Below are 122,639 nucleotides of genomic sequence, written 5' to 3' on the forward strand. Positions count from 1 at the left end.
TTAATTCACATTCTATGTTAGGCGCGTGACGTATGTACTTAACTTGCTGTTGTTGTCTTCCTTAGAATAACTAGTATAAGAAGTCCCTCGGATGGGGGGGGGGGGGGTCTCTTTCCCCTCTCGCGAAGGTGGGAAACCACATAATGGAATAAGCAGACGGCTTTACAGTTTGTTTGTTTGTTTTTTAAACAACTTTATCCTTCTTGCCAACACATTTCTTTTTAAAATCGCTTTTTTCTAGTGCATGTGGGAGGATATGAAGACAACCCTCTAAAGTAAGATTAATATGATTGTCCTGTTTTAATGCCTGAATGTATTTAAATTCTATTAAGGGCGATGGGCAGGTCTTTTTTTTTTTTTTTTTATCAAGAGACATCTGATGTGCCTAAAAATAATAATTAAAAAAAAAAGTAACGCAAGCCATTCTCTTACATGAGCACGCAGCTGTGGAATGCGTTACCTACAGCCCTGAAAGCTATGGACGAAATAACCAACATCTTGGAAGACGCATCTCTTCAACAAGGCCTACAAAGAGAACCCATAACCTACTACTACTACTACTATTTAGCATTTCTATAGCGCTACAAAGCATATGCAGCGCTGCACAAACATAGAAGAAAGACAGTCCCTGCTCAAAGAGCTTACAATCTAATAGACAAAAAAAATAAATAAAGTAAGCAAATCAAATCAATTAATGTGAACGGGAAGGAAGAGAGGAGGGTAGGTGGAGGCGAGTGGTTACAAGTGGTTACGAGTCAAAAGCAATGTTAAAGAGGTGGGCTTTCAGTCTAGATTTAAAGGTAGCCAAGGATGGGGCAAGACGTAGGGGCTCAGGAAGTTTATTCCAGACGTAGGGTGCAGCGAGACAGAAGGCGCGAAGTCTGGAGTTGGCAGTAGTGGAGAAGGGAACAGATAAGAAGGATTTAACCGTGGAGCGGACGGGAAGGGGTGTAGGGATGGATGAGTGTGGAGAGATACTGGGGAGCAGCACTACCTCACCAATCCTTCTAATTATTAAAGTCCACCTTCCATACTATCCTAACACCTTCCTTCTCTCTTCCATTACTTAATCTCTATACAACACTAAGTGTATCTGATATCCTGGAATGACTATGTCATGACAAACTCTGTAAGCCACATTGAGTCTGCAAATAGGTGGGAAAATGTGGGATACAAATGCAATAAATAAATTTAACAAGTTCTAATTGAAGGGCATCACGGATCCCAGGCTGCTTTGTTTTGCCAGGAGGAAACATAAATGGACTTTCTGCAAAGGCAGGCAAAGTCGCACTTTGCATTCGCAATAGTCAAGAGTCCTGTACTGCAACTTAACTAGTGCAGAGAACTTTTTTGAAAACAGCTTTTTATTGTTTCGTTATGTAGAACGAATGGAATCTTTTCAAGAATGTGTCTCCCCCCCCCCCCCCCCAAAAAAAAAAAAACACCTTATGATGTTGTCTCTCATAAGACTTCTTTTCCAGAATTAGGGGTCCTTTTACTAAGGTGTGCTGAAAATGGGATGTGCTAGTGTAGGCACGTGTGCGCACAGATAACATTTTCAGCCTGCCTGTTTAAAAAAAAAAGGCCTCTTTAAAATTTGGATGTGCGGCAAAATAAAAATTGACGCGTGGCCATTTTGGGTCCAAGACCTTACTGCCACTCATTCACTTAGCGGTAGGGTCTTCTGCAGTATCTGTGCATGCAGGTAGAATGATGATTACCGCCTGCTTTCCGCTGCGCGGATGCACATAAAAAAATTTTTTTTTTTAATTACCGCCATGGCCACTTGGTAGCCGGGCGGTAACTCCAAACTGACACACGTACTTGCCTACACAGCTTATTAAAAGGGCCCCTGAGGCTTGAAATGGAGAAACACCAACAAGATTAAAATACATGATGTTTGAAATGCCCCTATATACAAGAAAGTTAACACAGTTGAGTTTATAAAGGATTGAGACATGCCCCTGGAGGAAAAGTCAATCATCCATTTTCTAAAGAAATAAAAATGCAATGAAAAACCTTGTTAGAAAATGAAATGGGGGGGAAAATAACATCTTTATAATTAAGTTGTTGGGTTTTTTTGGGTTTGTTTTTTTTTTCACATGAAAAAGATCCATCTGCTGCCCAGACTATTTATTCAAGCTTATAAACTGAATTTATGGCTATAGTGCGGTGTACAATATAAACATAAAATATACAAATAAAACAGCATAAACTGAAACAATTGAACCTCCTCCTCACCCTTTTCCTTTATTTCCCCAGCCCCAAGTAGATTCCACAGAATCTCTAGACACAATGGAAAAAGAACAGTTCCTAAGTATAGGGGAAGAGGGTTCAGTTTTTAATTTGGGGTTGGGGGGGGGGGTTCCCCTTCCTTAAGGAAAGAGAGCTATTCATTTTCCTTTCACCTTGCTATTTTTGTTTATAATACACACAAACATCATGTGAAACGAAATAAAACATGAAGAAAAAGAAAGTAAAAAAAACAAAACCATGAAGTGTTTTTGCACACCCACAATGGCAGGTTTCCAACTGACATGAATATTCAAATTACTGGAAAAAGGGGGACTAGTTTTGTAGCACTTGAAACTAGCAGAAAATAACATTTAACAAAATAAAGATTTGCTTTTGTTTTAAAATGTCAACAGCATATCATTAAGATCAGCTAGCACAAGGGGCTCACGAGATTGAATAGAAAGGCGCAAGCCTGCCAAAAGTTATATATAAAAACTGTCGGATACTAAAAGACATAAAACCACAGGCCCATAAATACTGCTATGCAATTGTGGCATTGATCCAGAGAGAAGCCCAAAGATGGTTAACCATGAGCAGAAGAAATAAAAAGACATGAACACTTCCTGTATTTATAGAATAGGATTAAAACGCCACCGCAGCATGAAAACAGGAGGAAAAGCGTCACCACACCTCCTTATATAAAACCCCTCATGCATAATGCATAAGAAAAGGGGAGGGACATAGTGAATCTAAAAAAAAATTTAGGGGGAGTTATAAATGAATAAAATCTGTAAACCAAGAAAAGGAACATAATAAAACTTTAAAAAAGGGAGGGGTAAAGATGAACCCAAAATACTGTATAAATTGTAAATAAATGCATAAACAGCCAGAATAAGTATATAAGTACATAAGTAATGCCATACTGGGAAAAGACCAAGGGTCCATCGAGCCCAGCATCCTGTCCACGACAGCGGCCAATCCAGGCCAAGGGCACCTGGCGAGCTTCCCAAACGTACAAACATTCTATACAATCAAGCCATTGTGACATCACTAATGAGGTTGGCTCTTATTGGTGGAATGAGCCACTATGACATCACAATAGGTTAAATCACTGCTCTATGTAATAAAAGTGAGCCAAGTAGAGGACATAAGTACATAAGTAATGCCACACTGGGAAAAGACCAAGGGTCCATCGAGCCCAGCATCCTGTCCACGACAGCGGCCAATCCAGGCCATGGGCACCTGGCAGCTTCCCAAACGTACAAACATTCTATATGTGTTATTCCTGGGATTTTGGATTTTTCCAAGTCCGTTTAGTAGCGGTTTATGGACTTGTCCTTTAGGAAACCGTCCAACCCCTTTTTAAACAATGAATATGGTAGAAAGCCACAGGGCTGCATTGAAGCAGACATATACGTACTAAAACTGGACTGTGAATCAAAAGTTTGCCAATAAAAAATGGTAAATTCCAATAGAAAGTTAAGGAGTGTGGTAGCCGTGTTAGTCCACTCTTAAGGTTATCAATACATAGAGGCATATTTTCAAAGCACTTTGGGAGGCTAAGTTCCATAGGTTTCTATGGAACTTTGGGAGGCTAAGTGCTTTGAAAATGAGCCTCATGGTAACATAGTAGATGACGGCAGAAAAAGACCTGCACGGTCCATCTAGTCTGCCCACGATAAACTCATATGTGTATACCTTACCTTGATTTGTACCTGTCTTTTTCAGGGCACAGACCGTATAAGTCTGTCCAGCAGTATTTCCCGCCTCCCAAACACCAGTCCCGCCTCCCATCACCGGCTCCGGCACAGTCCCCGTATAAGTCTGCCCTCCCCTATCCTAGCCTCTCAACCACCAACCCCTCTTCCCCCCGCCACCCAATTTCAGCTAAGCTTCTGTGGATCCATTCCTTCTGCACAGGATTCCTTTATGCCTATCCCACGCATGTTTGAATTCCGTTACCGTTTTCGGTAGAAATCAAACAAAATAAAACATGAATGTTTTCACTTATATACACTGTCAGCTAGCACATTTGCTTATTTCCGATCTGAGGAAGAAGGGCAACCTTCGAAAGCTAATCAAGAAATGTATTAAGTTATGTCCAATAAAAAAGGTATCATCTTATTTTCTTTTCCATGTTTTATTTTGTTTGATTTCTATTGATAACCAATAGAAAGTTAAAAAGATTAAGTAAAAAATGAACCTTATTGAAAAGGGAAGAGGAACGAGGAAAGGGAAAACGGGAAGGAAAGAAGGGAAAAAAGGGGAGGGGTGGGGGAAGAGGGAAAAGGAAAAAAGTAGGGGGAAGGGAGTACATGGGAAGGGAAGAAAGACAAAGGGGAGAAAAAGGGGGAAGGGAAGAAATGAAAAGAGGAAAGGACAAAAGAAAGGAAAGAAATAGAAGGGGGAAATGACAGCTACAAAGCTCCTTGTATAGAACATGTGATGTTAGTGTGTTCATGAAAAAAATGGCTTTCTGCTTTAACCTCAAAAGACGCTCATCAATGTCACCACCTCTCCAAGAGCTCTCAAGAATCTTAAAAACAAAAAAATGTTAAGTTTCCAACAGAGTGTGGAAACTACATTGCGGCTGATGCAGCTTCTGTGCTGTATGATCTGGGTCTTAAATGCTTAGTTTTGCTTACATACTGTAATTAACATGGGCACTGTATAACATATTTAACCTGTGTAGTGTTACAGGTAGTTGAATATTTCAAACAGTATGTTTTGTGAGTCTGCAGATGACTGAAACGAGAAATCTCCAAAGCATGGGGACAAACGCTGCATCTTCCACATTTTCTGTGAGCAGAATGTCGGACAACACTACTACTACTTAACATTTCTAAAGCGCTACTAGGGTTACGCAGCGCTGTACAATTTAACATAGAGGGACAACAGATACCTGAAGGCTCTAGAATATGCCACAACCAGATACTTTTCCCTGAAACATTCATGGCCTTCCAATATGTGCCAATGCTTTCTGATTATGTGTTGTATACTTCCCGCAGTGTGTGAATATCTTAATGTGCAAACCACATCTGGGACAGGTCTATCTGGTTGTGTTGTCAAAAGATCACTTATAAGTTTGGAAGTTGCTTTTGTCATCTCTCTCCTCTATGTATTGATCAGGATCTCCTCTTTTTGCAAACCGTGCCTTCATAATCGATGCTTGGATCTCAAAATCTTCATATTCACAGCAAATTCTCTTCAGCCTTATGTTCCGAAAATAGGGCAGGTTTCTTTTCAGCGACGGATTGTGGAAACTGGTATAATATAAAAAGGCATTTCTGTCAGTGGGCTTGCGACTGCTTTGTGCTGGCATTGTATCCATTTTTCCTAATAAGTAAATCTAAAAAATTGATCTTGCATGTTGTCATACTGGAGCTTGACATTTAGATACAGTGTTGAGCCAACTGAAAAAAGACTGTCCCGAGGAGGGGTGGAGATAAGGAAGAGGAAAGGTAGTCTCGCATTTGCAGTTTTCTGTGGGAAGTATCCATCATTTCCTTACTTTCCGTGACCTGCAGCTGCTGTTTATGTGCAAGAGCACTGGTGGCCCAGGCAGTGGCGTAGCCAAGGGCGGGCCCGGATGGGCCCAGGCCCACCCAGTAGCTGCACACCTATGATGTGGCTGGCAGGGATCCCCAAGCCCCACCAGCCAAGAACTCCCAACAACTGCATACCTTGTAAATAGCAGATCTTCACCTACAGCAAGTATCGACTGATACGTACTGTTCGCACCAACCCCACTACCTTCCCCCTGATGTATTCCCGCCTATGCGGAAACAGGAAGTTGCATCAGAAGGAAGGCTGTGGGACCAACATGAGCTGTGTGTATTAGTTGCTGCTGGTGAAAATCTGCTACTTAAAAGGTATGCGGGGAGGGAGGGATGTTTGACAGACCATATGGCATGCAGGCGAGAGAGGGAGAGACAAAACCACTTGTGGGACAGGATGGAGTTCTGCCCACCCATCTTAGGTCCAGGCCCACCCAAAATTGGGTGTCTGGCTACGCCCCTGGGCCCAGGAGCTGCCCTGTGCCACATAGAAGCAGCAGAGAGGTCAGTAGGCAGAACTCTTTACCCCCACAGTTCTTCACTCTCAGCAGAGAGGATCTATTCCCTCTGACTCGCCCTGGGTCTCTCACATCTTAGGGGTGAGCCCCAGAACAACAGGAGTAAAATAACCTACTGTACCTGGATGTACACTGCTTCAACAGCTTTCAGGCTTGCAGTATAAAATAAATAAAATGGCGTACAACTGCATATATCCACTCCTTGAACTCCCCACACCCCTCCAGGACCCATCCTTTTTTGCTGTGTGTATATATTACACATTCTCTTGTCGCAGGGAGTACAGCTAAACACAGGGATGCTAGACAGTGTTTAAAAATGTACACACTCACAGGAATTTCATAGAAAGCAAAATGTATTGTGATCCTTTAAGATTTCTGTGGCACAGTTTTGGGTGGGATAAAAAAAAGTATCCATCGAGGGCTAGTATTACTAACTAAAGTGCGCTACTACAATGCACGGGCACAGCATTTGTGCACTGCATAAAGCAGGACGTGTGCACTAAGGCACTTTAGTAAATCTAGTCCTAACTAAATGCAGTGCTGATGTACCGGTGATGCTGAAAAAAGCATAATGACCAACATACAAACCTAGCAAATTCTACAGGTATTAAAAGATTTTATGCAGGTAAACGCCTTCCTGTCTTAGGACTCGTGTTTCACGGCACAGATAGTTTTGCTGATAGGGAAAGGGGAGAGTGGTAGATTGTGGTTGAAAGGCATGCATGGTTATTTGTATCTTATCCGATTTACGTGCAAAGTACACAAGTTAACGGAAGTACTTTGTGTGTGCACCACCTGAATGTTCAAAGGGGAAAGTCTGTGGGGATTGTTTTCTGAGTGTTGCCTTCCCCTTATCCATAGATTTGTCTGGTCCTGAAAACGCACCTGCCTCAATAGACCTTTTCAATGGATTTCCTACATCTACATAAACTGTGGTTATTTACAAAGTTTTGAGATGCTTACTAAAAAAAAAAACCAGTGTACAGTATTGGTACATAAATCAGAATAGGGAAGATCTTCATTTTAGCATCTGACTAGGTTTATTGTACATTACTTCTGAAAAGTTGTACAACCTGTGTTTGGAAATTAGCCATGACAAAAGGGTTAACACATTTGCTAAAAATAGCAAACTGGGCTTCAGTTAAAAGGAAACCATCAGGGCTTGGTATAGGGAAGAATTTTGAGAACTCCAGAGAACTGAAAAACAGCCAAACACAATCCAAAGGGTTAGTTGTAAGAGAAGTTTAGTCGGCTTGAGACCGATACCCCTGTCAGTAGGACCCAACTGAGTGGTTCCTGATGAAGCCCTGTTATGGGTGAAACGAATCGGGCCCCGTTGAAAAACAACAGTTCAATTGTGGGGTTGTCAAGCCAGCATAAGTTGATGCATGCCATGCTGTAGCTTGAACAATTTTTGTTACTCGGTTATCTTTAACAGCTGTGCTCTATTATGGGCTTTTTTGTATAAAACAAATTGTGCTCTATTATGGGCAGTTTTGCATGATGCTCCCATATGGGCATTTTTGAATGAGTGGAGTAGGGAATATTTACCCCATGAAAGAAACTTGATCACGGGCACAAAGTCTTTTATAGATAACTAGCCGTTGAGCTCGTAAAAACGGGCTAGTAAAGGAAGGGGGGGGGGGTTGAAAGGCCCCCCCCCCCCCCGGAGTCCCCTCCGCCATCCCTCCACCCGGGCCGGGTACCTGGCTTCACTACTCAAACCGCCGGAACGCAGCACACAGCTCATCTGAGCTGCCGTCGGCCTTTCTTCTTCTCTGCGTGTGTTCCGCCCTCGTGTGATGTAACGTCGGCGAGGGCGGGACACAGGCAGGTAAGGAAGGCCAACGGCAGCTCAGATGAGCTGTGTGCTGCGTTCCGGCGGTTTGAATAGTGAAGCCAGGTACCCGGGCCGGGTGGAGGGTGGGTGGCGGCGGCGGCGACGACTCCTGGTGGGTGGGGGGAACGGTAGCGGCAACCCTGGGGGGGGAGCGGTGGCGACGGCGGTTCCCTCACTCGCAGGTGCGCAGGGTCCCTCTCTGTCACACCCCCGTCATCACGTATTGACACGGGGGCGGGACAGAGAGGGTCTCTACTGCGCATTTGCGAGTGAGTACGCCTCTTGCCATTTATATGTTTGATAGTGTCTTGTTGATTAGACCTTGGCAGAAGCCTTGGTTTCTGAGGGTATTTCCCACTTTCCTCATTTCTTTACATTCATTCCACACAACCCTTTGGATTGTGTTTGGCTGTTTTTCAGTTCTCTGGAGTATTAGATTACCTGTTTAGGATTAACAGCCCATACTGTTTTTTTTCATCATAAGAATTTTGAGAACCTAATGTCAGTTCATTGCATCACTACTAACTAAAATGTTAACTGAAAGCTTAAAAATATGGAAATCTACCTTTATTATAAAGGTGAAGGTTTTAAGAGCCCCACCCACTGCCAAGCCTGATAATTTACTTCCAGTTTCACAAGGTTAGTCTTTTGCTTCAGTTGTACAGGGATAATTTTCTAAATGAAGCATGCAATAAAGTGAAAAATACGCCTGTATGTTTCACTTATTGGGATTTATTAACCACCATTGTAAATGGAAGGCAGTTAACAAGTAATTCCATCAGTGGCCCCATGCTCTTAGGCTTTTATGATCCCAGTAATGAGGGTTGCAATTTCCCTTCCATTTCCTCGACCGTCTAACACTCTATAATGCTCCTTCTACTTTTTAGTACTAAAAGCTGGTTTAAAGTTCATCCCACACCAAAGAAGAAATTGTGAGGCCCTTTTACAAAGGCGCGTTAGGTGCTACACGCATGCGCTAAAACGAGACTACCGCCAAGCTACTGTGCCCCCTAGAAGTAATTCCAGATTTAGCATGCGCCCATAATGCTTGGATGATTTATTTATTTCCTCTAATGTGCATCATTTCTGGCAGTAATTGGCAGTTGGTGCGTGCCAACCTGTCACCGTTTGTGTAGCGCATGAGCCCTTACTACTAGATCATTACCTCTCGCCTTGACTACTGCAACCTATTCCTCACTGGCCTCCCACTTAGCCATCTATCCCCCCTCCAATCCGTTCAGAACTCTGCCGCACGTCTTATACTCCGCCAGAACCGATATACTCATATCACCCCTCTCCTCAGGTCACTTCACTGGCTTCCGATCAGATACCGTATACAGTTCAAGCTTCTCCTCCTTACCTACAAATGCATTGTCTGCTGCTCCTCACTACCTCTCTACCCTCATCTCCCCCTACGTTCCCGCCCGTAACCTCCGCTCGCAGGACAAATCCCTCCTCTCAATACCCTTCTCCACCACCGCCAACTCCAGGTTCCGCTCTTTCTGCCTCGCCTCACCCTATGCCTGGAACAAACTTCCTGAACCCCTACGCCAAGCCCCCTCCAAAGCTCACCTCTTCAATGCTGCCTTCGGCACCTAACCTTTTGGAAATCTAGACTGCCCCACTTTGTCTGTACACTTACATAAGTACATAAGTAGTGCCATACTGGGAAAGACCAAAGGTCCATCTAGCCCAGCATCCTGTCACCGACAGTGGCCAATCCAGGTCAAGGGCACCTGGCACGCTCCCCAAACGTAAAAACATTCCAGACAAGTTATACCTAAAAATGCGGAATTCCATTTTTTTAGATTGTAAGCTTGTTGAGCAGGGACTGTCCTTCTATGTTAAATTGTACAGCGCTGCGTAACCCTAGTAGCGCTTTAGAAATGTTAAGTAGTAGTAGTAGTAGTAGATCAATAGGTAGCATTAAGGACTCAGGCCGGTTACCGCATGCCCTTTTCCCGTCCTATTAAAAAAAGCCCTTTTTTGCAGACGCGGTAAACACTGGGCCAGTGTACGCCCGATGCGCCTACACTCCCACAGGCCACTTTTTACTGTGGCTTAGTAAAAGGTCCCCTTTACCACTTACATCAGAAAAGCAAGCTGTGATATTTCAAATCTGTCTTACTGTAATCAAATGCATTATTTCTTTTGATTACTTTCCTCTTGATTTTGAACACAATCTCTGTTCAAACTCGACTGGAAGATAGATGGCCTTGCTACCATGCTATGAACCTATCTGTTGTGGTATTCCTTAATAATTACAATTCTGAGTAGTAATTTATAAAAACATATAATTTTATTCACCCTGATCTTGAAAAATTGAACAGTATGATGAAAAAAAGACTTAAGAAATATTTCTTCACTGTCCAGAAGTGCAGGAACTTTGGTGCTGTTCCAGGTTATCCTCTGGTTAAAACAGCACCCAATCAATGTCTGTCCTTCAGCTGGAAATAAAGCAGGCATTAAAAAAAAGCAAACAAACAAACCAAAGTCCTCCAGAGCTGAGAGCAGGGGGTTTCGGAGGTGCCCCTCCTGAGACGTGGCAGATCTAGGGAAAGGAAAACTCCTTTTTCAAATGTTGACTCCAACTGTCAAACATGCTCAATGAAGGTATAGAAGTTCTGCTCACTCCATAATAATGTTTAGCACCTCCTGATGAAGGCAAGGCGTGGCAATACATACACGCATGGTGCACATGCACAGACACGTAAGCTCGTACAAAACCACTGCAGGGGGGGGGACCATCAAAGGGCAATCTTTTTTTAAAATACAACCCAACACACACACTCGTGCTGCTTTTTATACCGACACGCTTAACTTTAGTGTATCTGAACAGAGCCTTCTAGGGGAGGGTTCAGTGCACTTTCTTTCATATAAGGTTGCTGTACCTTGGTTCCCAGCTTCAATGATTCCTACCATAGCTCCTCTCACTTAACACTGCCTCTTTCAGTGGCTTTCAAGGACAGCATTTCAGGTGGCTGGAGAAAAGCAAGGCGCAGTGCCCCCTCGGGTGCACGGAGCTGCCTATAATATGGCGCCGTGCCCCGATGGGCATGCGCACCGGGCCAGCGGGGTGCAAGTGAGGCGTGACGGGCACGTTCCCACCGCCCAAAGGGCACCCCGCTGAAAAGGGGGAAGAGCTACAAAGGGGTTTAAAAGGGTTCAGTGCACTTTCTTTCATATAAGGTTGCTGTACCTTGGCTCCCAGCTTCAATGATTCCTACCATACCTCCTCTCACTTAACACTGCCTCTTTGAGTGGCTTTCAAGGACAACATTTCAGGTGGCTGGAGAATGAGTCCTACGAGATAAAACAGCGATGTCCACTGTAAGTGGGAAGTAGGGGCTGGGTAGGGAGGCACGGGCAAAGGCAAGTCACCGTGAGCTTCCTTCTTCCCCCTCCGATGGCCTGTGCGATGATCCAGGTCGATGTTTAGGGGGAAGTTATAGTTCCCAACTTCTCTAGCTTTTTGCCCTTCGACAGAGTAGCTGCTTGCTTCAACAGTTCTCTGTTCTTGGCCTGAAAACAGAGGTAAATAGGAATGAAAGAAGGATAAGATCAAGCTCACGGCTTCCAAGAAAGACCCCCCTCCAGCACACACTGCATAAGGGACCTACTGAGTATTAAAAACTGTAAAGTGAGGGAACAATGCTGGAAGAGAACCATATGCAGCAGGTCAGGATTATGCTGAACTGACAGTGCTGTGAGCATCTCTGCTCTGGAATAGCGGGTGCTGCTGCATTTGGGCTTCAGTGCTGGAAAAGCGGGACATACTGTGGGGTTAGGAGTCTAGTGCATTGACTAAACTGGGCATGGGGCATCCATTTTGGAATAACGGTGGGTGCTACAGATGACTGAGATGCATTAGTAGTGATATAACAAAGGGTGCTGCAGGATAGGACTGAAGTATAGGGATAGAACCCTAGTGGTTAGGGTGGTGGACTTTGGTCCTGAGGAACTGAGTTCGATTCCCACTTCAGGCATAGGCAGCTCCTTGTGACTCTGGGCAAGTCACTTAACCCTCCATTGCCCCATGTAAGCCGCATTGAGCCTGCCATGAGTGGGAAAGCGCGGGGTACAAATGTAACAACAACAAAAAAAAACATCTGTGCAAAGCCAGCACAGTATCTGCTTATACTATATTGATTCTTACCAGCACTGTTTGTCCCCCACTTCCACAACCTTCAAAATGTATTAGCTGAAAAATTAGCCTCTAGCCAACGTGCAACGCAATTTAATGCAGCCAGGGACTTGAAACCTTTATTTCTGATCACTGGAAATAAACATTGTTTCATGTATGTAGTCACTTCTAACCAGGACAGCCTGGGCTTAGGAAGGTGAAGGGCAGTCACCTGCAGGCTTTCTGTAACATCTCTGTGTGTCTTTTCCATCTGGTTGAGTTTTGTCCTCATCTGAGACTCTTGGTACTGCAAGTCTGCCTTGAGTTCTGTGATCTGAGAAGCAAGCAAGCACATTAGAAAAAAGGGATTGGCTCAAAATCAGTTAAACCACTGCTTCTTGTCCTCAGTATTGTTCCCCCTCACGTGGATCCTGCAGTCCTAGCCACATCCTGCCAACTACGCTCCACCACCTAAATTTTCGGAAAGCACTAAAGACAGACCTGTTCAGAAGAGCATACCCCACTGACCCAACATAAAAATACCGGTCACTTGCGGCACAACATAACCAAAGACTGCAACGGACATTACCTGACTCTTCTTCCTCCTTTCTTTGTAACCCTTACCCGGTCAATTTTTTTTCATTGTCCTAGTCTCTTCTGAGCTCTTTTAGAGAGTGTAGTGCATTTTGTTTATAATTTCATGTCTCAGTTATGACTCCTGTTGCTTTTTGAACTATAATAATGGGTCCATTATGATTTGTAAACACCAACAGTACAGGTCTTTTCAGCATAATTTTTAGTATAATGAATTTGGCACTTAAATGGCCAATAACTTTTAGGTCCACTTTTGTCCATGAAGTTTTCTATTGACTCTTATTACATTCTGAGTACCTTTTCAAACGAATCTCATTGAGTTCTTTGATTGGGTGACAGGAGAATTGAATCAGGAACGAGCTATGGACGTAATCTACTTAGATTTCAGCAAAGCTTTTGACACGGTTCCCCACAGAAGGCTTTTAAATAAACTCTGGATGGGCTGAAGATAGGACCCGAAGTGGTGAACTGGATTAGGAACTGGTTGACGGACAGACGCCAGAGGGTGGTGGTGAATGGAGTTCGCTCAGAGGAGGGAAAGGTGAGTAGTGGAGTGCCTCAAGGATCGGTGCTGGGGCCGATTCTGTTCAATATATTTGTGAGTGACCTTGCCGAAGGGTTAGAAGGTAAAGTTTGCCTATTTGCGGATGATACTAAGATCTGTAACAGAATGGACACCCCGGAGGGAGTGGAAAACATGAAAAAGGATCTGAAGAAGCTAGAAGAATGGTCTAAGGTTTGGCAATTAAAATTCAATGCCAATAAATGCAAAGTGATGCACTTAGGGAATAGAAATCCACGGGAGACGTATGTGTTAGGCGGCGAGAGTCTGATAGGTACGGACGGGGAGAGGGATCTTGGGGTGATAGTATCTGAGGATTTGAAGGCGACGAAACAGTGTGACAAGGTGGTGGCTGTATCTAGAAAGTCGTTGGGCTGTATAGAGAGAGGTGTGACCAGCAGAAGAAAGGGAGTGTTGATGGCCCTGTATAAGTCATTGGTGAGGCCCCATGTGGAGTATTGTGTTCAGTTTTGGAGGCCGTATCTTGCTAAGGATGTAAAAAGAATCGAAGCGGTGCAAAGAAAAGCTACCAGAATGGTATGGGATTTGTGTTACAAGACATATGAGGAGAGACTTGCTGACCTGAACATGTATACCCTGGAGGAAAGGGGAAACGGGTGATATGATACAGACGTTCAAATATTTGAAAGGTATTAATCCGCAAACGAACCTTTTCCGGAGATGGGAAGATGGTAGAACGAGAGGACATGAAATGAGATTGAAGGGGGACAGACTCAAGAAAAATGTCAGGAAGTATTTTTTCACGGAGAGAGTGGTGGATGCTTGGAATGCCCTCCCGCGGGAGGTGGTGGAGATGAAAACGGTAACGGAATTCAAACATGCATGGGATAAACATAAAGGAATCCTGTTCAGAAGAAATGGATCCTCAGGAGCTTAGCTGAAATTGGATAACAGAGCCGGTAGTGGGAGGCGGGGCTGGTGGTTGGGAGGCGGGGATAGTGCTGGGCAGACTTGTACGGTCTGTGCCCTGAAAAGGACAGGTACAAATCAAGGTAAGGTATACACAAAAAAAGTGGCACATTTCTTGGGCAGACTGGATGCACCGTGCAGGTCTTTTTCTGCCGTCATCTACTATGTAACCAGAGCAAATAATGCTTCTTCAGGAGCTGCCGGCTTTAATTGCGCATCTTCAAGTTGTTTACATTTTTCCTGCTCTTTATTTGCAGTATTTTTAAAAGATCAGGAAAATATAAACAATTTGAAGACACGCAATTAAAGCTGGCAGCTCCTAAGGAAGTATTATTTCATGAAACGGAGAGGCTCTGTAGCGCTCATGCTGTGCAGAAAGGAACTTTGAGCTTTTGCCAAGCAGAAAACTAGCGTTTTCTGCAAAGTTAAGTAACCTTAAAATTGGACAAGTTGGAATTTGGAAGATATAAGAAGAATATATTAAAAAGTAATAATAAAATAACAAGGACGGGGGAGGTTTTCTGACTGATGATGGTGTTGGAAGTAGCTACAAAAAAAATTGGTAGCGCTCACTTAACTGAAGTCTTTCCTCCTACCACAATAATTAACGTGATCAGGTATTGTCTTTTAAAAATAACTGTCTACTTGCCAAATAGAGTTGAGTATGGTATTTATATACCAATTCGCTCTTTCGAGTTTTCATTGTTTACGGTTTTATTTGTTAAGCATTTTGATACTTTTCCAATGTATTTTAGGTCTCTTATGGATTTTTCTGTTCAAAATATTGATTTTTTTTCCCCCATGTACACTTGTTTTTAGACTCCTGAGGCAAGCACGGATGGTGCCAAAAAACAGCCCTGTGTCGAGTCCACAGGGTGTCATTCCTAAATAAAATCTGTGTATGAGATTTTCTTGTCTTTCACGTTCGGAACTGCCTTCTTCTACACTAGTCTTTTATTGATACGCTCATAGTGTTCACTGTTCCTTCACCTCGGTGGTTTACTCTTCCTCCCTTGTATTAGAGAATAAAATTTTATGTTTAGACAGTTTCTCAGCCTGCTCTTAGGGGGTCTTTTTCTAAGCCGTGGTAGCATTTTTAGCTCGCAGTAGAAATCAGCTGGTGGTAATGCCAACATTCCCATTATATTCCGGTGGGAGTCTCTGCATTTGCCACCAGCTGATTTCTGCCACGAGCTAAAAACAAAACCGCGGCTTTAGTAAAAGACACCCTAAGCTCTTACTTGTATCTGCGGACTTGAGCCTGTTTCTCTCCTAACTTCCTTGTTCCTTACCTTTTTTTCTTTCTCTAGGATCATCTGATCCTTCTGATGTAGCATTTTTTTCAGAGTGGCCACTTCCTCCTTTAGTTGGGCAATGATGACAAAATGGTCAGTGCCAGGAGAGTCTAGGGCAAGGTCTGGAGAGAAGCTGTGTGGGGAAAAAGGAGACAAACTCTGAGGAAAGCTGGTGGGAAGTGTTCTAAGGTCTCCGGCCTCCTATGCTTCACAGAGAGCAGACTCAAAAAGAAAGGGACACAAGGGGCAGCATAAGAGGATGAAGGCAGGTGGACAGGAAGAGAAAGAAGGCCACAAATGAGGAAGGGGGAAATAAATGAGAGAGAGAGACACACAACCAAACTTTAAAAGACTAATCTTCTGTCCCTGGTAACCACCTTTGAACTATGGCCTCCCTGCCTCCGCCAACAATCTGCTGAGGGATTAGGAGAAAGAAATTAGTAAAAATAGAGCCAAAGACGTGGGCACAGATCCTCACCTGTCCCCGTTGGACACTGTGGAGTCCAGCTTGGATTTTTTCTTTGGAATCTCATTCTGAATTGATGATGTGGATAAGGTTTTCTGGCTTTATTGGAGATTGGCAAAAAAAGAGAAATAACAGCTGTGAGATGCATGAGAAAGTACCATAGCAGCAGGAGCTATAACTATCTGCAGTGTTCACTAGTCACAAAATTTCAAGCATTTGACCTCAATACCTTGCTTGTGCGTGTGATAATTATGCTTTTTCTATATTTGCATAATCTGGTTTTGTATTGCTATGATTTTTTTTGCTTGGTATGTTTTTTTTTTAATATATATATCAGTCAACTACACTATAAAAGCAGTATAAGCTAATAAACTGTGTGAGAGACGGCACCCTGGGTGTAAGGTTGAAAAGTTTGTTTTTTTCCCATGTGTTTTGCTTGTAGAAATGGGCACTTACAAAACTGTGTGCGAATATATATAAAAGTGGACTAATGCAAGAGTAAACCTTCTGTGTGATCTGCAGAGAGGAGTGTTCCAGGAACATAGTTTGGATGTAGCTTAATGTACATGTGTGGTGTACACTCATACTTTCTTTGGAGCACGTGTAAATCTGTGCACTACTGGGGGTCACGCAGGGCCGTGCCTAGGGTCTCTGGCGCCCCCCTGCAGACCATCAGTTGGCGCCCCCCCCCCCCCCCCCCCGTGCTTTAAATTTACCTCTCTCCCCCTCCGGCTCCAATGTCTGCATGCGTCAGTGAAAGCGCTGCCTGTCTGACGTCTCTCCACCAGCCTTCCCTTCGCTTGTTTGTTCCTTCTGTGTCCCGCCTTCTTCTGACATCATTTCCTTGAGGGCGGGACACAGAGGGAACGAACGAGCGAAGGGAAGGCTGGTGGAGAGACGTCAGACAGGCAGCGCTTTCACTGACGCTGCGCAGATGTCGGTGGCGGAGCGAGGTAAATTTAAAGCGCCGGGGAATCGGGGATGGAGCGGAGGAGTAAGGTTTTTTTTTTTTTTAAATACAACTTGACGGCGTGGCGCCCTTGAAGGCAGGCGCCCCCCTGCAGCGCTTACCACGCTTACTGTGTTGGCGCACGGCCCTGGGGTCACGCAATGAGCCTATGTTAGAAAGGCATTTAGGCCTATGTGAACTTTATATAGACGTCTCTTTTTGGACTTCTCATAGGCACTTTGTTATAAAATTACCCCAGTCTGTGCACTGTCAATGCAGTATTATCATAAAACCTTGTAGCCTACTATTCTAATATGCACAGCAGGTTACAACAAATCATGCACAATACAATTAAAACAATACAAAGTTTACAAAAATACAAATAAAAAAAAAAAACAACAGATAAAATACAACTTTTTAAAACCTAGCAAATGTGCCAAAACATTCTTCACATGTGTACTATAATAATTATAGAAATCAAAGAATCCATTTTAGTCTATTCCCAACCATAATCCGTTGTCTTATCCTACGTTAGAACAAGAAAATTTTCATACTCTCCCAAATTACTTAACAAACGTAAATTCAAAGGTAAAGAATTCCATAATTTAGGCGCAGCCACTATAAAAAAAATATTGTTCCCGAATATCACGTAGCTGGATTTAATGAGAATTAGGCACATCCAATAAACAGTGATGTTCAGACTTAAGGACCCTAGCTGTATATGTCAGAAACAGAATGCTTTCTGGCTATGCGCGCGGTTCCTAAGCCTCACCTGCTGTAGTGGCTGCTGTACTGCTCTTTCTCCTGCAGATGGCCATGGGATGAACCACTCAGGTGCCTGCGCTGCTCCTTAGTCTTCTGCAAGACTCTTTTGTAGGACAGAGTGCACAGCCAACACAGCAGCTTCCCATCTACCTGTGGGAGTTCAAACAGCAGTAAGCTAAAATGGGTCAACCCACAATCAATGAGAGCCCGCAATCCAGACCCTCCTACCCAGCCTGACAGGTGCTCATTGATGACCTGGAGATGGCCACAATGTCTGAAGTAGAATGTATTCTAGCTCTTTGACTTATATACTAGGTCCATTGCCTTCTGTGTTTGACTAGGTAGATCAATTCAGACTAAATAAGTTCCTCTGTATACACTGATACTTGCATTGTAGTGAAACATGAACGCTGCTTTATCAGCTGCAAGAGGTTAGTGTGTGGAAGGCAACAGAACTAGTTCACAGTAAAGAGAAAGATACACAGCAGATAGAGCTCCCTCACTCTCAGGAACTTTGGAAGGGAGGACAGAGCTCAATAGGGAGGGGAGGCGTTAGAAGGAAGCTCAAATGGAGAGAGAGAAAAGGAAAGAGTGTTGGGTTCTGCAAATGCAAAAGGTAAAAAGGAAAGATGTTGCTAATTTCAGAGCTCTAGGGTTGATGGACAGAAGGAAATCAGGCTGCCCACCTTTATGCGGTCATCCTTCCTGTCAAAAGCACACTGCTGCTTGCACTGCTCACACGAGAGCGGTGGCCCATATTTCTTCTCTGAGTTCGTACAGCGCTGACACTTATTACCGATAAATGCTGCGATGATGTTACAGTATTGACAGGGCTTTGGCTAAGAAAGACAGAAAACAGCTGCTACCAACTCTTTCTTCTCCACTTGAAGTCATTTTTTTTTCTTGCACTATCTCCTTTTAAATACCTACTGTAAATTTAGGGACCTTGAAAAGGATTTTGGGTGGCGAGAGATTTCCTCAAAGCCCAGGCTTCAGCTGTAGTAGTTTTTGGGCTCATTAGCACACCAGCAACTTAGATCATAGTACTTGGATTTCACAGACCTACCACTGCCTCTTATGGATGTGCCTAAAGGTGTCGGTGCTCTAGTTGGACTCCGTGAGAATCTGCCAGCCATATGGACCACCTAAGCCCGTACAGCCAGACCTAAGAGATTTTGAAACTGATGGGGCTGGCTGTGCAGAAAGCTTTTTAACTGCTCCTCTTCCTCCATCCCTCCAATTAGTCATGAAGCTCCTTGATGTAGCTGGAGAAGTTTGAGACACTTCTAGATGTTGTAGGAAACTTTCTTTTAATAAATACAAATATGACTCATTTCTGTATGCAAAGTATTAACACTGTCTCAAGCCTAATGTGCATGTTTCAGCCCTTATGTTCCCGAGAGTGTCTTCTGTATATGTGCTGTACCTTCCTATTTAGTTCCCTTTCTGTCAGAGCTGAGGGGAGATATGAAATACATGTCACTTACTGTTCCATACAGCTTCACGTTCTGAGCACACTTCTTACAAATGGTGTTGGTTTTACTGTTGGAACAAAATGAGAAGATGGTAAAAATAGGTATCTAATATCCTCTCATGTCTATGTCATAACTATACTCTGTAAGCCACATTGAGCCTGCAAATAGGTGGGAAAATGTGGGGTACAAATGCAATAAAGAAAGAAAATCAGACTTCTTTGATTTTAACATTCATGTATGTCTGGTGAAATGGCACAAAACTACATCCAGGATCCTAAAACAGTAGTAACACAACAAATGTGGAGTGATTAGGGGTTGGCCCAAGCTTCACCAATCCCTAGGGAGTGTTTTTCTTTACAATGAATGTGAATGAAATTAATATGTGGAATGACTTGGACCACCTTAATCACTAATTGAAATCATTTTATGTGGCTTCCTTGAGCTATCGATGAATGAAATGTCCACCCACATGTCTAATTTTCACCTATAGTTTTCTTAAGATACATTAACACTCAACCAATATAATTCAGTTATCAAGCAATTCTGATAGTTTTGATCAATCTTACATTAAACTAGCATAATGCCTATTATACAATGCAGTAACTGGTGTCCTAAGTCAATCTGGAGGCTTTAAGGCTTGCCCCATTTGTTTTCAACTCTGTGATGAATGAGTTACAAACTATAATGAAAAGGAATTATTGAGATGTCTCAATTTCATTCCTACAAAGAATAGCTGGGTTCCAGTGGGCTCAAGTACAGAGTCATTCAGTCTCCCAAATACTGCTTCTACAATATGCATTTTGCTGCACTGGAAAGTTATGATGTTTCTGAAATGGAATCTGAGGTGATGCTAGAGAAGAAGAGAGATAATAGGTGCACAGTTTCCAGGATCCTGACAAAACCACAGCAAAGCAGAAAACTCTTGCTGTTAACAAGACTCCCGTTATCAGAGACATTAACTTGGGACACTGTTGGGAGGGTCACAGAAAGGTGAGATGTCTTCCAGGATACTCATCTAGCAAGAATGCAAATCAAATAGTAGGTGCTATCAGAAAAGTAAGGATTCTAAAATTGATGTTATAATCCACCTGGGGCAAATGATCTGGCCATAAATAGTACCCTTGTAACAGAGAGAAATTTCCAAATTGTGAAGGAGGGGCTAGAGCAGTGGCGTAGGAAGGGTGGGGGTGGTCCGCTCCGGGTGCACGCCGCTGGAGGGTGTCGGCGCCTCGCTGGTTCCTTGCTCTCTCTGCCCCGGAACAGGTTACTGTTCCGGGTCAGAGAGAGCAAGGAACCAGCGAGGCGCCGACACCCCCCAGCGGCGTGCACTTGGCGGATTGGCTCTCCCGCCCCTCACCGCCTTCCAGGTATGTTCTTGTGGGGGGGGGGGGGGGGGGGGGTGCGCAGCGGCGACCCGCCCCAGGTGTCAGCTGCCCTTGCGACGCCACTGGGCTAGAGCCCATGGTAAAGACTGCATTTTCAGAAGTACTGCCCTTCCCACAGAAAGGCAGCAGAATTGCTATGACCTACTACTATTACTACTATTAAACATTTCTATAGCGCTACTAGACTTACGCAGCGCTGTACAAATGAACATGAAAAGACAATCCCTTATAACAGAGCTTACAATCTAAATTGGACAGACGAACAGACAGCTAGGGGTGGGGAAATTGCAGTGGTAGGGGTGATAAGTGAGGGTGTTGAGTAAGAGAGTCATGGTTAGGAGTCAAAAGCAGTAGCAAAGAGGTGGGCTTTAAGCCTAGACTTGAAGACAGCCAGAGACTGAGCCTGACATACTGGCTCAGGGAGTCTATTCCAGGCATAGGGAGCAGCGAGATAGAAGGAACGGAGCCGGGAGTTAGCAGTGGGGGAGAAGGGGGACGACAAGAGACATTTACCCAGCGAACGGAGTTCACGGGGAGGAGTGTAGGGAGAGATGAGAGCAGAAAGGTACTGAGGAGCTGCGGTGATTTAACCAGAGCTGACATTGTGATGTCATAATGCCTCAGTCCACCAATGCCTAAGAGCCAACCTCATCAGTGATGTCACAATGGCTTGACTGTCCTATACTTGGCTCATACTACTACTACTATTAAACATTTCTATAGCGCTACTAGACTTACGCAGCGCTGTACAAATGAACATGAAAAGACAGTCCCTGCTCAACACAACTTACAATCTAAATTGGACAGACCAACAGACAGCTAGGGGTGGGGAAATTGCAGTGGTAGGGGTGATAAGTGAGTCATGGGTAGGAGTCAAAAGCAGTAGCAAAGAGGTGGGCTTTAAGCCTAGACTTGAAGACAGCCAGAGACTGAGCCTGACATACTGGCTCAGGGAGTCTATTCCAGGCATAGGGAGCAACTTCAATATGTGGCGCAAACTCCAGTGTAAAAAAGGTTTTTGATACACTGGCAGCTAGGGCAAGATATGGAAAAGCAAAAGGCCATACTATAACTGTGGCTGGATAAATGATCCTAACATTAATTCAGGCAACATATTTCCATGTGTTTAAATCAGAGGTAGAAATAGCACATTCTAAGCAGGTGAATTTTGGCTGGTATCCCCAGCAAAAGTAGAACAGCACTGAGGAAAATAAAAATCATTCTAGTAATTAACTTCTCGGCAACAAAGCAGAAAAAGAGAGCAAGTACAATCAAGCAAGCAAGCCAACAGAAAAATAACTGGAAAAAAAAAAGCCAAAGCACAAATGTAAATATAAGGAGTAGGGGGCATGCAGTGAAGCAACTAAGTAGCACATTAAAACAAATCGGAGAAAATATTTCTTCACTCAATGTGTAATTAAACTCTGGAATTTATTGCCAGAAAATGTGGTAAAAGCACTTAGCAGGGTTTAAAAAAGGTCTGGATAATTTCCTGAAAGAAAAGTCCATAAGCCATTATTAAGGTGGGCTTGGGAAAATCCACTGCTTATTTCTAGGATAAGCAGCATAAATGTTTTTTTACTCTTTTGGGATTTTGCCAGGTACTTGTGACCTAAATTGGCCACTGTGGAAAATAGGATACTGCGCCTGATGGACCTTCAGTCTGTCCCAGTATAATCAATGCTTATATTATTAACTGAAGGACACAAAATGATGCTGAAAGGAGGTAAATTTAAAAGCTCAAGGAAAGAGTTACCGTATGAAGCTAAAGGGATGGAAGCTGAAAAAGAATGTCAGACAATTATTTCTTCGCCAAGAACAGGCTTCCAGTGGCGGTAGAAAGGGTCAAACCAATAACAGGACTGGACAAACACAAAGGGACCTTAGTGGAAGAGAACGTAACTGCCATGTGGGATCAGACCAAAAGGCTATCAAGCCCAACATGCTGTTCCCAGCAGTAGCCAATTCATGTCACATTTCCTGACAAGATCCCCAAAAGCAGATCCATTCCTTACTGCTTACACCCAGTAGCTTTCCAAGGTTTACCTGGCTGATCATGTTTTGTTGACCTTTCCTCCAAGAACTTATATAAACATTTTTAAAACTCAGCTATATAAACTGTGTTTGCTGCTAGGGAAGAGCACAGATTGAGTAAGAATTGGGACAGTGTAGTAGCAGATACAAATGGGTAGATCGTAATGGTGCTCATCTAAGTTATGTTTAAATCATCTTTATTAGAAACATCATCAATGTACAAAACATAACTTTTGCTTTGCAAACTCTATTACTCAATAAACCATCGCACAACCATCCCCCCCTTTCCTCCCCATTAAGCGGTGCTCATCTAAATTAGTCTCAACATTCTAATCAGGGGCCCACATTGAGCAACTAAGCACATAGGTTTTGTTTTTTTTAATGAACTCAAATATGTTAATGTTTTTTGTCACATTACTACTTCAGAAATGATCACAGTGCAGATAAAAACACCTGTTTTCTATCATAAATTCACATCCATCTTTAAATAAGATAAGCTACTGGATCCATTTTGCAAGGGCCAGGCTCGGTGAACCCTGGGTTTTCTCCTAGTTTCTTAGGAAAAGCAGGAACTACACATCCAGAGTAAAAGTTGGCCAGACTTGGCGGATCACTTATGATGTAGAGTTGTCTGGTTAATTCATCTTCAACTCCCAGGAGCCAGGCACCAGAAGCTTTACCTTTCCTGTTGGAATTCAGTCCGGCAGTAAGTACACTTCACCATAGGATGTGCAATCCGACATTCCTACGATAAACAAACATGCTCAATTTATTATTCACTCTGACACAGCGAGGATGGTGCAGCATAAAGAAAACATCCTAACTTTACTAATTAAGGGAGTATTTACAGAATGCAAATTAGCCTATTTCATTTCCTTCTCTTTTAGACCACCAAACAGCTCCAAACTGTGCTGCTGTTTAACATTTTTCCTATTGTCACAAAATTTGAGAAAACTACTGACACTTTTGTTGCACATTATAGAGGTAATTTTAAAGAAAATTATTTTTGTGTGTATGTGATTATACACACTTAAAAGGCCTCTTACAAAATACCAACCATTGTAAAAATACAAGTGCTAACTGCATGGTGTGTTCTTTGCTGGTAGCTGTGAACACTGGTGAAGTTTGCAAACACAGTATTCTCCATGCATACTTGAATAATCTAGGTCAGAGAGTGAAGGATGGGGGGGGAGGGGGGCGGCAAAATTCCCCAGGCCTGGCCTCCAAGGGCCCTGGGGTCTGTCTCATGTTCCTATCAGGAACCAGTCCCGGCATACTGGAGCAGATGAGAGACAGACCGTAGGGCCAGCCCCCCTTGGAGGCCGGGGAGGAGCAGACGAACTGACGTAGGGGGTGGGGGCCTCCCACATCAGTGCGTCTGCTCCTCAGCCTCCAAGGGAGGGCCCAGCGCTAGGATCTGGTGGTACCCCGAGAGGTGAGGGACAGCAGCGGCGGCTGTGTCCCGAGCATGGATGGGGTGAGCCCGGTAGCTGTGTCCCGAGTTGGGGGGGGAGGGGGGGCCCAGTGGTGGCGGCTCTGCCCAGGGCCCTGCTCTGTCAGTGTCCCTGATCTAGGTGTGGACATTTGGAGTCTCAAGAGCAGGTGTAAATATCTGCACCTGCAAAGTAAGTGTGATTTCTGCTGCTTATGGTAATAATTTATAAAGACGCCTCCCTCCCCAAACTGTATAAATGGCACCTAAAATTAGGAGCTCAATTGCACGCCTAGTTATAGAATACGGTCAGTTACACATGCAACATAGGGGTCCTTTTTACTAAGCCACAGTAAAGAGTGGCCTGTGGTAGTGTGAGTACGTCTTTTGGGCACGTGCTAGGCCATTCTTTTTTACTGCAACTAGGAAAAAGGGACTTTTTTTTCAGGGGCCGGAAAATGGATGTGCACTAAAATTGAAATCAGTGAGCGTCCATTTTTGGTCTGAGACCTTACCGCCACTCATTGACCTAGCGGTAAGGTCTCATGCGCTACCCACACGGTAAGCATGCAGTGTGCGCCAACTGCTATTTACCGCCAGGTAAGTGGCCCAAGGTAGAAAATTTTGTACCGCAGGATTTGGCGCGCACCAAATTCAGAATTACCGTCCGGCTCACAGATTAGCTGGGTGGTAGTGCCGATTTGGTGCACACTGTACACGCGTAGGCCCTTATGCAGCTTAGTTAACAGGCCCCATAATTAGCTAATTGGTGCTAAATTGGCACATAATTGATCTACGCACCAATAATTGGCATTAACAAGAACTAATTGTTAATAGAACATCTATTTTCTACATTGCAGGACCTAAACTTTGGAACTAATTACCATTTATGTGCGCTCGTTGAGAAACCTTGAGTTTAAAAAAAGCCTTAAAAACAACTTTATTTCAGCAGGCGTTTGAGGATAATTTTGCTAAGATCTAAGGTTATCAATAGAAATCAAACAAAATAAAACATGGAAAAGAAAATAAGATGATACCTTTTTTATTGGACATAACTTAATATATTTCTTGATTAGCTTTCGAAGGTTGCCCTTCTTCGTCAGCTCGGAAATAAGCAAATGTGGTAGCAGATAGTATATATAAGAGAAACATCAAAGTATTAAGTTATGTCCAATAAAAAAGGTATCATCTTATTTTCTTTTCCAGGTTTTATTTTGTTTGATTTCTATTGATAACCTTTAAGAGTGGACTAACACGGCTACCACACCTCTCTATTTAACACTAGTAAAAAAGGCCCGTTTCTGACAGAAATGAAACGGGCTCTAGCAAGGTTTTCCTCGGAGTGTGTATGTTTGATAGAGTGTGTTTGACAGTGACTGTGTGTGTGTGAGAGAGAGAGATAGAATGAATGTGTGAGTGTGTGTGTGTGTGTGTGTGTGTGTGTGTGAGAGAGAGAGAGTGAGACTGTCTCCTGTGTCCCCTGCCCGCCTTTCCAGCCACTCAGCGATTGTTCTGTGTCCCCTGCTCCCCTTCCAGGCACCCAGCGATTCTCCTCTGTCCCCTTTTCCCCCTTTAGCCACCCAGCGATTCTCCTCGCTCCCCTGCCCCCACTCCAGCCGTGTGTGTGTGTGAGAGTGAGTATGTGGAAGACAGAGACAGTGAAAGTGTGTGTATGTATTTGTGTCTGTGTATGTAAGAGACAGAGAAAGTGTGTGTGTGTGTGTGTCTGTGTGAGAGAGTGTGAATATGTGTGTGTGTGTGTGCGCGTGTCTGTGTGAAAGAAAATGTGCGAGGCTAGTGTCAAAATGGAGAGACAGCAGCAAAAGTTTGCATAGCAGAGCACAACCATTTGAGCCAGTTGTTACCTTATCTCCCCTGCCGTCCCCTCCATACCCAATGATTCTTTTTTTGTCTTCCATCCCCTCCGTGTCCCGTGTGTGTGTGTGTGTGTGTGTGTGAGTGTGAGAGAGAGAGATGCTAGTAGTCCCTGTGACAGTGGAGGATCAGTTGCTCCTTATAGGCAGTTGAGAGTGAGAGAGAGTGAGAAAGAGTGTGCATGTGGTGTTTTTTTTCCTCCCCTCTCATCTCCTCCGTGTCCCTTGTGTGTGTGTGTCTGAATACAACGGTTTATTTTGTTTTTATTTCTCAAGTGTAGTGAGAATGTGTATATGTGTGTGTGTGTGTGTGTGTGTGAGAGAGAGAGAGAGAGAGAGAGAGAGAGTCAGAGAAAGTGTATGTGTGTGTGAGAGTGAGTGTGTTGAAGAGAGAGACAGTGAAAGTGTGTGTGTGTCTGTGTGAAAGAGAGACTGAGAGTGATTTAAGTGAGAGAGTGAGAGTGTGTATATGTATGTGTGTCTGTGAAAGAGAGTGTGCAAGGCTAGGGTTCAAAATGGGAAGACAGCAGCAAAATGTTCCATAGCAGAACACAACCTCAGTTATAGGCAGTTAAGAGAGAGAGAGATAGTGAGATAGTGAAAGGGAGTGTGTACTGATGGTTTTTTTTCCTCCCCTCTCATCTCCTTCTTGTCCCTTGTGTGTGTGTGTTCTAGAGAGAGTGAGAGAGAGGTTAGTTTGGATGTTAGAGATGCAGTGAGAGGCAGCTGTGGGAGGGGGGGTTGTATTTGAGGGAGTCTGCCACTCTCCTTGTTCTGTGTGCCACATGTGATGTTACTGAGGTGCAGCCAGGCATCAACTCCTTGTGAGAAACTTCTCTGACCTGCCTTCTGTGATGTGTGCTGCTGTTGATCGTATCTGTGGTCTCGGGACAGCCTGTCTGCGTCGCTTGAGTGTTGAAAAGCAGCAGCAACAACAATGAAAAAGACCTGCCTCTCTCCTAGGCCGATCGTAGCTACTGTTTAGTGTTTTTTTTTTTAATTGGTGGCTCGTGCCAGAAGGCAGATCAATGATAGTGTGAGGACGACATTTTCGTGCAGTTGCTAACAGTAAAAAGAAAGACGTACGGTGCCCTCGAGATGAATTAAGTGTATTGTTTTGCGATGTTGTCAGTGTTCAGGCTGCATTTTCACCTTTTCGTAGAAATCCTGAGTTTCATCAAAAGGAGATCAGGCTGACAGGCGGTCTCAGCGTCTTGTTCTTGAGGACATACCTTTGACACCTTTGCTGCATCAGCATGCAAGCGCTAGTTTTTTTGAGTGTTAGGGAACTTGTTTTAGTCATCTCACATTGGTCGTCTGTGCAGGTGCTCCTCCTCTCCCCTTTGACGTCGTTGGCTGTGCTTCTCCGGGGTTTTCTCCAGGGGCAGTGATGTAAGGAGAGAGGCTGAGCGGCTGCAGGGACCTGGCAGTCTGAGATGGTTCTGAACGGAGGTGCGTTGTATGAGTTGTTTTTCCTGTGGCCCCCCCCCCACCCGTCGTCGATATTGGTGAATTGCTCCGCCCTCAACGTCATAACGTTTGACGCGAGGGCGGTGAATAGCTCCGCCTCCGCCCTCAACGTCATAACGTTTGACGCGAGGGTGGGGCCCAGAGACTGTGTTTTTCGAGGCTTCAGAGCTCCTTCCTTTTCTTTGAGTTCTTTGATAGGTGCATGGGAACGATGGAGGCGCACGTATTGAGTGAGCCGTAGGTCCGCCCCTTCTTTTGTTTGATAGGTGCATGACGCGTGATTGCATTCCGTTGCGTGGCAACGGCGACTGACGCCTTCGCCTCAGACGCTCCTCCCTTGTTGTATTCCTATTGGTGTGTTGCAGCTGTGACGCTCGTTTCAGATCATGGCGGCGCCCAGATGTACTGTGGTTAAAAGTGGTTACAGAGCTTCGAACATACGAACTTTTGAAGCTTCAAAGTGTGGTTCAGAACGTTCATGGTGCTTTTTATGTCCAGTTGGGGCGTGGCGTAGGTCGCAGAAGGGGCGTGGCTGAGGGCGGTGGTGAGTAGTCCGAATAGCCAGGAGGACTACAGCAGTTCAGGACTTCACTGCCACAGTTGGAGGGAGTTTCAGAACGTTCAAGGTGGGATTTATTTATAAAGATGTAGAACCCCAAAGAGTAGCAACATTCCATCTAGAATCCCAAAGACTAGCAAGATTCCATGTAGAACCCCAAAGAGTAGCAACATTCCAAGTAGAATCTCAAAGACTAGCAAGATTCCATGTAGAAGAAGGGCAACCTTTGAAAGCTAATCAAGAAATGTATTAAGTTATGTCCAATAAAAAAGGTATCATCTTATTTTCTTTTCCAGGTTTTATTTTGTTTGATTTCTATTGATAACCTTTAAGAGTGGACTAACACGGCTACCACACCTCTCTATTTAACATGTAGAACCCCAAAGAGTAGCAACATTTCATCTAGAATCCCAAAGACTAGCAAGATTCCATGTAGAACCCCAAAGAGTAGCAACATTCCAAGTAGAATCTCAAAGACTAGCAAGATTCCATGTAGAAGAAGGGCAACCTTTGAAAGCTAATCAAGAAATGTATTAAGTTATGTCCAATAAAAAAGGTATCATCTTATTTTCTTTTCCAGGTTTTATTTTGTTTGATTTCTATTGATAACCTTTCAGAGTGGACTAACACGGCTACCACACCTCTCTATTTAACATGTAGAACCCCAAAGAGTAGCAACATTTCATCTAGAATCCCAAAGACTAGCAAGATTCCATGTAGAACCCCAAAGAGTAGCAACATTCCAAGTAGAATCTCAAAGACTAGCAAGATTCCATGTAGAAGAAGGGCAACCTTTGAAAGCTAATCAAGAAATGTATTAAGTTATGTCCAATAAAAAAGGTATCATCTTATTTTCTTTTCCAGGTTTTATTTTGTTTGATTTCTATTGATAACCTTTCAGAGTGGACTAACACGGCTACCACACCTCTCTATTTAACATGTAGAACCCCAAAGAGTAGCAACATTTCATCTAGAATCCCAAAGACTAGCAAGATTCCATGTAGAACCCCAAAGAGTAGCAACATTCCAAGTAGAATCTCAAAGACTAGCAAGATTCCATGTAGAAGAAGGGCAACCTTTGAAAGCTAATCAAGAAATGTATTAAGTTATGTCCAATAAAAAAGGTATCATCTTATTTTCTTTTCCAGGTTTTATTTTGTTTGATTTCTATTGATAACCTTTAAGAGTGGACTAACACGGCTACCACACCTCTCTATTTAACATGTAGAACCCCAAAGAGTAGCAACATTTCATCTAGAATCCCAAAGACTAGCAAGATTCCATGTAGAACCCCAAAGAGTAGCAACATTCCAAGTAGAATCTCAAAGACTAGCAAGATTCCATGTAGAAGAAGGGCAACCTTTGAAAGCTAATCAAGAAATGTATTAAGTTATGTCCAATAAAAAAGGTATCATCTTATTTTCTTTTCCAGGTTTTATTTTGTTTGATTTCTATTGATAACCTTTCAGAGTGGACTAACACGGCTACCACACCTCTCTATTTAACATGTAGAACCCCAAAGAGTAGCAACATTTCATCTAGAATCCCAAAGACTAGCAAGATTCCATGTAGAACCCCAAAGAGTAGCAACATTCCAAGTAGAATCTCAAAGACTAGCAAGATTCCATGTAGAAGAAGGGCAACCTTTGAAAGCTAATCAAGAAATGTATTAAGTTATGTCCAATAAAAAAGGTATCATCTTATTTTCTTTTCCAGGTTTTATTTTGTTTGATTTCTATTGATAACCTTTAAGAGTGGACTAACACGGCTACCACACCTCTCTATTTAACATGTAGAACCCCAAAGAGTAGCAACATTCCATCTAGAATCCCAAAGACTAGCAAGATTCCATGTAGAACCCCAAAGAGTAGCAACATTCCAAGTAGAATCTCAAAGACTAGCAAGATTCCATGTAGAAGAAGGGCAACCTTTGAAAGCTAATCAAGAAATGTATTAAGTTATGTCCAATAAAAAAGGTATCATCTTATTTTCTTTTCCAGGTTTTATTTTGTTTGATTTCTATTGATAACCTTTCAGAGTGGACTAACACGGCTACCACACCTCTCTATTTAACATGTAGAACCCCAAAGAGTAGCAACATTCCATCTAGAATCCCAAAGACTAGCAAGATTCCATGTAGAACCCCAAAGAGTAGCAACATTCCAAGTAGAATCTCAAAGACTAGCAAGATTCCATGTAGAAGAAGGGCAACCTTTGAAAGCTAATCAAGAAATGTATTAAGTTATGTCCAATAAAAAAGGTGTCATCTTATTTTCTTTTCCAGGTTTTATTTTGTTTGATTTCTATTGATAACCTTTAAGAGTGGACTAACACGGCTACCACACCTCTCTATTTAACATGTAGAACCCCAAAGAGTAGCAACATTCCATCTAGAATCCCAAAGACTAGCAAGATTCCATGTAGAACCCCAAAGAGTAGCAACATTCCAAGTAGAATCTCAAAGACTAGCAAGATTCCATGTAGAAGAAGGGCAACCTTTGAAAGCTAATCAAGAAATGTATTAAGTTATGTCCAATAAAAAAGGTGTCATCTTATTTTCTTTTCCAGGTTTTATTTTGTTTGATTTCTATTGATAACCTTTAAGAGTGGACTAACACGGCTACCACACCTCTCTATTTAACATGTAGAACCCCAAAGAGTAGCAACATTCCATCTAGAATCCCAAAGACTAGCAAGATTCCATGTAGAACCCCAAAGAGTAGCAACATTCCAAGTAGAATCTCAAAGACTAGCAAGATTCCATGTAGAAGAAGGGCAACCTTTGAAAGCTAATCAAGAAATGTATTAAGTTATGTCCAATAAAAAAGGTATCATCTTATTTTCTTTTCCAGGTTTTATTTTGTTTGATTTCTATTGATAACCTTTAAGAGTGGACTAACACGGCTACCACACCTCTCTAGCTAAGATCTAATGAATCTGTTTCTGTAGAGACAGTTTCTTTTTGATGTTGATTTTGAAGAATGTGTAAAGTAGGGTTAAGTTTGTGTGTATTTAATTTTATTATGTTTATTTATTTATTTGTAGCATTTATATCCCACATTTTCCCACCTATTTGCAGGCTCAATGTGGCTTACATTGTTCCGTAATGGTGATCACCAATTCCGGAAAAAAAGAAAACACATAGTTAAGATGGAGGTGACAGAGTGGATTAGATATTCAGGTAAAGAAAGTTCATTTTTGTGCTGAGAAGTAAAAAGGTATAAGATTAAACTTCAATCGTGATAAATCAGTTTGAACAAACAGAAATAATAAACTTCAATCATGAATAGGTTAGTTTGAACAATCAGAAAATTAAAGGTTACGTTTTGTGTAGTTCCGGTGGAAATTTCTTTCTGGTGTTTAGGATGGATCTTTGTGATATGCCTTTTTGAATAGGTTGGTTTTCAGTAATTTTCGGAAATGATGTCATGTTGTTTTTATGGATTTTGGTAATTCATTCCATATTTGTAGGCTTATATAGGAGAAACTGGAAGCATATATTAATTTATATTTTAGACCTTTGCAGCTGGGGTAGTGAAGATTCAGGAACGTACGTGATGATCTGGTAGAATTCCTGGTTGGTAGGTCTATAACAGTGGCGTAGCTACGTGGGGCCTGAGGGGGCCGGGGCCCGTGCAGATTCACCCCAGGACCCCCCTCCCAGCGAACCCGCCCCCGCCGCCGCCTACCTTTACTTTTGCTGGCGGGGGATCCCACTCCCCGCCAGCCGACGTCTTCTCAGTCCTTCCTGCTCTTCAATTTGTTTGCTGACGTGCAGGACGTCAGACTCAGAGAACAGTTCTGTTCTCTGAGTCTGACGTCCTGCACGTACAACGTGCAGGACGTCAGCAAACAAATTGAAGAGCAGGAAGCGACTAAGAAAAAGACGTCGGCTGGCGGGGAGTGGGATCCCCCGCCAGCAAAAGTAAAGGTAGGCTGCAGCGGCGGCGGGTTCACGGCGGGAGGGGGGGGGGGGCGGCAATGTCGGCGGTGGGGGGGCGGCGCCGGGGGGAGGGCTAAAATGTGCCCCCTCCCCCCGGGCTCTGGACCCCTCTCCCACAGAAGGCTGGCTACGCCCCTGGTCTATAAGACTTGACATATACCCCGGAGCTTCACCATAAATGATCTTATGAACCAGAGTGCAGACCTTGAACGCAATTCGTTCTCTTAGTGGAAGCCAGTGTAGTTTCTCTCTCAGGGGTCTGGCACTTTCATATTTCATTTTACCAAATATGAGTCTGGCAGCTGTGTTTTGTGCAGTTTGAAGCTTCTTGATGCTTTGTTCTTTGCATCCAGCGTAGACTGTAGATGTTGTGTTTGGTGGTAGGGTTGTGATTTTGTAATCTGCCTAGAACTGCAGATAATGTGGAATATAAATTTTGTACATAAAAATAAAAAAAAATTAGCAGTTTGCATGCGTAACTGACTTCCTCCCCTATTCTGAAAACTGAATGTTTAACTTCTCACGTGTGCAACTGCGAAGGGGGCATTAATATGGGAGAGGAATGGACATGTCAAGACCATCTGACTAATTTTACGTGCACTTCGTAGAATAGTTGCATTTACACACCCACCTGCCACATTAAGAGGTCCTTTTACTAAGGTGCACTGAAAAATGGCTTGCGGCATTGAAGGCGCGGGTTTTGGGCGAGCACCGATCCATTTTTCAGCGTGCCTGTAAAAAAGCCCTTTTTTAAAAATTCTTGATGAAAATGGACAAGCGGCAAAATTAAAATTGCTGCGCACCCATTTGGGGTCTGAGGCCTTACCGCCAGCCATTGATCTAGCGGTAAAGTCTCACATGGTAACTCGGCGATAATGACATACCCACGCCAAATGCCACTTGGCGCGCATAGCTGACACGTGCCACAAAATAAAAAATATTTTCTGGGCTTGCGTAGCAGACGTGCGCCAAAAATGGTATTACTGCAAGGACTACGCGGTAACCGTGCAGTAACTCCATTTTGGCGTGTGTAGACGCTTATGCAGCTTAGTAAAAGGGCCCCTAAGGCACCACCATTAAAGCTAGCCATAGACCTGGACTCACAGCCAGATGCACTAAAGTTAACGAGCCAGCAACGTGGGGTTTAAACTGGTTCTAGCCAGTTTAACGCGCAAGTAGTAAACCAGGACATGCACAAAAGGGCATTGTCCTATCACGGTAGCAGCTAACGAAAACGGAATGCAGATGAGCAAATTAGTATTATAATGTGTATAAATCGTATTACAATGAGATGAACTACCGTTTTCCGATCCCCTCACCGTGGAAAACCTAACGGGAGAGGTCTGCACCTCTCGTTGGGGCTACTGTGAGGGAATTGGAGGGGGAAAAAAACCCAAAACGTCCAAGTGCTCGTCAGGGACGTCCTTCTAAAGTGCCTAACATGGACGTCCTTCACTCAAAAACAAAAAAAGGATGTCCCTGACGAGCGCTTGGACATTTTTTTCCCCCAGATATTTTTGTGATGGGTGTCCTCAGTGCCACAGGCAGCCTTTCCAAACTGCTACTCTCTGTCTCTGCTGATCGGATGCCTGCGACCTGCTCTCTGACAGTCAGAGTCTGCCACAGGTGGTCGTGCTGCTTGGACTGTTAAATCTGAAGGCACCCCGAAATGACCACCGCCGGAAAGAATCGGGACGTGTGGGGACGTCCAAATAAAAAAAAAACTACCTGGACGTCCATTTTGATTATGCCCCTCCAGGTCTCAGCCAATCACAGCGTCTTTAGCTGTCACCGGTGTCAGCTAAACGCGCTGTGATTGGCTCAGAGAGACCTGGAGGAGGGGCATAATCGAAATGGACGTCCAAATAGTTTTTTTGATTTGGGGTGACGGGAGACAAGTGAGCGCGAGCACTGAAGAGTTCCAAAAGAAGAGTTCCCCGTTCACGAGCCCTTCCGTTCCTATGCGCGCGCTGGTGACAGCACAGACCCGGCTTCTTCTTTCTTCCACCCTGCTTGTAACGAGCCTGTACCTCCCCCTCCTCGCAGCACTAGATAAAAGCTGCTTGTTTATCGGCTCTGCTGCAGCGCTGACGATCTGTGCTCCTGGATTATGGGGACGACTTGTTTTTTTGAGTGAAAGACGTCCATGAAGGGCGTCCTTGGCATGCACAGAGCAGCCTGCATAATGCTTGGCTGCTCTGCGCATGCTCAGCTGGCCGACTGGCTTGGAAGGAAATCCCATGCAAATGAGCTAGCAGCGACCAGCTCATTTGTATTCGATTTCCTTGATGCATGCTAAGGAATCGGTAAGGGAAGGGCTTTAACAATTTTTTAGTGCATCTTGGCCTAAGTGTCTCAACTTGGCACCTAACTGTAACGTAGACTAGTATTCCTATACCAAATTTGGCATGCACCTCTGCTAGTACAGAATGCTAGCTTAGCGCCCAGTTTTTGGAACCTAACTTTTAGCAACCTGTACTGAATTTACCCCATAACATCAAAGTAGGTGTCTACTTGTTCTCTAGCGTTTTAGCATATACTAAAAATAAGCCTGTTCTAAACAGTAGAGACTCCCATCTATTCCTATGGGCGTCTTTAGTGTGTACTAAAAACGCTAACGCAGTTTCGTAAAAGGCCCCCCTTCAGTTTTGAAATATCTATGGTCTGTTATAGGTTTTGGTGAGGAATATTATTGCATCACTTGCAATTTCCGTTTCTCATGTTTAAAAAAAACAAAACCAAAACTGAGCGCTTGGAGCTTTCAAAGTCAGCTACTTTCATATTTGGGGGCATTACAATCACCTGTGGGCTGTTTTCATGTATTTGCTCTATAGTTCTAAAAGATGTGGGAGAAGTTATTGTTTCAAAAATGATGTCTGGCTACCTAGCAGGCTTTTTAAATGTTTGAATTATTCTTTAATGTTGTTGTTTTTTTGTTATGAGTTATGACTGCAGATTGTTTTGCATTTATTGATGTTTTTTAAACTAATAAACGAAAGCAAACATGAGAGTGAGAGAATATAAAAAGAACACTAAGTTACGCCGGAACCTGCCAAACGAAGATACGACCAAGATAACGGTAATGGATAACAAAAACCTGTCATCTTAAAAGAAATATTGGAAAAAAAGTGCTGAGACCAGGACCGCCCACTACTATTAACTGTGTGTGACCTTGATGCAGTTAACTTTTTATCTCATCTGGGGATAATTCATCGGGATTTTTTGTGTGTGTGAATTTGTTCCAAGTCACTTTCACTCTGTCATCATTTCCTTGTGCCCAGAGAGGAGTAGCTGCTGCTGACTCTTACTTTTTTGTCTCGGCTACAAAAAAAAAAATGAAATTGTAAAGCGTCCAGGAGCAGGACTATTCCTACTGTATCTGCATGCAGCCTTGACATTGTACTGCAAACGCGCGAGCTTTAACATCAACATCCCTTCCCCCTACGTGACGATGGGGCAAAAGCCAGTTCTCTCTGTGCCTTGGGACGAATCACCTTGTCGCCTGGGCCTCCAGCGTTTTGATCTCGTGCAACAAGCGCCTGACATTAACCATATAACTAATCGCTAGGGCATGATGGAATCCCCAGGGCGGATCTGGGCCCTGCGCAGGGGAGATAGAGGAAACGCACCCCCCCCCCCCCCAAGACCGAGCGCGCCCCCTGCCTGCCGGGCCTCACCTTGCACAGCTGTTGCCCCTGGGACAGCGCCTCGAACTGGAAGCGCTGGTTACATTTGGTGCAGGCGTACAGCGCCGCCATCCGAACGGAGCAAGAACAGCCGCAGGTCACCGGGGCCCGGCTTCCCCAAACCCCCGTAAACGACGTCTGACAGCACTGCAAGAGCAAGACCCGCCTGACGGGTGCAGCCTAACCTGCAGATGCATAGTGGGAGGGACAAGCAGACACGAGGCTGATAGGAGCGCTGAATGGGCAACGTCAACCTGCACGGCCCGAGTTTCCGCATCTTATTGGCTTGCTTGAATGCCAGTTTAAGCGGGGAGGAGGGAGCAGGGCGACAGTAGCCCCCACAAGGGTGGAGGTCGAAGAAGACGGGATGACGTTAAAAAGTTGAAACCGCTTATGTGTTTCCTCTTCCCCGTGCAGCCGTCATCTCGTACACTCAAACAAAGCAATTAATCCTATGTCGTTCTTTATTGCTGTCATTTGGAGGGGGCTGGCTATAGGGACTCACCGTATTCGTGCAGAGACGTTTTCACCTAGTAAAGGGCCACCAAAACAGACATCATGTTATAAGAGTCAGGTACTTAATAACAATCAGACTTACTATTTATAAGTGCAATTTAAAAATAAAACATTAATTAGATTGAAACTGGGCGCCTTTAACACCTTTTTTTTTTCCTGTGCCTACATCAAAAGAAAAAGATGGCATGTGGGAACTTGCTCCGTTTTGTTTTCTGGAATATTATAAAAATGCACTTGCATTTTTAATTACTATTTCACAGATATGAACTGAATAATGAAGTAGGGAAAGAGAAATGGGACTTGATATATTGCATTTATGTGTTTTTCCAACTACATTCAAAGTGGTTTGCATAGTATATATGGGTACTTATTTTTACCTGGGGCAGTGGAGGGTTGGGTGACTTTCCCAGAGTCACAAGGAGCTGTAGGGGGAATTGAACCCATTTCAAGGATCAAAGTCTGCTGTATTAACCACTAGGCTACTCCTTCACTCTATGAAGGGCTTCCTGCCTGCAGAACTTCTATCCAGAAGCAGGCTAAATGTGCCAACATTGTTCAGTTCAGCACACTATTAGCTGCCAGGTTCATACAAAGTTAATTATGTTCAATGGAAAATAAATATGTTTGCTCAGGCTGCTTGCTATGTGAATATTCCATCACTGTTTCATTATTGATACTAAGTATTACATATTAAGGGCATGTGCTGTAAACTTTGTTTTAATTCATTTATCCAGTCCTTACATGCAAATAGTTTTGCTTTTTAAATCTAACAACAAATCCTAAGGGTGGTTGAACAATTAGGCTAAATCCAGAGGTCAATATTCCATCCTCATTCTTCTTGATCTTTCCGCTGCTTTTGACACTGTCGATCACAGCATACTTCTCGATACCCTGTCCTCACTTGGATTCCAGGGCTCTGTCCTTTCCTGGTTCTCTTCCTACCTCTCCCTCCGCACCTTTAGTGTTCACTCTGGTGGATCCTCTTCTACTTCTATCCCTCTGCCTGTCGGCGTACCCCAGGGTTCTGTTCTTGGTCCCCTCCTCTTTTCTATCTACACTTCTTCCCTTGGTTCATTAATCTCATCCCATGGCTTTTCCTACCACCTCTATGCTGATGACTCCCAAATCTACCTTTCTACCCCTGATATCTCACCTTGCATCCAAACCAAAGTTTCAGCGTGCTTGTCTGACATTGCTGCCTGGATGTCTCAACGCCACCTGAAATTAAATATGACCAAAACCGAGCTTCTCATTTTCCCCCCCAAACCCACCTCCCCGCTCCCCCCATTTTCTATTTCTGTTGATGGCTCTCTCATTCTCCCTGTCTCCTCAGCTCGAAACCTTGGGGTCATCTTTGACTCTTCTCTCTCCTTCTCTGCTCATATCCAGCAGACCGCCAAGACCTGTCGTTTCTTTCTTTACAACATCCGTAAAATCCGCCCCTTTCTTTCCGAGCACTCTACCAAAACCCTCATCCACACCCTTGTCACCTCTCGTTTAGACTACTGCAATCTGCTTCTTGCTGGCCTCCCACTTAGTCACCTCTCCCCTCTCCAGTCAGTTCAAAACTCTGCTGCCCGTCTCATCTTCCGCCAGGGTCGCTTTACTCATACTACCCCTCTCCTCAAGACCCTTCACTGGCTCCCTATCCGTTTTCGCATCCTGTTCAAACTTCTTCTACTAACCTATAAATGTACTCACTCTGCTGCTCCCCAGTATCTCTCCACACTCGTCCTTCCCTACACCCCTTCCCGTGCACTCCGCTCCATGGATAAATCCTTCTTATCTGTTCCCTTCTCCACTACTGCCAACTCCAGACTTCGCGCCTTCTGTCTCGCTGCACCCTACGCCTGGAATAAACTTCCTGAGCCCCTACGTCTTGCCCCATCCTTGGCCACCTTTAAATCTAGACTGAAAACCCACCTCTTTGACATTGCTTTTGACTCGTAACCACTTGTAACCACTCGCCTCCACCTACCCCCTCCTCTCTTCCTTCCCGTTCACATTAATTGATTTGATTTGCTTACTTTATTTATTTTTTGTCTATTAGATTGTAAGCTCTTTGAGCAGGGACTGTCTTTCTTCTATGTTTGTACAGCGCTGCGTATGCCTTGTAGCGCTATAGAAATGCTAAATAGTAGTAGTAGTAGGTATAAACTGTGGTGTTGGGTTTTTTTGTTTGTTTGTTTGTTTGTTTGTACTGTGTAGAAGTTGTTGTTTACTTTTGCAATGTGTGTATGGATGCCCATTCTGGTGTATGCATGTGATAATATTGAATAACTGTGTATACTTATGGCTACGATTTCTGAACATTCGGCATCATTAAAGGACAGACTTTTAAATGCTCAGCTGGGTCTATATGGTAATCTCATCTTTGTTAAATGTTTCAGACATATCCATGTACTTGCTCCCATGATATAACTGAATTCTCTTACTCTGTCTCACTGTATTTTCACATGTAAGCCACATTGAACCTGAGTTTGCTTGGGATAATGTGGGACAAATGTAAAAAAAAAAAATCCTTTATCCTCCACCTTTTAAGACACTGCCTATCCAGCTGGATGGTAATGGCACAATGAAAGCAAGTTTGGTCCAGTGAAGACTAACTCAAAATAACCTGTTCCTTAGCTGGTCCCTAGTATTACCACATTGAAAATATGACCATACCACGCTTCTGTGGTTATGTTCCACTAATAAGTTAAACAATTAACTGGCTATCTTGAAAGGATTATGTAACCCTTGGATGCATGACTAGGGACACAAACATACACTTATTTATTCATTATCACAATTCCTCATGTACAGCCACAAAACAATTTTTTAGGGTGGATAATATTTGCAATAAGCTCCTTTTATTATTGACCAGATAGAAGAAATAAGAGTTTTCAGTTTTGGCACAGTGTAAGTAATCACAAGAACAAAATATAGGAAAACAAATGGACTGTATAAGGGGCTTATAGCCCATTTATTTATGTTTAAGCAAAAGAGAGATGCATGAAACAAAATATTTATTTTTATTTTGACTTATAAAACCACTTGTCCCTGAAACATGCCTAAAAACAGAATAATCCATTTATGTATCTACATAAGAACATAAGAGTAGCCATACTGGGTCAGACCAATGCTCCATCTGGCCCAATATCCTATTTTCCAAACAGTGGCCAAGCCAGGTCACAAGTACCTGGCAGAAACCCAAATCGTGGCAACACTCCATACTACAAATCTCAGGGCAAACAGTTGTTTCCCATGTCTGTCTACTATGGACTTTACCTCCAGGAATTTGTCCAAACCTTTTTTAAATCCAGATACATTAACCACTGTTATCACATCCTCCGGAAAAGAGTTCCAGAACTTAACTAATCATTGAGTAAAAAAATATTCCCTCCCATTTGTTATAAAAGTATTTCTATGTAACTTCCTTGAGTGTCCCCTAGTCTTTGTACTTTTGGAAGGAGTAAAAAATTGATTTACTTTTACTCATTCTACACCACTCAGGATTTTGTAGACCTCAGTCATATCACCCCTCATCCATCTCTTTTCCAAGCTGAAGATTGAATCACTTTTGATAGGTGGTTAGGGGCCCATGGCTCTTATTGTCCGAGGGACCAAACACTATCAGTCTGCCCCTGATTAGTCTAGTGGTTAGTACGGTGGACTGTAAAGCAAGGGACACAGATTCAAACTCCACTGTAATTTTTTTTTTTTTTTTTTTGTAAACGTGATCCCTCCAGGACCTGAAAAAATACCTACTGGCTTGTAGGTGTCATATATTTAGATACAGTAGGTATTTGTCTGTTTCTGGAAGGCTCAGAACTTTTTTTTTTAAGAGAGTTGAAGTAGAATTATTTAAAAAAAGAAAAAAAAATTGAAGTAGGATTTGAACCTGGTTCCCTTTGTTCACAATCCACTGCATTAACCACTAGGCTACTCTTCTGACCTGCGTTTTCAGAATGGCCATAATATTTGTAGCTGACATATAGCCTGGTTTCCCTTTCCAGTTCCACTTTCAGGGAACAACGAGGGAGGACAGCAACCACTGTGGGATTAAGGAGAGGTCATGCCTTAATCCCTCAAGTGGTCAGATGCTCAGAGTAACTTTTTGTAATTTAGGGGTATGTTAACTAAGGTGTGTTAGCGTTTTTAACACACCTTTAAAGTTAAGGCGTATTAAACGCTAACATGCCTATACATTTCTATGGGTGCGTTAGCGTTTAATGCATGTTAACCATTAACGCATGTTAACCATTAATGCGCGTTAACAATGCTAACACGCCTATAGTGCACCTTAGTAAACCAGGGGCATAGCTAGGTGGGGCCACGGGGGCATGGGCCCCCACAGATTTAGCCCTGGCCCCCCGCCTTTCACCCCCCCTTGCTGCCGACCCTCTCACGCCACATTCAACCCCTCCTCCCGCTGCCACCAATCCTCCCCCGCAACCGCCGTCAGGTACCTTTGCTGGTGGGGGTCCCCAACCCCCGTCAGCCGAAGTCCTCTTCAGCGTCAGGACTCACAGAAACAGAATCCAGATCAGCGAACGTGCCGGATTCAGAGACCGGCACTGAAGGGGACTTCGGCTGACGGGGGTTGAGGACCCCCGCCAGCAAAGGTACCTGGCGGTGACGGGGGAAACTTGGTGGCGGGAGGGGGGGGGGTTCAAAAGGGACGGGGAGGGGCGGCGGCACTGTGGGGGGGGGGCTAAAATGTGCCCCCTCACCTCAAGCTCTCGACCCCCCTCCCGCTGAAGTCTGGCTACACCCCTGTAGTAAACATAGGCGTTAGACATGATTGAAATAGGTCTAGAAAATATATCTTTTTTTTTTTTTTTCTTACGACATCGATGTTTCTTCCCATTTGAAAATCCCTGTTGGACGTCCTACTTTTGGGCCGTCCTTAGTCCTGCCCAAAACAAACCCACAACACGCCCCCTTGCTATTTGGATGAACTGCAGTGTGAAATGTCTGAATTCTGACTTTCCAAGATCAGGATTTGGATGTTTTTAGCAAATGGCTGGGTTTTTTTAAGGCATTTTAAGACATCCATCTGCTTTGAAAATGAGCACCAAAGTGGGAGAGCAAAATTTGAACTTGTCCCATGTGTTTCCTCGCTCATGCTTTGCTTTTTACCAACACACACAAAGGAATTATTGACATCAAAGTTTTGAGTATCTCCCCTGGCCGGGATACTGTAGACAGCTGGGATAGTACAGATCCATAAGAAGGGAGAGGTCATAGTGCAGAGATGGCAGGTCACTAGTTCCTTGTGCTGAAGCTGCTTTAGGATTCCCTCTGATGGGAGGTTGCTGCGTTGAAGCATCATCTTAATAATCAAAGGCCTTCATAGGGACTGGCTGTGGTGGAGGATGGAGTTTTTTTGAAGGAATTGCTTGTTAAAACTATTTTATTTATTAAGATAAAAAGTGTTTCACCTAATGCAGTGGATCTGGGAAGAGACTATCAATATATATAAATGGCGAGTGTCGTACTCACTCGCAAATGCGTAGTAGAGACCCTCTCTGCTCCGCCCCTGCGTCAATACGTGATGACGGGGGCGGAACAGAGAGGGTCTCTACTGTGCATTTGCGAGGGACACCGCCGTCGCTAACGCTCCCCCCACCCGGAGTCGCCGCCGCCACCCACCTTCCACCCGGTCGGGCCCTCGCTCCGCTATGGAAACAACGAGGGCACGCAGCACATAGCTCTGCTGAGCTGCCGTCGGCCTTCCTTCTTCTTCTCTGCCTGTGTCCCGCCCTCGACGACGTTACGTCACACAAGGGCGGGACACAGGCAGAGAAGAAGAAGGAAGGCCACGGCAGCTCAGCAGCAGAGCTGTGTGCTGCGTGTCCTCGCTGTTTCAATAGCGGAGCGAGGGCCCGACCGGGTGGAAGGTGGGTGGCAACGGCTCCGGGGGGGGGGCGAACTCGGAGGGGGAGCGGCAGCGGCGAACTCGGCGGTGGGGGGGGCTTTCAACCCCCCCTTCCTATACTAGCCCGTTTTTACGGGCTCAACAGCTAGTTGATAAGAAATGTTAACACAGCACTGCTAACCCAAAGTCTACAAACGTACCTCCTTAGTCTTCGTATTCTTTGTGTGGTTTTTGTCTGTTTCCCTCTTCAGTGGGGTTGCTTGTTGACAACTGGCCAGTGGCGTTCCTGGGGGGGGGCGGTGGGTGCGGTCCGCCCCGGGTGCACGCTGCTGGGGGGGTTCGTTCCTCTGCCCTGGTTACTTCCTGTTCTGGGGCAGAGCGGGAGCATGGAACGAACGACGGACAGGCACGCGCGGCACCCCCCCCCCCCCCAGTGGCGTGCACCCGGGGGGGGGTTCTTTCGCGGGGGGGGGTCCTTTCGCCAGGGGGGGGTCGCGCTGATCTGGGGGGGGGGGGGCGCTGCACCCGGGGGGCGGGGCGCATCGGCGATCCGCCCCGGGTGTCAGTCCCCTTAGGAATGCCACTGCAACTGGCCTCAACTGGGACTACAGTATCAGTAGCCTTCATTCACAACAAACAGGGGATTTTCTCTCCCTCCTTCACCTAGTTCCTCACCGTGAACCCCAGTCCAGCTGAGGCACAGAAGCCAGACTTAGGAATTTAACATGCAGATCTGTCACTTGCAGCATGGCAGGAAGGCATCTGAGCATCACTTCAAGTTTAAGGGGGGGTTTGGACAGATTCCTGAAGGAAAAGTCCATTAAACATTATTCATTTTTTTTTTTTGGTTGGGGGGGGGGGGGCGGGTTGACAGGTTCTTGAAGCCTAGATTGGCCACTGTCAGAGTCAGGATGCTGGGCTTGATGGACCCTTGGTCTTTTCCCAGTATGGCGGTGCTTATGTGCTTATGAAGGGAGCCTTGGTATCTTGCTCAAGTAGAAGCAGCAATAAGGCAAATAAATGGTATTACTTCCAGAGGAAAGACAATGTAGGAGATATTACATAGTTATACTGCCCCAACAATAAAAGAAGATTAACATTTGTGAGGACAAGGAAGTTAAATGGTTAACTCTCGCAATGAGAGAGGAATTGATTGCAGAACACTTTAACTGCACTCTGATTTAAGTGTGATTTTCACCAACAACCCCAAATCAAAAGTTACCACCCAGAGCCTATGCTGTCTCCGGTCTGATTTTCATAGCCACATATTTATAAGAGTAATGATATCCTTTGTGGGCTGACCAGTTAATACCATTAGCGTAGGAGGTGTGGTTGCCTTTAAGGTACAGTCCATTCAGATTGGAGTTGTGGCAGTTGCTATACCACCAGGCTCCTTTGTACATCTGAGCACAGCTACCCCCATAAATATCGTTGTCCACGTCCTTGGTTGAGAAAGTAAAGTTACTGTGACCACGTAAGGAATCTCCTGTGGGGGGAAATAAACTAGTCAGTTCAACCCATTCCATCCCCCATTCCTACAACCACCACTCCACCTATCAACAACTCTCCCACCTCAGGGTTGGACAGCCTGCTCCCACAGTTCTAAGCAACACAATCTCTTCCAAATAATTCAGGACCCCTTTTACTAAGCCGTGTAAGTGTCTACGCGCACCCAACGCACGCCAAAATGGAGTTACCGCCCAACTACTGTGTGGCTCTTGTGGTAATTTCATTTTTGGACGTGCGTAGCAGACATGCGCAGGTCATTACCGCCCAAATTCTTTACTGCTATTTCTCTGGCTGGTGGTAAGGTCTCAGACCCAAAATGGACGCACGGCAATTTTGATGTTGCCACACGTCCTTTTCAGCCAAAAAAAAGGAATGTTTTGTAGGTGCGCTGAAAAATAATTCTGCGCGCACTCAAAACCCGGCCCTTTTTCAGTGCGCCTTTGTAAAAGGACCCCTCAGTAAATCAAGGAGATCAAGAGGGGCATAATCGAACGCGAACGCCCATCTCCATGGGCTTTATCTCCGAGGACGGGTCCGTGAAGGGGCGGGCCAGACCGTATTTTCGAAAAAGATGGGCGTCCATCTTTTCTTTCGATAATATGGTTGGTGCCGGGCAAATGCATCGCATTTGGGCGGATTTGTGCTGGGCGGTATCGGTTTTCAGCGATAATGGAAACCGAAGGCGCCCAGCTCAAAAACAAACAAATCCAAGGCATTTGGTTGTGGGAGGGGTCAGGATTCGTAGTGCACTGGTCCCCCTCACATGCCAGGACACCAACCGGGCACCCTAGGGGGCACTTGTAAAAAGTTAAAAAAAAAAATTAAAATACCTCCCAAGTCCATAGCTCCCTTACCTTGGGTGCTGAGCCCCCCCAAATCCCCCCCAAAACCCACTGCCCACAACTCTACACCATTACCATAGCACTTATGGCTGAAGGGGGGCACCTAGATGTGGGCACAGTGGGTTTTGGGGGCGGTTTGGAGGGCTCCCATTTACCAGCACAAGTATAACAGGTAGTGGGGGATGGGCCTGGGTCCACCTGCCTGAAGTCCACTGCACCCACTAACAACTGCTCCAGGGACCTGCATACTGCTGTCATGGAGCTGGGTATGACATTTGAGGCTGGCATACAGGCTGGAAAAAAAGTTTTTTAAGTTATTTTTTTTTGTGGGAGGGGGTTAGTGACCCTGGGGGAGTCAGGGGAGGTCATCCCCGATTCCCTCCGGTGGTCATCTGGGCAGTTGGGGCACTTTTTGGGGACTTGTTCGTGAAAAAAAAGGGTCCAAAAAAAGTGGCCCAAATTCTCGCTTCTGGCGCCCTTCTTTTTTCCATTATCGGCCGAGCGCGCCCATCTCTCCTCAGCCGATAAACACGCTCCAGTCCCGCCTTCACCACGCCTACAACACGCCCCTGTCAACTTTGTCTGTTCCTGCGACAGACTGCAGTTGGAGGCGCCCAGAATTGGCTTTCGATTATACCGATTTGGGCACCCATGAGAGAAAGGCGCCCATCTCCCAATTTGGGTCGAAATATGGGCGTCTTTCTCTTTCGAAAATAAGCTGGCAAGTGACTCATTCTAGGGTCACAGAGAGTCAATGGGAGAGCACAATTTGAACTCAAGTCCCTTGTGTTACCTCGCTCGTATTTTGCTTTTTAGCATTTATACAAAGGAGAGGGATCTGCAGCAAATTATCCTGGAGTAGGCAGGAAACTACATTGAAGGGGCAGAAGATGGATTGACATACAATGGAGGCAATATATGCAAATTTATCACATGCATATTCATTGTGGCTATCTGCCGGGTTGGGAAATTGTGTTCCAGCTTGTGTGGAAGGAGTTAGGGAGGTTCTGGAGATGATAAGATTTCAGATGAGAGAGAAGGTGTCCTTGTAAAACGAAGATAAGAAATGAAAGGGTTAATATTCTGCCAGCGGCACTGAGCGCAGTGCCGTAGCAAGGGTGGCTGACACTCGGGGTGGGTCGCCGCTGTGCACCCCCCCGGGTGCAGCATGGCGTACCCCCCCCATCGCACATTCTTACTGCCATACGAAAGCGGGAGGCGGGCGGGAGGGCCGATCCACCCCAAGTGCACATTGCTGGGAGCTGCGTCGGCTCCGCTGGTTCCCTGTTCTCTCTGCCCCAGAACAGGAAGTAACCTGTTTTCCGGGGCAGAGGGAGCAGGGAACCAGCGGAACCGCCACCCCCCCCCCCCAGCAGCGTGCACCCGGGGCGTACCGCTCCACCGCCCCCCCCCCTTCCTACGCCACTGACTGAGCATTTCTTAAAAAGTTAACTGTTGCCTGGCAAAGTTACACCTGGGTATTCAACGCCGTGCCATGTCTGAGCGCTGGCACTGAATATCCAGGTTAGCTGCGGTCCCTGGAAGTTATGCGGGTATGGCTGATATTCAGTGCTATACAAATATAGCTAAGCGGGGAAAGATTGGACTGCTATTTACGTGGTTCTACTTGCCTGGCTAGCTGTGGGGGTGCTGGCACTCAGTATTGCTGCTGCCCACATAACTTCTGGGACCACCCTGACTCTGCCTCCGGACTGCCCCTCAACTAGCAGGTTTTACTATGGCTGGTTAGAGTTGATATTCAGTTGCATCATCCCTTTAAGTGGCCACTAAGTAGCAGTGAATAGCCAACTCAGCGGGGTGTAACTGAGCAAAAACACTTTTGAACACTGACCCTTAAGTTTTAGTTTCTGTTGGCTCATGGAGCAAACAATTATTGATGTCAGTGTTTTGAATATCTCCCCTGGGCTGGTTTAGGATGCCCTCTGCTGGGAGGCTGCTGCATGGCGCATCTTCTTAACCAAAAACCCTCACAGAGACTGGCTGTGGTGGAGGAAGGAGGTTTTTGAGGGAACTGCTTCTTAAACTATTTTATTTTACGAAGATAAAAAGTGTTTCGCCTAATGCAGACGATCTGGGAAGTGAGCATTAAAGGTAACACAGCGCTGCTCACTCAAATCCTACATCCGTAAAACCTCACTCTCTGTATTCTTTATGTGGTTTTTGGCCGTTTCCCTCTTCTCCTGGGGTTCCAGCTCAATGGCATCTGTCATCTACCAGGGCTACCATATTGGCAGCCTTCATTCACAACAAATTAGGGATTCTTTCTTCCCGCTCCATTTAGACCTGCATCCTGAGCCCCAGTCTAGCTGAGGCACAGAAGCCAGACTTAGGAATTAAAAATGCAGATCCGTCAAATGCAGAACTGGCAGGAAGGCATCTGAGCAGCTTGGTTGAGAAAGGTTATTGGGACCACAGAAGGAATCTCCTATGTAGGGAATAAAACTCACTTTAGTCAGTTCAACCCATTCCATCCTCCATTCCTTTCCTCCCACCAGGGCAATAAGTCATCACCCTCCTCTACCACTCTACCCATCAATCAGACGTCAATTTTGGGAGGGCCAATGGGTATGTTAGATAGGCATCATGTATTTCCTTTCTGTCTCCCTCAACTTTAAATGTATATAGCTTAGTTGACAGGGATCCCCAAGCTCACCAACTGAAGACATCCAAAGCCCACCAGAATTCCCATCAGACAACTGCATCAGTCGGCAGCAATTCTCCCAGCCACCACCGATGGTACCCCATGCATGTTCTGCACAAGAGCTGAACATGTTTGGGGCATAGGTGCCAGCTCAGTGGGTGCTGTGCATGCTTGAGCACTCCCAATATTGAGCAAATTCTTTGACTGTGTCCAGAGAGGGGCAATTTTCCATTGGGTTGAGCACTCCCAATCATTTTGAAAAACTGGCTCTTTTGGTGTGGGGTGCCAGTAATGGTGATTCAAGAACACTGCCACTGACTGCGCAGGTGGGCTGAGAGGAGTTATGGTGAGCTTCAGATGTCTTCAGCTGGTGGACCTTGTGGATCCCTACCAGATACACCAAGGGTGCACCAATACCGGATGGGCATGGACCAAAAGTGGATGGGCCAGGCTCTTCCAATGGCTATGCCACTGCCATCTACAAGTCTCTCATATTCCATATTTCCACCCCCCCCCCGCCCACACACACCTCCATGACAGCACCTTTCCCAGGTTCTACCTCTCCTCCCCAGGACAATAACTCACCCATTGTCCCATTAGAATAAGACCCCACAAGAAGTTTATATTTTTCCTCTTCTCCAAGAATTTTAAAATTGGTGTACTCAGCAAATCCGGACTGACCCTCAAAATCGTTTACATCAATCCTCAGCTTGTATGTGCCTGGAATCAAAGAAAGAGAATATATGTTTCAACAATTTTTTATTGATGAGGTCACATGGTATACAATTCCATCTCAGTCAATATAAATCGTATAACAGCAAAGTCTAGTACATATTACTAAACCGGAAATGTCCATCATCAATGTTTTCCAAACTTTTCTCCCCTATCCCTTCCTTCTTCTCTACTCCTATATCTATAATGTGTACATGTATAATTACTGTGCAGTTGCATAACTATTATCAATAAACTTTTATATGAAACTCCAATATTTATAACTCGTGTTTTACTCAGTGTATTATCCCAACAATATTTACTGGTGGGTCCTCTTAATGTGCTCCTTCAAAGGATTGTTCTCCTATCTAATAATACACATGTCCCTCTATTATGCATTGAAAGAAAGAGAATATAAGAGAGGCAGAAGAGCCTTCCATGACACCACGTCTTTCCAAGACCAGAAGGAGAGAGAGAGAGAGACAGAAAACAAACAAAGAAAGGAAACAGAATGGAAATAGATTGAGCTTCAAGGAAGATGCAAGAGATTGGGGTAGATAGAAAAAGCAGGATGATAAAATGCAACAAACTGAAATATTCACTACTCCTTATACCGAGCACTTTAAGTTACTCAGGAGCCCTTTTACGTCCTATGCATGTCAGTTTTGAATTGCCGCCTGGCTACCACATGGCCCGGGCGATAATTTCATTTTCTCTGCGTGCCCCGGAAAATTTATGGTGTGCGGCACTAACCGGGTAGTAATCAGCATTGTATGTGCGCTGATGATTACTGCCCGGTCAACGTGTGAGATTTTACTGCTAGGTCAATGGATGGCGGTAAGGTCTCAGGCCCAAAATGGACATGCGCCAATTTTTATTTTGCCGCATGTCCATTTTCAGCTGGGAAAAAAAAAGTTCTTTTTTTTGCAGGCGCGCTGAAAAATGGACCTGTGCTCACCCAATACATGCATCTACACCAGTGGAGGCCTTTTTTTTGGCGCACCTTAGCAAACGAACCCCTCAGTATCTTCCAAACCTATCCCAGGCTGATGCGGCAGGCCAGAGATTATGACACCTCTGTGTCCAGGACCTTCATAACCTCTTCCCCATTTACCCCTCCTTGCTCTAGACCCTCATTTTTTCTATTATGATCCTACCCTCCAACATTTTCCAATGACCTTCCCAACTCACTAACACATGGCCCTAATGCCTTCCAACTGTCTATCATCTACCACTGAGCCCCACAGCTATTTATAAAAACCCCTCAGTAGCAAATTTATTTATTTATTTATTAGGATTTATTAACCACCTTTCTGAAGGAATTCACTCAAGGTTGTGTACAGCAAGAATAAGTAAACAAAAAATAAGCAATAGACAATTACAGCTGTAAAAACATTCAAATAATACAAAGTATGGTATAGTATACTACTTGCAATGTCAACACAATACATAATAAAACATTTTAATAGACAGCATAGGGTGTAAGCAAAGATGGAGCATATAGATACGTAAGATAGAGTAACAGGAGTGAGAAAAATCAGGGGACTAATTTAGAAAGTTGCACATGAGAACAGAAAAGGTGTTTGAATATTTTCTTAGCTAGGGAAGGAGTGGATAAACATGTCCTGCTATAGTGTGTGCAGCCAGTGTCACTCCTTGAGTGTGTGACTACTCTAGAGAGGTTAAAGATAACCCTGTTGAAGTAACTAGCCAGTTCCCTGAGCTGCAACTGTGGTTAGTCTAGACTGATTACTGAGTAAACGTAGTGCCGTTCAAAAAATTCAGTAACCTTACTTAAGCCTACTGGGCTTGATATTCAGCCGGTGGCTCTAGATTCAGGCATCCAACCAGACAACCTTTAATTATTTTTGTAATTCAATGGTTAGGATACGAGTTAAACATTTTTTGTTTTACTTACCTGTTTTAACTTCAGGATTTAGAAGTGGAAAAGAAACTCAGAAAGTAACAGCAGGTCAAGACCACACAGCCTATTCAGCCTGCCCATCTAAATTAAATCAAATCATAATAATTTTTATTGACTGCTGTCTCCCCTTTTCAGGGTTCAAGGCAGTTTCAATAGTTCAATTATAAATCCTTATACATAGCTCAAATCAAAATTACAACATTAGCTAAGGGCCCCCGTTTACAAAGGCACGCTAGCATTTTTAGTGTGTGCTAACATTGTAGACACCCATAAGAATATTATGGGCATCTACTCGGCTAGCGCACGCCAGGGGCGTAGCTATGTGGGGCCACGGGGGTCTGGGCCCCCTTAGATTTGGCCCTGGACCCCCTGCCAATGACCCTCTCGACCCCCCCTCTTGCCGCCAACCCGCAGTCTGCTACCTTTGCTGGCTGGGGACCTCAACCCCCGCCAGCCGAGGTCCTCTTCTTCCTTTGTTCTGTGCAGGATGTCAGACTCAGAAACAGAACGAAGGAAGAAGAGGACCTCAGCTGGCAGGAGTTGGGGTCCTCTGCCAGCAAAGGTAGGCGTCGGCGGGGGAGGGTTGGCAGCAGGAGGGGGGTCGAGAGGGTCATCGTCGGGGGGGGTCAAAGTTGTTGTTGGTGGTGGTGGCGGTGGCAGCGGGGGGGGGGGGGGGGGGGGGTCAGCGGCACCAGGGGGGGCTAAAATGTGCCCCCTCACCTCGGGCTCTGGACCCCCCTTCAGCCAAAGTCTGGCTACGCCCCTGGCGCACGCTAATTTTTAGCAGGCACTAAAAACACGAGTGCGCCTTTGTAAACAGGGCCCCAAAGCAGTAAAAAAAAAATCAGACATAAAATCAATGTCTACAACTACCACCATAACACTCGTGCCAACCTAGTGACAAACAATATCAGGAAATAGTAATGTTTTAATCTTTTTCCTAAAGAGTAAATAACTTCTCTCCAGCCTTATATATTTAAGAAAAGAATTCCAAGGTTGAATCACCGTGGACGCAAAAGTAGAATTAGCAATTCTTAAAAACTGGCCATTTTTAAGACGAGGGAGTCGTAAAGTTAGTTGGTTTCTTATCCGGAATGAAGAGCCAAACATGGAAGCTGACGGTGTGTTAATAAGCAGTTCAGAAGTGCATCCATATAATATCTGAAAAAGGAAGCATCTACACCAACTACAATGCCTTCCTCTCCCTCAGAGACCCTTTGTGTTTGTCCCATGCCATCTCTATCATCATCTCCGTTGGAACTGGCCGTACCATCCATCTACTTCCCTTTCTATAAATAAATATTTCTTTAGATTACTCCTGAGTCTACCCTCTTTCACCCTCATCCTATGACCCCTTGTTCTAGACTTTATTTTTAATTGAAATAGGTTCACATCCTGTGCCTTTATACCCTGGAGATATTTAAATCTCTCTTTCAAACTTCCCCTATCCTGCCTTTATTCCAAGCTATACATATTTCAATCTTGAAAACTGTCACCTATGCCTGGTAGCTGGAATTTGGACAGTGGAAATACCCTGTCACCTTCTTCTCCTGTCTCTAAGACTTTTTTTGCCAGCCTCCTGTACCAGGCAGCTTACCTGTACTTGTGAGAAGGTGGATGTTTTCATTCCCCAACCAGAATTCAGAGTCTTGTCTTCCAAACCCTTTCTCGTAGTCTTTCCAGTTGCGGTAGAAATCCACCGAGCCATCCTGTCGCCTCTGGAAGACCTGATGGACACGAGAGATAGAGCATACGAGTTTATACTATTTCTGAGGGGGTATAGGAAGCTGACTAAATTCATCATCATCAACCTTTATTTGATATATCACAAATTCATTAAAAACATCTCAGTGATTTACAGTAAAAATCAAGGAGAAGAAGGGAGATCGATAGGAGAGAAACACAGACATAACGTACAAACAGGACAAAATAAAAGACACAACCATACAAATGGAATAACGACAACAAACAATAATATAAAAATATAATTACCAAGAAAAATATAGTTAATTTAAACATATAAATTAACTGGGGAGGTAGGAATCACAGCTTCAAGATGGCAGATCTTACTCAACAATGATTCCTAAGCCCTAAGATGCAGTTCTGCCTGGTTCTAGAAGGTGAGTGGGAAGTGGACCAATGACTCAAGAGTCCAGTACAACAGACTGTTATTCACAGTGATTTATTGTAGACTCGACACAGATCTGTTTCCGGCGTTTTAATTAGTTCTTTGAGCTGTTTTAGCTGACTCTCGACAAAAGGTCTTTTTCAACACCACCAGTGCATTACCAAACTCTCTTCCGGAGTTTGACTTATTCACGCAGCCAACGAAGACTCCTGAGGCAGGCCTGTGGCCGAAACACATATGTGTCGAGTCTACAATAAACCACCGTGAATAATACTCTGTTGTCCTGGACTCCTGAGTCATTGGCCCATTTCCCACTTTCCTTCCACTGTCGACTTCACGTGGGATTTTGGCGTTCGTCCACTTCGGTGGACATTTTTTTTTTTTTTACCTTTTCCTGCTTCTAGAAGGTACCATGATCTATATCCACCAGGAGGATGATCACCAGGACACTCAGATTAGAACAAAATGAGTATTATGGGGGTGGGGGGTGAGGGAGGGAAGAACTAAAGCTGACAGGAATAAAGGCCCATGACCTGTGACTTATACCTTAGACAGCTGTAAGTGTGCAGTATACAGGCTTCTCATATAACATCTCTAGGGGCAATCCACAATAATAGTAGCGACCAGGACCACAGGTGGATTGTCCATTCCTGGAGGCCAGCCCCGTCACTGGGAGCTGTAATCCTATATGGCACATTTTCATTTTTGGACAGCCAGAATGACATCGAGGGGGGCCCTTCAAGTCAATCACAATTTTGCAATTTCAGAAGGATAATCTATTCAAGGCTGGAGGGGGCAGTCAGGAGGGAGCAGGACTGAAACGAGTCATGACTGGGCTATAAAGCAAGTTAGTTAGCTGATCCAAAAGTGGAACAACACAGGGAAGCGTTTTCAATAGGCTATTCCTTATACCCTGACATGCTCATTACGTTCTCTAGATGGTCACCATCTCACTCTTCCTGCTCTAAAGAAGGCCCACTATAAGAATACCAGAACATCTGCGTTATTTTTTATTTAGTTCCAAAACTATGGAATGTTCTAGCCATTTATTTCAGATCAGAACTCTCCTTTGTAAACTTTAAATCCCATTTGAAAACATATTATTTTGAACTAGCCTACGGATCCTCAAGTTTATCATTTTTCTTTTCTCCGCCTGATTTGTTATGCCTGGGAAGATTAGTGAGCAATCTGTTTTCCCCTTCCCCCTTTCTGACCTTTCCCTCTCCTTTTCTTTTCTAGTTTAAATGTGTCAACTTTCCTATCAATTGAAATGACGTTCCTTTCTAGTGATTCTATGATTGATTTTGTTTTGTTATTGTAAACCACTTTGATCAAACTCTGATAAAGCGGTATATCAAACTTATGAATAAACATAAATGTATATGTTCCCTAGGCAAAACTTTGGCCTTGTGCCTCTCCCACAGGGGCGTAGCCACGGGTGGGCCTGGATGGGCCCAGGCCCACCCACTTTTGCTACAGGCCCGCCCCGCCCGCGACAGCCCCCTGCACTGACCTGAAGCGCGTTCTCCCTCCAATCCAGCACCGGCGATCATAGCCAGCCTTCTACCACATCCAGCAGGAAGTTGCAGAGTAGGCGGGACGCGCCTGAGAAGAAGCTCCGATGACGCGCGCTGGACGTGGTAGAAGGCTGGCTATGATCGCCGGTGCTGGATTGGAGGGAGAACGCGCTTCAGGTCAGTGCAGGGGGCTGTCGCGGGTGGACACAAAATGTGGTGGCGGCGGCAGGCGGGCGGGATGGACGGTGGAGAGGAAAGAGGTCTGTGCCCACACAGTCCACCTCCAGGCCCACCCAAAAATTAATCGCTAGCTACTCTACTGCTCCCATTAACTTAGGCCCCTTGTTCCCGCCCCCAACAGTCATAGTTCCAGGAGGCAAAAGGTCTGGGGCCTGTGTTTTTTTTCTCCTCCCTTACCAGCCAGCCACCCTGGTCAGTTTCCATGTCACAGAAGACGTGGAGCTCTTTGCCAGTTGATACTTTCACCATGTACCACCCGCTCAGGGTGTGTCCAGCGTCTTGGAGCTCCTTACAGTTCCTTGCTCTGGTACCTTTGCAAATGCAAAAATAGAACTTTTATTAGTGAACAACGTGCAAACTGGAAAAGAAAAATATAAATCCTCAGGAGACCAAAGAGGGAAATTAGGGCCGGGTGAAATTGTGAGGAAGAGGAGAACTGGGGGAAGGAAGACAGTTGAATGTAGGGCTACCAAACAAAGAAATTGATGGCAGGTAAGAATCCTCCGGCCTATCTAATTTGCCCTGGTGACTTCCTGGTGCAGTACCGTGGAACCCAGTTGTTCACAAGCTGAACCTTCACTTCAAATGAGCATCCTCTACTCTTGTCCAATGCTTTCCTTAGTTTTGCTACTGGTTTTTCCCTCCACCACTTCATTTGGGAGGCTGTTCCACGCTCTCACCACTGAATCAATTATTTCCTTGTCCAGTAGTATCGATAGATTTTTGGTTCCTGCTTTTGAATGCAGAAACCTTGGGCTTGATACTGTAAACCAATTTAACCAAAAAGGAGAGGCTCCTGCCCAGTTAAATCACGCTGACCAAGGCAAACCTGGATATTTAGTGGCACATACCTGGAGAGTGCCACGGAATATCCAGGCAGACCACCATAGCATTATCTTGTGACTACAGGGCGGTCTGGGGGTGGAGTCTGGGCTGAGACAGGATTTACTCTATTAGCGGAGATATTCCCCCAGATTCTATGTATGGTGCCCAAAATTGCATGTGTATCTTAATTGAGTAACAAGCCATTAACTAGCAATAATTTAGTGCTAACATTATTGCAGTTAATTGGCTCTAATTAGGATTTACGCGCGCATCTTGCTAATCGCTATTCTATAAAGATGTGCAGGGAAATCTTTTAGTGTGCAGCTGAACGGGGGGGTGTGGAGCATGGACAGGGGTGGCCCATGGCAAGATGCCGCCTGATGCAGAGCTGAGATGCTGCCCCCCCCCCCCCCCGGCAGGGCTGCCGAGAGGGGCGGGGCAGGGGGGACAAAAGTTCCGGGGCCCGGGCCTCCAGGGGGGCCGCCGCCGCCTCCAGGCCTGCCCTCTGTCGCCGCCTGGCCCGCCCTCCGTCACTCCCAGAACTAACCTTAAGCCTTCTTTCACTTCGCAGCAAGCAGCAGCAGGTCAGGCCACTCCTTCCTTCCATGTCCCGCCCTCGCCTGACGTAACGTCCGCGAGGGCGGGGCACGGAAGGAAGGAGGAAAGGTCTGCCCTGCCGCTGCTTGCTGCGAAGTGAAAGGAGGCTTAAGGTTAGTTCCGAGGGCCCGGCCCGATAGCGGGTGGAGGGGGCCCGGCGACTTCAGGTGGGTGGGCGGCGGGGGGGCCCGGTGATCTTGGGTGGGCGGCGACCTCGGATGGGCGGCGACCTCGGGTGGGCGCGTCCTGTCGATCTTGGGTGGGCGGTGACCTCGGGTGGGGGGAGGGGGCCCGGGGGCGGCCTTGTCCCGGGCCCAGCTCCAGCTCTCGGCGGCCCTGCCCCCCTGCCCAAGTTTACCTCCTTTCTTCATGTTCAAAAAGCTGCCAGCATCAGCAATTTCAATATACTGCCCTGCCATAGGCCCTGACCTCTTCTCTATTGCGGATGCCTCTGATGAAACAGGAAGTTACATCAGACAGGCGGCTGCAGTAAAGAGAAGAGGCGGGTGACAGCGGCATGGCAATGTATAGGAGCTTTTAGAATGTGAAGAAATAAGGTAAATCTCAGGAAACAGGGTGGAGGAAAGAACGGGGAGATGCCGCTCCCCGAAGAGTGCCACCTGAGGCCCCCGCCTCAGGTGGCCTAATGATCGGGTCACCCCTGGGCATAGGTAGGTTATGCATACAGTATTAGTGAACTCGGGGGATTCATGCTTAACCTGTGCACTAGGATTTACAGCTGGCGGAAAGGCAAAAGTTGAGCTTAACTTTCTATGTGCCGATTATGAGTGCATCTTACAATTCCACCCCAAAGCCTAGTCCAAGCATGTGCACAGGCATATGCGTGTAAACAACAGCCATTTTCCATGGGTAAAGCATGTTCTATACATGGAAATGCTTTATACAATCCCCCCTCCCATTTGCCCCTTCTTTCATATGTTATTATATCCTTGTACTTTGAAGCCAATATAAAATACTTGAGCTTAAAGATAGCAATTGCCAATTATATCCAGACATATTCTCCTTGTTAGACTGTTATGAATATTATTATTTTGAATTTTGTTTGGTCAGTCATTAATATGTGCGTTTTCACAGTATCCGGTTGTCATTCCTTGTATTCACACACTATTTATGTATGTTTTCAGTATTTTTATTATTTAACATGACTGTCATATATATATTTATATGGGTGTTCCAAGTATGTTTTTAATTGTGTTAAGAACCCTGATGCAGGCACATGCCAAAACACGGCCACGTTGGGCCATTGAATAAAGGTCTCTTTGGGTCGCTTTACTCATACTACCCCTCTCCTCGTCGCTTCACTGGCTCCCTATTAGAGAGCTGCACGGCTTCCGTCCCCGCGGGATTCCTGCAGGGACAGAGGCAGTTCCTGCGGGTTTCCCGCGGGGATGGAAGCAGTTCTGCGGGGTTTCCGTGGGGACGGAGGCAGTTCCTGCGGGGTTCCCACGGGGATGGAACCAGTTCTGTGGGCTTCCCGTGGAAGTGTAAGCTGCACCTGCACCAGCCTCTCATCTACCGAATACCAATTTATTTGAGTGCTGTCTCCTCCTCCTCTTCTTCCTTGCTTTAACAGCATAAATGTGGAAAGTCTTCCATTAAGGAGGTGGTAGAGTCACAAATGATGACGGAATTCAAAAAGGCGTGCTAACCTTAAATGGCTGCATGTGTGTGGATATGTCAAGTGACACTTAGATGGCGACTCTGGCTGTGATGAACTAGAGCTGATACCTGGCAGACTTGTATGGTCTGTGTCTCATACATGGCAATCTGGTGTAGGATGGGCTGGAAAGGGCTTAGACAGCAACTTCAGTGGCTGGAACATGAGGACAGTGCTGGACAGACTTTTATGGTCTGTGTCCCACAAATGAGAACATGAATAGGCTGGAGTGGGCTTCGATGGCAACTCCAGCAGTTGGAACATAAGGATGGGGCCAGATAGACTTCTGTGGTCTTTGTTCCAGAAACACAAAAGAAAGACCATAATCAAGTATATAATATCACACTCGTTGATTTAATGATGAATTGATCATGAGTGTGACTATTGGGCAGAGTGGATGGACCCTTCAGGTCTATTTGCTGTCACTTACTATGTTACTATTAATCCTCTTTGCTCCCAGGCTGGTGCACAGACCTCAGCTCTGACACAGGAACGAGAATCAGATGTCACCTGACCTACTGGCGCGTGCATGTGGCGACCTCTCAGCACACACTGCCAGTGAATCAGAGACAAATCTTACATGTGCGCACCAGAGTGTTCCAAGTTCCAACTTCCGTTCCTTCCTTGCCTACAGTGCTGTGGCTCAAATCCAGAGAGAGACTGAGGGAGCTGACTGGAACTTTCTTTTATGTACTATTAAATTCTTACGGGGATGGGTGGGGGTGGGTTAAATTCTTGCGGGGACGGGTGGGGACGGGTTGGGATGGTTTAAATTTTTGCGGGGATGGGTGGGGATGGGTAAGATTCCAGTGGGGATGGGTGGGGACGGGTAAGATTCCAGCGGGGACGGGCGGGGATGGGTAAGATTTCTGTCCCCGTGCAACTCTCTACTCCCTATCCGTTTTCACATCCTGTTGAAACTTCTTCTACTAACCTATAAATGTACTCACTCTGCTGCTCCCCAGTATCTCTCCACACTCGTCCTTCCCTACACCCCTTCTCGTGCACTCTGCTCCATGGATAAATCCTTCTTATCTATTCCCTTCTCCACTACTGCCAACTCCAGACTTCGCGCCTTCTGTCTCGCTGCACCCTACGCCTGGAATAAACTTCCTGAGCCCCTACGTCTTGCCCCATCCTTGGCCACCTTTAAATCTAGACTGAAAGCCCACCTCTTTAACATTGCTTTTGACTTGTAACCACTCGCCTCCACCTACCCTCCTCTCCTCCTTCCTGTACACATTAATTGATTTGTTTGCTTTATTTTTTGTCTACTAGATTGTAAGCTCTTTGAGCAGGGACTGTCTTTCTTCTATGTTTGTGCAGCGCTGCGTATGCTTTGTACGTCTTGCCCCATCCTTGGCCACCTTTAAATCTAGACTGAAAGCCCAGCTCTTTAACATTGCTTTTGACTCGTAACCACTTGTAACCACTCGCCTCCACCTACCCTCCTCTCTTCCTTCCCGTTCACATTAATTGATTTGATTTGCTTACTTTATTTATTTTTTGTCTATTAGATTGTAAGCTCTTTGAGCAGGGACTGTCTTTCTTCTATGTTTGTGCAGCGCTGCGTACGCCTTGTAGCGCTATAGAAATGCTAAATAGTAGTAGTAGTAGTAGTAGTGGTGGGACTCCTGTCATTCAATCTCCTGGTCATCTCTGTTCCTCTTCAGAAATAAAAACGATTAGCTGAAGAGTGAAGAAGGATACTGTAAAGAAATACGACCATAATTAAACCCGAAAATGAGACACAATGCACTGACATACTCACCTTCCTCTGCTCTGTCTCCCTTTGGTCCTTGTTTTCCAGGTATCCCAGGAAAACCTGCCATTCCTACAGGATGGGTGGGTGAGAAGGAAACACTTGGGATTAGTGGCAGTGGTGTAGCCTGACAACCAATTTTGGGTGGGCCTGAGCACAAAGTGGGTGGGCACAAAATTTTCTCTCTCCCCCTCTCCCCCAGCACTTCCCAACTCAAAATATAAATACTTTAGCCAGTGGCGTTCCTGGGGGGGCTGACACCCGGGGCGGATCGCCGATGCGCCCCTCCCGGAACAGCGCTGCGCCCCCCCCGGCAAAAGAACCCCCCCCGTGTGCAGCGCGATCCCCCAGCGAAAGAAACCCCCCCGGGTGCACGCCGCAGGGGGAGGGGGTGCCGCGCACCTGCCGGCTCTTCGTTTTCATGCTCCCTTTGCCCCGGAACAGGAAGTAGCCTGTTCCGGGTCAGAGGGAGCATGAAAACGAAGAGCCGGCAGGCGCGCGGCACCCCCCCCCCCACACACACACCGTTGTGTATCCGGGGCAGACCGCCCCCACCGCCCCCCCCCTTGACTTTAGCTGATGAGGATCCCCAATCTCCACCAGTTGGGCACCTCCACCAGAGATGGCCAGAACTCCTCCCCGCCAAGCCCAGCAGGCAGTAGCAACTCCTCGAGCCACTGATGCCAGCACCCCACACATGCTTAGTTGTCAGTGGCTCCAGGATGCTGCCCCCATCTGCCAAGCTCGGCGGAAGGCAGCTCCGGCCAGCCCCGGAAGAGATCCCCAGCTGGCAAGGCTTGGGGATCCCCACTAGCCACAGCAAGGTTCAGGGCTGCTGTTAACCATGCTGGTGACCAGGGCAGAAAATAAAGAAGCCCCTTCCCCAATTCCCTCTCCTCTCCAATCTCTTCATCTGCCATTACAGTCAGACTGACAGACCCTCACAAATTACAGAACAAGGGATCACAAATTAGAAATAAAAAATATGTAGACAAAATTGAACTGGGAACCTCAGCATGTACTGCAACACTGGAGAAAAAAACAAAACAAAAAACAAAAGCGCATTTCCTTTTCTACTTAACACAATAAAAAGACATCCACTAGCACATTTCCCAAAGCTAACATATTCCATTTAAAACATTCAAAATAAAATGATTTTCCTACCTTTATTGTCTGGACATTTTATTTTTCCATCATGTTGGTTCCAATTTCTCTTTCCCGCTTTCCTGTCTGTCTTCTGCTAATTCTTCAAGCGGTTGTCCATTTGTCTTTTTTCTCCTGTCATTTCATTTCCTCACTACACCTACCTCTGAAATATTGATCTTTCCATTTTAGCTCTTTCCTTTCTTTCTTTTTTCTTTTCTGCCTCTGTACACTCAAATTTCATCCTCTTTCTAAATCTTTTCCTTCTTTTTTACTTTTCAGATATCTATTACATTTCCATTTCCTTTCACCCACTAGCTCTCCCATTCCCCATCTCTCTCCTTCCCAGCCTATCATTCCTTTCCATCTTCAATCTATGCACCATTACCATATTTCTACCCCTGTAATCACTGTTCTCTCATTTATTACTTTTATTTATTTATTTTTTGTTACATTTGTACCCTGCGCTATCCCACTCATGGCAGGCTCAATGCGGCTTACATGGGGCAATGGAGGGTTAAGTGACTTGCCCAGAGTCACAAGGAGCTGCCTGTGCCTGAAGTGGGAATCAAACTCAGTTCCTCAGGACCAAAGTCCACCACCCTAACCACTAGGCCACTCCTCCACTGTTGCTACTATTTGAGATTCTACATGGAATGTTGCTATTCCACTAGAAGTCGGCCCTTGCAGATCACCAATGTGGCCGCGCAGGCTTCTACATGGAATGTTGCTAGTGGAATAGCAACATTCCATGTAGAATCTCCAATAGTAGCAACATTCCATGTAGAATCTCCAATAGTATCTATTTTATTTTTATTACATTTGTACCCCGCGCTTTCCCACTCATGGCAGGCTCAATGCGGCTTACATGGGGCAATGGAGGGTTAAGTGACTTGCCCAGAGTCACAAGGAGCTGCCTGTGCCTGAAGTGGGAATCGAACTCAGTTCCTCAGTTCCCCAGGACCAAAGTCCACCACCCTAACCACTAGGCCATCTCCACTCCCTGGACCTCTCCCCCATGCTTTCCACCATTCCCAGTGTCTCCCTCCCTCCACCCTTCCAGCCCAGCATCTGTTCCCTCTTTCTCCCATCCTCACCCTCTAGCCTATCTCCCTATCCCTTTTACCTCCCACCACCAACATCTTCCTGTCCCATCTCTCTCCCCTCCCCCATTGTTCAGCATTTTTCTCTTTCTCTTCCCTACCATCTATTGTCCATCTTCTCTCCCTGGATCCATCTTCCCTCTTTCTCCCCTTCCCCGCTTGTGCATCTCTCCTTTCCTCTACCTTCATGTCCAACTTTTCTCCCTCTCCCTGCCTTGAGCCCCTGGTCTAACATCTCACTATCCCCTCCCCCCCCCCCCCCCCCCCCACCACCACACAGCATCTCTCCCTCCTTTCCTTCCACTTCCAACACTTCTTTCTCTCTCTGGTCCTTTACCACTCCTATGCAGCCTTTCCCTCCCTCTCCCCATCCCATCCCATCCCACCCCACCCATATCCAACAATTCTCCCTCTCTTTCCCCTTGCAGCATCTCTCCATCCCTCCCCCCACATCGAACAATTATTCCTCCACCCCACCTAGCACTACCCTGTCTCTCCCTCATCCCAACAGTGCTCCTGTATCTCCCTCTCTCTCTGACCCCTCAAGCCACCTGCCAGAATGCTGTAGGTGTTTTCTCCCCCTCCCCCCAGCCACCCGCTGACATGCTGCACCTTTTTTCCCTCTCCCCCCTCCTCCCAGCAACCCTCTGACATGCTGCACCTTTTTCCCCCTCCCCCCCTGCCAGCCACCCGCTGCTGTTTTTGTTCTTTCCCACCTCCCAGCCACCCGCCGCCATGCCGCAGGCCCTCCCTCCCCTTCCATCCCTGCCGGGCGGCGCCGCGGTCCAGCTCTGCACGACTGCTTCCTTCTGGCCGGCCTCACCTTCTCCAATATTCTTTCTGAAGAGGCGGGGCCAGCGCAGAGGAAGCACTCGTAGCAGCGTGGAGACGACCCCGGCGCCACGCGGCTCCACTGAAGCAGCGGAGCTAACACCGCTGCCGGACGAGGATGACAGGGGAAGGAGCAGGGAGGAAACAATACCTGCGGCGCGCCGGCGGGTGGCTGGGAAGAGGGAAAGCTGAAGTCGCGATTTGGTTGTAGGTGCACCGTTGCTGGGTGGGCCTGAGCCCAATGTGGGTGGGCCCAGGCCCATCCATGTCTACACCCCTGTCCAGGTTAGATGACCAAACTATCTCTTCAAGGAATAAAGCCAGACACGAACTTGGTAGGTTGCTGTCTTTTTCAACTGCCATAAAACTCCAAGCCAACAGGGGCATATGAGAGTAGGAGGGGCTGATGTGTCAGGGTTGGGTTCTAGGATGCTGATGTTAACCATGAATTGTATATCAGAAATTACGTGCACGTCTGTAATTTTGTGCCCGTTTAGTTGTGAGTACTTAAGGCATGTCAAAGGCCTGGTGTAAATCTCCCTCTACAAACCTACCTCACCAGAACTCTTCAGAAAACCACACAAACTATCATCCTACCTCTATCCAGGGCCGCCAAGAAGGGGGGGGGGGGAATTCTACAGGCCTGGGCCACCAAGGAGGGCTCAGTGCTGGAGTCTCTCACCCTCTCCTGCTCCCAGGCCGTGGCGCCACAGTCCCGTCTCCACCTGCCTACCCTCAGCTCCCTTCTGTCTGTCATCCAACCCCCTGCATTAAAAAAAAATCTCTAAAGCAGCGGCGCAGCGCCTTCTCTGAGAAAGCGGCAGATCACCTCGGGTGGCCCTTCCCTCATTGTGTCCCGCCCCCCTCTGATGTAACTTCCTATTTAAGTGAGGGCGGGACACAGTGAGGGAAGGCCTGCCCGAGGCGATCTGCCGCTTTCACATTGAAGGCCCTGCGCCTGCTGCTTTAGAGATTTCTTTTTTTTTAATTTAAATGAAGGGGGTCGGATGGCAGGCAGAAGGGAGCAGAGGGTAGGTAGGTGGAGGCTGGGAACTGCGGCGCTGGCAGCCTGGGAGTAGGAAAGGGAGGCGACAGAAGTAGTGATTGAGGGGTGGGGAGGGATCCTTGAGGGGTGGGGCTGCAGCAATCCTGGAGGGGGTGCGGCCTAGCCCCGGGCCTGGCTCAGTCTCTCGGTGGCCCTGCCTCTATCAGCGTCCGACCTCTACAAACGTACCTCACAAAACCCCCCAGACAACTACAAAACCTATCGTCCTACCTCCTCCAAAGCTACCCTTCAGAAAAATTCTACAGACTATCAATGTCCTCACCATGTCATAACAGTTAAACATGAATGTAAATTGTAAGCCACTTTGAACTGAAACATGTTTTTGGATAACAGTGGGATACAAGAATGCAAAAAATAAATAAATAGTACAGTTTCCCAGAACAACGAACACACTTTGTTCTAGATTCTATCTATGGCACCCAAAAAAAAAATCTATGCCAAAAAAAGGACTATTCTATAAGCCGGGCTTAAAGTTAGGAATGGTTTATAGAACAGCGCTTACATCTGGGAATTGTGCTTAACTTTAGGCGTGGCCATTTGCACCCACTGAAACCTAGTGCAAATGTATGCGCCTACATCAGGCATGCATCCCCATTGTTCTATAACAATGCACGTTAATTTTAAGAACGACCCCGTTCCAACCCTCTCATTTCAATGCCTCCTTTTCATATCACACGCAAAATTCAATAAAATTTAATTAGTGCCAATGATTGCTTGTTAAAAAAAAATTATTATTGGCACTAACTTTTTTAATTAAATTGTGTGCGCAAATTGGGCGCATGCCTGAATTTACGCATGCAATTTTTGGCGACTTTTACAGAATTAGGGGGTTTATTTCTATTTAGGTGCATTTATGAGTATTTCCAGCATATGCACTGAATCTGCTAAGCCGTTTCCTTCAGTGTCCATTATTCATGAAGAGTCGTTCTGCAAGACACATCCGCTGTTTCAGTACACAAAACTAAGTTTGCAATGCATCGATCACTCTATTGCCAAAGCCTCACAGCTCTGCTCCTAATAGATTCAACAATGAAACTATAAAAATAAAACCTCGAGAGATGCAAGCATGAAACTTAGTACAACCATTTATAAAAATTCAGCATTGGGTTCTAGCATATGACTATCTTTTAATGCACTACAGGCAAGCACTAGGCTAGACCATGGTAAGGCTGCTGAAACAATTTCAACCAAATTGGGGTACCTTATACAAAAAAAAAGTGAAAGTAATTTATTTATTTATTTATTTTGTTGCATTTGTATCCCACATTTTCCCACCTATTTGCAGGCTCAATGTGGCCTACAATGCTCCGTTATGGCATTCGCCATTCCAGAGTGGAAATTACAATTGTTGTTACATAGAGAATGGGTTAACATGGCAGAATTAAGCAAACAGGCATAGAAAGAAATCAATCGAAATGGAGGTCAAGTGGTAAGGTGTTGTGGTTACAGTTATTAGACATTGTGGTATGCCTTGTTGAAGCTATATGTCTTCAGAGATTTAAATTTAAAAACATAAAACATCACACCTGGGAGTTTTGATGTTGGACACATCACTGCAGCAATGTACTGTTAGCTTTGCATTAAAATCCATGCCTCAACTGTTTTCCAGCGCTCTGAAGGCACAAGTTCACTGTCTACCTGGGTTATGCTTTAAAAATCCTTAAACAACACACAGCAAGGTGAGCAGTAATTTACTACAGCCCTCTTCGTGCAGGACGTCAGAAACAGAAGGAAGCCTTTTGCAAGAAGAAGAGGACCTCGGCTGGTGGGGGTTGGGGTCCCCTGCCAGCAAAGGCAGGCGACGGCGATGGTGGGTTGGCAGCGGCAGGGGGGTCCAGGCCAAATCTACGGGGGCCCAGGCCCCCTGGCCCCACATAGCTATGCCACTGGCTCTAACGTGCCCTTAGGCTTCTTATAGAATTGGTGCCCAAGAACCTAGTGCTTAGATTTATGGTCCCTGGTTATAGGATTTAGGGCAGAGACCTGGTGTGGGGTTTCCCCCGCCAAAGACTGTTACTGCAGTAATTAGGTGAAAAGAGTCAGGAACAGGACACAAAAGAGGGAAAATGCCCGGCTGCTTGTGAATGAATTTTAGCACTAGGTTTGATTGTGCTGGAAGCCAAACAGATCAGGAGGAAAACTTCTGGACCTAAAAACCATAAGTTGTCCTTTACAGAAAGACAAATGCTACTGCATAAAAGTTTCTATTGTACAAGTCTAGGCATAATGCTCAACCATCCCCTCTCTCCAGTATCATGCCTGAAGCATTGAAATTTGCAATTCTCTTTAGTTTTGACTCCTGCTGCAACCTTTCTGCATCTGACTATTTGTTAATCCATATGTATTGGGACAGTTTTGGCCACAGACTGTACTTAAATTGTTTGTGCACCGGCCTCTGGGATATCCCTGTGTGCCCCACTGATCTGAGAGGTCTGCTACTTATATACATATACAAACATTGGTGGTTATACAGAATACGTCTGTTGTGTCTCTCACGATATACAGAGAGACCTGCTATAAGCTTCCTAGAAAAGGCAGAAGACCAAAATAGACATTCTCCTCTTACCTGGTAACCCTGGGGAGCCCTTGTCCCCTTTTGCACCAGGTAACCCATTTGTTCCATGGAATCCAGGCACTCCAGGTATCCCTGGTTGACCCTGGAAGAAGACTGCCTTGTCCAATCCACACTGGGATAATGGTTTCAGCTCTGAAAGGGGAAGGGGAAGAGATACCCATCAGCATCCATGCAGAAATCTCTGTGGGATGACTTCAAGGCTACAGCAAAGTGATGCCGCACAGGATTCAAAGCCCTGCAGCCAGCAGAAAGAGCAGGAGATGGTGCTGAGCTCAGGAGATGCTGAAGTGAATGCGACCACACGGAGAGAGAAAGGAGGCAGAGGAAGCTGGAGTCAGAGCACTTGAATGTTGCAAATAAAGAGTCCATTACCTGTTCAAGCAAAGGGGTTTCCTAATTTGCACTGACCTGGCCCTCTGTGATTCTCTGAAAAGCCCTGCAAATAAGACCTCTTTAAAGCATCACAAATAACTGTGCTCTTCTTGGTGGCCTCTCTTTTCCTTCATACTCACGTGAGCTGGAGTCAGAGACTGTTTCTTCCGGAGAAACTTTGACTGGCGTCAAAATCAAAATGGACAACGCCAGGCAGGAGACAACATTTCTGCAAAGGCTCATTGTGTCGTTCTGCAGCCTCCTTGTGCTTCTGTGCTGGGAACACTTTTGGAGGCCTTATATACTCAAGAAACCACAGTTAAAAACAGGTCAAAGTGGAGAATTTCACATTTTCTCATGCTGCAAAGGAAAGGGCTTTAGGGGTCATGAGTAAACTCTTGCTGTTCCCACCTTGTGCAACATTGTTTCATAAGGAAATTCAGACAAATTGTGAAATCAGAGTTTGGGACCCCAGAGGTGCTAGAAAAGGGGAAGTTAGGGGGCAGTGCACCCTCAACGACAATTACACCCAGAGCAAGAAGAGCCAGCCCAAATGGATGGCACTTTGTAATGGGAGGAAGCACTTTCTACATGGCTTAATTTGTTATTAACAGAAGTCATTACAATAAAGCCACATCAACAGGAACCCTCCACTGGCAGCAAGCTAAGAAATTATTCCCAACACTGCACAGATAACACAGAAAAGGCATCAACTCAAAAGCAGTGCGTGGACTCTTTAAGAACTTCACAGATAAAGCTGCAAACTCCTCTCTAGCTCCTTAGTAGTTCTAAGTAGCCAGCTGTTCTGTCAGGACATCCCTGAAGAAGGTGCCGAAAGCTAAGATACATTTAAATTAGGTTTCCTAAATATTAAGAGCCAGATGCACAAAACCTAACGAGCCCACAACTTGCGTTTTAAACTGGTTCCAGTTTTGTCTCCCCGGCGCTGCTCACCTTCTGTAGCAGCGAGGAGAAGGGAATCAGGGACCTGTGAGTCGATCCGGAGTTCGGGACGTCCCTTTCCATTATGCTCCTCTTCCAGGTCTCTTCAGCCAATCAGAGTGCGTGTAGCTGACACCAGCAAGCTAGATGCGCTTTGATTGGCTGAAGAGACCCAAGAAGAGGAGCATAACCGAATGGGACGTCCCGATTCTCCGACTGGCTACCAAAGTAATGGTGAATGCAACGGAGCTACAACGAGTAGCTCATTTGCATTCCCTTTCCTTAGTGAATTCCCATTCCCTACCGATTTGCTACGGAATCGGTAGGGAACGGGAATTACCGACCACTTTAGTGCATCTTCCTCTAAGTGCAATGTGTGTGTTGACTTTATAGAACAGTGCCACCTAGTGTACACTTAAGCATGTAAATGACAGCAGCATGTTAAGAGCTTTTTTAGAATGTATATGCACCAGTTTATTTATTTGGATTTTGTTCACACCTTTTTCAGTAGTAGCTCAATGTGAGTTACATTCAGGTACACTGGGGTATTTCCCTCTCCCTGGAGGGCTCACAATCTAAGTTTGTACCTGAGGCAATGGGGGGTTATGTGACTTGCCCAAGACCACAAGGAGAACTAGCCACCTTGGGATATTGATACTGGCGCTCTAACCACTAGGCCACTCCTCCACTCCAAATGGCTTAGTGTGTGAATGCAAGGGGCATTCATGGGGAGGGACATAGGTGAGGCCAACATTTACATGCTTTAGTTATAGCATTTACATGCATAAATATTGTATTTAGGTGCCCACATTTGATTGTGGCTGAATAGATTTCGATGGGCTGGAGATTTTTCAGGGGCCCTTAACTTCCGAAATTTTAGAACAAGGACAGTGCTGGGCAGATTTCTATGTTCTATGGGAAGGGAAGAGAAATGGGACTTGATATACTGCCTTTCTGAGGTTTTTGCAACTACATTCAAAGCGGTTTACATATATTCAGGTACATATTTTGTACCAGGGGCAATGGAGGGTTAAGTGACTTGCCCAGAGTCACAAGGAGCTGCAGTGGGAATGGAACTCAGTTCCCCAGGATCGAAGTCCACTGCACTAACCACTAGGCCACTCCGCCACTAGCAACATTCCATGTAGAATCTCAAATAGGCTGGGATTCTGGAATCTTGCTATTCTTTGGGGTTCTACATGGAATGTTGCTACTTTTTAAGATTCTGCATGGAATCTTGTTAATGGGACTTGATATACCACCTTTCTGAGGTTTTTGCAACTACATTCAAAGCGGTTTACGTATATTCAGGTACTTATTTTGTACCAGGGGCAATGGAGGGTTAAGTGACTTGCCCAGAGTCACAAGGAGCTGCAGTGGGAATTGAACCCAGTTCCCCAGGATCACAGTCCACTGCACTAACCGCTAGGCTACTCCTCCACTCCTGAAAATGGCGAGGACAAATCAAGACCAGGTACACATATGAAGTATCACATACCATATGTAATGAGTTTATCTTGTTGGGCAGACTGGATGGACCTTACAAGTCTTTATCTGCTGTAATCTGTTACTATGTTATGTTACATTTACTTGAGCCCCAGACCTGTTGCAAATGCGAATATTTATACAATACTAGCATGTCAGCACTTAAGCACATATGTGTTCTTGGAAAATAGCTCCCTCCCCACGGAAAGCGAGAATCCGATTCGTGACACTCTGTTATACAATTGTCTCCACAAGCACTGGATACTAGTGCTTTACCCATGCTTATGGTGGATATGCTGTAAGCCTGAGCAGCTGTGGGGGGATGGGGTGTGGCTAGAACAGTTTTGGGAGGTCCCGTAGAAAGACAGTGAAAGAAAAGGTATGGTTTTCTGTGACCGTATGAGACTTTAAGCACCACCTCAACTATCTTTCTACCCTCATCTCCCCTTATGTTCCCGCCCGTAACCTCCGTTCACAGGATAAATCCCTCCTCTCAGTACCCTTCTCCACCACCGCCAACTCCAGGCTCCGCCCATTCTGCCTCGCCTCACCCTATGCTTGGAACAACCTTCCTGAACCCTTACGCCAAGCCCCCTCCCTGCCCGTCTTCAAGTCTTTGCTTAAAGCCCACCTCTTCAATGCTGCGTTCGGCACCTAACCCTTACCGTTCAGTGAATCCAGACTGCCCCTATCGGACCGACAGTTCACTTGTCTATTAGATTGTAAGCTCTTTGAGCAGGGACTGTCTCTCTTTGTTAAATTGTACAGCGCTGCGTAACTACTACTACTACTATTTAGCATTTCTATAGCGCTACAAGGCATACGCAGCGCTGCACAAACATAGAAGAAAGACAGTCCCTGCTCAAAGAGCTTACAATCTACAACCCTAGTAGCGCTCTAGAAATGTTAAGTAGTAGTAGTAGTAGTAAGGTAGGAGGTTTGTGCTCAGGTCAGCAGCACGTTTACTGAAAAGGTACCCTAATTTATACACCCCCTGCCCCTCCAAGATGGAACCTCTTCCGCACTCAAATCAATTAGAACAGGGTGAGTCATTGTGGTGTGAGGGTTAAAACATACCACCTCGTGGGAGCTTGACAGTGGAACCATGATGGCTGAAATGTGGCAGCCTAGTTGAACCTCCAAAGCACCGTTCCTCCAATTGAGTGCGTTAAAGGTTAGAAGGTAGCTAGACCCCGTCCCATTTAAGGGGCTTCCCCTCTCTCAGGGTAGTAGCATATCACAATGTACTCTCTGGGTTTAAACAGAGGAACATTCTGGATCTTTGCTCCAGATCAGACCACCCCACCCCTTTACAAATATACAGAGGTTGAAGCTGTTTGACAGTCTAGCGATGGGTGGCTCCTTTTATGATTTTCGAGGAAAGGATAAAATACCCTATATCCAGGAGCCATAGTACATAGTAACATAGTAGATGACGGCAGAAAAAGACCTGCACGGTCCATCCAGTCTGCCCAACAAGACAACTCATGTGTGCTACTTTTTGTGTATACCCTACTTTGATTTGTACCTATGCTCTTTAGGGCACAGACCATATAAGTCTGCCCAGCACTATCCCTGCCTCCCAACCACCAGCCCCGCCTCCCAACCACCGGCTCTGGCACAGACCGTATAAGTCTGCCCAGCACTATCCCCGCCTCCCACCACCGGCTCTGGCACAGACCGTATAAGTCTGCCCAGCACTATCCCTGCCTCCCAACCTCCAGTCCCGCCTCCCACCACTGGCTCTGGCACAGACCGTATAAATCTGCCCCGCACTATCCCCGCCTCCCAACCTCCAGCCCCGCCTCCGCTATCCAATCTCGGTTAAGCTCCTTAGGATCTATTCCTTCTGAACAGGATTCCTTTTATGTTTATCCCACGCATGTTTGAATTCCGTTACCGTTTTCATCTCCACCACCTCCCGCGGGAGGGCATTCCAAGTATCCACCACCCTCTCCGTGAAGAAATACTTCCTGACATTTTTCTTGAGTCTGCCCCCCTTCAATCTTTTATTTGATATACTGCTAAGGGAAAATAGAAGTCTTCTTACCTCTAAGGGAGTCTGGGGAAGAAGGAGAGGTTGTTGGAATCCAAAGGGACCTCAGGTAGCCTGAGAGACTGCCACCTTTTCTGGTTTGGTCATCTTATGGGAGTCCTGTCATCCCCTTATCAAGTGGGCTTAACCCAAGCTATAAACATATCTGAAGATATGAATAAGGTCCAGAAGATCATGGCTGGAGGATCAGCCTGAAGGATCCAGGAATGGAGGAGTCTGCAGTTCAGAGAAGGTGTGCTCAGAGTCCAGCTACCTGAAAAGAGGGCTCCGCAGTGCCGTAGCTGCATCTCTCAGCCCCAGACTGGTGTGTTTAGAGATTTTTACTGGGAAAAAATTATGATTTGCATTCTTGGAGAAGAGCACAATAGTCCCTAAAACGTTTTATTTTCATGTAGAAGAAACACAGGATTGATACTGAGGAGGTATTTTGGATTGCTGGATTGCTATTATCCAGTGTAATGTATAAATCTGTGGTCAATAAGATGGTGGACCACTTTTAAGATGCCGGCCTTTTTTTCTGTGGAGCAGAGTTTGCCCAACTCTGTAAAACAGCAACGTAACGTCAGACAGTATTCCAGTATAATCTTATCTTTTTTTTTTGTTACATTTGTACGCCACGCTTTCCCACTCATGGCAGGCTCAATGCGGCTTACATGGGGCAATGGAGGGTTAAGTGACTTGCCCAGAGTCACAAGGAGCTGCCTGTGCCTAAAGTGGGAATTGAACTCAGTTCCCCAGGACCAAAGCCCACCACCCTAACCACTAGGCCACTCCGCCACTGTTGCTACTATTTGAGATTCTACATGGAATGTTGCTATTCCACTAGCAACATTCCATGTAGAAGTCGGCCCTTGCAGGTCACCACTGTGGCCGCGCAGACTTCTGCTTCTGTGAGTCTGACGTCCTGCACGTACGTGCAGGACGTCAGTCTCGCAGAAACAGAAGCCTGCGCAGCCTTCTACATGGAATGTTGCTAGTGGAATAGCAACATTCCATGTAGAATCTCCAATAGTATCTATTTTATTTTTGTTACATTTGTACCCCGCGCTTTCCCACTCATGGCAGGCTCAATGCGGCTTACATGGGGCAATGGAGGGTTAAGTGACTTGCCCAGAGTCACAAGGAGCTGCCTGTGCCTAAAGTGGGAATTGAACTCAGTTCCCCAGGACCAAAGCCCACCACCCTAACTACTAGGCCACTCCTCCACTTCTTAATATTTTACTTGCAAAGATTTATGGTTGGAGGTGGTGAGACTGGTTTTGCTTGAACAAGTATATCAAATGTTGTGTTTAGATAAGGGGGCATAGGTATAAGGTTAAACACAGCCAAGGAGTTTTTCTCCAAGCAAAGAGAACTTCTCTAAGGCTGAAGTGTAGTCCCCTCACAGGGGCAGGGGTCCAGAGTACAAAGACACTGATTTGTGTCTATTGAAAGTGTCAGGATCATAAAGCTTGGGTTTTTTGGTTTTTTTTTTTGCAATTATCTTTGAGAGATTTGCACAAAGACCAGCCCAAACCCTAAGAAATACTCGGGTCTAAGGACATTGACATTTTCATATGTTGGTGACTTTACATATTACTTTTCCAATTTGCTTTTATCCTACTTGGACTGCAAATAGTCTAAGGGAGACAATTTTCTTGGTGATCCCAGAAATAAAGATATTCTCGGTGCTAAAGCTGCAAGACTCAGGGTGAGTCTCTTCTAGAAGTTCCCACTCAAGAGGACAACAAATTGAAGAGATGCCGATAACATTTACAACCAGTTTTGATACACTCACCTATCAGCTTGTAAAGTGTTATGTTCTCATTAATTTAAGCAGGACATGGCTGAGGCTGCTAGATTTGCCCTGGGGGACCCCCAGCCTCGGGCTTTCAGGATCACCATAATGACTGTGGATACAACCATATAACCTCATGTATATCCTGAAAACCCAAGTGGCTGGAAGGGGGAGGGGTTTAGAAACCAATTGGCCACAAACTGAGCTCTGATGAAAACAGGCGCATGCAAATAGCTTAAAAAAATAAAGGTTTCAGTGCTAGCAAAACTTAACTGTTTCTGCTATTGGGGGGGAAATTTATATATATGTGTACTGTATGTGATTGGCTATTTTTCATCCAGGTGCTGATTGTCAAGGCAAAATTCTGGTCCTTTTTTTTTTTTTGCCCCTTGCCCTCTGCTTCCGCACTAGATAAATTGGGTGACAAAACCCCTTTAAGTAGCTCCCCTTGCCGTTTCTGGTGCTATGTTCTCTTTCTACTTGTTACCATAGCCACCGAGAGGGGGGGACGGCAGGGGGGACAAAATTCCCCGGGCCCGGGCCTCCAAGGGGGGCCCGGCGCCGCAGTCCTGCCCACCCTCCGTCGTTGACCGTCTGCCCCCTGCATTGAAATCGCAGTCTCACCTCTATGAAAGCAGCGCTGCAGGCAGCAGAACGCCTCCCTTTGGGCCTCCTTCCCTCCCTGTGTCCCGCCCTCGTCTGACGTAACTTCCGCGAGGGCGGGACACAAGAAGGGAAGGAGGGCCGAAGAGAGGCATTCTGCTGCCTGCAGCGCTGTTTTCACGGAGGTGAGAATGCGATTACAATGCAGGGGGCCCGGTCCGGTGGCGGATGGAGGGGCGGGGGAGAGCGGCGGCGGCGGCGACCTCGGGGGGAGGGGGGGGGCAAGGGCGGCAGGGGCAGGGCCCGGCCCAGTCTCTCGGCGGTCCTGCTTGTTACCCAGGCATGACATGATTTTTACTATGAATTGCAGCCCTGTCCTTCCTCAACACTCCAATTAGATCACATTGTCTCTGTCTTCTTAAACAGTTTATTGTCGAAGTCACCTCATTAGACATCCTTCCTGCAAAGGCATTTATGAATACATTCTTACATTTAAAAAAATAGCCCTGAGAGATAAGCAGAATCATCCAAGAATTTCAGTCTTGCTTGTGTCTTACCAAATCCAACCCACAAAATGCTGAGTACCTAGAGCAGCCCCTACATTGGATTCAGTTCTGGGCAAAATCCAATCTAGTGTCCAAATATAACAGCAGAGACTTAAGAGTCACTTTTGTCACTGTCCATAAGCATTTATGAGTTTTGGACACTGTGTGGTATCAACATTGGAGGTCAGCCCAATGTGTACAGCAAATTCAAACACAGGGCGCATGTCCCTTTCTGAGATCCTTCCACCCCAAGCATGCTTTCTGCTTCTCCCTCCTTGGGCAGGTGTTTGGTTCAAGCTAGGATTGGGTATGTTGCATCTGTTGCTACGCCGCAGTTATTGTCTTTCATGGACATGAGAACGTAGCCATCGTTGCCCCAGTAAGTGGACCAGGAGTTTTTGATCAGCCAGTAGTCTTCACCATTCAGGACTCCATAGCCCACAGCCAGGACAGCATGGTCCAGGTTTTCAGTCTTGTTCCCTTTAAAAAAAAAGAAAAAAAAAAGTGAAAACACGGTATTTGAATGCTTGTACAAAATGCCAATGTTAATATTTGCCAAGGGGAACCTTTATTTTCCAACCCTCCTCACCCACCCACCCCAGGGAAGTCCTGCATAGAGCTCCACCCCATAGCCCTCACTCACCACAGGTTGGCTCATAGTAGATACCATTGGCATAGAATGCAAAGGATTTGTGGGAGGCATCAATGCTGACTGCAACGGGGCCCGACTTGAAGATGGCCATTTTCAGGGCCGTAATGTTCCCAGAAGTGACATTTGTATAAGCGGAAACTTTGGCTGTCAGTTCAGACTGGTTGTAATGACAATATCCATTCTGGGGGTATTGAATATAGAGAAAAAAAGGTTAAGCCTAGGCAGGGCTTTTTTTGAGGGGGTACTGAGTACTGGCGCCTTTTCCACCCTCTGCTAAAATTGGCCCATGGACCCCAAGTTTTAATGAAAGAGCTCAAGCTCTACACACCCAATTCTGCCTTGTCATAGATTCTTTGACTGGTTGCAAGGGGCCTGGCTATTGTGGGATGGGTCCATCAGTCATCACCTCACCCCTGAAGGGTAGCCTAGCATTTGAGAACCGGCACCTTTTTTGCTAGTAAAGACTCACTGAGCCTAGGTTAAGTCAACCTAAAAGGACTGCTTTGTTTTCCCTAGAGGCACAGAAAAGCATGACCCATGCCAGGACAGAGTCAAGTCTAACTTGCACTCCAGAATTCCCTCTCTTGAATCAGTCTAGTGTCATGAGGTATGGCAGTAACGTTCAGAACATTTAGGCCACTCTTCACACAGGAAGTGGCTAAGGGGTCAATTCTATAAAGGTTGAGTAAGTTGGACACCAAAATGCACAATGGCATCTGGGTTCCCAGATTCTGTTATAAAATAGAGTAGAAGTCCACATTTGCCAACATCTAGGTGCAATCATTTATGCCATATAAAAGGCAGGCGTAAATGTGAGTATTTATTTATTAGGATTTATTTACCGCCTTTTTGAAGGAATTCACTTAAGGCAATATACAGTAAGAATAAATCAAACATGAGCAATAGGCAATTACAGCAGAATCGAACGGGGACGACCATCTCTAAGGGCGCCCATCCTGAGGACATCCCCGCGAATGGGCGGGGCATCCTGTATTATCAAAACAAGATGGGCGTCCATCTTTCATTTCGATAATGCGGTCGGGGACGCCCAAATCTCAACATTTAGGTCGACCTTAGAGATGGTCTACCTAAATGTTGAGATGGCCGACCTTAGAGATCGGCGACCTCGGTTTTCGCCAATAATGGAAACCAAGGACGCCCATCTCACAAACGACCAAATTCAAGGCATTTGGTCATGGGAGGAGCCAGCATTCATACTGCACTGGTCCCCCTCATATGCCAGGACACCAACTGAGCACCCTAGGGGCACTGCAGTGGACTTCACAAATTGCTCCCAGATGAATAGCTCCCTTTCCTTTTGGTGCTGAGCCCCCAAAACCCACTCCTCACAGCTGTACAGCACTACCATAGCCCTTAGGGATGAAGGGGGGGCACATACATCTCACATTTACCACCAAAAGTGTAACAGGTAGGGGGGGGGATGGGCCTGGGTCTGCCTGCCTGAAGTGCACTGCTCCAGGGACCTACATACTGCTGTGATTGAGCTGGGTATGACATTTGAGGCTGGCATAGAGGCTGGAAAAAAATGTTTTTACATTTTTTTTGGGTGGGAGGGGGTTGGTGGGGAGTAAGGGGAGGTCATCTCTAATTCCCTCCAGTGGTCATCTGGTCAGTTCGGGCACCTTTTTCGAGGCTTTGTCGTGAAAAAAAAAATGGACCAAGTAAAGTCGGCCAAATGCTTGTCAGGGATGCCCTTTTTTCCATTATTGGCCGAGGACACCCATCTCTTAACTATGCCCCCGTCCTGCCTTTGCTACGCTGCCGACACGCCCCCGTGAACTTTGGTCATCCCCGCAACGGCAAGCAGTTGAGGACGCCCAAAATCGGCTTTCGATTATGCCGATTTGGGTGACCCTGAGAGAAGGACGCCCATCTCCCGATTTGTGTCGAAAGATGGCCTTCTCTTTCGATTATGCCCCTCATAGTATACTACTAACAATGACAACACAATATGTAATAGAACATTTTAATTGACAGTGTAGGGTATAAGCAAAGATGGAACATATAGATAGTAAGAAGGGTTAGAAAGTAAGGTGACTAATTCAGCCTCCCGTCCCACTTCAATTTATGCCTCTAGCTTTACCTGACCCATGTATGGTCCATAGGACTCAGCAGTAGAAATGCCACCATGTTTCATAATCCACTCATAGGCCCTCCATTCTTCACCACCATCGCAGGCGTTGTTTCCAAAACCCCAGCTGCAGTCTATCAGCATTTGTTGTGACAATGGGATCAGATCACCAGTCTACAAGGACGTTAAGAGGACAAAGCTGGTTAAAGGAGCAAATCCAAGAGGAGGGCAAACTTCAGGACAAGCTGGACCATCTGCTCTGCTCAGATCTACTGTCAACTATGTCAACAATCCAGTAAACATAGCCAGATGACCCACCTCATTGAGGTCTGCCCACTTTGGGTAGATGTGCATTAATTCCCATATGCAACTCAACCCACCCTCCAACCCGTGAGTAATCTGGTCTTGGCCTTCTTCACATGGTTTCTTATTGGAGCAGGACTCAAGCTATTTTTATGCAATAAAGCAGGTGTCTACCTTTTGGAAGAGGGCACCTTCTAGGGCACCAGTGGTGGCAAAAGTCCAGCAGGAGCCACAGACAGCCTGGTCTTTCACTGGAGTCACTGCACCTAAGAAAGTGGGGAGAGGAATAAGTAAATGTAATATTTAATAGCTAGAACATACCAGGATATCTCTACTAAAAAGCAGTTTTTATGGATGGGGGTGGGGAAGATGAAAAGCAATTATCGCACCCTCCTCCAGTCAATAGGAGTAGAGGCAGACAAACTCCAGCATGCTCAGAGCTCCCTCTATTGGCAGCTCCTTAAAGTACACAAGGACATAACACAGGCCCATATTATGGTTTTTTTTTTGTTGTTTTTCTGGGGGGTAGGAGGAGGGATACCTTCTTGTTCCTCTGCCCCTACTTGGCCTGATAATTACATCTTTTTGGTTGCTGAGGTCAAACAAACCCATCTTCAGTCCCACTCCCAAACTCTATATTGTGTTGGACAACGTATTGGCCAGGCCATGGCCCCATTGGCCCACCTTATTCTGCTGCCTGAGTCCAAATACTAACTACTATACAGATTTACAAAGGCCAAACCAGTGCCTGAAAGAGCAACTACATGGACAAAACCTATACATACCATACAATCTCCAGTCTATGCTGTCTGGCAGGTCTACCCCTTCAAACTGCTCCGCTGGGAATGGCAGTCCACCATTGGGGACCTTGCTGATCTGCCGCCCTCGCAATACTGCAAGCTCCTCTCCTGTGCGATCAGCCAGGTGGTTCAGAGCAAGCTTATAAGGTAGGTTGGCTCGATTTTTGGAGTGGACATACCTTATACAGTGAACAAAAATAAGTCTGGACTGGATGGATTTTCCTCTATTGACATCCATCACCTTCCTCGCCAATACCCCTCTTCCTGAATAGACTTCTAACCAAATTCAAAGCAGTGAGATTATCAGCCACAATTAAGAAAGCTTAAATTTAAAACCATCTCCTTTTATCTTCACTTAGATCAATTTACTAGATTCAACAGGGATACACTTCTAAAGACACCCCCCTTCCCCCTTACCTCATATTGTGCATAAACGTTTGCTTCCTGAGATCCAGCTCCTCTTCCTTGCCGTACTCCTTCCCATACTTCTTAGCATAGTGGTGGAAGAGCTGGTGGGATCGTTCCGACCCTTGCTCTCTCCCAAAATAGTCGTGCATGGGATTCGCCAGGATCTGATGCTCAACTCCAGGGCCAGGAAACCCCTCACATTTTAACCCTTGCATCATGGTGATGGGGAGGGAGGGGGGAGTTTAAAGGGGGGGAAAAAAAAACACCTCATTCGTTAACATCTAGGACTACCCAGGCTACACAACTCTCCCTTTGTAAGGGCAGACTTATTCATGTGTCATATGGTTTTATGTATTGTGTTAACACTTACCCCCCCCCCCCCCGCCCTTTACAAAACCGTGCTAGCGGCTGCAGTGTGGTAATGCTGACACAGTCCATTCAAAGTGAACGGGCTGTGTCGGCATTATAGTGTGGCTTTGTAAAGGGGAGGGGGGTTAATTTACACATTTTTGTTTAATTTGAATTTTTTGGTTTTTTTTTTGTTAACCACTTTGACCAACTTATGTTGTGTAGGCGGAATATCACATTTAAATAAATAAATAAAATACTATGACAAACTTACATTGTGTCATAACTTAGTTTATTTAAATCAAATAAAAGCTTTTCTTTAAAATTTTAATTTCCTTCGCAAACACACTGATTTCATTGTATTTTTGTACCTGTGTCTTTATTTATTTTTTTTCCCATCCTATTCCGTTATTTATATACCACCAGTGGCGTTCCTAGGGGGGGCTGACACCCGGGGCGGATCGCTGATGCGCCCTGCCCCCCCCCCCCTGGAACAGCGCGACGCCCCCCCCGGGTGCTCGCCGCTGGGGGGGGGGTGCCGTGCGCCTGCCGGCTCTTCGTTTTCATGCTCCCTCTGCTGTTCCGGGGCAAAGGAAGCATGAAAACGAAGAGCTGACAGGCGCGTGGCACTCCCCCCCCAGCGGCGTGCACCCGGGGCCGACCGCCCCCACCCCCTTGGTACGCCACTGTATACCACTTAAATCAACCAAGGAACCAAAGCGGTTTACAAAAAAAGACATAATAAAACATTTTTTTAAATACCTATCAAACAATAGAACTTCAAAGCCTTCCTAAACTTTTAATAATTTAGAACTGTTTGAATAACGACAGGAATAATATTCCAGATCTTACAAGATTGATAAGCAAAAGAACTATTGGGCATACTTTTATATCACACATTTTTAACAGAAGGAAAACCTAGTTCTAGACATAAACTGTTTGCCAGTTACATAGTCCAGCAGTTTACTTTGCTTTTATCACAAAGTGCTTCCTGTTGTTAGAAATGCCCTTATGCTACTATTAAAATATCGCTTACTAACTTCCTCAGAGTTCATTACAGGGCTATAGCCATGGGGGGGCCTGGAGGGGCCCAGGCCCTCCAGTACCCCATTACCAGTTGACCATTGGGGCTACCTGAGGTTGGAGCATTGTCACCGCTAGTCTGTTGCATGTAGATCTTATTTTCAGAGGCACAATTAAATTAAAATGGGGGAGCCTGGAGGGGCCCAGGCCCTCCAGTACCCCATTACCAGCTGACCATTGGGGCTACCTGAGGTTGGAGCATTGTCACCGCTAGTCTGTTGCATGCAGATCTTATTTTCAGAGCACTCGAGGCACAATTAAATTAAACTCTCTGCTCCTGGATATTTTATTCACCTCCCTCGCAGCAAGAGGGAAGCAGAAACACTTGCCTGCTACATCCTGTCAGCTCACTGCCAGGTCCAGCAGGTTCTGCGAGACTATGGGGCCTGCACAGAGACAAGCGGACCTAGCAGGAAGCAGGTGGTCACAGGAAGATGCTACCACTGTTTTCTGTTACGGCACAGTGGCTGAGGGGTCCTGGAGATGGGGAAAGAACTAGCAGCGGGCCCTGGAAGGGAAGAAAAAAAATGAACAAGGAACACAAGGGGTCTTTTACTAAAGATTAACTTGAGATAACTCAAGCTAATCTTTAGTAAAAGACCTCCACAGGGAGGAAAGGAAAGCTGAAGAAAAGAATGAGGAAGAGAAAGTAAGACATTTAAGAGAGCTGAGGGCACCGTGACAGGGATGCTGAATGAGCATGACACCTGGTTCGGATTTTACTTAGAAACCCCACTGTCAGCTGCATGCGAAGACAGTGACAGAGGGGTTTCCAAGTAAAGTGTGGAGGAGTGGCCTAGTGGTTAGGGTGGTGGACTTTGGTCCTGGGGAACTGAGTTTGATTCCCACTTCAGGCACAGGCAGCTCCTTGTGACTCTGGGCAAGTCACTTAACCCTCCATTGCCCCATGTAAGCCGCATTGAGCCTGCCATGAGTGGGAAAGCGCAGGGTACAAATGTAACAAAAATAAAATAGATACTATTGGAGATTCTACATGGAATGTTGCTACTAGTGGAGATTCTAAATGGAACGTTGCTACTATTGGAGATTCTACATGGAATGTTGCTATTCCACTAGCAACATTCCATGTAGAAGGCTGCGCAGGCTTCTGTTTCTGTCAGACTCAGAGAAGCAGAAGCCTGCGCGGCCACATTGGTGATCTGCAAGGGCCGACTTCTACATGGAAGAATAGCAACATTCCATGTAGAATCTCAAATAGTAGCAACAGTGGAGGAGTGGCCTAGTGGTTATTGGTGGACTCTGGTCCTGGGGAACTGAGGAACTGAGTTCGATTCCCACTTCAGGCACAGGCAGCTCCTTGTGACTCTGGGCAAGTCACTTAACCCTCCACTGCCCCATGTAAGCCGCATTGAGCCTGCCATGAGTGGGAAAGCGTGGGGTACAAATGTAACAAAAACAAAAAAACAAAGTCCCCCCCCCCCTCTCCAAATCAAGTCAGGCTACACCACTAGTTCGTTACCTTCAGATCTAACAGTTGCAACTATTGCGCAAAACCAAATGACTTATGAGGAAGTAAACATTATCTGCGAAATTGTTCCCATAAATTCACTGCTGCCTTTCTGTGGTGGATCTGTGAAGCCTCAGAAGCTGACTTAAGTCCCCTGAATCCTTTTCTAGGTTGGATTTGGAGGCCAGGGATCATCTATTCTTACCTTTGGGAAGTTGGAAGACACCGGGACAGACATGGCGTGAGAACCTGTAGTAAGTTACTTCGTACTTGTCATAGTGAGACCCCAGCAGGCTGTTGTAACCTCTCATTTCATAGTGGACAGGCTCTGCACCCCGGCTGGAGTTGGTCACCCACAGGGTGTACACATTCTTCTTCTTACCCCAGATGGTAACATTTTGCCACACTGTGCAGGGTTTTCTCCTGAAATGCTCCTTTCTCACCAGCTGTATGAGAACAGAGACAGTGCTGTCATACCATGGGAGACTGCCAACACTAGACACCTTATTGTCCAACTTCCATCTTCCCACTACTACATGCAGGGCCGGTCTTAGGCAGAGGCGACCAAGGTGGCCGCATAGGGCCCCGCGCGGCGTGCCTCAACTCTGCCTCCGACCTCCGCTCGGACGACCACAATGCGCATCATGATCCCGCTTGGCCGCTCCGCCCCTGCCACCAGCGCCCACCCCCTGCTTGGGCCCGCTGAGCCCGCCGTCAGCTGAGCTCCCCGGACCCCGACATTTGCAGCGAGCCAGCGATGGCCCCGACAGACAGTTGCAGCGACGCTCAATGCCCCGCCTTCTGATGAGGTATTTCCTGTTTCCGCGAGGGCGGGAGTCACTGAGCGGGAAAAGCTGGAGCCTGGTCTGAGGTGAGCCATCGCTGTGGTGCGAGCGAGTGCGTGCAGTGGAGTAACAGACAGGGCTACAGTTTGTGCCATTAAGGCAAGGAATGATAGCTTTTTTTTCTTATAAGGAACCGAACCTTTTTAAATTAAAGTGGTCTTGTTGATTTGCAAATGGAACCTGAAGATTCGTCATGTTGCCCAACTGCTCATTTCCATTGTCATAGGCCTTTCCCTTCATTCCTCCCTCTCTATACTGCTTCACAATTTTAAAGACTATTGGGCTATTCCTTCACTCCATAAAAAAGGAAACCACCAATAAATAGCAAAAAAGCATTAAGAATAAACTTCCTGAGCCCCTACGTCTTGCCCCATCCTTGGCCACCTTTAAATCTAGACTGAAAGCCTACCTCTTTAACATTGCTTTTGACTCGTAACCACTTGCAACCACTCGCCTCCACCTACCCTCCTCTCTTCCTTCCCGTTCACATTAATTGATTTGATGTGCTTACTTTATTTATTTTTTGTCTATTAGATTGTAAGCTCTTTGAGCAGGGACGGTCTTTCTTCTATGTTTGTGCAGCGCTGCGTATGCCTTGTAGCGCTATAGAAATGCTAAATAGTAGTAGTAGTAGTCTCTTGTAACCAGAGCTAATATTGTGATGTCATAATGCCTCAGGCCACCAATAAGAGCCAACCTCATCAGTGATGTCACAATGGCTTGATTGTCCTATACTTGGCTCACTTTTATTACATAGCTCTTTGAGCAGGGACTGTCTTTCTTCTATGTTTGTGCAGCGCTGCGTATGCCTTGTAGCGCTATAGAAATGCTAAATAGTAGTAGTAGTAAGATTCATCATGAATCGTAATGCTTTTTTGCTATTTATTGGTGGTTTCTTTTTTTATGGAGAGAAGGAATAGCCCAATAGTTAAGAGGATTAAGAGAAGTCCAGGCTCTGGATTCTTTTTGTATGCTGGTATTTTGTTCAAAATAGAAAAAGAGCGGATGAATCTTTTCAATCATTCATTTTTTTTCTTTGTTTATTTTACTTCAATATTTCTCATTTGTTATATTTATATGATTCCCTAATAGGTGATCTGTAGAAATGATCAGATTTCTCTTAGGTCCAATATTCTGTGATTCACCTCACACCTCGGTAGATGAACATATTTTTATAAAAGGTTTTGTTTTTACAAAGGTTAACATATTTCAATATTTTGCATCATTTTCAATGCCAGCATTTCTTCTGCTTTTTGGTTTTCAACTTTGTCATATATATTCTTAAAAAGTGATATATTGAATAATCTTATCAATGGGGCGGAGCTGGGGTGGGGGCAGGGCTAGGATGGGGCCCCACCAAATTGGTCTGCACAGGGCCCCGCACTTGCTAAGACCGGCCCTGACTACATGCAGAATCTTGATGTAACACCATGCCTGTTATCTACCTCTTGATACAGTACAGCATATGCAGTGCTACTTTGTAGCAGTGCATCAGCTTCTACCAGGATCTCCGGTCTCCAAGTCTATAGGTCAAGGAGAGCCCGTTGCTTTGAGGGAAGAAGCAACACATCGGAAAGGTGCAAAAGGGTCTCTCGTTTTAGCCAGCTGAGTCTGCAAGAACTTGATGCCATCCGAAGGACGTGACAAGCAGGTTTACAGAGCTAATCACTTAAAAAGGGGAAGAAGGAAGCAGGAGCCATCAGTCTAAGTTCCTTAAAAAGAAGAGCTGAGCAACTAGAAACTAGAAGCCGTCAGGCGTAGAAGAGGAAGTCAGGTCTCAAGACTAAGAAGCAGGTCAGTGACTAACTCACCACACTGCTTTAGATACTGGAGACTTACATGTTTTAGTCTTCATTCTAGATCCAGATGTGAGCACAGGATCCAATTTTTTTTGTACTGATGGGGATGTTACACTCAAATTACTCAAGACTATGGTGCTCCAGCATCCATGGAGATGGCACCTATGGATGCAAGCATATTAATGGAGTCTGCACCAAAGCTGCAGACCATTCTCATTTAGAAGTGGTCCCGCTCTACAGTATTCAGGCAAGTTGACGTTCATGAGCAACTCAAGGAGATTATGCCAAAGAGCACCAAGTGTACCAGGGACTTGGACTCAACAATACTTCTATTGGCAAATACCAGATTCTCTGTAAATTTGTTATCACTCAATTGCTTTTCAGCACTTCTAGTATCCCTTACCAAATGTTATATTTAACTTCTGCCTTCAATACTCATGTTCACAACAGAATCCAAGTGCGATGAACGTTCACACAGGGGGGTCTATAGATCAGATCTTTCTGCACCCTCAGGTCAGCTGGGAGATGCTCTGAAAGCAGTATTCACAGCTTCCCTGCTCCTTGGGGAGGGGAAGAGGAAGGAGGAGTCATGTCTATCACTAAGACCACCTGGGGACAAATTTAAAGCATATGAGACTAGGCTCCAGGAGGGTATGATCAGGGACAGTGATCAGACTAAAATGGGAAGGTACTGGGTGGATCTTTGTATTGGAGAAGAAAGTCCCTAGGTAGGGTGTGAATGACAGTTCATGTCACAAGGATCCCCAGCATTGGTTCCAAATGAACTAGAAGGAGCCACAGGGGAAAAAACAATGGGGAGGGGGGGGCATAATATTCTGTTGGCAGCTGAATTAGACTGGGATGTGCTGGCATGCTAGGAGTTACCTGGGTATTATGAAATTTAAAGGCAGTATCTGGATATCTGCCTGGTCAACATCTTGCTATCCTAAGTTAACCGGATGGTTATCTAGGTATCACTGTTGAATACCAGCAGTGGCTGGATATTCCGAGCCGCACCCTGAATCCACCCCAGCACTAATCAGATAGTGCCACTGAATATCCTCTCTGATCACCACGGCACTATCCATTATAGGCCACTGACTATCCTGTGGAGACCTGGTCAGTGCCTTTCTGACTTGGTTAACCAGTGCTGAATAATCGACCCCATCAATGTTACACACCCTTGATAAAAATGATCAAATGTACTATACAGGAAAAAAGGAGGGGGGGGGGGGGGGGGTCCTTACAATTTCCACAACAACCTCAAGCAGAAACAACAAGGGTGAAAGCGAGGACAGTTCCAAATGACCAAGGCAAACAAGGAGTAAGAGGTGGCAGAGATGACAACGGTAACGGAATTCAAACATGTGTGAGATATACATAAAGGAATCCTGGGCAGAAGGAATGGATCCTCAGAAGCTTAGCCGAAATTGGGTGCCAGATCCGGTGGTGGGAGGCGGGACTGGTGTTTGGGAGGCGGGGAATAGTGCTGGGCAGACTTATACGGTCTGTGCCAGATCCGGTGGTGGGAGGCGGGGATAGTGCTGGGCAGACTTATACGGTCTGTCCCAGAGCCGGTGGTGGAAGATGGGGTTGGTGGTTGGGAGGAGGGGATAGTGCTCGGCAGACTTATACGGTCTGTGCCCTGAAAAAGACAGGTACAAATCAAGGTAAGGTATACACATGAGTTCATCTTGTTGGGCAGACTGGGTGGACCATGCAGGTCTTATTCTGCCGTCATCTACTATGTTAGTTTATTTGACAAAGTAAACTGTCGGCACAATGACTTCCTCAGGGGTCAAGACGGTTCAGATAAATCAGCTTCACAGAGTATGTAAATGGAGAAAACCATGAAAATACTGGAGCAAAATACGCTGCATGCCGTGGTAACCAGTCCTCTCTGGCTTCTCAAAGCTGATTTACCCTGAGGAAGGCATTGTGCCAAAATACGACCCCTGTAGGGTCTTTTGGGTCAGTTTACTTTGGCAAATAAACTTTTGGATGCTCTTACTCCTTGTTTGCCTTGGTCATTTGGAACGCTCCTCACTTTCACTCCTGTTGTTTCTTCCAAATGTACCATACACCAGGAGATCTGCCCCTCCCTCCCACAAGTCATTCAGACATCCAGTTTTGGAGTGAAAAGGGGAGTTAAAAGAGTTACGTTACCTAGACAAGCTGAACAGATTTCTTCCAAAGAAGTCTCACCTTAAAACCTTCCAAGCTGGGGAGGACACTCTGGGAAGGATGGGTTGCTGGGCAGTACCATTGATCTGGAAACACTTCCTGACATTGACCTCTGTTTCTGTGGTTTCTGGGGTAATTTTATAACCAATGCCAAAAGGCTTCTCAAAGCCGTGCTGGAAGGTGATGACTTGCCCTAGAAGGAGACCAGAGTCAACTCTAATGGGGCAGAGTAAGAGACAAAATTTGAAAGACCAGAATCAAGCGCGGGGAGGGGATCCTGTCTCATTCTGCGAAGTATACCATCCTCCTCCCCCTATTCCTCCTATGTCTTGCACCTTCACTACCACAGACATCAGACAAGCACCATGCAGATTACTGGGGAAGTGTCAGCATGTAATACATTTCTCTTAAAGGAACACATTTAGAGAAAGAGCAAAGCCAAGTAGATCAGCCAGAAGATTTGTGTAACATTTGTAATACAAGTTTTTTAAGTTCCCATGTGATATAAAGCCAACACAAGCTAGAACTCGCTGAATACTATAGGGCTGTGGTGGATGGGGGGTGGGAAGGAGAGATGAGTCCCAAGTCCTGCTTACCTTTATAGAACTCAATGCGACTCTCTTCACCTGACAGGTTGTACCAGGCCTCGAACGGTTCCTCAATCTCAGCATATGGCAGAATGAGAATCCCTGAAGGAAAGGAAGAAAACAACCCCCCCACAAAAGCATGTCAGCCAGGAAACATAAATGGAGATCAGATGGGAGCCCAGCAAGAATCACCAAGAACCCGTTTAGGAATAGGAGAGGAGGAAGCGGGGCAGGTTTAGCAGCACGGCAACTATTTTGAGATTATTTCCAGAAAGAAGGGGTAGGAGGGAGGGTAAGGAGAAATGAGGGAGTAGATGAAGATAAGGGAAGGTGGGGGGGGGGGGGGGGACAGAAGTCATGTACAGGAACAGAAATAGGAGCCAAGATCTGAGGACATTTTAGTTGCCAATTGTCGGACCATTCTTCAAGCTTCATTAGATCCTTCCTCATGCCATCCACATCCTCAAGGGTGTCCACCCTATTACAGAGCTTGGTATCAACCACAAAGAGACAAACCTTACCAGACAGTCCTTCTGCAATATCACTCACAAAGATGTTAAAAAGAGCCGACCCGAGGACCGAACCCTGCGGTACACCACTGATGACATCCTTTTCCTCAGATCAAGCTCCATTTACCACTATCCTCTGTCTCCTCCCATTAATCAGTTTTTAACCCAGTCAGTCATTTTAGGTCCCATACCGAGGGCACTCAGTTTATTTATCAGTCACCTGTGCGGGACCATGTCAAAAGCTCAGGGCCGCCGAAGGGGGGGGGGGGGGGAAAATCTCCCCGGGCCCGGCCTCCAAGGGGGGGCCCGGCGCTGGGGTTTCTCTCTCTCCCCTGCTCCTGATGGGCCCCGAGTGATCACGTCCCAACAGGCGCAGGAGAGAGAACTCCAGCTCCGGGCCCCCTTCCAGCGTTGCTCTTCGCTCGCCTCTACTGCCGTGCCGAGCGGCTGCTTTTCCCCTCAGGCGCATGCTCAGTTTTGAAACCGAGCATGCGTGACAAGAGAAAAAAGCAGGGGCAGGGCAGGCATGGAGTGAAGAGCAGCGCTGGATTCTTTCGTGGGGGGGGGGGGGGCCTCGGGATCCCCGCCAGCCCCAAGGTATCTCAGTTGCAGCAGCGATCCTGGGGAGAGGGGGCGGCAGCAACGATGGTCTGTGAGGTGGGTGGCGGCAGCAGCGGCCCTGCCCTGGGCCCAGACAAGTCCCTCTGCGGCCCTGCAAAGGCTTTGCTAAAATCCAAGTAGACTACATCTAGAGGCCCCTCCCACATCCAACTGTTTGGCCACCCAGTCAAAGAAATCAATCAGATTTGTCTGACACGACCTGCCTCTAGATGGCGCTAGATGTGGTGTACATGGATTTTAGCCATGACATGGCTCCAATGCAAGCTTGTTTTGCACTGAGCCCTCTGGTCTCCTGTAGTGTTTGGAGGAGGTGGGAAAGGAGAAACAGGGACTTTCCACAGATGTGCCAGATTTTGCAGCCCTTCAAAGCACTGGGGGAGACTGGGGACCTGATTTAAGTCAATGAAATCTAGGGACACAGTCAAAGCAGGAGGACAAGACTGCAGTGATTAGAGTACATTCCTAGTACAGTAGCTGCATAGGTTATTCACCCTAAATCCAGCTAAAGTGTTTACTAAAATATTTATTGCTTAATACTGTTTGGTAAACTGTTGGGCACAAGTAAGCAGAGACAGATAAAAAAATGTTTAACTAGTCATGTGTTAAGCAATTCGTGCCTGCAAATTCTTGCTGATTCAGATCAAGAACACCTGCCAAGATCTGGTTTTGAAGGCTTGTGGTCAAAGTTTAGACACTTCCAAAACCCTCAGCACTTTACAAAACCAGAACACTGTAGCAGTTACTGCATGGTAAGAATCTTAAAAGGGAACTTTAAAACAATAGAGGAAAAAAAGATCTTTGAAGTCAGAATGATTAAATATTTTGACACCCACCAGACAGGACTTAAAGATCTGGGTTTTCTAGCCCATTATAAACCATAAAATTGTACTGCTTTGAAAATTGTACTGCTTTGTCACCCTCCTGTCTCCATGCATATCTCACCTGTCCCTCTTCCTGTCTCTCACCTGTCAGTGGAATGCTTTGATGTTTCACTCAGTGGCGTAGCCAATGGTGGGCCTGGGTGGGCACAGGCCCACCCAGTAGCAGCAGAAGCATGATGTGGCTGGCAGGGATCCCCAAGCCCCACCAGCTGAGAACTCCCAACAACTGTCCCTCTTGCATACCTTGTAAATAGCAGATCTTCACCTACAGCGAGAAGCGACTGATGCGTACTGTTCACATCAGCCCCACAGCCTTCCCTCTGATGTATTCCTGCCTGTGTGGAAATAGGAAGTTGCATCAGAGGGAAGGCTGTGGGGCCAACATGAGCAATGAAAATCTGCTACTTAAAAGGTATGTAGGAGGGGGGGGGGAATGTTTGAGAGACCATATGGCATGCAGGCAAGAGAGGGAGAGACCAAATCACTTGTGGAACAGGGCGGAGTTCTTCTGCCCACCCATCTTGGGTCCAGGCCCACCCAAAATTGGGTGTCTGGCTACGCCCCTGGTTTCACTTATATATACTGTCATCTACCAACGTTTGCTTATTTCCGAGCTGACGAAGAAGGGCAACCTTCGAAAGCTAGTCAAGAAATGTATTAAGTTATGTCCAATAAAAAAGGTATCATCTTATTTTCTGTTCCATGTTTTATTTCTATTGATTACCTTTAAAAGTGGACTAACACGGATACCGCACCTCTCTACTCAAAACCCTCACATAAACCTCATGCGTAAGCAGAAGATTGCAGCCTGCTATGGCAGGTTAGACTACATGGGATCTTATTAAAGCCTAACCGCCAGTGCCAAACACTTAAAGGTCCACATTTTACAGTCATTTCCAATGGAAAAGCTATACAATAGAATAATCAAACAATCACGTTAATTTACTCACCTCAGGGATCAGGGCTGTGCCGACACGGTAAGCGAGGTAAGCATGGCAGGAGGGCGCCGTCCTCTGGGGGGGCGCCCCGCCGCACCATGCTTACCTCGCCCTCTTCTCCCCAGATCCTTGTCCTTTTTTTTTTTTGTTTAAATTTACCTCTCCGGCGCGTGGCAGCGTAGCGTTAGTGAGGAGGCAGCGCTCCCCCGCCCTGACGTGTCAGTCTCTTCCCTTCGCTCGGTTCCGCCTTCTTCTGACGTCAGAAATGACGTCAGAAGAAGGCGGGACACTGAGCGAAGGGAAGAAGACACGTCGTGGCGGGGGAGCGCCGCCTCCTTCTCAGTAACGCTACGCTGCCGCTCGCTGGAGAGGTAAATTTAAACAAAAAGGAAAAGGATATGGGGAGAAGAGGGCGGGTAGTGTAGCGATTGTTTTCGGGGGGAGTTTGGTTATGAGGGGGGCAGATGCTGCTGGTCGATATTTGTGAGTAGGGAGGGATTTTATGGAGTGTGGGAACAGTTATTTCACTGGATTGTAAAATTATTGGTTGTATTAGTTGATGTTGGAAGAGTTTTATTCTTAGTCACAAGACTAGGAATTATTAGGAAAGGAACAGAGAATAAAAGAGTATCATAATGCCTCTGTATCACTCCAAGGTGAGACGGCACCTCGAGTATTGCGTGCAAGGGGCGTATCTGAGGTTCGGCGGTAGGGGGGGGGGCAGGGGCTAGAGTGAGGGGGCACATTATAGCCCCCCCCACCGCCGTTAACCCCCCCCCCCCACCGCCGTCACCTACCCCGAGGTCCGCTTCCTCCAGCTTTTTAAAATATTGCTTCAGCTGGCAGGGGACCCCAACCCCCCGCCAGCCCAGCCGCGATCTTTAACTTTTTCATCCTCATTGTGCAGCGCGCTGTGAAAGCTGCATGCATCTTTATATCCAGTTGGATGGAGTCTGACGTCGCAGCACGTTGTAACGTCAACGTGCTGCAACGTCAGACTCCATCCAACTGGAACTAAAGATGCACAGCGCGCTGCACGACGAGGATGAAAAAGTTAAAGATCGCGGCTGGGCTGGCGGGGGGTTTTTAAAAAGCCGGAGGAAGCGGACCTCGGGGTAGGTGACGGCGGTAGGCGAGGAAGGGAGGGTTAACAGCGGTAGGGGGGTCCGGGGCAAAATCTGCGGGGGCCCAGGCCCCTGTGGCCCCACGCAGATACGCCCCTGTTGCGTGCAATTCTGATTGCTGCAGGTAAAAAAAAAAAAAAAGAAGAGGTATAGCAAAATTAAAATAGCTACAGAGAAAGGGGACCAAAATGATTAAGGGGATGGAACGACTCTTCTGGGAGGAAAGGCTAAAGAGGTTTGGGCTCTTAAGCTTAGGGGAGATATGACACAGGTCTACTCACTCTTGAGTGGACTGTAAGTAAACATGAATAGACTGATCCCTCTCTCAAAAAGTACAAAGACTAGGAGGCATGCAATGACGTTAGAAAGTCATATTTTTAAAACTAATAGAAGATATTTTTGTCACTCGACACAAAGTTGTTGAACTCATTACCAGAGGATGTGGTAAAAGAAGCTAATGTTATGAGGGTTATTTAAAAAAATCAAAAGGGTTTAGACAAATTCCTGTAGTTAAACTGTTGTTAAGGTAGACCTGAGGTCGGTAGCACAGAATCTTGCTATTTCTTGGGATTCTGCTAGGTACTTGTGACTTGGACCTTTGGTTTGACTCAATATGGCAATTCTTATATCTAAATACATACATAGGAGCCAACTTTTCAAAATGATTGGGGGTGCTTAATTTTTTTTTTACAGGTGGTGCATTTCTCCCCCCCTCTCGCCCCCCCGTCTCCTCAGAGTTCCAGACCCCAATCCCTCCCTCCCTCCCTTGAGTTCCAGACCCCCTCCCTCTCTCCCTCCGACTCGAGTTCCAGCCCGACCTCTTCTCCCACTCCCACAACAGTCCTTCGCCTGCCCCTCGCCTTCCTGCATGCCGCCCAAAAGTCATCTTACCGGGGTCCAGGCGGCAGCAATAGTGAAAGGCGACCACAAGCAGGCTCGGCGAGTTGGTGCTAAGTTCAGCCTGCCTTCCCTTCTTGTTGCTCTCAGCTTTGCCTCTGGTCCCGCCCTCATTTCCTGTTTCTGCAAGGGCAGGACCAGAGGCAAAGCTGAGAGCAACAAGAAGGGAAGGCAGGCTGAACTTAGCACCAACTCGCCGAGCCTGCTCGTGGTCGCCTTTCACTACTGCTGCCGCCGGGACCCCGGTAAGATGACTTAAGTTATAGGCGGCATGAAGGAAGGCGAGGGGCAGGCGAAGGACTGTTGTGGGAGTGGGAGAAGAGGTCGGGCAGCGGGCTGGGTCCTGGGGAACTTCCGGTTCCGGCAGGGAAATATTGGGGGTGCTCAAGCAACCACAGCACCCACAGAGTCGGCGCCAATGAATACATACATTAAACTGATTCCCCACGACGAGATCACGTGGTGCGATGAGCTGAGCGGTCGTGTTTCGCCTCGGCTCGAGAGCTCCCGCCCCATCTAATAATAACCAGCGCCGCAATTGATTGAAAAACTGATCGGGTGGTCTTACAATCTTGCATGGACAGATTTGTTACTAAATCCCCAGCTGGAATGGCACTACGTGCGGGGAAAAAAGATAAAAGACCAAAACGCTTACCCCCGATTCCAAGATGGCGGCGGCCCCAGAACAGGTAGATCAAATTTTTACAAGCTCTCAATTAGAACAAATCACGTTGGCAGTGGCGAAGGCCTGGCAGCCGAGGTGGGACGCGATGGATCAAAAGTTGGACGCAATCCATACAAAACTAGAAGGACTAGAGACCCGCACGGAAGATCTTGAAACTCGTGTCTCGGCTCTCGAAGACGATTCTCACGGCTATAATACAGACCTCCGAGACGTTAAGCAACAACTCCAAGAACACATGGAAAAGCTCGAGGACCTTGAGAATCGCTCACGAAGGAACAATCTTCGGATTGTAGGCCTCTCTGAGAACATCCCAGATAAAAACCTGTCGGAGTGGCTAGCCACGTGGCTGGCGAAAGAGCTGGCCTTGTCAGATTCTATGGGTCCACTAATCATAGAACGGGCACACCGCGTGGGACGCCCCAGAGAAAATCAAACTAGACCACGGGTGATAATAATGCGCCTGCTGAACTACCGTCAAAAAATAGAAATCTTAAATGGATTCAAGATACGCAGAGGGGAACTAAAACACGACGGACGGCCAGTGTTAATGTTCCAAGATTATTCAGCGGGAGTCCAGGAACAACGACGGAAATATCACCCTATATGCTCATTGCTGGCCCAAAACAAATGCGTTTTATTCTCCAATATCCTGCATCTCTAAAAATACTAAATCAAGGACGATGGGAAACTTTCCAGTCCCCTGAAAAAGCGAGATCCAGTTTAACAGAACAAGGCATAATAAAGAAAGAGTGAGAACATATCAGTAACATCGGGGGAGCGAGGAATAGAACATTATAGTGGCAGTAAGTACAATTTCCACATAAAAGGGGTGGGAAGCTCTCAGTAACCCAGGTGATCTCTTGCTAAATTCCGGGTTAGTGCCTGGAAAGATGGCTGAAGGGATGGTAGTAAGGGGGGGGAGGAAGGGAGGGAGGGAGGGTCTCGGGGGGGGAATAAGAATGACAATCATAAACATCACGGGAATAGCTATGTGTCATACGAGAAGATATAGTGCAAATTGGGAATGGGCAGAGCTAACCCCTAAAGCAACTATGAGGATTAACGCCCAATCTTGGAGCTGGGGAGATACACATTGTAGAGGTGGAATAGGGGGAACATTTAGAAGAACATCCGCCATGAACAGGGAAGACAGGAATTATGACCACTAGGATAATAACATGGAATGTAGGAGGTATTAGCACCCCGATCAAGAGGGCCAAGATTCTCGCAGCATTAAAAAGACACAAAGCAGATATAGCATGCTTGCAAGAGACACGCCTAACAGATAAAGAACATTCTAAACTGCAAAAATTGTGGGTTGGTGAGGTATTCGCGGCCTCGTCACAGAGTAGAAAAGGAGGAGTTGCGGTCCTGTTTAGAAAGGGGCTCCCATACAGAGCAACCATATTAGAAAAAGGGGCCCAAGGAGAATATATTCTATTAAATGTGTGGCTCCCAGGGAAAGAATTTACATTACTGGTCTTATACGGGCCCAATAACTATGAAGCCACGTTTTTCAAATCTCTAGCTGGGAAATGTTTACAGAAAGGAGGGGGAAACCTAGTAGTTGTGGGAGACTTTAACGCAGTAATTGACCCACGCCAAGACTGCTCAAATATGCTAACTTCTCATTACAGGGGAACACGAGCTAAAGAATTTCAGGGGTTTAATCGGACTCTTGACCTGGTAGACCCATGGAGAATTCACCACCCGGGAGATAAAGATTACACACATAGATCAAGAGCGCACGGGACATTTGCCCGGATTGATTATGTAATGGTGGCCCGTTCGCTATTTTATGCAGTGAAATCAGCAACTATTGGGCCTGAGGAGATAACAGACCACTCATTAGTGTGGGTGGACTTTGCATTCACAAAGGATGATAGGGGGGGGAGAGGGTGGAGATTTCCAGCACAGTTATACCAAGATCAACATTTACGAACCCATATACAAAAGACCTGGGCCCAATACCTAGAACATAATCAAGTACATCTAGATTCACAACCAGAGCTATTCTGGTCCGCTTCTAAAGCAGTATTACGGGGGGCCATCATAGCATATTGTCACATTAAAAATAAAAAAAGGGCCATTGGTATTTAAGGTTGGAACGACAATTACAAAAAGCTAAGAGAGTCCACCTACATCAGCCTACAGTAGGTAACTTAGAAACTTTAAAGGCCACCCAGGTTGCATTGAATAGCTTACTGCATGAAAAAGAACTCAAATCAGCTCTGTTCTATAAATTTAAATTACAGAAGTTTGGTAACAGAACAGGCAAAATGCTAGGACGTTTAATAAAAAACGCAGGAGTCCCAAGGACGATAACAGCAATTAAAGACCCTAAGGGGAACATTCTCACTGATAACAGAGACATAGGGCAGGCGTTTACAAAATACTTTACTGCATTATATCAGGCGGGACCACCCTCAACAGAACAGGCGACAAGAACTTACTTGAAAAAGATGGGGCTTCCAAGATTAACTGTAGAACAGGTGGAAGGTCTAAATAATCCATTAACAATGCAAGAATTACTAGGGGTGATCAAAACATTAAAATTATGGTCAGCTCCTGGTCCAGATGGATTATCCGGGGAATATTTTAAACTGTTACCGGGAGAAGCTTTAGCAGCGTTGTTAGATTACTATCAGAAAGTAGTGGACAAAAAAAAATTTCCCAAGATATGCCAACTCGGCATTGATTACACTGATACCGAAGCCAGGGAAACCTCTGGATAAGGTGGAATCTTATAGGCCGATATCACTGCTCAACGTTGACACCAAAATATTAGCAAAAATGTTGGCAGAAAGACTGGCACAATGCCTGCCATCACTGATAGGGGAGGAGCAGGTGGGCTTTGTAAGAGGTCGCCAATCGGTACACAATGTACGAAAAATCCTGATGGCCCTAGCAGCAAGCCAACAGATCCGAAGGCCCACACTGATTTTGAGCTTAGACGCAGAGAAGGCCTTTGATAAAGTAGGATGGGACTTCATGTTCTCAACATTATCAGAGATGGGCATAGAGGGCTGGTTTATGCAAGCAATACAGGCGCTATATAGCGGACCGAGAGCAGGGGTGGTGGTAAATGGTGTTAAAGAACCTGAATTCCAGATTCACCGAGGTACAAGACAGGGTTGCCCCCTGTCGCCTTTGCTATTCTTGATATCCCTGGAACCTCTGATAAGAAAAGTCTCTTCAGCCTCAGATATCCGGGGGGTCACATTGGCAGGCCAGGACATAAAAATTTTAGCATATGCAGATGACTTGCTAGTGGTCTTGAGAGAGCCCACTGACACACTGGGACCACTAATCCAGACAATAGAAGATTATGGGGGCTATTCAGGTTTCAGTTTAAACTTGCACAAATCAGTGGCACTGCCAACATCCCCAGAGGTGCGAACAGGATGGAAAGGGACATTTCCCTTGCAATGGGCACAAACCTCCATAAAATACCTGGGGGTGAATATCCCTATGAACTTGACCACCCTTTATGAACAAAATGTACAGCGATTGATGCAGGACACAAACAAACAATTGCTTGCTTGGACTGTATTGCCACTCTCCCTGATGGGGAGAATAGCTCTGTTTAACATGGTTATCGCTCCCAAATGGCTATACACTTTTCAAACATTACCACTCCACCTAACAAAGAGGGATGAGCAAAAACTGACAAAAATAGTACAATCCTTTTTATGGAAGGGGAAGAAACCACGCCTCCCTTTCTCCACAATATGTGTTCCTACAGAGTACGGTGGACTGGGTCTATTAAATGTAAAATTTTTGACTATTGCCAGTGGAATGCGTCATTTGAACGACTGGTTTAGAGGCACGCAAGACTATACCAATACATCAATGGAATTACAATTGTTTCCTGGCCTACATTTTAGTAATTATCTACATACTGGAGGACCTCCACCCCCATATATACTGCAGAAATCTGGAATAATGGGATCCGCGAAGGCGGTGTGGAAATGGATCTGTAAACTACATAGGTTTTCAGCTAAAACCACTCCATATCTGCCGATCTGTGGAAATCCTGCCTTCGAACCAGGGCTCCTCTATCCAGTTTTTGCCCGCTGGAAACGGAATGGGCTGGAATATCTGACGCAGGCAATCACTCCAGAGGGTAAGACAAAATCCTTTCAAGTCTTAAAAACTGAGTTTGCAATGCTTCCCTCAGACAGGTTCCACTACTTCCAGTTAAGACATTATATACAATCCTTATCATGGGAGGACCTGGCTGGGGATGTCCAAGAGGAATTGGCCTCGGCTTTCTCACTGACAGCACAGCAGGGGGTGCCTCTTAGGTTCCACCATAGACATATCCGTGATACGGCAGAAGAGTTGGATTACAAGAAGCTATTACTCATGTGGCAACAAGATATACCAATGAACCTTACCTTGTCCCAGCTCAAATCACATATACTTGCAATGCGAAAACAGACAATGATGGTATCGCATTGGGAGACACAATACAAGGTGGCGTTAAGGTTGTATATATCCCCCCGAAGGGCATTTCACATGGGACTCTCTCCTTGGGGAGAGTGCCCTAAGTGTCAAGAGCCGGGGGCTACTTTGGGGCATATGTTGTGGTCCTGCAGAGGTATACGCCAATTTTGGAAGGATATAATACAATGTGTCTCCGGAATGTGGTTATCAGGATGGAAGTATGATCCAGGCTTACTATTGGGACATTTGATATTAGTCCATCCCATCCCAGCAGGATTAACAGCCTTTGTGACCAAGTCTATCATAGTGGCTAAACAGGTGATTTTATCTGAGTGGATTACCAGACATTACCCCACCAGTTCTCAGTGGAGAGCCCGCATGATCGCATTAATGCGAATGGAAAGGATGGCAGTGACAGACTTTAAAGCCCAGGCAGGACGACAATTTCAGAACATCTGGAGCCCATTCCTTGATACAATGACCTCCCAAGCTAGAAGTAGAATATTGAACTTTTAATGGACACATGGCTAGACGCAGAAGTTTTTTTTTTTTTTTTTTTTTTTTTCCCAAGGAAAGGGGGGGGGGGAGGATTTGGGACTTGGGTAAGGAAGAAGGGAGGGATGGGAGGTAGAGGGAAAGTGAAAGAAGGTTTAAAGGACTAAAAAGCCACACATTACGTTTTTGTATTACAATGTTCCTTTATTCAATAATAAAAAGATTAACACAATTAAGAGGAGAGATGGTCAAGGGGAAGAGGGGAAGTAGGGGGGATAAAATGAAAAATTTGTATGACGATCTGAGTTATAGCACCATCAGTTTGTATTGGTTGGATACCTTGTATATTTGTACAAGCTTTGTTACTATTAATAAAAAAGATTTAAACATAAACTGATTCCCCACCACCCTCCATTATTATTGCTTACCTGAGACATGATACACATCCTTGAAGTCAGGAAGCATCAAGTCAGGAATGGCTTCCAACCCTGCACAATAAAGAAACATACAGGTATTAGAACTAGAAGATTAACACAGTATTCTCTAACCAGTATAACTTCAGACCTCATCAGGTATACTACTGCCTGATTCTCAGGTCCAGACCACCCTGCAAGAACATGACACATTAGCTGCTGCTCCTAAACATGCAGGAGCTCCTTTCTCTCTGCGCACAGGTGTAATCACACATACCTCTCTCCTTCCTAGAAACTGCATGAGCCTCCAGAATGTGGGAATTAACAGACAGTGTCTAGGGCACACACAGCTGATCCCTGCTATGTGTAGTAGACACACTGCACACAGTTATTCCTCCTCGTCCCATTCCTGAACCCCCACAGCACTTCCCTATGCTGGTTTTGTGTCCGCCCACACTGACTGCTTCGATGAAGTATTTTATTTATTAGGATTTATTTACTGCCTTTTTGAAGGAATTCACTTAAGGCGGTGTACAGTAAGAATAGATCAAACATGAGCAATAGGTAATTACAGCAGTAGAAATATTCAAACAACAATACAATGAGGCATATTTTCAAAGCACCGGGAGGCTAAGTTCCATAGGTTTCTATGGAACTTTGGGAGGCTAAGTGCTTTGAAAATATGCCTAAGTATGGCATATCAAAGCACTTAGCCTTCCAAAGTTCCATAGAAACCTATGGAACTTTGGAAGGCTAAGTGCTTTTAAAATATGCTTATATAGTATACTACTTACAAATGTCAACACAATACGTAATAGAACATTTTAATTGATAGTGAAGGGTAAAGCAAATATGGAAAATATAGATAGGTAAAAGAGTAAGAAGAGTTAGAAAGTATGGTGACTGATTTAAAAAAAGTCGCACATGCGGTCTGAGAGATGGTTAAATATTATCTCAGGATAGGAGATTTTAGCTGTGCCTTGGCCTTGAAAGGTTGGGCACACTGTCCAATTATTAAAGGGTGTATCCAGGTCACTAAGCACAGAAAATTCAGTCTTTAATAACATGTGTTAAGTATTAAACAAATCTGGATACTACCAACAGTACACCAGGGCTTATGAAGGGCAGCCATATAGAAGCAAGGGTGAGGGATCGAAGAAACACGGGGTAGGTGGCTCGATAAAAATGCTTCAGCCCTAAGAAACAGGTACAGTACTTAGCCACCTATGATGGCAGCAAATTAACGAAGAGCAAACTGGGATGGACTTCTGTCACTCTTGTCTGAATAACAAACTAGCGTACAGAGGCGGGGGAGACTCTTGCAGCACGTCAACAGGAAAGACGTCTGGAACTAGGGAAGCAGACTGACCAGGACTGCAGTGCAGCCCACCCTGTCTAGTACCTCGAATTCATTATCTTGCTCAGCAAAACCGAGAGGCAAATATTTTATGAACCCTGGCTCAGCACTCATGGGGGGTGGGGGGGGGGTAAGCACAACTGTATCATGTTTGCAAAGAGGAGCAGTTCTGTTCCAATGTTAATCAAGAGACACACGTGCACACCATCACACACACTCGTCTGCAAACACGTGCCGGCTTCTGCATGAAGGGCAGTGAATGAAATTAGAATCTGTGTAAGGAAGAAACACGTATATAATAAGAAAGTCACGATGGATGAGTGCAAGAGCCTGGTGCAGTAAAAGCATTTCTCCGCGGACAGTTCCTACACCAAGATCGAGAAAGCTTCAGTCCTTTTACTCACTTGCAAGACAGCTGCATAGAAAAGCCAGCAGAGCCCAGGGGAGACTGCGCGCCCCCATCGTGCAAATTCTCTTCCTCCTCCACCCTGTCACTGTTGTTCTACTATTGTAAAGAAGCCAGCACCACCTTAATAGAAAGAGCTAACCCTGATAGACAATCCTAAGAGCCAATAGGAGAAAACCACTCCTCCTCTGTAAGCAAGATAAATTAAACTGGGAGGGAGTTTCCATTGGCTTAAAATTGAGACTGAGAAACAATGTATCAACTGATTGAGCATGTGACTGTGTTGACAGGTTAGGGGCTTAAAGAGCCATTACACTACTGGTAGCAGGAGTAAGCACTGATAAAGAGACAGCATCTTGCAAGGCAGTGCACCGAACAAAAGCAGGGTTTGGTGACAGAGATATCTGATGATTTTAAGGTGGTGAGTCAGGGCTAAAAGTCAGGCGAGTGCTGCTGGGGGCTTGGGGACAGGACTAATCATTACGAAAAACAGAGAAAATTGGCTGTTTGAAAACTGACCATCTTTCATATAAGCAGAAGTATGCATTGTTGGTTCTTTGAGTCAGTGTGGTCTGAGGATCTGCTGTTTTGCTTTGACAGAAGGGGTTCTTTGCTGCCTCCCCAGAAGCTGCTGCCCTAGGCAAGTGCCTAGTGTTGCTCAGTGGCTGTGCTGTCTGCCATCTCCATTGGGAGGCTGTTCAGCACCTCAGCCACCAAAGAAATATTTCCTTTAATTACTTCTGTATCTATTCTCTTTCAGTTTCAGTCAATGATCCCTCATGCCAGAACTTCCTTTCAATTGAAAGAGGCCTGTATTCCGTGCATTTACACCACAGAAGTATTTAAATGTGTCAATCATATCTTCTCTTCCTTGTGACTCTGAGCAAGTCACTTAACCCTCCATTGCCCCATGTAAGCCGCATTGAGCCTGCCATGAGTGGGAAAGCGCGGGGTACAAATGTAACAAAAATAAAATAGATACTACTGGAGATTCTACATGGAATGTTGCTATTCCTCTAGCAACATTCCATGTAGAAGGCTGCGTAGGCTTCTATTTCTGTGAGTCTGACATCCTGCACGTACGTGCAGGACGTCAGACTCACAGAAGCAGAAGCCTGCGCGGCCACATTGGTGATCTGCAAGGGCTGACTTCTATATGGAATGTTTCTAGTGGGACTCTGGGCAAGTCACTTAACCCTCCATTGCCCCATGTAAGCCGCATTGAGCCTGCCATGAGTGGGAAAGCGCAGGGTACAAATGTAACAAAAATAAAATAGATACTATTGGAGATTCTACATGGAATGTTGCTACTAATGGAGATTCTACATGGAATGTTGCTATTCCACTAGCAACATTCCATGTAGAAGGCTGCGCAGGCTTCTGTTTCTGTGAGTCTGTGCAGGACGTCAGACTCACAGAAGCAGAAGCCTGCGCGGCCACATTGGTGATCTGCAAGGGCTGACTTCTATATGGAATGTTTCTAGTGGGACTCTGGGCAAGTCACTTAACCCTCCATTGCCCCATGTAAGCCGCATTGAGCCTGCCATGAGTGGGAAAGCGCAGGGTACAAATGTAACAAAAATAAAATAGATACTATTGGAGATTCTACATGGAATGTTGCTACTATTGGAGATTCTACATGGAATGTTGCTATTCCACTAGCAACATTCCATGTAGAAGGCTGCGCAGGCTTCTGTTTCTGTGAGTCTGTGCAGGACGTCAGACTCACAGAAGCAGAAGCCTGCGCGGCCACATTGGTGATCTGCAAGGGCTGACTTCTATATGGAATGTTTCTAGTGGGACTCTGGGCAAGTCACTTAACCCTCCATTGCCCCATGTAAGCCGCATTGAGCCTGCCATGAGTGGGAAAGCGCAGGGTACAAATGTAACAAAAATAAAATAGATACTATTGGAGATTCTACATGGAATGTTGCTATTCCTCTAGCAACATTCCATGTAGAAGGCTGCGCAGGCTTCTATTTCTGTGAGTCTGACATCCTGCACGTACGTGCAGGACGTCAGACTCACAGAAGCAGAAGCCTGCGCGGCCACATTGGTGATCTGCAAGGGCTGACTTCTATATGGAATGTTTCTAGTGGGACTCTGGGCAAGTCACTTAACCCTCCATTGCCCCATGTAAGCCGCATTGAGCCTGCCATGAGTGGGAAAGCGCAGGGTACAAATGTAACAAAAATAAAATAGATACTATTGGAGATTCTACATGGAATGTTGCTACTATTGGAGATTCTACATGGAATGTTGCTATTCCACTAGCAACATTCCATGTAGAAGGCTGCGCAGGCTTCTATTTCTGTGAGTCTGACATCCTGCACGTACGTGCAGGACGTCAGACTCACAGAAGCAGAAGCCTGCGCGGCCACATTGGTGATCTGCAAGGGCTGACTTCTATATGGAATGTTTCTAGTGGGACTCTGGGCAAGTCACTTAACCCTCCATTGCCCCATGTAAGCCGCATTGAGCCTGCCATGAGTGGGAAAGCGCAGGGTACAAATGTAACAAAAATAAAATAGATACTATTGGAGATTCTACATGGAATGTTGCTACTATTGGAGATTCTACATGGAATGTTGCTATTCCACTAGCAACATTCCATGTAGAAGGCTGCGCAGGCTTCTATTTCTGTGAGTCTGACATCCTGCACGTACGTGCAGGACGTCAGACTCACAGAAGCAGAAGCCTGCGCGGCCACATTGGTGATCTGCAAGGGCTGACTTCTATATGGAATGTTTCTAGTGGGACTCTGGGCAAGTCACTTAACCCTCCATTGCCCCATGTAAGCCGCATTGAGCCTGCCATGAGTGGGAAAGCGCAGGGTACAAATGTAACAAAAATAAAATAGATACTATTGGAGATTCTACATGGAATGTTGCTATTCCTCTAGCAACATTCCATGTAGAAGGCTGCGCAGGCTTCTATTTCTGTGAGTCTGACATCCTGCACGTACGTGCAGGACGTCAGACTCACAGAAGCAGAAGCCTGCGCGGCCACATTGGTGATCTGCAAGGGCTGACTTCTATATGGAATGTTTCTAGTGGGACTCTGGGCAAGTCACTTAACCCTCCATTGCCCCATGTAAGCCGCATTGAGCCTGCCATGAGTGGGAAAGCGCAGGGTACAAATGTAACAAAAATAAAATAGATACTATTGGAGATTCTACATGGAATGTTGCTACTATTGGAGATTCTACATGGAATGTTGCTATTCCACTAGCAACATTCCATGTAGAAGGCTGCGCAGGCTTCTATTTCTGTGAGTCTGACATCCTGCACGTACGTGCAGGACGTCAGACTCACAGAAGCAGAAGCCTGCGCGGCCACATTGGTGATCTGCAAGGGCTGACTTCTATATGGAATGTTTCTAGTGGGACTCTGGGCAAGTCACTTAACCCTCCATTGCCCCATGTAAGCCGCATTGAGCCTGCCATGAGTGGGAAAGCGCAGGGTACAAATGTAACAAAAATAAAATAGATACTACTGGAGATTCTACATGGAATGTTGCTACTATTGGAGATTCTACATGGAATGTTGCTACTATTGGAGATTCTACATGGAATGTTGCTATTCCTCTAGCAACATTCCATGTAGAAGGCTGCGTAGGCTTCTATTTCTGTGAGTCTGACATCCTGCACGTACGTGCAGGACGTCAGACTCACAGAAGCAGAAGCCTGTGCGGCCACATTGGTGATCTGCAAGGGCTGACTTCTATATGGAATGTTTCTAGTGGGACTCTGGGCAAGTCACTTAACCCTCCATTGCCCCATGTAAGCCGCATTGAGCCTGCCATGAGTGGGAAAGCGCAGGGTACAAATGTAATTAAAAAATAAAATAAAATAAAAAAGTATACATATTGCGGTCTTTAAGTCTGTTCTCATAAGACCACTGACTGACCATTTTAGTGGCTGTGTCTGGACTGAGTTCATTCTATTTCCATCCTTTTGAAGGTATGAGTTGTAAACACTGCTCTGAATGAGATCTGATTGGAAACTGCTGTTTAATCACTATCACCTTGTTTTTCCTGCTGGCCATTCCTCTCCCTATGCAGTCCAAGCATCCTTCTCCTTAGAAAGATGAGTGTGCCTCTGTATAAGCCTCTACCGAGACCTCATTTAATTCTAGAGTCTAAGGAGCCGATACACAAAGGCACCTGTTAAGTCCAGGTACCACAGGAAAACTTACCAAGTCGCAAACAGCGACCAGTTCACAAAGGAGATCACATGAAAATGAGATGTACGGATCTCTCTTTGTGCATCGGTTGCTGTTTGTGACTCGAAGCTGTCAAATGCATTTGACAGTAGACCATCGAGAAGTTTTTTAAGTTGCTTGGGGAGGGGGGAGCTCTGGTGGCCACTGGACCCCCTCCCTGCTGATCCAGTAACCCCCTCCCATCCCCTACACATGAAGAAAATCTGGTGGTCCAGTGGACCCCCTCCCAAGCCCCCAAGACACCCCTAGACCCTCCAGTGACCACCCAAACCAAAAATCCCTGGTAGTTCAGTGGACTGCCTCCTGACCACCTCTCACCCTCTAAACAACTAACTCCCTAGTGGTCTAGTGACCCCCAACCCTCCACATACCTTAAATGCGCTGAAGGCAGGAGGACAGGAGCAATGTCTCCTCCCTCCCTGCCTCTGGGCCTGGCCCTCTCAAAATGGTGGTGCCCAGCCCCTGCCCGGTGTATCCTGGGACGCATTGGGAGGAGCTAATCACCATATAAGGAGTTTCTCCCACTTATATGGTGTTTAACCCCTCCAAACGCATCCCAACATGCACTGGACAGGGTCTGGGCGCCACAATTTTTAGAGGGACGGGCCCAGAGGCAGGGGGAGGAGACACTGCTCTTGTCCTCCTGCCTCCATCATATTTAAGGTATATGCGGGGGGTTGGGGGGGTCACTAGATCACCAGGAGGTTAGTAGTTTAGAGTGAGGGGGTGGTTGGGAGGTTGTCCACTGGACCACCAGAGATTTTTGGTTCAGGGAGTGCTGGGGGGGGGGAGTCACAGGGGGTGCTGTCAGGGGGTGCTGTCAGGGGGTCCACTGGACCACTACAGACTTTTGATTCAGGGGGGGATCACTGGGGGTGCAAGGAGGGCAACAGGGGGTCCACTGGACCCCCAGAGATTTTCTATGTGGAGAGCGCAGCAAGGTGGGGAGCACAGGCAGGCAGCCTTTGCAGCTGGCTGTGTTTCCCTCCTCTCTAGCAGTTCCAGAGCTGCCGTAAAATCTACTTCTTTAAAGCTAGGCACTCCTTTCTGTGCATTGCATGGAACGCTCATTATAATACTAATGAACTCGTTCTGATACATTTGCATAGGATTCTCGGTAGCTGCTAACGGCACACGTTAGAGCCACAGAGAACCCCTTTGCGCATTACTCACTTAATAACATTTGCTTTAGATCAGCTACAACCAGTCTAAAGCAAATGTTCCCAGCACGGTAAGCTTTGTGCATTGGGGCCTGAAACTTCAAAAGGGTATAAACCAGATGGACTTGCTCTGGTCTGGACTGGAGGACAACTACTGAAAGGATCAATGGTCTACAGGGGTGATAGTTCTATGGGTGCAGAGTGTTCTTGAGCACTCCCAGTATTAAGCAAACTCCTTCATTGTGTCCAGGGAAGGGGTTGAGTTTAGCATCCCTAATCGTTTTGAGAAGTTGGTTCCTATATGATCTGTATCAGGGGTTCTAAACCTAGACTTCTGGACACACCCAGCCAGTCAGGTTATCAGGATATCCACAATAAATATGGATGACCTGAATTTGCATGCATTATTTCCATTGTATGCAACTCTATCTTATGAGTAGGAATCCTGAAAACCCGACTGGCTAGGTGTGTCCCAAGAGCTGGAATGAGCACATGGAGATAGACTTAAAGATCTAATACTCCAGAGGAAAGGTCAGATATGATAGAGACATTCAGATAGTTCCGAGGAGGAGGGAGGAGTCTTACGATGAGAGTGACAGGAGGCCAACTCATGAAAACAGTTCTTCACAGAAAGGGTTATGGATGCAGGGTAGAGCCTCCCAGTAGAGGTGTTGGACATGAGAGCAGTATCAGAATTCTAGGAAATCTGGGGCAAGCCCAGAGGATCTCTGAAGTGTACAAGGGCAGGTTGAATGTGCACTATTTCAGGGATTCTATAAAGGTTTTTCAAAGTTGTGTGCCAATAGTTGTGCAATCCTGAAAAGTGCGCAGAACTTAATAGATTAATGAGCCATTAGCCATTAACAGTCAATAATTGGATGCTAACAGAATTGGTTTTGTGCAGTCATGTTGCATGGTGATTCGTTTTTTTTCTGAGTTTACAGTTGGCATTCTGCGTGTGTATGCATTGTTATTATCAATAAAGCTTATTATAAATAAAAAAAATTGGATGCAACAATCAATTATTGATAATCGGTGCCCATCAAAATTTGTACCTGCATCTGGCTGCATGACAAACTCCCATGGCATGCAACCCAAAAGGGGGTGTGGCCATGGGAGGGGCATGCCGAAAAGATGCACAAAGTGTTCTAGAATTCTGGGGATGTGCACTCATCTTGCGTGCCAGGTTTCAGTTGGCATAAGTCCTGGCGCCTACAGTAGGTCGTGAGAATTGGTACTATGTGCTGTGCTAGAAAGAGCATCCTTTCTGGAATAGCGCTGAGCTATTTGCTGAATCTGACCCTATGTTTTTAGCCAGACAGGTAGTGCTTAGAGAGACACATACATAGTAACATAGTAGATGACGGCAGAAAAAGACCTGCACGGTCCATCCAGTCTGCCCAACAAGACAACTCATGTGTGCTACTTTTGTGTATACCCTACTTTGATGACACATTGCCAAAAGGAAAGACACCCAAACTGGAGAGGTGCAAGAAAGAAAGGCAGGCAGTCTAAAGAAACCTTTTGCTGGAAGGATAGAGAAATGGCGTGCAAAGACAGAGATTACAAGGGAAGAAATAAATGGTTATAATAAGCAGTGGCGTAGCTACGTGGGGCACTGGACCCCCCTGCCGACGACCCTCTCGACCCTCCCTCCCACCACCAACCCGCCGTCGCCTACCTTTGCTGGCGGGGGACCCCAACCCCCGCCAGCCGAGGTCCTCTTTTTCCGGCGCAAGGCTTTGTTCTGTTTCTGTGAGTCTGATGTCCTGCACATTGTACGTGCAGGAAGTCAGACTCACAAAAACAGAACGAAGCCTTGCAGATCAGCCAGCTTACGATCCTGGGGAAGCAGGTTCAATTCCTTCTGCACGCTGGCTGATCTGCAAGGCTTCGTTCTGTTTCTGTGAGACTGACGTCCTGCACGTTGTACGTGCAGGACGTCAGACTCACAGAAACAGAACGAAGCCTTGCGCCGGAAGAAGAGGACCTCGGCTGGCGGGGGTTGGGGTCCCCCGCCAGCAAAGGTAGGCAACGGCGGCAGTAGGGGAGGGTTGGTGGTGGGAGGGGGGGTCGAGAGGGTCGTCGGCAGGGGGGGGTCAATTGGTGGTGGTGGTGGCGGCGGCGGGGGGGGGGTCGGCAGCACCAGGGGGGGCTAAAATGTGCCCCTCACCTCGGGCTCTGGACCCCCCTCCCACTGAAGTCTGGCTAAGCCCCTGATAATAAGGACTTAATATGGACTAACTCGTACATCTAAAGCCTATTTATCTGTCTATGATTTAAATTTGATAACAAAGTCACTAGTAATTTGCACCTCTCAAAATTTAGCAGCTGCCTGAAAAGCTCTCATTGCAGTCTGGACATTCAGCTGGTTTGCCAATAGAAATCAAACAAAATAAAACATGGAAAAGAAAATAAGATGACACCTTTTTTATTGGACATAACTTAATACATTTCTTGATTAGCTTTCGAAGGTTGCCCTTCTTCCTCAGATCGGAAATAAGCAAATGTGCTAGCTGACAGTGTATATAAGTGAAAACATTCAAGCATTACTATGACAGTAAAATAGATACCATTGGAGATTCTACATGGAATGTTGCTACTATTGGAGATTCTACATGGAATGTTGCTATTCCACTAGCAACATTCCGTGTAGAAGGCTGCGCAGGCTTCTGTTTCTGTGAGTCTGACGTCCTGCACGTACGTGCAGGACGTCAGACTCACAGAAGCAGAAGCCTGCGCGGCCACATTGGTGATCTGCAAGGGCCGACTTCTACATGGAATGTTGCTAGTGGAATAGCAACATTCCATGTAGAATCTATAGAAATCAAACAAAATAAAACATGGAAAAGAAAATAAGATGATACCTTTTTTATTGGACATAACTTAATACATTTCTTGATTAGCTTTCGAAGGTTGCCCTTCTTCGTCAGATCGGAAATAAGCAAATGTGCTAGCTGACAGTGTATATAAGTGAAAACATTCAAGCATTGCCGAAATGTGCTGGAAAATGCAGTAGTTACCCCACTCATCAGGAGATGGCGCTGGTTACCCTTTGCCTGCTTTAAGTCATTCGACAAAGATGGTTCAGCTAGTGCTTAGACTAGAGAAAATCTGCTGACTCTGGGACTGATTATACTATTTTAAATTTGTGGAGAGAGGATTCAGAGCAGATCTGTGGCCAGGAGAGAATTCCAGAGGAAAGGTCCAAAACAGGTAAAGTCTGACTCACAGGAGACATCAAGACAAAGAGCCTGAGGTGAAGGGAGCACAAAAAGATTAAAGGAAGAGGGTGTAGACTATGAAAAGGGCTTACACCAAGTCTCATTACAACAGCTTTGCTCTTTCTTTGATATCTTCCTTTCTCTTTTGGTCTTTTTTTCCGGCTGTAGCTTTCCAATCTTTATATTGTTCAGCAATCTTATACTTTCACACATTATTTTTTTGGGGGGGGGAGGGGGAAGGATTAAACACTCACCAGCTTCTATTTAATTGACAGAGTGACACATTTGCATGTAGGGAACCATGAACCTTCATTCCCAACTAGGGTTGCCAACTGGATCCAGTTCGCCAGACAGGAATGATCGTCCTGGGTTTACCCCATTGCATTCAGGGACTTGAAGTTCTGATTTTTCCATTTCATTCCCTAAGAAAAGCAAGATTACAAGGCCCTGCATGCAGTGAGGTAAATCCAGGACTGAAAAAAACCCTGTCTGCAAATCTGGGTCCAGTTGGCAACCTTATTCCCAACGAGTTGGTACTTTAAATCCATGTTGATGTTACCTTTTCCCTGCCCTCTCCTTTAGACAGCAGTAGCTCAAGATCCCTTTTGGAAGATGGAATAAGGGCACATCAGGGATACCAGTAGGTGTCACTCGGGAGTGATGTCTGGAACTCTGTTACTGGATAAAGTGGAAGGAGAGGAGCAAAGGGAATGGAGATGCGAAATCTGCTCCCTCTTGGCAGATTTAAGGGATTACAACATCCCTCTTGATAGGTTTAAGGAGCAAAAACCAGTCCTGGAAATCGAAGCTGGGTCTCCTCCATGTGCTGACCCAGATATATGTTTTTAATTGACGAAGGGGCAGATGCACAAAAGTCCCTGTAAAAAATATATATATTGCTTTTAGACCCCTGGTAAAAATGAACTAGTTTGAAATAGCGAGCGATGCAGAAAGGAAATCTCATGCAAATGAGCTGCTCGCAATTACAGCAAGCATCTGGGTAGGGAAAGCATCAGTGCATGCGTAAAACAGCCACTGGCTAAGCAGCGCATGCGTAGGACAGTCACTCGCTAAGCGTTGATGCTATGTGCATGCCCAGAACAGCATGTGCTATGGTTGCACCTCCATAGTGTTCCACTGCTACACACGGCTTTCATATACACATATACACAATAAACCTTCCGGGCCGTGAAAGTTTCTTTTTCTGGGGTTCCACGCCAACTTTCATGCCCCTGTTTATATGTGCAGGTATGAAAGCCGTGTGTAGCTTTTTTTCAAAACTATGGGTGTCGTGGGCATGCCTCCACAACGTTCTTTTTTTGTTTCAAGACAACTTCTTCACAGTGCTGTTCCACGCGGGACACACACGTGCAAATGCTGTTTAAATATGGCAGCAAGAAGCCACTTTCATGGTACAACAGCTCCTGACCTCCCATAAAAAATTTCCTCATTAAAGATAGGCTCTCCTCTCTGTGCATCGTTGGAAACAGCTGTGCATTGCTCAGAATGCACATTTAAATACTAATCGGCGTGTTGTAATATATTTGCATACAATTCTCATTGGCTGCTACTGTAAACACCACCTATTTACTTGGCGGTAAGGGCTCATACGCTACTCCTGCTGTAATTAGACAGTGCGCAGTAATGTGGCCCCGCTGCCGATTACCACCAGGAACGCCCCCGTGGTAAAAAAAATAGAAAATTATTTTCTGCTGCGGGAAACAGCGAGCGCTAACTTTGAAACTACCGTAGGGCACTCACGCTACCCCACCGCTAGTGTCAATTTAGCGTTGCGCTGCCCGTGTGTTATCTCTAATGCAGCTTAGTAAAAGTAGGGTTACCATATGTCCGGCTTTACCTGGACATGTCCTCTTTTTGAGAACATGGCCGGGCAACTGGGCAGGTTTTGCCAGCCTGCCCGGTTGTCCAGATTTGCAGACAAACGGGCAGACTGGTGAGCGGGAAGGGTTAGGGGTGTCCTCTCCTCCCCTCACCTTAACTTACTGTACTGCCCTGTTGGTCTAGTGGCCTTTTCATGGCAATCTTTCCTGCCCGGAGAGGCTGCAGACTGTCTCTTGCTGCCTCTGGTCCCAGCGCCGATTCAAAATGGCCAACGAGAGTTGAAGCGGCGGCCTTGCAAGACGTCACTCTCCGCAGCCATTTTGAATTGGTGCCAAATACAGGAGGCAGCAAGATAGTCTGAAGCTGCTCCGGGCAGGAAAGAGGGGGCTCTTTCCTGCCCCCAAGAGGTCACTAGACCACCAGGGCAGTACAGTAAGGTAAGGTAAGGTGAGGGGAGGGGATGATAGGACACCCTTAGGGTGTGTGTGAAAGGGGTGGGGTGGTATGTGACGGGGCAGGATGGGGTGTGGCATGGGCAGGGGTGTGGTGGGGCGGGGCATGTGTCCTCTTTGTTGGGGGAGCAAATATGGTAACCCCAAGTATTAGGGCCCCTTAGAGAATACAACAAGATTCGGAAACTTATGCTGCATTCGGACAGTTTTAGCGCTTCTTACTCTGAGTCCTGTCCAGATCGGTTTATTCCATAAGCACTTTCGATTGGATTATCTGTATTTGCCAATTTGAAGACCCCTGAAGGAGGCCTTTCGGCCGAAACACGGACCTTGTAGGGTCCTAATAAATTATTTTTGGCTGTTAACATCTGTGACTTAAGTCTGGTCCTTCTGGATATCTTCCGCTTGACTTGTTTCCTTGTGTGTTTTTTGCGGGAGATTTGGACCCTCTTTGTTGTTTTTCCCCTTAGAGAATAAACAGTAAAAACAAGGAGTGGCTAAGATGCTTTTGGTACTCAGCTACAATAGGCAAATAGATTATCTCCACTGAAGGCACTACAGCCGCCCACAACACACCCCTGGCTTTTACAGAGCATCTGACACCTTTACACCAGCTCCCTTAGCAAAGAAAACTCACTCTTTAGCCTTCCAGAGCCTTTGTTGCCAGCTGCTGCATGTCGGTCAACACAACATGTCACATCACACCGAACAGCACACACACACAGCCTGTCCAGTTCCCAGACTACAGAAGTTAATTTTCTTCATAGTGAGGGTACTGGAAGGTGGGGTGGTGGTGTGTGGGTCCTTGACAAAAAAAGCCACAAACAGAAGCCAATGTACCAGAAAGAGACAATCATTCTCTTTCAGCTGTAAAAGAATGAATTTGTCAACTGGGAGGAAGTTCTTTACAGCCTACAGAGAAAGCCCAAATGTTCAGGGGCGGATGCTGAGCGGATAGGGATGGCTGAGAGTACAGCAGTACTTGTTACAGGAAATGACCTCTCTGCTCAGATCTGCAGAGCCAGGTCTGGACTTCCCCAGTCCTTTGTTATTTTCCTTCTCTGTGCCTGGGAAATTGGCCCAGTGGAATCTGTATTGCAGGCAGTCCCTTCCCTGCTGCCTGTCTCCCATCCAAGTGAGTTCAGTGAAAGAGATCACTGCTTTCTGATTCTTTTGGGGTCTGTTGTGTTGCAGAAGTGAGGAGAAATTCCCTGTCACAGGAGGGTGTCTGTGGCTTTGAGAAGCTGGTGAAATGCCAGCACTCCACAGAAAGGGCACTCTCTAAAGTCTGTGATGACCTGTTCCTTGCTAAATCCAAAGGTCACTACTCCATCCTCATCTTCCTCCTCCTCGACCCATCCACCGCTTTTCACACTGTCAACCATGAATTACTTCTTGCCACACTGTCCTCATTTGGGTTCCAAAGCCCACCTATTCAATGTCGCCTTCGGCACCTAACCTTTATGCCTCTACTCAGGAAATCTAGACTGCCCCAATTTGACTGCGCTATTTTGACTGACTGTACGTTTGTCCTTTAGATTGTAAGCTCCTCGAGCAGGGACTGGCTTTATCTGTTAAACTGTACAGTGCTGCGTAACCCTAGTAGCACTTTAGAAATGTTAAGTAGTAGTAGTAGTGAAATGCCAGCACATAATAGGTCCTGAGAACTCAGTATCTCTCCTGAAGAAAGAAACAAATCTTTTATTTCCATTTTCCTGTTAGCTTAGCTACATTTCCCTAATCAAGTGAGACACTTCCACTGAAGTCCAAACGCCCCATGATGCAAACTGGTAAAAAGGATGAGAGGTCAGTCAGTGGATAGGATGAAAAATCATTTAAAGGAAGGGATGAAAGGTCACTCAACTGAATGAGTGAGAGCTCATTTGGAACAGGAGTATCACTTAATAGGTGGGCATGGGGGATTACTTGTGAGGAGGTCACCTAATTGATGAGGTTGTTTTTCTTTTACCTGCTTTTCCAACAGGTACACAATCAAAGTCTCTTGGGTTACAGGTGGCCTAAGGTGCCAAGAAGACCTCAGCTAGACTGATTCAACGTCCTGGAAAAGTGTGAGTGTTCTGCAGGAACAGCCATGGAAAGAAGTGTGAAGTAAGAGTTAACAAGGAGAAAACTCTATGATGAGGGAGGGAGAGGGACATTAGTAATAGCTGTTAGCTCTCATCATTAAATAGGGTTATTATAATACATTTCCTCTTTACCTCTTTCAATAAAGGCTTCATCACACATACAAGGAGTGACACGGGCTGCCAGTACTGCAGCAGGACATGTTTATCCACTCCTACCCTAGCTGAGATCATATTTAACCATCTCTCTGACCTCATGTGCAACTTTCTTTAAATTAGTCACCTACTTTCTAACTCTTCTTACTCTCTTACCTATCTATATATTCCATCTTTGCTTTACCCTTCACTGTCAATTAAAATGTTCTATTAAATATTGTATTGACATTGTAAGTAGTTTACCATGCCATACTTTGTATTGTTGTTTGAATATTTTTACTGCTGTAATTGCCTATTGCCCATGTTTGATCTATTCTTACTGTACACCACCTTGAGTGAATTCCTTCAAAAAGGCGGTAAATAAATCCTAATAAATAAATAAATAAAATTTTAAAATAGATTTAGTCCTAAATGTGAACACTAAGGAGTATGTTTACTAAGGCACATTAGCGGTTGTAACATGCCTTTAAAGTTAAGGAGCATTAAACGCTAACGTGCCAATACATTCCTATGGGCACATTAGCGTTTAACACGCATCAACCATTAATGCATGTTAAAAACACTAACACACCTATAGCACGGCTTAATAAACATGCCCCTTAGAATGTTATGCTCAAAATTAATTTGCCTACAAAAATTTGCCAAGTTTAAGTAATTTGCACTGACAGTTTAAAGTCCATCTTCAAATGTCGTCGTGTGGAGCATCCTCATGACTACAAGAATACCAGCTGTGCTGACTTATATAGTAACATATAGTAGATGATGGCAGAAAAAGACCTGCAGGGTCCATCCAGTCTGCCCAACAAGATAACTCATATGTGCTACTTTTTGTGTATACCTTACCTTGATTTGTATCTGTCTTTTTCAGGGCACAGACCGTATAAGTCTGCCCAGCACTAACCCCGCCTCCCAACCACCAGCCCCGCCTCTGCCATCCAATCTCCGCTAAGCTCCTGAGGATCCCTTCCTTCCGAACAGGATTCCTTTATGTTTATCCCACGCATGTTTGAATTCCGTTACCGTTTTCATCTCCACCACCTCCCGCGGGAGGGCATTCCAAGCATCCACCACTCTCTCTGTGAAAAAATACTTCCTGACATTTTTCTTGAGTCTGCCCCCCTTCAACCTCATTTCATGTCCTCTTGTTCTACCACCTTCCCATCTCCGGAAAAGATTCGTTTGCGGATTAATACCTTTCAAATATTTGAACGTCTGTATCATATCACCCCTGTTTCTTCTTTCCTCCAGAGTATACATGTTTAGTTCAGCAAGTCTTTCCTCATACGTCTTGTATCGCAAATCCCATACCATTCTCGTAGCTTTTCTTTGCGCCGCTTCAATTCTTTTTATATCCTTAGCAAGATACGGCCTCCAAAACTGACTTCAGGGTCTTCCGCAGCTGGGCTAATATTGATTTTGCCAACAAACTTCCTCAGTCTACCAAGTGATTATTGGCTTTTCTGGAAACATTTTAAATAAACTTTGTTGCTCCATGTTTCCTTTGTCTTGGAGATTTTACCGTGTGCTTATCTACCCTTGTTGACCAACTTGAAATAATGCCATCATAATTATGTCATGGTTTGCAGAGGTTATATATCATGCTACATATTTGTTGCATGATCATTTTATAGCTCTGCCTCTGTCCTAGTGAGCCAGTCATTTATTTGCTATACAGAAAAAAAATAAAAGGAGTCCCATTATTTTGAAACACACAGTGATGTCCAATTATACACCTTTAGAGGATTGTCCCAGGAGGGGTGATATTGGGCCAATCACTTTTGCCGAGTTTAAGTTTAATAATCAAAATCTCAAAGGGGGGGGGTGGGGGGTAGGGATTGGTGTGCGTGATTTGCGATTTGCCTAAGGCACACTTCATAACCGTGCACTGACCCTGGTCTCCTCTCCCCCTTCTCTTCACCCAGAACCTTTTTTTTTTTTTAATCACCTCTGAATTCAGTAGATTGGAAAGAAAAGAGATCAATTTGCTCCTGCAGTCCCTAATTTTACCTGAATACTGATTAATGGACCTATGATCAGATCTTGTTATAAACTCAGCTATGTTACAAGACCACATTCTCTAGAAACAAATTCCACCATTTAATTGTGCATTGACTGAAAAAAAAAAAAGCCCTCCAATCTGTTTGAAATCTGCTACTAGTTAGTATCATGGTGTGCCCCCCCCCCCCCCAATTCCAGCACTCTTTGAAGGGGTAATTGATGTATCCCTACCACTCACAATTTCATATTCCCTATCTCCAAGCTGAAGAACTGTAACTACTTTAACTTTACTTCATAGAGGAGCCACACTTTAATTGCTTTGTTACCATCCTCTGTATCTCCTTTTTTATTTTTGACATGTGCCATTCAGAACTAGACACTGTGACAGCTCCTTGGATCAATACAGAAGCATTATAACCTCAGTTTTGTTTTCCTTGTCATCAAGCAGATGAAGCCATTAGGTATGGGTTGTGTCCATCAACCAGCAGGGGGAGATAGAGAGCACTCAACTTTTCACAGTGCCTCATGGCCAGCCAGCTCCACTGCCTCTCCAGTATTCTCTATCTCCCCAAGCAGGGTGGCTGCAGCTTCTTCGAGCTCCGTCAAAAATCTGCCTGGGGGTGGCTCCTGGCTTGCCAGTTGTTAGCCGGGGTGTTAGAGGCTATAGCAGCTTCAAATAATTCCTAACATTCTGCTGCTCTTGAATGTTGAGTTGAGGGTTTGAATGTACCGTCCACAGTGATCCAATGTCTTTTTCCTGCGTAGTCTTTTCCTGATATGGAAGCCAGCTGTATGTACACAGTTGTGAGCTCCATGACCTGTTAAGTACATTTTGTTTTTTCAAAAATGAGTTTATGCCGGAAACAAACTGCCTTTATTTATTTATTTATGTGTTACATTTGTATCCCACATTTTCCCACCTATTTGTAGGCTCAATGTGGCTTACATAGTACCGGAGAGGCCTTTGCAGGCTCCGGTGTGAACAAATACAAGGTGTTGTCGTGGTAAGATAAAGTTCATGTGGTACAGCCACATTAGGGAATCGTAGAACGGAAGAGTTGTGTTATGTCCATTGCGCACTTTAGTTTGGTCGTGTTGTTGAGATTGGGCATTTAGGTTGGTTCGTTAGGGTATGCCTTCTTAAACAGGTTAGTTTGTAGTGATTTGCGGAAGTTTAGGTGGTTGTACGTCGTTTTCAAGGCTTTAGGTAATGCGTTCCACAGTTGTGTGCTTATGTAGGAAAAACTAGATGCGTAAGTTGATTTGTATTAAAGTCCTTTGCAGCTTGGGTAGCACAGATTTAGATAAGTCTGTGTTGATTTCGATGTATTTCTAATTGGTAAGTCGATCAAGTCTATCATATAACTCGGGGCTTCTCCGTAGATGATTTTGTGGACCATGCAGTGGCATACCAAGGGGGGGAGGGCGGTGGGGGTGGTCCGCCCTGGGTGCACGCCACTGGGGGGGTGCCGTCATTCGTTCCGGGGCAAAGGGAGCATGGAAATGAACGACGCTGACCGGCGTGTGGCACCCCCCCCCCCAGTGGCGTGCACCTGGGGGGTTCTTTCGCTGGGGTGGGGGGTGTCCTTTCGCCGGGGGGGGGGGGTTGCGCTGCACCGGGGGGGGGTCACTGCATCCGGGGGGCGGGGCACATCGGCAATCCGCCCCGGGTGTCAGCCCCTCTAGGAACGCCACTGGGACCATGGATGGCCATAGTATGTGTGAAATGTGCGCCAAAAGGCATTTATTTGTAAGGTATATGTTATTTAGTGAAAAAAAAATTGTTCTTACATTGGAAAGAATTCTTGAAAATAAAAACTTGCATTTCGCCAGAGAACAGCTTTTTGTATTTAGGTTTCAGATCTCATCTCTTTCAGTTCTTCTTCTCTGTGTCCATCACTTGCGCTTGTCCATATTACGTTTTGACTGCCATTTAGATGCCCCTAAAATCTTCCTGCAATTGCTCCCAATCTACTGTGAATAAATTTGTGACCTCTGAAAATTTGATTGCGTTAGTGATGCTCCCTTGTTAAACAGTTGCTCTATTTCCTATTTTGTAACTGGTTTCCAGTTCCCAGTAGTGCATTGCATCCTGCTCTAGGACTTTCTAATTTCCTGGGGAGTATCTCATGAAGGACTTTGTCAAATGGTATTTTGATCTCCCCTCCCCCCCCCCTCCTCAGGACTCACATCTTCGACATAGATACTTGAAACTGTGCAGAACAGAGCAGTAACCAGAAATATACTTTGAGGAAAGAGTGAGCGGGAAGTCTGACACTTCCCCTTTAAGGTTGCTCTGTAATGAAATTATTTTAATTTACAAATCTGTTAAACACATCTGACGCACTTAGGGCTGAAGTCCTCCATTTGTGCACCGAGCAGGGACAAGCAGCATTACAGCCTTTTCTAGTTAGGAAGGGGGGGAAACACCTTATTTGACTAAGAAATGAATTCCCTCGACGCGTTCTTCCTCCTCGGTTCAGTGCCTTTCAGTGACGTCTCTTATTTTTCTTCTTGAAATCTCTGTTGATGTTGATAACAAAAAAGTGCAAGTTTTTCAGTGCCCTGTCATCTGCAAATTTGATCACCTCACTCGTCGTTCCGATTTCCCATATCATTTATAAATATGTTAAATAGTACCGGTCCCAGTACAGATCCCTGTGGCACTCCACTGTTCACCCTCCTCCATTGAGAGACATGACCATTTAACCCTACCCTCCGTTTTCTGTCCAATAACCAATTCCTAATCCACACCAGAAACTTGCCTCCTCTCTCATAACTAATTTTCTCAGGAGTCTCTCATGAGGAACTTTATCGAAAGCTTTCTGAAAATCTAGATACACTACATCAACCGGCTCACCTTTATCCACGTTTATGCACGCCTTCAAAGAAATGAAACAAATTGGTGAGACAAGACTTCCCTCGGCTGACTCTGTCCCATTAAACTATGTTTATCTAAGTGTTCTATAATTTTATTCCTTTTTATTCTATTTTCCCCCGGCACTGACATCAGGCTTACCTTGTGCAGTGCGTGAGACACACCTTGAAAAGGATATAAATTGGTCCAGAGGATAGCTACAAACAAGGCAAAGTGCCCCTCGGGTGCATGGAGCAGCTATTAACATGCCACCATGCTCCCAATGAGCCTGCGCAAAGTCAGGCAGCAGGGTGGGTGCTGAGTGGCAGGGGAGTTTCCCTGCCGTGCACTAGCACCCTGCTAAGTGAAGGAGGAGGGAAAGCCAGGGCTATATAACCCCCAGGAAGATCCCAAGTGCCATCTTTTGCTGGCTGTCTGGGAAAGGCTGCATCCCTCCCTCTCTCCCTAATTGATAGGATTAGGTGTCCAGCCATAATGTCGCAGCATTGGGCAGGTGTACCCAAGCCTGATGTGAGATAAGCTGTGCTTAAGGTTGAGCCCCCTTGCTGCGCGGCGGGGAGTTCAGGTTTGCTGTTTAGTGAATTATCAGTCTTGCTAATGGCGGTGGACTGGAATTGGCATGTTAAAGCTTGAAAGCTTTGGGTATACTAATTTTAAGCTGAGTTGGATTTAAATAAAGCTGCGGCCAAGTCGTTGCCATGTTTGCAAATATATGAGTCCAGTTTTCATTTATATGAATCAATGAGGTTTTAGGCAGGATTGAAAAGTCACGGCTGCCTACGTTATAGTTTGCTTAATGGTTAAACTGGTCCTGAACTCATATCCAGGCTGGTTCTTATGTCTGATAATTCCCTGTTAGCCACACCCAATGGCCAGTAATGAGTTCTAAAGAGAGAGAGAGAGAGAGAGAGAGAGAGAGAGAGAGAGAGAGAGAGAGAGAGAGAGAGAGAGAGAGAGAGAGAGCGAGCAAAGGGGAAGGAGAAAAGGGAGAAAAGCAGAAGAGAGAGGTCTACTGTGCACCTTACAAGAAAAGAGAAGAGGAACTTGGTGAACGTACAGATTTCCTTTTAATGACTAGAGGAGAAAACACTTCTTGACACTCAGATGTGTTGCTCGGTCAGGCACCTGCAGGTCTGGTCCTAGGGTCTCTGGTGCCCCCCTGCAGAATATGAGTTGGCACGCGCGCGCGCCCCCCCCCTGCCGCATCTCCTTTCTCTCTTCTCCCACCCTGCCCCTGTCCAGCGATTCTCCTTCGCCCCCATCTCCCTCCCATTTATGCCCACCTGCCCGCCCTCTTCTCCTCCCCCAACATCCCCCTTTTTCTTCCCTGCATGATTTGTCTTTTTTAATTTACCTCCGTCCCAGCAGCCGCGTCATTTGAAAGCCCTGCCCCGTCTCTAGCCTTCTCTCCCTTCGTGAGTTCGTTCCCTCAGAGTCCCACCCTCGAGGAAATGACATCAGAAGGCGTGACTCTGCGGAACGAACTCACGAAGGGAGGGAAGGCTAGAGACGGGCTAGGGCTTTCAAATGACGCAGCTGCTGGGACGGAGGTAAATTAAAGATTTAAAGCCCCAAGGGCGGCACGGTATGGCACCGCAGCGGCGCCCTTGAAGGCAGGCGCCCCCCTGCGGTGCTTACCCCGCTTACTGGGTTTGACCGGCCCTGTGCACCTGTATATGAAAAACAAGGAGAAAGCATATTGGGGGGGGGGGGGGGCGCATCAGATTCAAGAAGAAAACAGGAAGAAGAAGAAAACAGTATTCATTACATTTCCTCTGGAGATCAGTTGGTATAAGGGTTAAAAAGCGATAAAGTACTGAAACCTGAAAGAGAAAAAATGGGAGTCCGACAGCAGAGAGGAGTTAAAATGTGCAAATTTGTAAAGGGTAAGGCAAAAGGAGAAAAGGAAGAATGAGAAAGAAGTTGATATAGAGTTCCAATACATTTCTAGGGTTGCCAACTGGTTTGAGAGTCACTTGATAGGGTTGATCCAGTCCTGGTTTTACCCCAGTGCAAGCAGGGAATTGTAGTTCTGATTTTCCTATTGTATTCCCTAAGAAAACCAAGACTACAAGGGTGTGCCCAGGACTAGATCTGCCCTGTCAGGTGAATCTGAAACCAGGTGGCCACCCTAATTGTATATTAGCAATTTTTAGCACGCATTTAAATATATGAGATTTTTTAAATGACCATTGATCCAGGTAGTTAAAGTCTGCATTCCTTAAGAACATAAGCACCGCCATACTGGGAAAAGACCAAGGGTCCATCAAGCCCAGCATCCTGTCTCAGACAGTGGCCAATCCAGGCCTCAAGAACCCAGCAAAAACCCCAAAACAAAACAAAAATGTAAATTAATAATGTTCAATAGACTTTTCCTTCAGGAATCTGTCCAAACCCCCTTTAAACTCAGCAATGCCAACTGTTGTCACTACATTTTCCAGCAATGAGTTCCAGAGTCTAACTACACGCTGAGTAAAGAAAATCTTTCCCCTATTTGTTTTAAACCTACCACATTCTAGCTTCATCTTATGTCCCCTGGTTCTATTATTGTTAGAAAGTGTAAACAAACGCTTCGCGTCTCTCCGCTCCATTCCACTCATTATCTTGTAGACTTCTATGCTATCACCCCTCAGCCGCCTCTTCTCCAAGCTGAAGAGCCCTAACCATTTTAGCCTTTCCTCATAGGGAAGTCCTCCCATCCCTTTTAGCATTTTCGTCGCCCTTCTCTGCAGGGGGCTGATGCTCAGAAGCTAACTCTGGCACTAGAGGCGATTAACACCGGACTAGCGCCAGCATTAAGGTTCAGAGGGCACCAAAGCTGGAGACATCCTGCACGCCAAAGATTACTGCAAACTAGTTTTACATGTAGGGCTTCCCCTCTGAACTGCTAAGACCGCTTCGCTATATCTGGTCCAGTCTAACAGGGTCTATCCGGATAGTACAGAGGGGGGTCTGTAAGGATTTTCAGAGGGTCTATCCGGATAGTATTGAATATCTAAGGATATTCAGAGACTCTATCCGGATAGTACAGAGGGGTCTGTAAGGATTTTCAGAGGCTCTATCCGGATAGTACAGAGGGGGTCTGTAAGGATATTCAGAGGGTCTATCAATATAGTACAGAGGGGGTCTGTAAGGATATTCAGAGGGTCTATCCGGATAGTACAGAGGGGGTCTGTAAGGATATTCAGAGACTCTATCCGGATAGTACAGAGGGGTCTGTAAGGATTTTCAGAGGCTCTATCCGGATAGTACAGAGCAGGTCTGTAAGGATATTCAGAGGCTCTATCCAGATAGTACAGAAGGGGTCTGTAAGGATTTTCAGGGGGTCTATCCGGATAATACCGAGGGGGGTCTCTAAGGATATTCAGAGGCTCCATCCGGATAGTACAGAAGGGTCTGTAAGGATTTTCAGAGGGTCTATCCAGATAGTACAGAAGGAGTCTGTAAGGTTATTCAGAGGAACTATCCGGATAGTACAGAAGGGTCTGTCAGGATTTTAAGTGGCACTTTCTGGATAGTGGCACTAAATATCCCTGGATAGCGGCAGCTAAAGATCATACCCAGATAATGAGTTGGCTATCTGAATACTTACCTTTGAATATTTAGTGTAGTTTATCTGGTTGCTTTTCTGACAATAAAGGGATATAACAAAGTGTTTTATACCCGACCCTTTGTGTTCCCTTGGGACAACTGTAAACGCTCCTACTTGAGTGTTTAAAATGCTGTTCTGTATCGAATTATCCTCAAGTGGATCTGCACAACACTACATGATCTGGAATGCACTATACAAATGATTACTTAATGACTATACTTTCCTAATTTTCAGCTTGCTCTTCTAACCATTAGAACAGAGCTTCCCAAACTGTAGGTTGGCATCGCAAATGGGGCCTCTCCATAGGTGCATCTTTATTCTGTACCTTCAGGGGGGGGGTCACATAATTTTATTTGGCTGTAATGATGGTGTCACGTCCACAAAAAGATTGGGAGACCCTACGCGAGAATACAGCTGTCTGAACAGAAAGATGGCTATTGATGCTGCAGCCAGAGACAGGAAGTCAGGCTCTCTTCCTGCCCACCCTACTACAAAAAAAGCAAGAGTGAGGTTGGGGGTGGGGGGGGGGGGGGATTCTTTTCTAAAGCGGTCAACAGCTCTTGTGAGCACCATGCATGCAATGTGAAAACGGGACAGCCACAGAGCAAGCCCAGGCCACTGCTCCAAACCACAGTGTGATTCCTTTGACTGAACTGTAAGATCTTATGAGTTAGCAGGCCCAAACGTCTGGTCTCTTGCACATCTGTTTATGGGCTGCAATGAAAGAGGTTGTTACATGGCAAAATGAAATGTTGTGATGTGAAAAAAAATATAACAAAAAAAAAAAAAAAAAAAAAAGGAGAAGACAATGAAAAGCTTTGAGAATGAGTCCAAGAAGGCCAAAGACATTGACACACCAACGGAGGGAGGACCTTCTAACCGAAACAATGACTGGAATGCCTGGGATGATAAATTCATGCATATCTGCTCCCACCCGAGATGTGTGGGGGAACCAGGCTTGGGAGGGCCATTTGACAAGGATATGAACTCTCCTTGCTGAATACGGAAGCCGGGGATGGAGCTGAAAGGCTGCTGGAATACAATCTCTTGATAAGTTTTGACGTCTCCTGCTGTGATGAGTCTGCCTTTCTTAACAAGGCTAATGTATTATATCAGAAGGAGAGTGCCCGTCTCGCTCTGATGATAATTCCTCTTTCTGTTTCAGTAATGTGTAGCATGGAGAGGCTGAGGCTTCTCAATAGAACCTAAAAGTCTAAATGTTCATTTCATTTTCACTTAAGTTTGGGTGTCACTAGGGTCCACTTGTATTTCCTCACTGTCACTGCTATGCACTGTACTTCCAGTGACCTAGGTTTCATTTCCAGCTTCTGCTTCTTGGATTCTCAGGGCTGGCTTGACCATCAAGCAGATTAGGCAATCGCCTACGGTGACAGCATCTGGGGGGGGGGGGGGGGTCAAGGGAAAACAACAGATCCCGACAGCCACACAAGCTGCACCATTAGTGAATACTTTTATATGCTGGGAGGTGAGAAATACTCAAATAGCTCATTTACCTGGGTCAATGGCGTAGGGAAATTTCCTTCATCAGGAGTCATTGCAACTTAAGCATGGAGAACGTTTTTTTTGTGCACTCCAACAGTTTGTTATAGAGTTGCCCCACAAGATACCTGCACAAACGTAGGCAATTCACAAAATACAGGGGGGAGGGGTCGATATTTGAAGCGATTTAACCGTCCAGAAATGACTCCTGGCCGGTTACATCGCTCGCTCGGGGCTTGGCACTAATTTTCAGTGGCCCTTAACCGCTTAACGCAGCTGGAAATGTCCAGTTAGCACCCATTCAAAATTGGCTATTTTTGGGGGCATTCCGGGGGGGAGGGAGGGGGGGAGTCCGCACTCGGCCGGTTAAGGGCCAACATTCAACATTTAAGTGGCCAGGGTTACCACATAAATAGGCCCTGTCTTTTTGTGGTTCACCAGAACCAGTTAAATGCTGAACATCATACTTAACCGGCTATTGTTTCTCCGGATCTGTAAACCCAGAAATTCAATCCTGGAGCACAGACATGGGCCGGCATTGAATTTACGATATAATGCCAGTGACAGTTGGCAAACGCTGAATGCCGCAGCTGAATATCAACCCCATAGTATCTATTTTTATCTAATACATTGCACGGACATTCTTGGGGGTGGACAATAGGCAGAGCAGGGGTAGGATCGGCACTTACACGTATCAAGTCCTACTGACACTTATCCCTACCTTGTAACATACGCAGGTAAGAAAAAAAGAAGAGGTTCACACCTTCCACAAAATCACCAAGGAGAACGAATGCAGAGTGCAAGAAAATCCAATCCAAGAAACCAGTCAGAGCTCACGGAATGAGAACTCCAAATAGACTTTATTAGGACCCTACACAGTCCGTGTTTCGGCTATAAAGCCTTCATCAGGGGTCAAGATGCTGATGTTCTGTTGAGCATATGATACTACTGGAGCACCGAAAATAACACAAAGTCAAAATCAGAGACAAAAATAGTAGTCACTAGCGATGACTGTGAACAAATACAGTGATCGTTAGTGACATCTTGACCCCTGATGAAGGCTTTATAGCTGAAACATGGACCGTGTAGGGTCCTAATAAAGTCTATTCGGAGTTTTCATTCTGTGAGTTTTGACTGGTTTCTTGAATGGGATTTTCTTGCACTCTGCATTCGTTCTCCAACATACGCAGGTAGCCCCGCAAATTTACAACCTTTTCACAGC

General features: G+C 45.8%; 3 protein-coding genes across 3 annotated transcripts; all 3 read right to left on the reverse strand.

Annotated features, from left to right (window-relative positions):
* Positions 1 to 10,427: 10,427 nt before the first annotated feature.
* Positions 10,428 to 35,853, reverse strand: FAM76A (family with sequence similarity 76 member A). The gene is made up of 9 exons (XM_030219425.1): positions 35,684 to 35,853; positions 23,409 to 23,473; positions 19,322 to 19,376; positions 18,521 to 18,673; positions 17,842 to 17,984; positions 16,133 to 16,219; positions 15,652 to 15,787; positions 12,506 to 12,607; positions 10,428 to 11,672 (listed from the first exon to the last, which is right to left on the reverse strand). The coding sequence occupies exons 1-9, from the start codon at positions 35,762 to 35,764 to the stop codon at positions 11,586 to 11,588; spliced, it is 909 nt and encodes a 302-aa protein (XP_030075285.1). The 5' UTR covers positions 35,765 to 35,853; the 3' UTR covers positions 10,428 to 11,585.
* Positions 35,854 to 42,971: 7,118 nt separating this feature from the next.
* On the reverse strand, positions 42,972 to 65,841 carry FCN3 (ficolin 3). The gene is made up of 7 exons (XM_030219702.1): positions 65,697 to 65,841; positions 65,176 to 65,316; positions 58,476 to 58,538; positions 53,782 to 53,915; positions 51,317 to 51,446; positions 47,670 to 47,804; positions 42,972 to 43,557 (listed from the first exon to the last, which is right to left on the reverse strand). Exons 1-7 carry the CDS (start codon positions 65,797 to 65,799, stop codon positions 43,304 to 43,306), a joined length of 960 nt encoding a protein of 319 aa, XP_030075562.1. The 5' UTR covers positions 65,800 to 65,841; the 3' UTR covers positions 42,972 to 43,303.
* Positions 65,842 to 72,832: 6,991 nt separating this feature from the next.
* Positions 72,833 to 98,413, reverse strand: LOC115479951 (digestive cysteine proteinase 2-like). The gene is given in 12 exon segments (XM_030218295.1): positions 72,833 to 73,444; positions 73,608 to 73,797; positions 75,721 to 75,882; positions 76,186 to 76,277; positions 76,797 to 76,990; positions 77,229 to 77,427; positions 80,324 to 80,564; positions 84,968 to 84,999; positions 85,002 to 85,139; positions 85,543 to 85,635; positions 96,561 to 96,620; positions 98,307 to 98,413. Coding segments are annotated over 12 exon segments (1,647 nt in total). The 5' UTR covers positions 98,365 to 98,413; the 3' UTR covers positions 72,833 to 73,256.
* Positions 98,414 to 122,639: the final 24,226 nt, after the last annotated feature.

Source organism: Microcaecilia unicolor, chromosome 11 (genome assembly GCF_901765095.1).
Source record: "Microcaecilia unicolor chromosome 11, aMicUni1.1, whole genome shotgun sequence".
In the NCBI taxonomy this organism is placed as follows: domain Eukaryota; kingdom Metazoa; phylum Chordata; class Amphibia; order Gymnophiona; family Siphonopidae; genus Microcaecilia; species Microcaecilia unicolor.

Bases quoted from the DNA above. Each gene is read 5' to 3' on its own strand.
- FCN3 (XM_030219702.1), bottom strand. From the start codon at position 65,799: ATGAGCCTTTGCAGAAATGTTGTCTCCTGCCTGGCGTTGTCCATTTTG. The intron at 58,539-65,175 runs GTAAGAGGAGAA...CCCATCCTGTAG, and splicing joins GGGCTCCCCAGGGTTACCAG to GAATGGCAGGTTTTCCTGGG. The intron at 51,447-53,781 runs GTAAGGGAGGAG...CGTGTCCATCAG, and splicing joins CTGACCAGGGTGGCTGGCTG to GTCTTCCAGAGGCGACAGGA.
- FAM76A (XM_030219425.1), bottom strand. From the start codon at position 35,764: ATGGCGGCGCTGTACGCCTGCACCAAATGTAACCAGCGCTTCCAGTTC. The intron at 23,474-35,683 runs GTGAGGCCCGGC...TGTTTATCGTAG, and splicing joins AGGGGCAACAGCTGTGCAAG to GAATGTCGGATTGCACATCC. The intron at 12,608-15,651 runs GTAAGGAACAAG...CTTGCTTCTCAG, and splicing joins TCCTAGAGAAAGAAAAAAAG to ATCACAGAACTCAAGGCAGA.